Source organism: Brugia malayi (assembly GCF_000002995.4).
Source record: "Brugia malayi strain FR3 genome assembly, contig: Bm_v4_Chr3_scaffold_001, whole genome shotgun sequence".
NCBI classification, from domain to species: domain Eukaryota; kingdom Metazoa; phylum Nematoda; class Chromadorea; order Rhabditida; family Onchocercidae; genus Brugia; species Brugia malayi.
In genome coordinates, this window is record NW_025062477.1 from 4,330,324 (window position 1) to 4,474,502 (window position 144,179).

The 144,179-nt window shown below is 26.3% G+C and overlaps 25 protein-coding genes and 3 non-coding genes across 31 annotated transcripts in view; 12 read left to right on the top strand and 16 right to left on the bottom strand.

Moving 5' to 3' along the window:
* Window positions 1–8,128: 8,128 nt before the first annotated feature.
* Window positions 8,129–8,199, bottom strand: Bm14621. Its single transcript has one exon. It is a non-coding gene; the product is annotated as a tRNA-Gly (tRNA).
* A 2,042-nt stretch (window positions 8,200–10,241) lies between these two features.
* On the bottom strand, window positions 10,242–14,797 carry Bm10383 (conserved hypothetical protein,hypothetical protein; the record flags this gene model as incomplete). Its single annotated transcript, XM_043079957.1, has 13 exons — window positions 10,242–10,301; window positions 10,761–10,857; window positions 11,095–11,185; window positions 11,335–11,490; window positions 11,644–11,734; window positions 11,975–12,136; window positions 12,378–12,446; window positions 12,634–12,813; window positions 13,000–13,077; window positions 13,226–13,396; window positions 13,589–13,637; window positions 13,911–14,053; window positions 14,672–14,797. The coding sequence occupies 13 exons, from the start codon at window positions 14,795–14,797 to the stop codon at window positions 10,242–10,244; spliced, it is 1,473 nt and encodes a 490-aa protein (XP_042935891.1).
* Window positions 14,798–16,842: 2,045 nt separating this feature from the next.
* On the bottom strand, window positions 16,843–19,911 carry Bm7413 (Protein kinase domain containing protein; the record flags this gene model as incomplete). The annotated part of the gene is made up of 8 exons (XM_001894502.2): window positions 16,843–17,058; window positions 17,202–17,342; window positions 17,658–17,786; window positions 18,228–18,360; window positions 18,597–18,721; window positions 18,915–19,139; window positions 19,290–19,439; window positions 19,705–19,911. The coding sequence occupies 8 exons, from the start codon at window positions 19,909–19,911 to the stop codon at window positions 16,843–16,845; spliced, it is 1,326 nt and encodes a 441-aa protein (XP_001894537.2).
* Window positions 19,912–21,675: 1,764 nt separating this feature from the next.
* Window positions 21,676–27,403, top strand: Bm3292 (Major Facilitator Superfamily protein; the record flags this gene model as incomplete). Its single annotated transcript, XM_001894503.2, has 11 exons — window positions 21,676–21,733; window positions 22,039–22,160; window positions 23,055–23,230; window positions 23,438–23,544; window positions 23,697–23,803; window positions 24,930–25,057; window positions 25,318–25,414; window positions 25,628–25,744; window positions 25,873–25,998; window positions 26,275–26,478; window positions 27,173–27,403. 11 exons carry the CDS (start codon window positions 21,676–21,678, stop codon window positions 27,401–27,403), a joined length of 1,473 nt encoding a protein of 490 aa, XP_001894538.2.
* Window positions 24,491–24,789, bottom strand: Bm16904. Its single transcript, XR_006228129.1, has one exon. It is a non-coding gene; the product is annotated as an Unclassified non-coding RNA Bm16904 (non-coding RNA).
* Window positions 27,404–27,492: 89 nt separating the features above from the next.
* On the bottom strand, window positions 27,493–27,564 carry Bm14619. Its single transcript has one exon. It is a non-coding gene; the product is annotated as a tRNA-Gln (tRNA).
* A 1,344-nt stretch (window positions 27,565–28,908) lies between these two features.
* On the bottom strand, window positions 28,909–35,790 carry Bma-twk-1 (Uncharacterized protein; the record flags this gene model as incomplete). The annotated part of the gene is made up of 10 exons (XM_043079958.1): window positions 28,909–29,058; window positions 29,333–29,395; window positions 29,510–29,722; window positions 30,195–30,353; window positions 30,695–30,794; window positions 31,032–31,168; window positions 31,616–31,773; window positions 32,716–32,872; window positions 35,114–35,368; window positions 35,695–35,790. 10 exons carry the CDS (start codon window positions 35,788–35,790, stop codon window positions 28,909–28,911), a joined length of 1,488 nt encoding a protein of 495 aa, XP_042935892.1.
* Window positions 35,791–47,732: 11,942 nt separating this feature from the next.
* Window positions 47,733–53,047, top strand: Bm10382 (Uncharacterized protein; the record flags this gene model as incomplete). The annotated part of the gene is made up of 11 exons (XM_001892116.2): window positions 47,733–47,763; window positions 48,010–48,199; window positions 48,503–48,778; window positions 50,221–50,378; window positions 50,509–50,577; window positions 50,792–50,896; window positions 51,299–51,439; window positions 51,921–52,096; window positions 52,397–52,473; window positions 52,609–52,750; window positions 52,904–53,047. 11 exons carry the CDS (start codon window positions 47,733–47,735, stop codon window positions 53,045–53,047), a joined length of 1,509 nt encoding a protein of 502 aa, XP_001892151.1.
* Window positions 53,048–53,461: 414 nt separating this feature from the next.
* Bma-ceh-17 (homeobox protein, putative) lies at window positions 53,462–56,123 on the bottom strand (the record flags this gene model as incomplete). Its single annotated transcript, XM_001892117.2, has 5 exons — window positions 53,462–53,659; window positions 53,884–54,062; window positions 54,325–54,435; window positions 55,454–55,596; window positions 55,894–56,123. 5 exons carry the CDS (start codon window positions 56,121–56,123, stop codon window positions 53,462–53,464), a joined length of 861 nt encoding a protein of 286 aa, XP_001892152.1.
* A 3,701-nt stretch (window positions 56,124–59,824) lies between these two features.
* Window positions 59,825–63,013, top strand: Bm14009 (Brix domain containing protein 1 homolog, putative; the record flags this gene model as incomplete). Its single annotated transcript, XM_001892118.2, has 7 exons — window positions 59,825–59,992; window positions 60,467–60,534; window positions 60,848–61,018; window positions 61,176–61,374; window positions 61,978–62,180; window positions 62,489–62,633; window positions 62,864–63,013. 7 exons carry the CDS (start codon window positions 59,825–59,827, stop codon window positions 63,011–63,013), a joined length of 1,104 nt encoding a protein of 367 aa, XP_001892153.2.
* Window positions 63,014–63,770: 757 nt separating this feature from the next.
* Window positions 63,771–65,384, bottom strand: Bma-dnc-6 (Uncharacterized protein; the record flags this gene model as incomplete). The annotated part of the gene is made up of 6 exons (XM_001892119.2): window positions 63,771–63,842; window positions 64,024–64,214; window positions 64,314–64,372; window positions 64,473–64,572; window positions 65,031–65,101; window positions 65,368–65,384. The coding sequence occupies 6 exons, from the start codon at window positions 65,382–65,384 to the stop codon at window positions 63,771–63,773; spliced, it is 510 nt and encodes a 169-aa protein (XP_001892154.2).
* Window positions 65,385–73,264: 7,880 nt separating this feature from the next.
* Window positions 73,265–73,862, bottom strand: Bm1405 (Uncharacterized protein; the record flags this gene model as incomplete). The annotated part of the gene is made up of 2 exons (XM_043079959.1): window positions 73,265–73,398; window positions 73,811–73,862. 2 exons carry the CDS (start codon window positions 73,860–73,862, stop codon window positions 73,265–73,267), a joined length of 186 nt encoding a protein of 61 aa, XP_042935893.1.
* A 419-nt stretch (window positions 73,863–74,281) lies between these two features.
* Window positions 74,282–80,924, top strand: Bma-frm-4 (Ferm domain (protein4.1-ezrin-radixin-moesin) family protein 4-like; the record flags this gene model as incomplete). 3 transcript variants are annotated; one of them, XM_043079960.1, is made up of 16 exons in its annotated part: window positions 74,282–74,422; window positions 74,961–75,065; window positions 75,271–75,313; window positions 75,450–75,525; window positions 75,925–76,022; window positions 76,125–76,245; window positions 76,423–76,510; window positions 76,630–76,718; window positions 77,070–77,169; window positions 77,366–77,407; window positions 77,571–77,722; window positions 77,864–78,084; window positions 78,393–78,523; window positions 79,171–79,221; window positions 80,146–80,514; window positions 80,811–80,924. In XM_043079960.1, the coding sequence occupies 16 exons, from the start codon at window positions 74,282–74,284 to the stop codon at window positions 80,922–80,924; spliced, it is 1,941 nt and encodes a 646-aa protein (XP_042935894.1). The 3 variants fall into 3 exon arrangements, with proteins under 3 accessions (XP_042935894.1, XP_042935895.1, XP_042935896.1); XM_043079961.1 differs by lacking the exon at window positions 79,171–79,221; XM_043079962.1 differs by lacking the exons at window positions 74,282–74,422; window positions 74,961–75,065; window positions 75,271–75,313; ... (9 more) ...; window positions 78,393–78,523; window positions 79,171–79,221 and having other exon boundaries at window positions 80,167–80,514.
* A 2,253-nt stretch (window positions 80,925–83,177) lies between these two features.
* On the top strand, window positions 83,178–86,069 carry Bma-dhhc-11 (Uncharacterized protein; the record flags this gene model as incomplete). Its single annotated transcript, XM_043079963.1, has 5 exons — window positions 83,178–83,485; window positions 83,808–83,909; window positions 84,263–84,375; window positions 85,180–85,232; window positions 85,863–86,069. 5 exons carry the CDS (start codon window positions 83,178–83,180, stop codon window positions 86,067–86,069), a joined length of 783 nt encoding a protein of 260 aa, XP_042935897.1.
* A 5,494-nt stretch (window positions 86,070–91,563) lies between these two features.
* Window positions 91,564–92,939, top strand: Bm10381 (Uncharacterized protein; the record flags this gene model as incomplete). Its single annotated transcript, XM_043079964.1, has 4 exons — window positions 91,564–91,592; window positions 91,898–91,979; window positions 92,187–92,312; window positions 92,706–92,939. The coding sequence occupies 4 exons, from the start codon at window positions 91,564–91,566 to the stop codon at window positions 92,937–92,939; spliced, it is 471 nt and encodes a 156-aa protein (XP_042935898.1).
* Window positions 92,940–94,886: 1,947 nt separating this feature from the next.
* Bma-cutl-10 (Uncharacterized protein) lies at window positions 94,887–99,708 on the top strand (the record flags this gene model as incomplete). Its single annotated transcript, XM_043079965.1, has 8 exons — window positions 94,887–94,971; window positions 95,773–95,966; window positions 97,815–97,963; window positions 98,176–98,318; window positions 98,409–98,490; window positions 98,615–98,780; window positions 98,990–99,271; window positions 99,532–99,708. The coding sequence occupies 8 exons, from the start codon at window positions 94,887–94,889 to the stop codon at window positions 99,706–99,708; spliced, it is 1,278 nt and encodes a 425-aa protein (XP_042935899.1).
* Window positions 99,709–101,409: 1,701 nt separating this feature from the next.
* Window positions 101,410–105,931, bottom strand: Bma-ces-1 (CES-1, putative; the record flags this gene model as incomplete). The annotated part of the gene is made up of 7 exons (XM_001893854.1): window positions 101,410–101,570; window positions 102,328–102,512; window positions 102,697–102,866; window positions 103,125–103,247; window positions 103,347–103,454; window positions 104,857–104,984; window positions 105,646–105,931. 7 exons carry the CDS (start codon window positions 105,929–105,931, stop codon window positions 101,410–101,412), a joined length of 1,161 nt encoding a protein of 386 aa, XP_001893889.1.
* Window positions 105,932–107,365: 1,434 nt separating this feature from the next.
* On the bottom strand, window positions 107,366–107,727 carry Bm10380 (Uncharacterized protein; the record flags this gene model as incomplete). Its single annotated transcript, XM_001893855.2, has 2 exons — window positions 107,366–107,400; window positions 107,517–107,727. The coding sequence occupies 2 exons, from the start codon at window positions 107,725–107,727 to the stop codon at window positions 107,366–107,368; spliced, it is 246 nt and encodes an 81-aa protein (XP_001893890.2).
* Window positions 107,728–113,382: 5,655 nt separating this feature from the next.
* Window positions 113,383–114,125, top strand: Bm7256 (Uncharacterized protein; the record flags this gene model as incomplete). Its single annotated transcript, XM_043079966.1, has 2 exons — window positions 113,383–113,598; window positions 113,979–114,125. 2 exons carry the CDS (start codon window positions 113,383–113,385, stop codon window positions 114,123–114,125), a joined length of 363 nt encoding a protein of 120 aa, XP_042935900.1.
* A 576-nt stretch (window positions 114,126–114,701) lies between these two features.
* Bm559 (Uncharacterized protein) lies at window positions 114,702–115,898 on the top strand (the record flags this gene model as incomplete). The annotated part of the gene is made up of 4 exons (XM_001893856.2): window positions 114,702–114,755; window positions 115,084–115,153; window positions 115,340–115,444; window positions 115,786–115,898. The coding sequence occupies 4 exons, from the start codon at window positions 114,702–114,704 to the stop codon at window positions 115,896–115,898; spliced, it is 342 nt and encodes a 113-aa protein (XP_001893891.2).
* Window positions 115,899–117,072: 1,174 nt separating this feature from the next.
* On the top strand, window positions 117,073–120,473 carry Bma-dnj-19 (DnaJ protein, putative; the record flags this gene model as incomplete). Its single annotated transcript, XM_001893857.2, has 9 exons — window positions 117,073–117,183; window positions 117,359–117,518; window positions 117,587–117,794; window positions 118,559–118,692; window positions 118,932–119,074; window positions 119,209–119,300; window positions 119,398–119,504; window positions 119,866–119,996; window positions 120,255–120,473. 9 exons carry the CDS (start codon window positions 117,073–117,075, stop codon window positions 120,471–120,473), a joined length of 1,305 nt encoding a protein of 434 aa, XP_001893892.1.
* Window positions 120,474–121,454: 981 nt separating this feature from the next.
* Window positions 121,455–123,093, bottom strand: Bma-syx-17 (SNARE domain containing protein; the record flags this gene model as incomplete). The annotated part of the gene is made up of 6 exons (XM_043079967.1): window positions 121,455–121,525; window positions 121,692–121,914; window positions 122,164–122,214; window positions 122,322–122,423; window positions 122,569–122,835; window positions 122,995–123,093. The coding sequence occupies 6 exons, from the start codon at window positions 123,091–123,093 to the stop codon at window positions 121,455–121,457; spliced, it is 813 nt and encodes a 270-aa protein (XP_042935901.1).
* Window positions 123,094–123,531: 438 nt separating this feature from the next.
* Bm4072 (SNARE domain containing protein) lies at window positions 123,532–129,047 on the bottom strand (the record flags this gene model as incomplete). Of its 2 annotated transcripts, XM_043079968.1 has the most annotated exons (18): window positions 123,532–123,583; window positions 123,812–124,065; window positions 124,249–124,315; window positions 124,395–124,590; window positions 124,978–125,125; window positions 125,400–125,599; window positions 125,686–125,801; window positions 125,866–126,056; window positions 126,153–126,342; window positions 126,430–126,496; window positions 126,691–126,841; window positions 126,932–127,017; window positions 127,168–127,253; window positions 127,491–127,567; window positions 127,811–127,920; window positions 127,995–128,100; window positions 128,216–128,400; window positions 128,774–129,047. In XM_043079968.1, the coding sequence occupies 18 exons, from the start codon at window positions 129,045–129,047 to the stop codon at window positions 123,532–123,534; spliced, it is 2,556 nt and encodes an 851-aa protein (XP_042935902.1). The 2 variants fall into 2 exon arrangements, with proteins under 2 accessions (XP_042935902.1, XP_042935903.1); XM_043079969.1 differs by lacking the exons at window positions 127,491–127,567; window positions 127,811–127,920; window positions 127,995–128,100; window positions 128,216–128,400; window positions 128,774–129,047 and having other exon boundaries at window positions 127,168–127,195.
* A 2,422-nt stretch (window positions 129,048–131,469) lies between these two features.
* On the top strand, window positions 131,470–135,427 carry Bma-tba-5 (alpha-tubulin, putative; the record flags this gene model as incomplete). The annotated part of the gene is made up of 11 exons (XM_001893859.2): window positions 131,470–131,490; window positions 132,177–132,348; window positions 132,577–132,627; window positions 132,775–132,918; window positions 133,209–133,376; window positions 133,638–133,761; window positions 133,857–134,027; window positions 134,130–134,274; window positions 134,577–134,635; window positions 134,906–135,088; window positions 135,304–135,427. 11 exons carry the CDS (start codon window positions 131,470–131,472, stop codon window positions 135,425–135,427), a joined length of 1,362 nt encoding a protein of 453 aa, XP_001893894.2.
* A 2,742-nt stretch (window positions 135,428–138,169) lies between these two features.
* Window positions 138,170–139,524, top strand: Bm2647 (Uncharacterized protein; the record flags this gene model as incomplete). The annotated part of the gene is made up of 4 exons (XM_043079970.1): window positions 138,170–138,370; window positions 138,673–138,769; window positions 138,983–139,222; window positions 139,484–139,524. The coding sequence occupies 4 exons, from the start codon at window positions 138,170–138,172 to the stop codon at window positions 139,522–139,524; spliced, it is 579 nt and encodes a 192-aa protein (XP_042935904.1).
* A 1,109-nt stretch (window positions 139,525–140,633) lies between these two features.
* On the bottom strand, window positions 140,634–140,954 carry Bma-ubl-5 (ubiquitin, putative; the record flags this gene model as incomplete). Its single annotated transcript, XM_001893861.1, has 2 exons — window positions 140,634–140,742; window positions 140,842–140,954. The coding sequence occupies 2 exons, from the start codon at window positions 140,952–140,954 to the stop codon at window positions 140,634–140,636; spliced, it is 222 nt and encodes a 73-aa protein (XP_001893896.1).
* An 817-nt stretch (window positions 140,955–141,771) lies between these two features.
* On the bottom strand, window positions 141,772–142,769 carry Bma-vha-10 (vacuolar ATP synthase subunit G, putative; the record flags this gene model as incomplete). Its single annotated transcript, XM_001893862.1, has 3 exons — window positions 141,772–141,867; window positions 142,062–142,196; window positions 142,623–142,769. 3 exons carry the CDS (start codon window positions 142,767–142,769, stop codon window positions 141,772–141,774), a joined length of 378 nt encoding a protein of 125 aa, XP_001893897.1.
* A 1,081-nt stretch (window positions 142,770–143,850) lies between these two features.
* The window catches only part of Bma-trpp-8 (uncharacterized protein), a gene marked incomplete at both ends in the record, with an annotated part of 9,992 nt that continues 9,663 nt past the window's right edge, over window positions 143,851–144,179 (bottom strand). The window contains one exon of the mRNA XM_001893863.2: window positions 143,851–144,179. This exon is cut by the window's right edge and continues 80 nt beyond it. Coding sequence (XP_001893898.2) covers window positions 143,851–144,179 — 329 coding nt within the window.

Genomic DNA, 144,179 nt, shown 5'->3' on the forward strand with positions numbered 1-144,179 from the left:
ATTACTAAAATTAAATTTCTTTCAAATTTCAACGTTTGAATTCAAAATTATTTTGTTTATGATTTGCATAAATAACAGCTACCAGAATTAATATTAGTCGCATTTGAAATAATATATACACCTACAAAAAAAAAAAAAAAAAAAAAAGCTTATCACTTTGATTAATTCTGGATGACATTTTAGCGTTGCTAATCAATTAACTAAGATTTTATTTATTTATTTATTTTTTAAAACAATTTTCAGTTATATTTAGTTAGTACACATACAAACACACAAAATTATTCATATATACTAATTATATTTATTTTTCTAATGATAAACTAAATGAAATTATGAAAAAAAGAATAAAATAAATTACATTCCGAAATCTGCTGTACTTTTCATAAATCAAAATATAAAACATTAAATGACATTTGGCTTAAAAAATGTCATATGACACTTTTTAAAGTTTTCTCTTCCTGTCTCATTCCCTCTCTCTCTCTCTCTCTCGTTCTCGGCTTCTCATTTCTCACAATCTCGAAGTTTCCCTTAACAACGCATATCATTAGTTATTCAATTAAATTTTACCGTATCCTTTCTGCCTTCCTTTTGCTCCTCATTCTTTCTCTCATTTTCAAGAAAAACTATAATAATAATTAATAATAATAGTAGTAATAATAATAGTAATAATTAATAATGATAATTAATGACAATAATAATAATAACAATTAATAATTATAATAATAATAATCTCTTACTCCTCTATTTTTTATTATAATAAAAGTTTGAAATTGTGAAAGCTATAAAATTCCCTTTTTATTTTTCTCTCTCTCTTTCTTCTCGTTTTTTGTTTTCTCAAAACCATTCAATTTCTATTTTACTTCATTTTTTCGTTTAATTATCTATCAATTCACTTCTTTTTATTTATTTTTCTCTTTTTTTAATGATGTGAATTTTTACTATCAAATAATTTTACTTTAACTTTTATGAATTTTGTTAAGCATTGAAATAAAAAAAAGGAAAAAAAAAAAGAAAAAAGATAGGAAAAAAAATGAGGGATTGAAAATTTTTACTGATATTAAAATAAATTTACAAAATGACATAAAGTAAATTAAATGTGTTAAAAAAAAAAAAAAAAAAAAAGTGGCAAATAAATGATATAAGCATAAAAATGATGTCATGGGAATTAAACTAATAGAATTATATTAACAAATAAAATTGACTAATTTTCAATTAATTATCTCTTTCCTTCTTACTTTATTTTTAGTTGTTAACAAAATAAAATAACAAATGGAATGTTTGTTATTTCATGTTGTATTTCCAATAAATTAAATTTGCCAAATTGTAAAAGAAATGGGATGGAAAGCTTGGCTAATTATTGTAAAAATTAGTCTTACTCATCATAATCTCGCTTATATTAAAGTATTACTTAAATGTTTTTTCCAAATGATAACAATAAATTAAGGCTAATCGATCAGTGTTAAAGTAAAGTATGTTTTTTGTGTGATAAATAAATGGATATATTTATTTTATTTAAGACATTTAGATTTGATAATTACTAATTACTGATTAGCTAGTAAGCTAATTCAAAAAATAAATTCATTAAGAATGATTATTTCCAATTCAACCATTAATTAAGAATACTACCATTAATTTGAACTGTTTGATTACTTTCATTAAAATTTTCATTACTGATTAATAATCGATATTATCTTTATTATTATTATTATTATTATTATTATTATTATTATTATTATTATTATTATTATTATTATTATTATTATTATTATTATTATTAGCAATAACTGGTAGTAAAACTATAAAATGTTTTAAATGATAAAAGGAAATATCACATTATATGATAAATTATCATTTTACTGTAAATTGAAATACTAGTTACCTAATATTTTTCATTTTCCCACACATACACACAAAATTTTTTTAAAAAATTTAATTCTAAAATTTTAACTTACTTTTTTGTTACTTTTAAAAAGTTACTTTGTTCATCTTTTTCAAAGCTTATAAAAATTATAAAAGAAAGTAGAAAAAAACAAAAACAAAAATAAAAATTAAAAATAAAAATTATTTTTTTTTTTTTTGTTTTTTGTCGTTCGTAACCAAATAAAAGAGAAAGAAAGAAAATGAATGAAAGAAAGAAAAAAAATGGATGAATGAATGAATGATATTAAAATGAGGAATGAAAAAAAAAGGACGATGAAAAGGACATGAAAGTCAATTTGCATGATATACAGTTGAAGCGTGTCAATCCGGTTCAAAATTCGTATAAGGATATTTTGATGGGTGAATAATGATGGGGCGGGTAAAGAAAATGGGTAAAGGAAGGGAAGGGAAGGGAAGGGAAGGTTATGTGTTACAGGTGAAAATGATAGGTGTAGTAGTAGTAGTAGTAGCATTTCAATTCAAAATTGAAACAACAAAGAGCAAAAGAGGATGAATGAACTACTACTATTAAAAAAGAAGGGCAAATATATGTATGCCAAGCAAATGGATGGTAATGATATTGAATGAATGTCCTATGATGAATTTGGCGCCTTTATCATTAAATTTTTTCAAAAAAATTAACATTGAAATTTTAATTTGATAATTAACAATTTGATAATCAAATCTGATAATTGATAATTAATTTTTTTGCATGATAATTTTTGTGTTAAGAATTATAATTTGTTTACTTTTGATCTTTGTTCTCTTCCTTCTTTTGTTTTGTTTTTTTTTTGGTAGAATATTTGACTTTTAGAATATTCATAATTAAAATTTAAGATATTTCTGGAATATTCGAGGTTACTTTATTTATTTTTTTCTTTTTTAAGATATTTCAGATTTTGTGTTTTTACTTTTTTTTGAAAAAAAAAAGGAAACATTTGGAATGTATAAAAATCGAAATTTTAATTCATGCATATTTGAATTATTATTTCACTTTTTGCTTTCATCCAGATTTTTTTTGTTTTCATATTGCTAACCGATTCCGGAATAATACTTTTCATATTAAAGTAATACTTTTTTTTTTTTATAATTATAATCATTGTCTTTTCCGGTAACATTATTATCATTATAATCACTATCTTTTCCGGTACATTATTATCATTATAATCATTGTCTTTTCCGGTAACATTATTATCTTTATAATCATTATCTTTTCCGGTAACATTATTATCTTTATAATCATTATCTTTTCCGGTAGCATGGATTTATTACAATTTGAATATTTAAACAAGAAAACATTTTTTTTCCAGCTTTTAAATATATATTTATTTATTTAGTAACAATGCTATGATTTCATCGAATCCAAAATATTTTTTCCAAATTCAATGAAAACAAATTTCAGTATAATGTTAACAAATCGATGAATGTCAAATTAATTTGAATGTAAAAAAATTGACGAAAATTTGCTGTTTTAGTCAATCAAATTTATAGCATAAATTACTGAAATTATCGATTCAAAAAAAAAAAATGAAATAATGATTTTTTATTTTTTTTTATATGCATAGAAAAAAATTTTGAAAAATTTTTCAAAATTAAACTTTAACTTATATTTTTAAACCTTAATTTATACTTTTAAATTTTAATTTATATTTTTTCTTTCTTTCTTTCTTTTTGTTTTTTGTTGTTGAAAAAAATTGCTTTAGTGTTTTACAGATAAAAAAAAGAAAAGCAATAAACTTACAGTTAATATATTTAATTTTTGCGAAGTAATTTTTTTTTCGTTTTTTCGTTCTTTTTTTTTTAGTGAAATCTTTGAGAATAATTTATTGTCTTAAAAAAAAATGATAAGTATCTAAATTTTATGTGATATTTTCTTTTTTTTTTTTTCTGAAAATTTAACAGTATGATTAATATTTGTTAATATGAGGATATATCGAGAGAGAGAGGGAGAGAGAGGGAGGGAGAGAAAGAGAAAAAGAAAAAGGAAGGAAGGATAAGGACAAGGAGAAAAGGAAAAGGATGATTGAGGGGGTTAAAGCCTATCTTATGGACCGTTAACTTGGTTAATAACTAGGTTCATTCCTTATTGCTTCCTCTCTCTCTCTCCTTTTTTTTCCTTTTCCCGCCCCCGTCCCCTTCCCCTCCCTTTTACCCCCCCGCTGAGTTTTTTATATTTGTCGGTTTTACATCAAAGAGAGGAAAGAAAAAAAAAGAATTTCTCGTTTTTTTTTTTTGTCTCTCATCAAATATTGAATGTAAAATATCTATCTAATATGGAAGAGGAGGGAATAAAAAAAATTTTTTAAATTTTAAAGTTAATAATAATTTTTTCAATTATTATCAATGATATGAACAACAACTAAAAGTATCAGTTGCTAAAATTTAGCAAATCTAAATTAGATTTGTAGAATAATTTTTTTTTTTTTTTTTAAACAAAATTTTTTTTAAATAAACAATTAAAATTTTCCTTATCATTTCATTTCTTATTCATTCACTCATCAAATTAGAACAAAATTATTGTATTGATTATAACAAATAGTAAATTATTGAATACGACAGATTAGTTTATTATCTTTTAACAAGTGATAAACAATGATGTTTACACGATTGACAAGTGGTCACGTTTAGTCACGTACGGAAACGTTGATCACGTGTATTCCTTCATTGATTGATAAATGGTAAAAGCTTAGTTAGAATTTATGCAATTGGATTACATATATGTTTAAGAAATTTTAAAATTGTACAAATTTTCGCTCTTTTTTTTGTTCACCGTTGTCATATAATATAGATGAGAATACATACGAATTTTTAGTTTAATATCTAAAAAAAAGTAACAAAATTTAATTTAAAAATAAAATAAATATCATTGTATTAAACAATTCGATAATATCTACCAGAAATATTTATGGTACAAATAATTACAAAGAAATTATTCACACATCTAACAATGTCAAAATATTGACAAAAGAAAAAAAAAGAATTCATATTACATGAAATTTATTGATTTGAATTTAAATTTATTTATTTATTTAGTTAAATTTCATTTCATTAATTAAACAATTATAAGAAGAAAAAGAAAAATGAAAAAGAGAAGAAACGAAAGAGAGAGAGAGAGGGCGAGAGAATGAAAGAAAAGGAATGTTTTATGTATTGTAATTTAGGCTAAATGTCATCAGATGTCAACAGTAATGCGTTAAATTTGAATCATTATTGATAGGACCAAGTAGTAGATGAGTTAAATGAATGACATTCAGGTAAAAAGACAACAGGTAAGATGGATGTTTACATTAGAACATTTGTTCATATATATTAATACAGGTAAAGGTGTATAACTTGTCCATAAAACAGTCCATTTTAATAATTCAATAAAAGAAATTTAAAAATGAAATATTCAAATCATACAATCAAAAAATTAAATTAAATATATATCAATATAAAGTTAAAAAGTTAAAAATGCATAGCCAGATGAATAGATAGATGCACACAGACATTTGCGCTTAAAGAGATGCACATAGACATTTGCGCTTAAAGAGACGCACATAGATATTTGCGCTTTAAAGATAGGCTTTATTCAATAATTTAATTTGAGAAATCTTTCTCTATTTTTTTTCTTTCTCACTTTTAGACAAATGAATGGTAATCTAATAATGTTAATACTATATGACCTTCATTTTTAAATTAGATTATGTAAATTTCCTTCCCTTTCTTTTTCCACTTTTTTTTCTCTCTCTCTCTCTCTCCCTCTCTATGCCATTCTTTTCTTCGTCAAGGAATGAAATATTTAATTAATTAATTAACTGATAAAAGAATGATGTAATTTTATTTAACTAAGAATGAAACGATATATTTATTATTTATCGAAAACTATTATTGTATTAAATAATTTATCGATTAATTAATGTTTCCTATTTCCATCTTTCTTTTTGTTTTTATTTTGTGCTAATTCATAAACTGAACAAAACAAAACAAAAAAATTATTTAATTTTTTAATTATTTAATTTTTTTGATTAATAAGCTAATATCTTTTATTTTTCCAAATTCATTAATGATTATCAATTAGCATTTTTGATTTTGTTTTATAAATTTATTCAAATATTTTAGTAAATAAAAAAGTGCTTTTCAATTCCGAATTACACAAAATTACTTACAAATGATTTATGATTAATATACGACATCAAAAATTTATTTGACAAAGACAAATTTGAATTTAAAGAAAAAAAAAGGATTTCTGGCGATAATTTGATGAGTAAGATAATATGAAATGATTTATTAAGCCTAAATATTATTTCATATTTCATAAAGAGGCGTAAATTTCATAAACAATGAAATAATCGGCGAATAATCACAAAGAGAAGAGGAGGCACTTCTCATTTCGGAGGGTTTCAATGGATGGTAATTTCGAATCTTTTCAGTATTTGAATGTTGTTCAAATAAAATTATTCTTTTCCCTTCCTTTACAATTTATAAATTTAAAATAATTTAAAGTTTTAGTAGACTATGGTGAAATAAGTTAAGCAAATTTAAATATTTATTGTATCTTATTTATTGTATTCAACAATATTTTGAAATGTAAAATTTCAAGAATAAAAATCAAAAACTTTACTGTCTTTAAAAATTGTTACTTTTTTTATCATTTTTGTAACTATTTTGAATTTTAAATTGCAGAATGCTACCAATCACATAAAAGAAAAATATAGTGAAATTAAAAATAGAACACTGCCAATTTTGGAAAAATGAAGTAATTGATTATGATAATAACAGTAATAATAATGAAATAATAGTGATAAATAATAATGATAATGATAATAATAGTAATTATTACTATTATGAATAGCAATAATAAAGAGTACTGATAATCTGCTGAAACGGAGATAGAAAGGTAATGATAATAACAGCGATGAAGATGATAAGTGATTACGATGATGCTGGATGATTGATATGGTTTATAATATGATCTGATAACTTATCAGATCACTCATTAAATAGATCAATTGCGAAAAAAAATTGATTGATACAAAAACCTAATTATACAGCAATTATTCAGACAATTAAATAACTTAAAAATTATTTCGCTCACTTTTTTATGTCTGAAGTAAAGCATACATTCTAAGCAATAAAATTTTGTAATTCTAATTTGAAGAAATTACATATGATTGAAAATGAGATCACTTTTAGAAATTTGATCAAAATTTTTGAAAAAATTTCAAAAAAAAAAATTGATCATCAAAAAATTGCGAAATAAAACTTTAAAATGTGCTTAAAAAAAAGAAAAACAAATGCAAATAGTTACATTTTCAGTGGAAAGAAAAACATTAGTAATAATAACTTTGGGTAATTCTTAGAGTTAGTAATAATAATTTTGGGTAATTCTTACAGTTAATTAATCCATTAAACTTCCAATTTATAGCAAATTGGTAACTTTTCCTTTTCGTATACCAATTTTTGCTATGCATGGATGAATTGCTGTTATTAAACAATTAATTAATTAAGTTTGCTTTTTTATCATATAAAATGATTACTTTGTTATAGATGAAATTTTATTGACAAATTGTGCAAATTACTAAACAAATGTTAAAATTGTTAAATAATATAACTATTACTTTAACAAATGATATTTGCTTATAATAAATTATGAAAAATTTATTATTTTAGTTTTATTTGAGAAATAAGAAGAATTTATAATAGAATAAATCGTCGTGTGTTATTGAATATTAGCATAAGAAAATTTTATTATATATTGTTTTATACTCTTAGTGTTTTTAAAGGAAATATAATGGTATTTTCAACTTTCTTGAGTGTTTTGCATTTTGATAGAAATTAGAGCAAAAAAAGTAATTAATTTAGGATTGACAAAAAAAAAAAGAAAATTCAGCATGAATATCAGTTTTTGTTAACATTCTAATCGCAGTAATTTCAATTTCAACTTCCCTTCAAGTTATGTTTATAAGTAATTAATATAAATAATATCTTTTTAATGTTGAGATTTATGAAGGAAAGCTAATTAATTAAACTAAAGTAAAATGAATTATAAAAATTGGAAGTGGCAGAATGAATGTGATTTATCAATTTTTTAATCAGTTTCAGATATTTCATAAAGGAAGAACTATATGAACTTTTAAACTTTAACAAATAACTGATAACAAAGGACTGTTCAATTCTGAATTAATTATGTATACAAAATATAAATTAGAAAAAGAGAAAAAACCGATGCATCGGCCGGGAATCGAACCCGGGCCGCCCGCGTGGCAGGCGAGCATTCTACCACTGAACCACCGATGCCACGTATATCCTTACCTTCTAAATTTAAGTCAAATCGAAATTTCATAAATTTATCAACAATATCAGCAGTTTATTTTCGAATTAAAAATTTGTTGAAATGAAAAAGTCTTCGAAATCCCATATGCATTTGCTCAAATTCATTTAGCCTCAATTTACATTGAAATAAACTATGAATTCTTCCACCAATTATGCAAGCAAAAAAGAAAATTAATATTTAAATTCTACTTTTTTACTCTTTCTGCATTATACAACATCCTTCTACTATTCAGTTTATCACATAGGTATTACAAATCGTTACTATCAATGTATCATATGAAACAACTTAACATTGTCATCAGTAAACTTTTATTTCTTCACCATATTGAAAAATTCGCACCATCCAGTTTATTTGCTCCAGCTTTAGCTTTTTCAAAAAAAAAAATTAATAATGGAAAAAAGAGAAGATAAGGAGAAGGAAGGTTGGGAATTGTTATTGGTTGTTTGGATCTTTTTCTTCTTTTTTTTTTTTTGTTTCATTTATAAATTATTCTTATATTTTTTTTTCAAACAATGAAATATTTTATTTGAAAACTATATTCTGCATGAGGAGTTAATATAATGTGAAATATTGATTTGAATAAGCTCTTTCATCAAAATAATTTTGCATTATCAATATAAACATGTAAATGCAAATCAATTAATATATGGAAAGTTTTCCTTCTTTTTTTTTTCTGGAATTGAATTAAATGAGCAAGAAGAAAAAAAAAAAAAAAAGGGAACAAGATAAGGAATAAATATAAAACACATTCAATGCACTAATGAATTATGAAATAATCATTAAAATATAGTCAAAGTAATATTTTACAGGAATATAAGCGATAGTGATAGTAACGGCAATATTATGCAAAAAAAAACAAAACAAAACAAATAAAAAACAGGCATATCGTTTTATGTTGAAAAGCAATTTAAAAGGGAAACAGAGAAGATTGTTCAGAAATCACATCATAAATTATATTTCAAAATATATGAACAACATTTAGCTTTGTCAATTTTGAATTTTTGAGAATTTCAATTTTATAAACAAGTTCACCTCTAATAAATATCATTCTTCCATATTTGTTTGCATCCGAATATCCTAAAATTATTCCGATTTTATGACATTCATCGACACGCTATAACTGTAATTATTCCGTCTTCGAATTAAAAGTTTCAGTATCTTAGAAAATGCAACAAGAAAGAGGGGAAAAGGCAGATAGAAAGAATTCTATTAATTTGATTGATAAAATTCTGCTCTACCTTTACTTTGTTACAATTGCCTACTTCTTGTCAATTCGATTTCTATATTTCAATGTCATAATCAATGTTTTCATTCTAAGTGATATTGATGATCATTTAACTTTCTGATAAGCTGAGGTACAAAACACAATAGTAACAGAGATACAATTCTAAAATAGTGACCAAAAGCCTGTAGGAAATTACCTAAAAAAATTGTTGCATAATTTTTCTTAAATAGTTGAAATCCATACAACAAGAGATAATAATGAAGTGATCTTTAAAATTTTTTCTTTCAATAATAAGACAGAGATACTCAGTGTATTTTTCAAATAAGTTTTTATAAATTTCTCAAAACGATTCTTGAAAAATCTAATTATGCAGCTGAAATTTATACATTTGCATTACGCATGAAAGCTGAAGCCTAAAAATAATCAGTTGACCTCTAACTTAAATGCATCATGTACTGATCGGCAAAAATTAACGCAGAAAACAAATCATGTATATAAAATCAGAGAATTGAACAAATAAAACAAAAAAACGAGGGAAGATCTATATGAGTTAAAAGTAAATGCTTTAAATTCACAATTCAGCCCAAAAATGAATTCGAAATCTACATTCAATTATAATAAAATCCAAGATTCAATCACAGATTTTTTCTTAAGAGCATTTTTCCTTTTCACCAAAAAATAATACACTAATAAATTTACAAATAACGTTTCAAAGTCAAAAATGTAGGAAGGCAACAACTGGCATAAAAGAACAAATGAGTTATTCAATTTCAAAGAGTTTCAAGTCCCGCTACTTTCGTCACTGGCACATTCCACCAAGGGAAACTGCTTCGGCTCCCACTAAATTGAAAACTGATAATTAAATTAACTGTATAAAATAGCTGAAATAGTGAAATATTATCATCTAATACCACGAAGGAATTGTTATTAAAATCGGAAATTGAGTTACCACAACAAAAATCGCAAGCTGATTTTAAATCAAATCCTAACCAACAAATATGACAAATAATTTATGAAGTTAATGGTTTTTTTTTTCTTTTCTTTTTTTGAATGATAATGCAAGTCAGTCAGTCATCCAATAACTCACTATAGAGATTTTCAGTGAAACGCGAATTTTACTGTTGATTATTATTCATAGGCTAATTTTTTTCTATTTGAGTTGCCTGGAGTTTTCAGAACATATTTCTAATTTATTTCGACACCACTACTCAGTATTACTATTTAAACGGATTTCTTTTCGTTTTTTTTTTTTTTTTTTTTTTTTTTTTTGAAGGCAATTGCCAATTATTTATAACCAACTATTAAATTGTCTTCGTCGATCCAAATGCGTCTCGTGTCGCTTTCAGCTTTAGCCCAATGTAATTCAATGAGATCCTTATTGATAACGAAGGACTCTCTAGAAAAAACAAATGTAGTAAAAAAAAAAAATGTAATACAGCTCCGTACGGTAAGCCAATTAAAGTATAATGAAATTCATAAAGTCATACGTACATTAAACAACAGCATCCGAGAAAAATATATGCATAGAATAAAGTAGTATGATAAGATAACAAGCAAAAAAAGTAAATAAAGAAAATTCTCGATGTAAAACAACCGCCAAAACAGTCTGAAAAAAAAAAAAAAAAAAACATACATTTCTCCATTCTGATCAAAATGAAGCATTCCCAAATCTTTCATTGTCTGTATTATATCTTCTACTGAAACACCCGTGGTTTTTGCAATATCTAAAATAATATTTCATTGCAAATAATATTTCAGTGTAAAAATTGCTAAAATTCTCTCTACGAAGAAGAGAGAGTAGAGATGATGCTTTATCTTTGCATGAAAATACTGAAAAACAAATGAAATGTCAACAGAACTACACAGTGCTAACCCGCAAAAGTCAGAACCGCAATAGAAGCACAGCTTGGCCTTTTGAAATATTCAAGCACAATACTACGCCAGTAACTTCTGTAAACCAAATTGCCCATATCAGATAGTGGCCGTTCAGGTGTTCCAGTTGTTCCTTCTCGTCGAGATAAAAGAAAACCTGAAAAAAAAAAAATGAAATAAATGAGCAACAGAAACAAGTCATAATAAAATATATTTGCCAGAAATTATTAATAAAGAAAAATTTGACAATGGAGAAGTTAATATATGAAAACTCGAAATACTAAATTTGCAACAGGAGTACTAAACTTACTGAAATCGATCAGAAAACGTCCATAACCTTTGTTCCGATACGATGGTAGAGTAAGTATGCAAGAAAGATTATTCTCCAAACTGCACTTCTGCTGAAAAAGATTCTTACTTTTAAAGTATTAAAGCAAAATATTCCAGCCGACAATACCTAGCTTACAATTCATTCATTTATAAAATGCTTTATAAAGTATATTTGCTAAGAAATATTAAACTCTATGTCTAATTAAAAAATGAAAATTTACAGCTTTAAGAACACTTGGTATATAGTGATCTTGAAGTTGAAATAATAAACCAAGAAAAACACACTCAATCATTAGCAGTAGTCATCTAACCTTGCTAAAATAACCTGCCAGATGACAACCAGATGAATTCCATATAGTTAAAACATAAAAGAGAAATGGTTCAACATCATAAAACAACGTCTTATGATCGATAAAAAGCTTAGCTAAGAGGCATAAGTTTTGGCAGTAGCCTTTGGCAATATTTCCATCAACCTGAAAGTAAAAATTTTATTTGAATGCGAAATTCAAAAAGAGAATCACAGCATAAATTTATTCGCTCAATTCGTGCATTAATTTAGTCAGGGGTCACTTTGTTGGCTAATATGTGGCAGTGTTTTTTTTTTGGTTTGCTTTTGTCTTCTGAAATAAATGTATCATCGTGACACTACCCAGCCACTGCTGTTCCCAAATTGCGATGAATATTCTTTGTTTCGGATGGACTGAAAAAATTTACTTCGAATATCGAAATATCGTCTTGACGAAATATTTCATCACCTGGTGGAAAATCCAACCAACATTTGCTCTACAATTTTCAACAAATTATATTTATAGAAAAAAAAAAAAAAAAAACGAGAACAGAAATACTTGACAATGTAGCAGTGTACTGGACTAAGCGTCTACATAATAACGTACAAGTATAAATAAAGTTCAAGTTAACTATCATAAACAACTGAAATGAAACAACTAAATATAAAAACAAAAAAACTAACTGCATGTCTTTCTAGTGTTTCTTTGCTTTCCTTGAAATCTAGGCACTTTTCACAAACGTAAAGGTGTCCTTTCCTAACAAGCTCTAACGGTAATGGTGAGGTATACGGTGGTTCCAGTTCAAAATTACCAATTGTTATTGTATGTATCCGTGGAAGAGTTAATAATTCGTGAGATAAATTCTAAAAAACAGTTAAAAAGTTTTTGACTTCTTCGTAATTTCCTCGATTTTCAAAACCATCACACGATCTTTAAAGAGTGCGCAAGTGAATGGACAAAAAGTGATGATTTGAAATTTCTGTTCAGTACAAAATTATATCTGATTTATAATTAATATTAAAAAATCGAACATTTATAGAATACATTACTTTATAAGTTTTGTGAGATTCCTTGTGTACCCGTTTCTTTCTATAACTGTGAGCTTTGCATGAGGAAATTCCATTTTTCTGCAATATTTTAATTTGTTTAGTTTAATCTCAAACTAAATTAACAGAAAACATGTAAAAAAAGATTCAAGAAGGAAGTGAAATTTTGTACAAAAATATTCGTAGGATCTTTCAAAAGTGCTGAATCTTAAAATTAGATAAAAGTTACCAAACTGGATGATGTGGAAGCACCCAAATCATATTTTAATGAACCATCTGGTGTATTTCCAGTTACAGGCAGCGAGGCTTCTGTATCGCTTGGAGGTGATTTAGCAACTAGGGGTACACCATCGAGTAAATTACCGGATTCAGCAAAAGTTGTTTTTTCGGCTCTGTCATTCTTAAAAATCAGTATTTTGAAAAATTATAAAAAAGATAAATGGACGATTCGTTTAAGAAAAATTCACGGGTGAAATTTTTGAAATAAAATTCAAATAGCTGTTCAAATAACATTTCAATCAAAATCCACCACAAAAGAAGATTTCACGCAATTTTCAATTCTAATGAAAGAAAATGGGGAAAGACAACTTACTGCCTGATTTTCGCTTTTGTTACAAACCATATCAGCAGTAGAAAAATGTCTGAAAATAATAGATGAGAATATTTATTAAGAGTTTGTCACAGCAAGTGATGAAATATCTGATTATCAGAGAAATCAAAAAGCCGTTCTCCAAAATTTTTATAAATGGGAAACACTTAAAAGTTGAAAGATATTGCTGCAAACATTCTTATTTTGATCTAGTCTAATTGTAACGCTAACAACCCTTAAATTACAGATTTTTTTTTTTTTTTTTGGTTTTTCTAAAAATATCATTTTTCTAAAAATTTTCTAGAAATATATCGCAATATATTACTTATCCATTTTTTCCGATGCATTAACAGAGGGAAACATCCGAATTTTCAGTGATTTGCGGGGTGAGAGTGGGCACCCTCGAAATGAATTAATCAATTCTGCTTCATAACGCGGTTCATTTGACAATGAATTACTGTTTAGTGCCTGCAAATATGGAATGAATTTTGTATAAAATCTTTCAGTCAAATAGTACTACGTGCCTACCAATTAACTAAATGAATTATATGCAATAAAATTTTCAAGTAGATCGGTGAACAAATTTATGCTATATAAACGTAAGAATGCATATATAAAAATTATCGATATATTCAATATTTAGTCCAAAATTTTCCCCACTACATAAATGAGGTTAGCCATTAATCTTATATGATGGTTCCAAATATATGTATAATATATAGCTTTAACTAATCAGTATCGTCAAACATGAAACATTGTTTGATTATTTGAATTTTCTGTGACACTCTTCTGGTTTCTACCTTTAAAAAAACATTTCCTTTTTTTTGGTCGGAGAGAGTTATCCATAAATTCTTGATAAAGATTCCTAATTCAAGAAATTATTTCGCTCTTAAATAATCAAAAATTACTATAAAGTGTATATTACTCTTATATTAACAAAAACTATAAATTGCTACGAAGTATTATGCTTTCGACATTATGCTTAACCTACATTCTTCCTTATATGCATATCATTGTTTATATTAAGCATATTCAGAAACATGCTTATTACTGTGCTATCCTTTTTATAAACTTAAAATAAGAAACCTTTTCTTTGGGAAGTTTACGCGACTCATCATCTGATTCGTGATAGGAATGATAGGAATCCAGTGGTTTCCAAAACCGATCAAGTGTTGTTTGCCTTCCGTCGTTTAATTTGAATCTTTTTTTCATTGATTATTTGGTTTTTTCAGAATTTTCCATCCTTTAAAACACTACATTTTCTCATTCTTCTTACATTGAAATAATTCAGGAGAAACAAAAAAAAAAAAAGACAAGAATTTATAATAATAATTTGCATACATATAGAAAAAGATCGAATACGATTTAGGAATAAAAATTATGAAATGAGTATATCACTCACAACAACGATGTCACGTTAAGCACACAACGCAACGACGTACAATAACACGCAAACGTCATATTCCACAGTTAATAATGTTACTATATTCAGACCAACGAGCAAATAATAATGTATGCATCCTATTTTTGGGGTCGTTATGAAAATTCAATTATCTACTTTATTGGGACTTGAAGAAGAATGGAAAGATTAAAAAATTTACTGATTCCTTAACTTAAATTAGTTAAAAATAAACTTTGTAAAGGAGATTTTTGTTAATTTAATTGTAACGGAAAACTTTTTTTTTCTTTCTGCAAAAAATTTATATTAATGCAAATTTGAAAATATACAGAAGAACAAATTAAGCAAATAATATTGATAATTAGTTTTTATTTTATGCTCTAATGAAGCAAAAATTTTGCACAAAATAAGATTGTGAGAAGATTGCATAATGATATATTTGTTTGATATTAATTAAGAAAACAAGCGAAAAAACAAATTTTATAGTCGATCAAAACAAGAAAAAAAAAAGCTTCTTGTTACAGTAAAAAATAAACAAACATTTACTCAAAAGAAAGACATTTCAATTCTGTGGCAAGTCTAAAGTGATATAGTTTTTTCATTCATTTATAAATTTTAAAATTTACTTTTCAAATTTCTATTAATTTCACATAAAAATAATCTTTGTTTTCTTAAAGTGAATAAATGAAATAATGTTGTATTAAATTTAATTTTTCAAAATTCAATCTCGTATTTTCTTTTTAAATTTCATTTACTTTATTTGGTATAGTTGTAAGGATTTTTGTAAAATATAATAATTTATCTTTTGCTTCTTTTAAAATACAATTAAAACTTGCATATTTCCTTTAATGAAGCAACATTGACATATGTAAGTGAAGTAAACATTATTCAACGATGTAATATGACCTTTTCTCTTTTTTTTATTTTTTCATATTTAATTGAATTTTTATCATATTAAAACTAATTTTCAATATTTTGTGATTTTTTTCCTTTCTGCTTGATAAATATGACAAAAATATTTCATTTCTTTTCATTTTTTTCTTTTTTTATAAATACTTGATCTGATCGATTTGCTAATTGCAATTTTTCATTCAATCTTCTGCTTATTTTAACTTTCATTAGTAATTACTACTTACTTTCTGTTTCTTCATTAGTAATTACTTTGTAAAGTATAAATTTCACAATGAATTCAAAAAAATTTTTGATGGTATATGCTTGTTGATTTAAATTATTTGATCTTTTCTATTCAATTTTTTTTTGCCAATTTTTTTAATTGCATAAATTATTAAATTTACCTTGCGGAGAAGTTCGATTTCTTTTTTCAATTTTCAATTTTTTTACATATATTGAAATGATTTAATTCCGGAATGAGTTTTACAACAGCGAAATAACAATAAAATATGTTTCAGTAAAATTTCAGTCTTTTTTTTTCTGTTTTTCTTTTTGCTTGAAATTTATATCCGTTTCTTTTTTAACTTGAAATTTATATCCGGAATGTTAATTTAAAAAATGCACTTGCTTCTTCATATCCGTCAAATGAATATTTTCCTTTTTTTCGTTCTTAATTGTTATAAATGAGAAAGCATAAAATTAGAAATGAGAAGAATTAATATTAGTATGATTGGATTTTAGTTCAAAATATATGCTTGAAAGCTAATGGCATATATCTGCGTCTATCAGTTTCCGATTTATTGTATTTTCGGTTTAATATATGTGAGATTTTACTTGAAGCATTTCTTTTTCATATTTGAATAATTTTTTTTTTTTTTTTTTTTATATTTCTTATTTTGCTTACTCTCATACATGTATGTGTATGTGTGTGTAAATCATAAATCATATTTATTTTCTGTAAATGAAGTTACGTGGAATTTTTTCGATACACTCTACTTTTAGAAGATGCTCCGCTGTTTGAACCTGAAGAACTATGTCTTCTAAGTGCAGCATCACGTGATTGCGTGATTTCACGGATTGATTTCGACGAAACGTCTTCACATGACGAAACTTGTCTACCACTTCGTGAATTGAGAACTGCTGTATGCGAACTAGTAGCAGTAGATTTTTCAGCAGTAAAATTCTAAAATGGAAATAAAAATCTACACTTTTTTTTTGCTAAGCAATTGCCAAAATTTAATAGTTGAAAATTTTTAAAAATTTTCAAATTAGTAAAATTTGAAAATTTTTAAAAATTTTCAAATTAGTAAAATTTGAAAATTTTACTCGATAAATGTCTTCCAAATATTCTCGTGCTTGTTTAGCAGTAGGCCGTTTTGATGGATCATGATCCCAACATCGTCGCATCATTGTTATCACTGATTCGGGCATATCTTCTGGACTTGGTAATCGATAGCCAGCCATTACCTTATGAAGTAATTAATTAATTTTTTTCATTAGACAATCGATCATTCACTTTGTTTTTCAACTGTGATATTACAATTTTAAAATGATTTAACATTTATATAATTTTTTAGTTTTTTTTTTAATTTAACATTACTATACTTTACTTTCAAATTTTTACCTGAATTACTTTAACCTACAGTCAGATCATTTTCCAATGATATTTGTATAATTTATAAACATAAAACTTACCTTAATTTTATCCTATTATTTTAATTTAATTGCCACAGAATTTGAGTTAATTATAAATTATGATTATATTTAAAAATTAAAAATCACCTTTTCTTTAACTTTATACGCTTTCCATGTACTGTATGGATGAGTATACGGTATTGTGAATAATTCCCAAAGGGTAATTCCAAATGCATAAATATCTGTGCAGAATCGTGTCTCGCCGGAACGCCATACCTATAAATTAATAGTTTTAATTTAATTTGACAATAACACCTATAAATTAAATTAATAGTTTTAATTTAATTTGACATTAACTTCACATCAGGTTTTTTTCTTTTTTTTTTAAGACAAAAAATATTTGTTCGCATTGTGAACAGATCTTCATTTGTTATATTTTTTTCTTTTTCAGCAAAAAAATTATCGCATAATCTTCCATCTTTTCACTAAGTAATTTAATTTAAATAAATAAATTAAGATTTTTATTTTTCATTAGTAATTTTTAATGAGCCAATAAGCAAATCAATTTTAAATATGATGCGATAGTATAATTTTCAAGTGTGGAAAATATTTCTTCTCAATGTTAACTTCAAAAATTAAGATATATTATTAATATAATATATAATAATATTTGATATTATATTTAATTCTTTCGCTTTTTTTTTTCAAATATTTAACCTCAGGTGCAAGCCAGCGAACATTTTGTGGTTTTGAAAGGTCAATTTTATAAACAAGCGTTGCTCGACACATTCCAAAATCAGCTAACTTAACAACTGCTCCATTAAGAAGACAATTACGTGTAGCAATATCACTGAAAATAACAGAAAAAATTACTTTTTGAAATAAAAAACAAATTAGTATAACTGAAAAAAAAAAAAAAAAAAACGGAGAAAAATTACTTACTTCAAACAAAATTCAAATACGAACAATAACTTTTGACATTGAAATGGTTTATTTTATATCATTTTATTTAATTTCAATTATTACACTACTCTGTTTACTTACCTCCATTTCGTATTATCTAATATTATTTTATTTTTATCTTACCGATGAATGCAACCTTTCAAATGAAGATATTCAAGACCACGAGCAATTTGACATGCAATATCAATGCGTGACTCAATACTTAGACGACGTCCATACTGTCTTAATTTATCTTCCACCGATCCATCCTTTAAAATATCTTTAAAAACATTTCAAAAATAAAAATAACCAATTTTCTTTTATTTTTTGAAATTTAGCAAAATTTTTTTTATGCAAAAATTTGATGCATTTTTTAATTTCTAAAAAAAAAAAAAAAAAGAAAAATTATTATTTCTTGCATTTTATAAATATTTTTATAATAAATTATTAAATAACATATACCTTACAATATTCCATAACAAGCAAAAATGGTTCCCTATCTACGATAAAGCCATAAAATTTAACAACATTGATATGATCATATAATTGCATCACACGTGCTTCTTTCATTAGATCAATTAAGGCCTGCTCTGATTTGTCTGCACAATCAATTCGTTTAATTGCTACCGGACAAAGATTCTTTAGTAATATACCTTTATATACCGTTCCATATGCGCCATAACCAATCTATGTTAATTAATCAATACTTTGATTTATTTCCTTTTTTTTTTTTCATTTTTGTTTCAACAATTACTTTCATTGCTTAATTTTAATCAAATATAAATGAAAAAATTTTTAAATGTGTAGTCATTGATAAGAAATAAAATTTTTGTCAACCTTTTTCATAATTTTAATATCAGAATGATTCAATTCAAATCTGCCTTTTTTAATTGGTCTCCTCAGAAGTAACGAATCAATTCCGTGTGCTTCAATATTATGTTCTTGATAATATTTGATTAATGTATTCATTGTTGAAAATGAACGTCCCTAAAGTTTTTTTTTTTTTTAAAAAAAAAAAACTACTCGACCGTTTGTTTTCTCATTCGGAAATAAAAATTATTTATTTCCGTAATGTTTCTTAAAATAAAAGAATACAAAAATAAATGAATTAAGAATTTACTGCAATATAAGAAATGATCAAAAAATTTGATAAAATGTTTTTTCCTTTTTTTTTTCTCTCTGTAGAATTTTTTCCAAAAAAATGTTTATTTTTGTAATTTTAAAAAATTTTTAATGTGATTTTTACACATACAAATATGCGATATCCTTTCTCAAGTCGTGAAATTGGTATTCTTATTGTTCGATGTCCATGTCTAATGGCCAGTATCAATTTGTTTTTTTTCTTACTTTGTTCAAATTTGGTTTGTAATAAAAAATCACCATTTAATTCTAGCAATTTATCAACATCATCATCTAATAAAGCACCATGAAAAAATGGTAATGAATTCTCTTCGGACATCAATTCGTGCTAATTCTGTAACTTGACAATATTTTCCGGATTTATTCAAACTTGTTTTTTTTTTCTTTTGAAAAAAAAAATAGATCATAGTTTATGTGTTTGTATATTGGAAAATGAAGTGTTGATGTGAAAAAAAAAAAAAGTAAATGGATCAATCGGTTCTAAATATTTGAGAAAAAAAGTAATTTTTTTTTAGATGGAAAAAAAAAGATTCTTAATTATTAATTTTTGACATTCTGCTCTAATGACATATACGCTCGAAAACTATTCATCCTGACATTTTCTCTAATATTTTTTGCTTATAATTTTAAATGATTATTCAATTTTAGATTGAAATTGACTGAAAAATATTCTTATGTGTATTTTGATTGAAATTGTTTGAATTTGAATCATAAATATATCTGGCATGTTGATCTTTTGCTGGAACAGAGATTAAAATGAAATTCAAATGATCTAACCGTTTTAAATGAATGTACATCTAGGAAATGATCTAGAAATTAATGCTTCTTACCTTAATATAATTATTAAAAAAAAAAAAAGAAAAATTGCAAACTATATTGTGTATATACAAATTTGTAAATGTTTTAAAGAAATGCTTTATGCTAATTTCTATTAGATAATACAATCTTTCATTGCACAATTTGTTTTTTTTGTTTTTAATTTAATGAAATTTAAAATGAAATGTCATTTTACAATGTCATTTTTGATGACAAAAATTAGAAAACGAAAAGAACAGATGTTAGTTAGAGGGAAGGAAAAAAATAAAAAAATAAGAACTGCATTGTTTGATGGGCAAATGATTTCATTCTTTCTTGTATTAATTTTTTATTGCTTAATTCTTTTCACGTCATGTCACGTAACGTTACGTCCTGGTACATCATTTATTTGTTTTGTAAATATTTTGCTTGCAAAACAGAAAGAGAGAGAGGGAGAGAGAGAGGAGAGAGAGGAGAAAAACAATTCTTTTTTTTTGTGCTAAGCTATCTTAATATATTGTAAAAAGAAATAAAAAGAAACGATTGATGTATCGTTGCATTTTTGCTACATAAACATTTGATTGCTTTTATAAACTTAAGAAAATTTTCTCTTTCTTCTCACTGTTACCTCTAAATTGATAAATGATAATAATAGACGATTATCATATCAGTTGATTAATATTTAACTTATATATAGGCAAATTTATTTAGTTACCCTATAGAATTCATTTTTTCTTCCTTTTTTTTTAATTTCTCATAAAAATTATACTTTTTGTATTTTTTAGAATTTAGAAAAAAGTTAGAAATTAGAAAAAATTAATTGTTTACACTTTTTGTATTTTAGAATGATAAGAAATTTTTATTTTAAATTTTGTGTTTCTAATTTTATTGCATTTATTTTGAATGATATATGATGTAAGTTTGAGGTAAAATTTTATAACAAAAAAAATTTGAAGATTTTTAGGTATTATTTGATAATAGATAAGAAATATAGGATGCAAAGAAATGAGAAATTGATAAATAAACGTATATTATTATCATAACTTATAGTATAATAGTTTTCCTATAGCTATCCTTTCATTGATTTATTTCGATTTTATACTTAATTTTACTATTTTAAAATTTATTTTAAGGAAAAAAAGTTATCATTAAAATGATTTTTTAGCAAAATAATCGTAAATTTTAGATAATAATGATTGGTTATCGAATTATTATTTTGCTTCTCACAACTATTTGTTTATCAATGATGATGGCTAATATGCTTACATTCAATTTTTGCATTATTTGCATGACTGCTGATAATTATGACTATGTGGAAAGTAATATCAAAATTGATAAATTAAATGGTTAGCACTATAAAAATTTCAAAGTTAAATTTATTAACAGTTTTGTCACATAAAATAAGATTTATGCGGCAAAATAACAAAAAGAAAAAAAAATGAAAAAATTTACTAAATACTAAAGATTTTAAATCTGTTATTAAAAAAAAGAAAAGCAAATTGAGTATTACTTAAATTTCAATTTATAATAGGCAAATTTCTTTTTAAAAAAAATTGGTTTTTTTTTTCTTTTTCTTTTTTTTAATAAAACTAATGAGATTTATGTAACAAAATAACAATTATTAAATTGGTTTTCTTTTTTTCTATCATAGATCTAAATTCTGGAAATTATTCCAAACAATCAATACAACGCGCTATTGTAATATTTCTAACAACAAATGAATTACAATCATTCAGTCAACAATACAAACAATTGGATAATATTTCATTACAAGTAAATATTTCATTTATTTAACATTTTCATTTGAACAAATTAATAAAATTTTTCAGCTAGTAATTACATTGTTTATTTGAGCAGTAATAAATTAACTTTCAGTTGTGATATTACAATGGTTATTCTTATTGAAATGACAAATTTGTTTTGAAAAAAAGCAGTTTTCATGAAGAATTTTTTCTTTTCCATTTTTTTTTTTTTTTTTTTTTTTTTGGAAACAAAAATACTTTCGTTTTTGTTGTTATTGCAGAGGTTTTTTTTTACTGCAATTTTTTAAAACTGTTAAAAATTGTCAAAACGTGTATCGCTTAACAATAATGTCAAGCAATTTTAATAACCCGATAGCAGCGAGTGGTTTCGATCCACCGACCTCTGGGTTATGGGCCCAGCACGCTTCCACTGCGCCACGCTGCTCCACATCTCTCCAACTCTTCTTCTAATTTATAAATTGCTTTTTATTAAAATTGAACAATAATTTGTTATTTTATGAACAATTGTCGTCCTATTTTGTAATTTTATTTTTTTTTCTTTGTTTAGAAAAAAAAGAAATTATTAGTTAAATTTTTTTAATGCAGTATTAAAGTAATTAAAAATTGCTTACAAATTGATATTTTAATTCATTTCAATATCATGGCATAGTGGAAAAGAAAATGAGAAAAAAAATAGAAGAATTTATGCTGTGGAAATTTTACACACAATTATTGTTGTTAATAAATAAATTTCATTTAAAATGAAAAATTTAATTGGAAAATATTTGAGAAAAGAAGTGAAAATTTTTGAAATAGATATTAAAGAGAGGTAAGTAAAGCTTAAAGCATTATTATTTGCCAATTTTGTATTATTATTATTATTACTATATACTAACTTCATTTTTCTTTTCCGGAATATTTTCAGGATGTTGATATTCTATCCATAAGTCACAATGGTACCATTTTTTATCGTTTTCTTCGGAAAGTAGCAGAATACAAGTACACGTCACGTGAACAGTCTATATTATTTGCAGCTACTGCAATTGGAGCATTATTTGCCATTCTTCCAATAAGTTTTAGCATTCAGCATTATGGAATAAGGTAATAAAGAATTTATTTCATAAGTGTTCGATTTTCTTCGGAATTTTAATCTTCGGAAATATCTCAGTGATATAATTCATTATTTATTGGATTATGAAAAACCAACAAAAATAATAAGCTGATTAGGTGAAATTTAATTTTTCAACTTCTATATTTGAAATTGAATCATCACAATTTCATGTTTATGAAAAAAAAAAATCATTTTAGGAAAACATTTGCTATTGTTATGTTTATTTCCGGATTATCGACAGCATTATGTCCCTTAGCTGCTTCCTTTGGTGTCAGCTTTTTAACTATCAGTCGAATTTTACAAGGTTTTATACTTTTTTTTTTTTTAAAAAAAAAAAGAAGAAAACATGTATATGAATTTCAAAAATTTTCATAGGAAGTCTGCTGAAAATAGTAAATTTTATTAAAATCAATGAGGAAAAAATTACTTACAATATTGAAAAGAAATGTATTTCAGGAATCGGATTTGCATCTTGTATGCCACTAATTGGTTCAGTAACATCCACTTGGGCAAAACTTACCGAAAATGGATTATTTAGTGGAGCACTTACAAGTTTCATTCAGGTTTCTTTTTTTTATGGTTTTTTTCAGATAGAAAAAAAATGTTACTGCATTTTCTTATTTTTAATTGTTATATATTTGATTAGAAATTTAAATATCTGACATTTTGGATTGATAAAGTGAAGAATAATAATGGTTGAAAGGATAATAAAGGTAAACAATAGTATATATGTATCGTTATTATATGTACAATAATATATAAATAATAAATTACAGATTATATAAGTGTTAGAGAGAAAATAATGATAATTAAATAATTTTTTGATAAAATTCTTTACTACATATTTTAAAAAGAAAAAAAAAATCACAATTATTTTTATTTGCTATGCTAAAGATTTGAGTTAAGACAAATAACAGTAACCTTTCTCATTCATTTATTAGATTTGATAATATAGAAATAACTAATCAATCAATAAGCGATTCATTCACTCAATCAATCGCAACAGACTTCACAAATTCATTTTTAAACTTTACCGCGTACATTTATCTACCAATGAAATGGTCATTCTCGCCATAAGGGTCTTATTATTGTACAGAAGGTCAACCAACAAAATGGTCTCACCATGAAGATCTTATTATTGTATAAAAGGTCAACCAATAAAATGACCAATCTCACCATAAAGAAGGCCTTACTTATTACTGTACAAAAGGTCAATCAACCAACAAACTGTGTGTGAAATTAGATGACAAAAGCGATGGGTCTGGAGGTATTGACAAGGCTGACTAATACCGACGACTCGCAAGCGCTATCCGGCCACTGTCATGACGCGGGGACTTTTGCCTGCTGCCTTTCGGCCCTGAGCCGTACGCCCCTCATTATGCGACCAGGTACCGATGACACTCCTATCTCGACACCTTGTCGACGCCACGCTTGGCCTGGACGCTCGGTCGCCACCGCCAAGCATCAGCCAGGACTCCTCCTCTCACTCCATCCGCCACCACATGCCTCCCAGTCACTTGGATTACAAGCGCTCGCCACAACGCCCGGCGAACAAACGAAATTTATTCGCTCTCCTATACATTCTCATCATACATTTTCAGGTGTAAAAATTCCAATTTTACTCATTTCTTATAGCTTTTCTAATGACAATGTTTACAGCTTGGCCTTTTCTAATAACAATGTTTACAGCTTGGCCCTGTGATAACAATGCCAATGTCTGGCTTTTTATGCTCAACAAGCCTAGGATGGCCATCAGTTTTTTATGTCCATGCAACAATAACGTTAATATTTCTTGTAATATGGTGGATTTTATACAGGTATTTAGATGAAGAAGACAGTGAAAGATTCATTTCTAAAGATTTTGATTCTAAAAATTTGAAGGATTCATTTTTGATTAGTATTTCAAACATTTTTGTATTTTTTGAGTGAATTTAAAATTTGGAATAATATTTTAGTAATTTTGCATATTTTGTAAAGCTTTTGTTCCTTTCTTTCCTTTTTTTTTTTTTGATGAAAACCTCAACTTTTGTATTTGTGTATACTAATAGAAATATAAAAAATAAGTTGTAATTAAAAGGGATCAACCAAGTGATGCTCGCTGGATTTCCGCTTCTGAGTTAAAATTGGTAACTGATGGAAAAAGTGATAATAAAGTAAAACGAAGTGAAGATAAGGTTTGCTAGTTGATACTGGCTATTATTAGTTTGTAATGTAAAACCTAAAAATTTATATTTTAAACTTAAGCGTATAAAACATATAAAATACGAATAAATGCAAAATATAAATAATAATTGTCAAACAAGTGAAGAAATCAATTAATATCATGATTAGTTTAAAATATTCTGATGAATAATAGATACAAATTTGATTATGAATTATACTTTAAGTTACCAATTCGTGAAATTTTCCAAACAACATCAGTTTGGGCTATTTGGATTGCAGCTATTGGTAATATGTATAGCATTCAAATGGTCGTTGTTTTTGCTCCAACTTATATAAGTCAAGTTAGTGTGCATTTCAAAAATTTCTAACATTGATTATGCTAATGAAAAAGAAATGCTAATGTGGTTTTTTTTTTTTAAAAAGACAAAATTATCCTTTCTTAATTAAAATTCAAATCCATAACTTTCAGGTTCTTGGATTACCCATTGTAAGTGTTGGTTTAACCGCAGCGTTACCAACATTATTGCAGTTTGCAGTTAAAATGTTAGCCGGTACTGCAAGTGATAAAATTACATCACTTAGGGAAACTACGAAGGTTAATTTTAATTTCTTCAATTATTTTAATTATCAGTATTATCACTTGCATAGTAGGACTGGGAATTTTTCAGTACCTTTGTTAGATGAAATTGTAATTGAAATTTGGTAAGAATTCATTGAATGAATTTTTATTCGATAAAGAATATTTTACAGTGTTAATGTTTAAATTTAAAAAATTTTTAACTATTTGTTGCAAAATCATATCAAATTTCAGGAAAACGTATGAATTACCAAATTGGTTTACGCTACCAATACACTTAGATTTTATTTTTAGGTTCGGTTATTTAATACTGTAGCATTCCTTGGTATGGGTATTTTTCTTATTGCCTTAGCATATACACCGGCAAATCGAACAATTGTAGCACTTTTTTTCCTAATTAGTTCAACGACAATTCTTGGCTTCAATACCGGTGGTTTTTTCAAAAGTTGCACATTGGTAGGTCGACAGTACAGCTACTTTGTCAATGCCATCGTACAGGTAGGGTAATCTTTTCAGTACAGGTAGGTATTGATCAAGAATTCCGTGTTCCAAGATTCATAGATTCTAAGCTATAGTATAATAGCTTCTGAATATGGTAGTTCATAAATAGAGACTATTTATATTAGCATTTATAGTATTTTCAACATACTATTTTACAGTGTAAGGTAATTGTTTTATCTTCGTAAATCAACTGTAGATTAATTGCTTAAAATTTATGTGTTTCTTCTTTTTTCTTTTTTTTGTTCTTTTTTTGATGAAGAAGGAGGAATGTGTTAAGAGAAAAGGTAGATATTATTAGGAAGAAAAAAGAAAATATTTTGTAAATTTTGATTTTAAATTTTCAAGACATTCTACTTGGTTATTTGCACGTTCAAATGCTCTTTTGAATGAATCACATGAATCACTGTGCTTTTGCAGGAAATTTTCAATTATTTTATTTCGAAAATTCAATTCTCTCCATAAGGATTGATCGACTGATAACATTTAAAAATAAAAACAATCATTTCTAATATTCCATAATTTGGAAATGTAGAGAAAAGTCAAAATCTCAAAGAAATAAGTGACAATCTAGAAATGAAATTCAAATTCAATTATTGTTTTTCAACAAATAACAATAAATATTATCCTAATAAATTCTTTCAAAATAATATAAATAATTTAACGAATATTGATGTAACATTAAAAATTCTAGGTGATAATGTGCATAGCAATGTTAACGGTACCATTTATTGTAACCTCATTAACACCAAATGGTCTCTCAGACGAATGGTACCATGTATTCATCTTGCATGCTGGTTTTCTATTCATAACGAATGTAATATTTTGTAAACTTGGAAAGGGTACTGCAGCTGCATTCACATGTTCTAATGGGATATCAACTGAAAATACCACTGGCGAACAGTTGAAACCAGTATTCTTGTAAAACAGGAAATTTTCCTATTAATCAAAACCAGCGAACATTTTAGTTCATTTTTTACTGGATAATAATTTTGAAAAGGGTGGGTACCGAACAGGTCCCGGGGAGATTTGAACTCCCGTCGCAGGATTCAGAGTCCTGAGTGCTAACCACTACACCACGGGACCATGCCAATAGAGTTCCATAAGTCTTAATTAAATTGACGTAATACATTTATTTTTGTTATTACGTGAGTTTCAAATGCGGAAACGTAAAGTGCCTTTTTGTTACGTCATTTAAAATCTTTCCCTTGATATAAGGAAGTTGACGATTCATTTAATATTATCACTCATGTTTTGTCATTTATATTTGCATTTGAAATTTAATCAATTTATTTTGAATCCAATTCAAATCATTTTTTGTTTTATATGCAATTTTTTAAGAGATGACTTATTAATTTAAAAAAAAAAAATTATTCATAAATTGGTTTTGTAACTTTGACCTAACCAAAGAATTATATCTTTCATTTAATTACATTAGATTTTGTTTATATTATTTTTCAGTAATAATAATTAAGTGATAATGATTATCCATATCATCTAGTCTTTTTCCGCAATTTTGTTTTTTGTGCTGTAATGTTGCAATCTGTATTTCAAATTTTTTATTGAAAAAAAAAGAGTGTGTTGACATATTTTAATATTTTTGTATTTTATAAACAAACTAATGTAGGAAGAGAGAGAGAGAGAGAGAGAGGGTGAGAAAGAGAGATCATATTGTTTTGACCAGTTTTAACAAAGTTATATTAACAAATTATAAAAGATAAATGTTAAAATTTTCAAATTACTCAAATTACTAGCTGAATTTAAAATTATCATTTTTTACCAAAAAAAAAAAAAGCAAAAAAAGCAAAAAGCAAAAACAAAAACAAAAAACAAAAATAAATGCTAATTAGTACGATATGAATGCGAAGTTAAATTAACAAAATAGTTAAGCTCAATTTTTGGATGAAAATAATTTCATTTAACTACTAATTTCTTATTTAATATTTAGCTAATTATTAATTACTTCTTTATTTCTATTTGTTTGTGACTGATTGCAAAATGTTGAATTAAATATTAATGCAATATTCAATTGAAATGATACTATATGGTTGAAACTTAACTAATAATATACATATTATAATATAAAGGAAAAAAATATTATTCAACGATAAAAATTTTTTAAATCAAATTACAATTATCAGGAAATACACAAATAGCACAGAATAAATTTTGAGATTAAAACAAAACATAAAGAAATGGATAAAAAATAAACAAAAAAAAAGGGGAAGAAATATTATCGACAAAATAATTATATATATATATATTTTTTTTTTAAAATATTTTAGATTTTCTCTAATTAAATTTTGCCTTGAATTATTTTAAATTAACAGTTATGAATTTAGTATTATTTCATTTCCAATATTTTCATTTGTGAGTTAAAATTAAATTAACATTTATGAGAAAAAAAAAAGTTATTATTTATACTAATTTTTATGAATTAATATTGAAATTACCCTGACTCAACAAGTTATGAGTATTAGCAAAATGTAATTTTGTTGAAACAGATGAAGAGCGCCGCTTATTTGACAAATTTGATTTCGTCTTTACCACATGATGAAACATGCCAAGAGCTTGCATAACCTGCATAATCTGTCTTTTAATCTTCAATTAATTATCGTTGGAATTTTAATTTTATTCAATGAAGTGCTTTTTTTTTTTTTTTTATTTAATTATCTTTACATTAATATTTCAGTAATTAAAATTTGAATGAATTAAGTTGGACAATTTGATAGTTGGCATTATCAAACTCTTCGATGAATCTATGTATGATATATTTATCAAAACTGTTATTATCAAAAATTTTCAAACGATGTTTGCTGGTGAAAAAATAAATAAATAAATAAAAATAACATACATTTTCACGTTGATCTTCTGGAATTCTATTTAAGCATTTAGTTGAGTCACTTTTTATCATTACCTAAAAATTGAAATAATTCAAATGTAACGATAGAAAGAAAATAAAAAAGTAATTTAACAATCTTTCGTATACTTAAATATTTTATTGGCAAGTTTAATTAAATATAAAACTTGCATGTGTATTTAATGGATTTAATGAATCTTTGATTTCAACCATTCGAATTCCATTATTTAGATATTCTCGAAGTTCACGATTTTCTGAACGTGAAATTCTAGTCTGACGTCGATTTTGAATTTTTTCAATGTTTAATTTTATTTTTGGATCTGTTGCTTCCGTAATTATATCATCCAAATCATGTAATACTTCGTAAAGCATTTTTGGTGATACCTACAAAAATTTAAACAAAAAAAAAAAAAAAATAAATAAAAACAATTTTATAATCAAGCTTAGCATACGTAAATTTTTTTTCAGCATTGAAGGATTAAAAACAAAAACGTATATATTTCAATTTACGTAAATATTTTCATATATGCGTAAGGGTGAAAGATGAAAATAGATTACATGTAAGTTTGCAATAATTAAAAGGAAAAAAAAAGAAAAGAAAAAAAAAAAAAAAAACAATTGTTCCAACACTAAATGCTATTAATTTACTTGGTCAATAACAAAATTAGTTACCAGTTAGCTTTTTACGGTTAAGCATTAATATCATCGATAAATCATTTATCAAAATTATTATTAAACATTACCAATAGAGGAAGAAAAAAAAAGACAGAAGAGAAAATTAATTTAAAACATTTTAAATCATTTTTCGTTTTTTTTTTTTCTTTTTTCATCAATAATAATAAACAATTTTACTAACATTAAATTCATCTGCAACAATATAAAGTAATTCGGATACTGACATTTTAGTACCACCAAACCATACTTCAACGTGAGCTGCGCCGCTAAAATCACGTCCTAAATAGTGTAATCTTCGAAGGTAATTATAAAGTGAAGCAACAAATGTTGACATTATCACCTGAAAAAAATAATTTATGATTAGGAATGCTTATAGTATATAATATTTCATTACCTTATTTTTAAAATCATCTTAAAAAAAAATACCACAATTCTACTTCTTTTTTAATTATGAACACATTTAAAGTATTTATTTACATTTTCATTGATCATTTTCGAATAATTATATTATATATTGAAATTTGATAAAAATTGGAAAAATAACATTACAATCTGAATTTTATTAAATTCAGATTATATCTCACCAAATCTACTTTTTTTTTAAGAAAAATTCTTCTATATCATATTAACATCTTTTCCATGCTCTCAATTTTATATTATCAATTTCAATATATCACTTACCATTCCAGTTGCAAGATAAAGAACAATAATTAATGTTTGTATAGCATTATTTGGTGTTGGTGTTATATCACCATAGCCAATTGTTGTAATTGAAACAAAACTGAAAAAAAAAAATTTTAAATAAATTAGAATTAAGAAGATTAAAAAAATAAGCAAAAAATCAATTAGTACTAAAATTTTTAATTTGAAATAAAAGAAAATATTAAATTAAAAGAGTGCAATAGATTAATTTTGTATTTTCATCCGTTTTTTTTTTTTTTTTTTTTAAATTAAAAAATTAATTGAAATGATATATTCATTCAAGTTATTCATGTAAAAATGCAAATGTATAATTAACCTAAAGTAAATTGCCGGAATAACAGGCATTTGATCAATCCAAAAATGAAATAATAATCCACCAATTACTGAATGTGTTAGCAATAATGTTACAACAATTGATAATGGTAAACGGCGCTCATCTGGTGCATCAATGTACTAAAAATGTTTAAAATTTAAACTAATCAAATTATTTATACGTATTTCTCTATTATATTCTATTCATTCATGATTTTGTCGAAAAAAAAAACTTTTTTTATTAATTATATTCGATTATTTACAAACTTATAAACAATCATGTATCATTTTTTTTTTTGAAAAAATAATAGATAATATATTAATCTTTTTCTAAAGTTTCAATTTTCTTTTTTTTTTATATATGGTAAAATTTCTTGCTTTTAATCAAAATTTTTTTTTGTCCAAAAAATTTTGATTAAAAGCAAGAACTTTAAAAATTTTTTTGCAAAAATATTTTTGCAATAGAGACTAAAGTTATGATTTTTTTTTTTTTTTTTTGTTAAAATAATTTTTAACCAATCATTTTTTCTTCTTTTGATAGTTACTAAAAAAAATGTATAATTGAGTAATAATTATAATAATGATTACTTGTGTTCGTTGTAATGATGCCAGGAAAATCCAATAACCTTCTGCAATAAATTGACCAATATTTGTTAATGAGAGGAAAAGAAGAGGTACACCAACTAGTGTGTAAAATATGCAAAATAATTTACTTGCATCTGTTGTTGGTACGATATTACCGTAACCTGCAACGGTTACTGTAATTTTCGTATAGTATCCGCAATGTAAAAATGATGTGATTCTGTTATCAGTACGATATTACTGTAACCTGCAACGGTTACTGTATTTTTTTCGTACAGTATCTGTAATATAAAAAATGATGTGTTAAGCCTAAAATTATGATAAATGTTTAAATGAAGCAAAAAAAAAAAAAAATCAAACTAATAATAAATTATTCCATTTATCTACTGGTAAATAAATTAAAAAAATTTCTTGTCTTTCTTTGTTTTTATCAAATAAAGACGAAAAAAGGAGAATTTTCCATGCTTTACATTAATATTTTAGAATTAATTAAATTAAATTATCAGTAGATAAATGGAATAATTAGTTTGAGAATAGAAGTCCAAAAGATCATACAGGTATGATTAAATTCTGAACAAGCAAAAACAATAAAAATAATTGCAAGAACTAATTGATGAATTAAAGTATAGTTGATCATTTTCAATTCAAGTATAGTAATTGCAATAAGTTTCAACATTTTTCACATTATTTTAACATCTATTTAATATTAGGTTTTGAACCATCTCAAGTTTAAAATAATTTCAAAATAAAATTTTACTAATTTTGATTTGTCACATATTTTATTTAATTATAATTAGTGATTAACCAACTAATCAGCTAAATTTGTCTTATCAAAAAAAAAAAATCAATGAACATGCCCATTATTTAATTTGTAAAGTATTAGTTTCATTTTTTTTTTTTTTAAATAGATGACAATGTAGCAAATTATTATACCTGTGTAATTAAAATTTATATCATACAAAGTGCATTTTTTCAAAACTTTAAATGAGAAAAAAAGCAAAGATTTTAGGTTTTGTAAAAAGTTTTTAATTTTTAAAATAAACTGGTCCTCTTTTTTTTTTTTTTTTTTAATAATAAAAAGTAGAAAGAAATAAATTAAGACATACCAACGGTAGCAATTGTAGTAAATGTAAATTGAATAACACTGTAAAATTTTTCATGCTGTATATTTTCATCAATTAATTGAAATACAATGGCGCCGCCAACAACATAAAATGTTAGGAATAAATTGATCAATAAATGAGGTATTGATTCCAAAAAAAACTGCAAATTGAAATTGTTTATTTACTTTTTTTAACAAATTGTCTTTTCGTTTTGTCTTTCATTTCTTTTCCCAGTCATTATTATGATCAATTAAAATTATTCTTTTTTAATTAATATTAATTTATTTATAAAATCTAATTTAACAATTTATTCATTAAAATTAAGTCGAAAAAAAAATTTTTTTTTCAATTATTTATTTTATTAGTAACTAATTGGTTAACTAATTATTTATTTAATTAATTTACTTATTATCAAGCGAACAGTTGTTTCGACTATTCATTTAGTTTTGAAAACTGTCATTAGCATAAATTCAGATTTAGTAAAAATTATAATATTTATTTATTATTAAGCAAATGCTGGAAGCATAACTAAAATTAAAGTTTGTCTGAATAAGAGTAATTAAGGCAATGATAGTTTTAAATTTTAATGAATAAATTGTTACAAATGCTTACCTGATAATAAAATAAATGTATACCTCAAAAAAAAAAAAAAAAAAAAAGGAAAAAAAGAATTCTGATTGATATCATTCGTTAATTAATTTTAATTAATAATAGCAATAATTAGAATAAAAGACATAGAAAGTAAATCTTGAAGTAATAGACTTGAATTGATCATAATTAAACATAATTATGCGTAATTATAATCATAATTATGTGAAAGTGATAAACAATGAATTGGTTAAAATAATCTAATTTCATACTAGTTGTTATTAAATTGCTTTTTTTTTGTCATGAAAATTTTATAGATGTATGTAAGCAATTCTGAATTTTTTAAGAAGGTCAAAAGATAATGCAATGATAATCTCTGATAAAAATCCTTTGTATTTTATTAATGCATTTTCTTATCTATCTTCTTTTTTGAATAATTATATACAATTTGTTGTTCATTAATTACTATTAGATCAAAATATTAATAGTTGTTATCAGAGAGTTATCATCTTGCTTTGCTCCTCTTTTTTCCTTCCCTATCTTTTTTATCCACTTATACAGGTAATTTACATAGAGAATCTTTTTTTTTTCACATAGAATTAATTTGTAATTTTTTTGTTTTATTCCATTTTTAGAAGAGACATGCAAAAATTGTTAATTTATAAAATTTTTAATTATTTCCTACGAATATTCTATGCAAATTAAGATTTTATTTTATCAAAAAATTAATTATTATTACATTTAAACAGAAATTTAATTCAATTTTGCCTCCTTTTTAGCGCATTCCAAAAATGATAGAATTATGATAAGTTTTGATAAAAATGCTTTATAAAAAATGTTATTTAATAATGTTATAAAAGTAGTTAAAAAAATTTCAAAAATGTCTTCTTCATTTTGACAAATTTAATTAATCAAAATGTTTGAAAGTGTTTTTGTTTTATTTATTTATTTTTTTTTGATGCATATTTCTTTTGTTACTTTGTTCCTTTTTTTTTTAATGTTTAAAAAAATTTGATGAAAAAAATTATGGAAGAAAAAGAAGACCATAATATTGTTTGCAAATTTTGAATGAAAAAAAAAAAATGATGATGAAAATGAAAGTTATATATTTAGTAAATAAAATTAAGCTCATTATTGTAAAATTTGAAGAGCAAGAAAGATAAATAAAAATACTATTCATGAAAAAAAAAAAAAACTAATTTTTAAAAGAAAAGCATAACTGAAAAATAAAATATGTCATAGATGTAAGAAATAATTTGAAAGGTCAAAAATATAATGTAATTTTTTACTTATATACAAATTATTTTAGTAAGAAAAGTTAATCGTAAGAATCGTAAGAAAAATTCTTAAAAAATATTAATTGTTAGTAATAGGATTGTTTAATTTATAAATTTTAAGATTAACAGTATTCAAATACGTGTATGTAAAATATACGTAAAAGACGTGGAATTTGCGGTGAGCATAAGTATGCACACCGTAGAAATTCAACATATAGATATGCAATCATAAGGAAAATTATAAATTTAATCGTGAAAGTGAAATCGATTGATTAGTGTTTTCTTTAATTTTAAATTAAAACTTTATGATCAGATCATAAATCAACCAAAATTTAGGTAACAAAAAAAAAGAATAATTGACATTCATTACTTAAGAAAAAAGTGAAAATCAAATTTGCAACCAATTAACTGGTAATTTATGATTTAAAACTTGAATTAATTGCTAAATCATTTTTCGATCAGTAATTTGTAATATGTAATTTAAAACCTTCTACTTTTTTTTTTTTGGATTTTAAAGTTTCACATATTTAACAAACCTCTTTCCATAAATCTTGCTCTTGACAACTATGATCTTCAATAAATTTTTTGCGCCATATTGCATAAAATGAATAATTTTCCCAGTAATTTTTAAATTTTCCCAATTGCGATAATGCTCGACTTTTCTTGAGCGGAAAATGTATTCGCATTAATAAATCATACGGATTAAACGATTCTTCCGGTTCTTCTTGAAAGTAATCATTGTACAAAAGGTTATTCTTATCAATTGCTTCATCATTACATCCGAAACTTAGCTAAAAAAAAAAAATAAATAAATAAACAAATTATAATTAGCAGAATAAATTTTTAATTTCATTTTAAATTTTAATTTCTACTCTAAATATGTCCTTTTCTCATACCAATTTCAATTATTCCATAGCATTTTTCAAAAATTAATTGAAATTACAAATATTGTCCACAATTATTTGCCATAAAAATTTTTAATTTTTACCTATAATAAGCAATCTTTAAATTAAGTATATATATATATAATCAAGATTTTTGAAGTCAGTAAATTTTTGTAATTTGTTATCACAAATTTTTAAAAATTAAATGTAAAATTAGAAATGATGAATTGTACCGCGAATTTTATAGGAACAGGTGAATTATTTGATGATCTATCAGAATTAGTTGAAGTTCGAATCGGAATTGGTAATTCCATTGAAGCTTCTGGCATATTAGCATTGCGAAAATCAATCTGATCGTTTATTGCTGGAAACTGAAGTATATCCGAATTGTAGGCATATCCTGATAAATTTGATATTAAACATTGTTTTTTGTATCCTTTTTTTTTTTTTTTAATGTCAAATTTGAAGTGATCAATTTTCAAACATTTTTTAAATAAAACATTGATTTGTTATGTAAGAAAATTCGATTTTTAATTTTAGTTTCGTTATGAAAATGGATTTGAATTGCTGGAAATGATAAATTGTTTTACTAAAAGCAATTGAAGAATTTTGTTCGAATTGAATTTTTTCACAATATTCAACCATTTGCATTTTGGTTTTTCTTTTTTTTTTTTCTTTTTTTTTCAATCGATTCTGAAACAATGAAAATGAAAGAATGATAAATACAAAATTGCATTAAATAAAAATTGACAAATTATAAAATTTCCCTAAAAAAAATTTCAGTTCACATTGCTTTTTAAAATTACAAAAAAAAAAAAGTTCTATAAATAATTTTGTATAATTTACTAATTATAAAAAGCAAAAAAAAAAAATTGTATAATTAATTTTGTCACATTTCTATTTATTATTTAGCAAAATAATATCATTGATATTGTATTGTTGCTCAAATTTATTATTTAAAATTTCTTTCCTATTTTTTAAATCATTTTTTAATCAAAAAGTATGATATCATTAGCTCATAATTTACATAATTAATTTCACAGTGATTAATGAGCGAATTAAACAATTAAATTAATTATTAAAAAATTAAGTTTATTCAAAAAACAAAAGAGGGTGAAAATGAAAAGTATACACGACTGATTGACTAGCCAGCATTGGTGGTATTCATTATAAATGATGTTGGTGTTGGTTGTGTTGATGGTATTGATGATGATGATGATGGTGATGATGGTGACGATGGTGATGGTGATGATGGCAGCAATAGTAATGATGATGATGATGATATGACGATAATGATGATAATGATAATGATATTGATATATGTGAAATGTGATGTCAGTAGCGAAATAATAACGAAATGTTAGAAATAACTTTTTAGTTTTTTTTTTTTTTTTAAGTTAAAAAAATAAATAAATCATTGCTCGATAACATTTTACCTTTTTTCTTTTTCGTCTTCGTCTTTGTTTTTCTTCATTATTCTCTTGTCTATCAAATTCAATACCACAATCAAACGGAGAGAAGTTTTTCCACCTGATACCGGTTTCAGGTATATCCTTCCTTTCCTCCCCTTCCGCTCCTTTCCCCCATCCCACTTCTCTTCCTCTTCCTCCTCTTACTAATACTAATACTATTATTAACTGTATTATTATTGATAATATTATTTCATTTGCCTTCTAATTTAATAAACATTAGTTTGAGAAACAATTAACAAAAATAATAGAACGAAAAAGGGAACGAATGCATAAAAAGAAACGAAAATGAAACAAATATCTCTTGACGATTTTAATTCAAATAAATTCAAATCAGTCTCTTTCTTTTTATTTATTTCTTTTTTTTCTGATTGAAATTTAAAAAAAAAATTTATGATTATTTTCAATCTATCCATGTTTGAATTTTTTCTCTGTGTATTACATATTTTGTAAATCTTTATTCTTTTCTTCTTTTATTATCATTTTATCATTATTATTACTATATTTGTTACAAATATTATCAATTACTGCTAGGACTCTTTTTATTATTATTGTTATTGCTGCTATTATTATTCTAATCATTTTATTAACAGTGTCATTATCATCATTAATTATTGTTGTCATCAGTGGTAAACTTGTTTGTCGCATCATCAATACTGTTATGAACGAAGCTATTTGTGGAAAATTTGAAACGTTTTACTTTAAAAAATTTCATACATTGTTATTGTAAAAGCAAGTTTAGAATTTCTTTCTTACTGCCCTGTTTCCTTGTGAAACAAAGTAGGTTTCCTTTCTTGATGGTTCAGATCGTTGACTTCTTTGTCCTCGATACTGGTAGAATCTCGAGTTTGTACTGGTTCCGTTCTGTGTACGTGTACTGTGGGAGTCTTCCTAAAATACTTTATTTTCAAACCTCAAGCTTGGGTAATTAAACCAAAGATTAACATTAAATATTATACAACATTACAGTAATGAATTGATACATAATACACAAATGTAACTTAATTATAAAACATTTAAAGATATAAGCAAGCTAGACACCTCGCAACCAAGTCATACCAAACAAGGAACTATAATGAATGGCTTTGTAAGGAAGAAATTGGACATTACAGTAATGAATTGATACATAACACACAAATGTAACTTAATTATAAAACATTTAAAGATATAAGCAAGCTAGACACCTCGCAACCGAGTCATACCAAACAAGGAACTATAATGAATGGCTTTGTAAGGAAGAAATTGGGAGGGATTTTATGGGTGTTAAGGTTACAAAGTGGATTAAAGTCACTTAAACAATAGTCTTTGTTCATTATATTGTAGCTTCGCCATTGTGGCTACATTTATATTGACGAGTTGATTTTTTCTTATATAAAGTAAAATAATTTCATTTATTACAAATTTGACAATTTTTTAATTTTCAACTATTCATCATGTGATAATATATATATATATATATATATATTAAATGCAGCTTCTTTAAGCAAAAATTTAGAATTTAATCAGTCATTCATTGTAGGTACAATATCTGAATTAATAAATCAAACAAAATAAATGAATTATATGTTTGAAATTATAGGTTTATTTAGAAAAGGTTGTATTTAATTATAATTACGAATTATAATTACGGCATTAATTTGCAATTACAATTAATAATCATACTGAAATTATAATTAAAATAATTATAATGTAAAAAGGAAATGGAATGGATATAAATAAAAAAAAAAAAAAAAAAATATTTTAAGAAAACTAAACTGTTTCTTCAAAAATGTTTGCTATTCTTGAATTGATGAAATTTCTTAAATGAGAAGAAAAGAATCTAAAAGTGAAAGACTAAAAATTACGAAAACTAATTGCTTCGAACATTAATAAAAATTCTTATGTAATTAACAAAATTTCGCATTTCTAACGTCACTAACATCGTTGTTTCTCTTTTATGACTAAAGTATTATTCTTGAAAACTTTACTTTTACGTAAATAGTTCAACAACAAATAAAAATATTGCATTAAAAATCGTGCACAAAAAATTAAAATTTACAAATTTGATCAATAGAATATCAAAAATTTTTAAAATACATTATTTCATGTAAAATTGAGATCAAATTAAAATGCCACGTTGTATTATGATCTCAAAATGTTAAAATTTAAAGGGCAATAATTGATTGCTATTTAAACTATTGTTTAAGCAAACAATCAAATAATGCTAATCTAAAAGAATTGCTTTCATTTATTTTTGATGTATTAGAAAATTGAGAAATCGAGCTACTAAATTTACTACGTACGTGTTCACGGTTAATTTCTGAAAGCAAGATAGAATGAATATTAATATAAAATTAATTAATTGAATAACTTCCAAAAGATCTAAACATTTTGTAAAAAATTACTAAATTACAAAAAAAAAAAAACCTTTCTTTGTTTACTGTTCAACAAATTTAACTAAAGAAATTTAAATTAGCATATTTAAACTTTATAATGAAATTTATGAAATGATTGTTCCATCATTTATAGTAAATTATTTCTTTTAATGATTATCCTATGTCACAGATTAGCCGTTTTCGACAATTTTTTTGCTTAATCATTAAGCCTTCATTATTTTGTCGTATTGCAGTTTGCTAATTAGTAATTATCATCGATAAGGTCAAATGCTATGAATTGTTAAGGTCAAGGTTTACTAGATGTTCCACAAAAATTACTTGTAATTACTGAGAGAATGAAATGAGCAATTTGTGATAATAGCATTCTTCTTGTATTTGTATTAACAGTTTTAAAATTATCATTTAATATTCAGATTATCAATGTTTTCAAATGTTAACATTTTGATTTATTCAAAAGCAATATTTAGATCAGTAATCATTAATAGTACATTATTTTTAACATTTTTATTAATATTGAAAATTTAAATTTAAATCTCGAGAATTAAATTTTAGATTTTAAAATATTTTCAAAAAGAAAAAATTTGGAATTTTTAAAGTTATATTTGGATAAAAATTATTGCGAATTAAGGAGACTAAAAGACATTTACATTTAGAAATAAATTTACGATAATTAGAGATTGAAAAAGAGCAAGGAAATAGTGAGGATAGTTAAGAGACATGACATTTTATAAAGTAGCATACTATTTGAGATTGCATTATGTCGTTAGTACTGTAAAAGTGGTGACTAGAGATAGCAGGCAAATATGAAAGAATATTGCTTGCCAAGAGACAACAAAGATTGATAAGATTTGTACAAGTTATGTTGATAAGATCAATCTGCCATACTATATCTTAACAGGAAAAAAAAAATATTCTAATCAAATATTTCTTGTTTGATATATTGCTTTTTCCTTTTCCTTTTTTTTTTCGGAATTTAGAAAAATTAAAACTCTTTAATCCGGAATGTACCATAATTTTCCTGATTCTGTGAATATATAACAATTAAATTTTAATACATCTCAATCCTAGCTTCTCAATATTCATAATTCTTGTGATTGTTGGATGAGATGACTTCTTGACCTGATTTTGATAGACGGAAAAAAAAGGAAAAGATGTTCGGTTATTGCGACCATATCCTGAAAACGATTTATGCATGTACTCATTCTGTCAAATTGTCACATTACTTTGTCAAATTGATCTATTATTCATAAATTACAAACAGATTCAATCCTCAATTGTAATATATGTTAGGTTATTTGACTAATCAAATTTGAAAAAAAAAAACTATTTTATTGCCTTTCATAGATTTTCCTTTTTTTTTTGCAGTACTATTTTTGAAATTAATTTTAATCAATTATTTCATAGTTATTACTCATTTGCTCTTTTTATGTTTTATGCAAATTTGCAAATTATATGGAAATTGCTTAAATGTTAGAGTGCAGATTATTAATGCATAGATCACATATTATATCTTTATCTCTTTCATTTTTTTTCTTTTTTTTTGTGTTTTTTGTTTTTTTTTTTTACATATTTATTTATTTATCTGAGAATGAAATTTAATTTAAGTCCAATTTAAGGTGTGAAATTTATGGATTATAAATAGAATTGAATGAAGGTTATTCTTAATGATATGTTTCTAATGATAATAAAAAGTAGGTTAGCTTTTTTTCTTTTACCCTTTTAAAATTTTCATTCGTTTTATTAATTCATTTTTTGTATCATTCATAATATTATACATTTTGATATATGCGTAAACATTTAGGATTTAAATAAATTTAAAAGTCACTTAATAAGATTAGTATATCGTATATTTCTGGACTACTTTAAAGTTAAATGGAAATTTTTTGAAAATTTTCATGAGAAGAAACAAGAAATAATTAGGAAATCCTTTAGTCTGATTTTGAGAAATTCGCTAGATGTTATCATCCAATTCGATCTCTTACTTTACTCATTAACTTTCAATCTCTCTGTTTTACTCATTAACTTTTGATTTTGTTGGCTTAGTAATGTTGACCCTGCTTGACCTTTCAAGGATCTATTGTGTAATTGAAGATGTAGTTAATTAAATTTAGTAGATATTCTTGTAACACAATATCTGCGTTTAATTATATCAGAAAGGAATTTCAATTGTTGATTAGAAATTTTGACATATACTTTACTTCAAAATGTAATAAACGAAAGCTAATAATAATTATAGTTCAGCTAATGGTATTTTTTGCTTCATTATCCCGAGATTTCTCAATTATCGAGAGAGGGAAGAAGGAATAAAATTTAAAAATCTGTGTAGCTTGTGCCAAAAATTAAGATGACCCGAAAGGAAACAGGTTCAAAGGTAAATTCATGAAAGGAACAACAACAATGACCTTTTCCACTGGTCACTCCTCTTGTAACATTCATTAGTTGCAAATAAATGACTGAAAGCGATTTTTTCCTCATCATCCTTATGACCTTTGGTATTCAGTAGCTTGCTGATATTTGACCTCGATTGACCTTCGCCCGGAAACATTTTATATTAATCGTTTTTCCTTTGATGTATTAGGAAAATTTTCCAAGCAAAAAGCGATTCATTCATATTTTGCATAATCTTTCTTTTTAATTTTTTCGAAATATACAAAGTTCATTTTTCGTTTCATATTTGTGAAAAATAATTTTTTTTTTTTTTTAAAATGACATTTAATTAAATGAATAACTGCTAAATTCATTAACGATTTAAAATCTATTCAATAATTCATAATATCATTAGTTAAAATAAATTATAAATCGTTACTTAAATCATTATCAAACAAATTTATTCAACAAATTCGCAATCATCACCTAAATAATATTTAAAGTCGTATTTAAAGTTGCACGTACCATTTTAAGATGCTTATCTTAAAAATTTTTAATTTGGATCTAATTTTTTGGTATTACTTTTTGTCATCAAAAAAAAAAAAAAAAAAGTGGATCAAAATTAATTGCTAATTTCTGTTCCACTTCCGATTTTGTCTTGACATGAAAAAGAATTCTGACAAACGAAGTACGATAAATGTTTCTGCATTAAATGTAATGTGATGAAGTATTTCACAAAAAAAAAAAAAAAAAAACCTGTAAAATATTTTTTTTTTTTCAATTTAATTCAATTAAATTAAATGAATTTCTATTAACATTATCGTAATGTAAATAAATTAATATATTCAATTAACATTTATAGATGAAGATTAATTCTAAAAATTCTACAAATTGTGAAATAAAAGGAAAAATAAATGAGCACTATAAAAAAGAGAAATATCATTTGGTTACCAGTAGTATCTAGCACGAACATAAACAGATAAGTTTATTTATAATTTTAGTAATTATTTTTGAAATTGAAAACATTTTTTTATCGATCTTAATTATTTCAACGCTAAACATAATTGTTGAATTGATGTAATAAATTATTTTTGTGAAAAAATAAGATAAATTAATGCAGGTTAAATAAGAAAATATATGATTAATGTTAAACAATTTCAAGTAGTCAATTTAAGTTGAAATGAAAAAAAAAAAATAAATATAAAGAGAAGAACGAAAATAGAAACAAAAAACAAACTAAATTAAACTAAAATAAACTAAAAAATTATAGATAAATGCATTCAGAAATAAAATTAAATTGAAATAAAAAAGAGAAAATTGGAGAAAGGAAGAGAGAGAGAGAGAGAGAGGAGGGGAAGAGAAGGAAGAATAAAAAAGGCTTATTTTTATGTCATCGTCTCAAAAAGTTAATTTCCGGTAAAATGCATCAAAAAAAAAGTCTCTCAAATGTATGATAAAATTGCTATTAGCCTCTAATTTTAAACACAGCAAACTTTACGGAATGATTGGAATTCTCGAACTAATTGATGTTTGAGAAAAGCAAAAAAAAAAAAAAAATGGGAACTGTAAAAGGATTGAATTAAATTGTGTAAAATATAGCAAATGAATTAAATATTGATTTATAGAAGAATTCAATTATTTATACAGTTATTTATATTCAATTATTATTTATCAGTTATTTCAATTATTTATATCATTAGTCATTGTATTATACTATTTTCTTTCTTATTTAATTTTTTTTTTATATTAAGTAAAAATTTTTCATACATATTAATATATGATGTTATAAATATTATCGTTTCTTTTTCTTAATACATGTATTGATATTACCACTTTTTTTTTTTAAAGAATTTCCTTTTATAATTAATTTTAGACTTATAATAATAATAATTTCAATTGATTATGTTTCTCTTAATTTCACTCTTCTTTCAAAGTAGTATTTTCAAATTGCTTTCATTTTACATCACTTTTGGATAAAAATTTTAATGTCAGATACACGTTGCCACATTTGAAATGTATATATAATTTTTTTTTTTGAATATTTTTTATGTTTTCATGTGGTTTTTTTTTTTTTTTTTTATATATTTTTAAAACATATATAACTCTTCTAGAATATTTTACAACTTTTTTTTTCATAAACACAGATTTCATATATTTTAAAGACGTATTTTATATTTTATACATTTTGTATAAATTATTTACTTTAACTTTTTGTGTAATACATTTTCTACACTTTGTATATTAATTAATTATTAGAAAATGAACATAAAATTTGCAATTAATTCAAGAAAGAAATAAAATTAAATAAAAGATTGTTAGTTGGACTGAAAAGCATTGTTATTTGCCATAGATATGGATGAATGGGACGAGAAGGGAAAACACGGCTCTGTCCGTTTCATTTAGTACCACACATACTATTTCTGTTCTTCTTTCTCTTTTCTCGCTCTCTCTTTCCCTCTCTCCTTTCTTCTCTTTCTTCATCTTTCACTTCTCTTAGGCTTTCTCTTTTCTCATCTTGTTTTAAACCTTTTTTAATAGCTTATGTGTGTAAATGATGATGATGGTGAAAAATTCCCCTTTCTTTGCTCTCTTTCATTTTCTCTCCCTCTCCCTTTCCCTTTCCCTTTCTCTTCTCTCTCTCTCTTCATCTACTCCTATATTTGTTAGTAAATAAAAAGCTGAAAAGGTTTCATCTCTGGTACTCTACTAGAGATGAATGATAATGTTTTCTTATCTATTCTCAAGACGTATTTTGAAAGAAAAAGAAAAAAAGTGTCGCACTTACTCCTACTGCTATTACTTATTAATTACTTTTACCTATTAATTTACTTTAACATATCGACAATTAGTAGGTTAATTTCAGGTTCAGTAGCATTACCTACTACTACTATACAATATGAAGGAAAAAAAGGAAAATGGAACCTTTTCAATGAATGGTGAGAATATGGTCGAGCAAGGAAGGAGAGAAAGACGAAGCAATCGAAGAACCATCATTTGGTTGTGTTATTATCTGTCTGTTTGTGTGTATGTCTGTCTGTGTATGTGTGTGTGTGTGTGTGTGAATGTAAGCGGACACTCTGTTAGTATTTAGTGTGGTACCATTGTCTGTTGAAACGAGGTTAGATGGACGGACAAGCGGACGGTTGATGGGAAAGGAGAACGGATGGACGGATTAAGAAGACGGATGATCTGAAGTAGATGAGTGAGTGGGTTAATAGTTGGGTGCGTGGGTGGATGTATAGGGTGTGGTGGTGGTTGATCTATTTCAATCTAACGTTTTAAGCTAAGAGCATTAGCAGTATTACTACTAGTATTACTACAATTACTACTCATTCTTATTTACAATCAGTTGATTTACTTAATTAATTAAATTCATACCTCAGATGATCATCACCTCATGATTATTTTTACTTTTTAAATTTTTATTGTTATATGTTTCAGTCATCACTTTGCTAAATTTTTTTACCTAAAAAATACACTCAAGAATGATATATATATATATGAATAAGGAATTATAAAATTTATTTACTATCAATTTATTTCTTCGCTTTTTCCACTTTAATGATTCAATTGATAGGTGGAGTATTCTTTAGTTGATCTCATTTCAATTGGTTTTTCTTTTTTTTTTTTTTTTTTTTTCAAAAAAAGGTTTGAATTCTTCAAATATTATTGACATAAAAGCTGCCAGGATAACATTCTATAATAATCAGTCTAAAACTTGATTATTATTATTATTATTGTCAACATTATTACTAGTATTGTTATACTATTATCACTATTAGTAATCAACTAATTAATTAATTAGTTGATGATTACTACGTATTTAATTATATACTCTATATTATTATACAGTTATGATTGATGACTTAATGAATGATATGCAATTTTATGTTTCAAAATAGAGATTCGTTGTTGTTTCATTATTTTTCCTTAAATTTAGCTTGATTTAAAAAATTCATGCGTAAACGAAGAGTGAAAGATTAGATTAGAAGAAAAATTAAAATGTATAATATTTCTGGGAGGAAATGAATAAAAAAAAGAGACAATATTTTGATGTAAGTTGAAAAGTTAGTTATGAAATAGAAATAATTATTTTACTAGAATGTGAGAGAATAATATGTAAGCATAAATAAGTTTTATACATCATTAAATCATTAAACTTAATATTGTCACTTTTATTATTATCATTAGTATCATCATTCTTACTTATTATTATTATTCTTATTTGATATTATCATTCTTACATAATCTTATCATAAACTCTATGAATTTATTGATATCTTTGGTTGGAAATTTTAAATCATAATGACCTAAGCATAGTAGATTTGCTTTTATTTATTCGATAAAAGAAATTGGACTGATCTAAGCTTATTACTTTAAGCTGCTAAAAATTTAAGCCTTAAAATACTTTTTGTTTGTTTATTTGTTTTTTTCTTTTTTTGTGATGCGAATATGAACGAATTTGTTTTCATATTTAGCCATTTGTGGTTTGAAAGACTTTTGACTGTGTCGATGGTAAATTTGATTGATTTGTGACCTTGCAAATCGTTGTTCATATTTTAAATGACCAACCAAGGATAGTTTGTTATTTAGCTCATTTCTATTGGTAAATGAGGTGATGAATAATTAATGGTTGCGTTTTTAATTTAAACAAATCACTTTGAGACAAAAAAAAATTTTTTTCTTTTTTTTTTTTCGCAGCTAAAAAGAAAATTTTAAATGTGAAATGTGTAGTTCAAGCAATTTACCTTATCATATTTTAATTGATATAGCAATCAAAGTTAGGTAGAGATATATTAAATCAAAAGTACTTTTGCGCTTTTTGATTGATTTAAATGTCAATATTTATGAAGAATATAGTCGAGTATACTTACTAACTCTCTCTCTCTGTCTTTCTATAAATATATATGTTATAGTTAATCACATAAATTTTATATTTTGAAAGACCTTATTTTAATTTTAAGCTTTCTGGTACCTTTTTTCGGTACCACTTTTTTTGTAATAAGGTGAAAAAAACATAGGAATTTGTTTTAAAAAAAAGAAAGAATGGATAACTTGCTTTGTATATGTGATATGATGATCTCGAGAATCAGGCCATCACATTTGATGTCTGTTTGCGGATATTACATGGTACCTTTAATGTTACTGCACGGTAGTACTATTTAGTGTCTTGTTTGGTACCACATTGTACCATGCAGTGTATTATGAGTAGTACCACACGGTACCATGCCATTTCGTTGATAGTATAACAAATTGGATAATGTAGTAGTGATCATTTATAGAGTTTCATATAAGTACCACATCATAACATAAATTAGTAATCATAGTAATTAAATTAGGTTTATAGCAATATTTATTGCGAAAAATGTTGTTTATTTTACTTCTTTATCTTGTCTTGAAATAATTTTAAATTACAAATAATAATTTCTCATATTATTAATGTATGATATATTTAGATTTAGTACCATACGAAAATTTTCGATTTTGCTAAGCGACGTTGCGTCCTATCTACCCAAGGACAAAGTTAATGGCTATGGTACATACACATACATACATACACACACATACACATATATACATAACATACATACACACATACATACACACACACACACACACATACATACACATATATACATACATACACATGTATGTGCATTTTAATGTAGACAGACAATTCTTTAGAAACAGACAGACAAACAAACAAACATATATACATAGGGCATTTTCAATATGAAATGCACAAGATATTAACTGAATGGAACCGAGACGAAGTACCATTGCATTGATTAAAATATTCGGCAGAGTGGTTTGGTGTGCACGTATTAGTAAGTATGTGTATGTATGTGTGTTGTATGTGTGTAGGTGTAGGTGTGCGTGTACATGGATTAAATTTGAAAAATTTTACCAAAATAAAATAGGTCGACATTATTTGTATTTATTTTGGTTAGCAATGCATTCATAACATAAATTTTAAAGTACCAATAAATGTATTATGATGCTTACAATTTGATAACTAAATTATTGAATTGCAGTTATAGGGTAAATACAGAAGGAAAAATGGTGACAAAAATAGTAAAGCGCGAGGAAGGTACGATAATAATTCGAGATAATTATTGTTTACATATTGTATGCATTTAATTTGTTAATGAGACATTACTTAACAAGTTAGGAAGAATTATGAATTGGTAGAATAGAGGCTAAATAAGTGAGATGTAAATATAAATGTATTCACTTTTTTGATTCTTGAAAAATTGTTCCTGAATAGAGTAAATTGAACAATTATTGATTTTCATTTTTTTTTTTTCTTTTTTTTTTCATTTTTGAAACTTTCCAGGAAATATGAATCCGGTGGATACGCTAAATACGTTGGATTTAGCAAATAATAAGATAGATATTTTGAACGCTTTGAATATAGCAAAAGATTATGGTAAACCGGTTTATGTGGAAGCACATGGTGGTAAGAATCATGTGATAATGTATCGTTCAAGAACCAATCCTGAATTAGCTATTGAATTCTTTTTCCGGTTTGTACCAGTGTTTTGTTATTCATGCATGCCATGAAGATTTAGGTTTCAGGATGAAAAATTATTCGTTTTAATTTTTTTTTTTTTTTTTTTATTTTTGGTCGGGAATAACAATTGAATCATCTGACTTCGATTTAGCTTTTTTGGTTATAATTCTTATAAGTGCTCTTTTTGACGTATAATTCTTATAACTCGATATTCCTTAGTGATAGAATAATCAATTAAAATCTCTTCGTTCATTTGCAAATAAGTTTTTTTCCCCAAACTATTTTTCAATTTAAAAAAAAAAAATTCAATTTTTAGTTCATCTTCTAAAGATGGTCGTTCACGTTATTATCGTTGTACGAAATGTTGGTATAAGTATAAACTGAACCGTGGTACCTGTGCAACGTTGATTGTTCGAGATGGTCGTATTATAACTGATCCAGAAAATCCGGTTGTACCACATCAGTGCGAATTCCGGTCTTTGGAAACTGTGAAAGCAAATCGAGCATGGATTGCAAGTCGGAAACGAACAGCAAAAACTTCAAGTTTGGACGATTTGTATACATCGGATATCTCAATACCTTCGACCAGTGGGTTAGTTATTTTCTTTATCTCCTTAAACTGTTAAGGCTATGTTTATGTTTAATATTTTTAAAATTCTTTACTTCCTTCATTTTTCTTTTTGTCTTTTGAGTTTTTTTTTTTTTTTTCTCCTTAATAATCCATTATATTACATTAATGATGTATGCATAATAAATTAATGATATAATCATACTATTATGTTAATATAATCTGATTATTTTGACACTGCAATAGCAGTAGTATCGTTTAGTATCTCAGTATTCTTAATATTACCTTTTTAAATATAGTGATATTAGATGATATGATAAGATAGTTCAGGTATAACATTATTAGTTTTGCTAAAATATAACACTCTCTATGTATGGCATTATTGTCTGCATTTATTTATTAGTTAGAAATTTTTAAAAATTCCTTATTCTTTGGAATATCTTGATAATATAGAAGTAATTGCCTACACTTATATAATATCATTAAATTATATCAAACAACTGAGTGCTTTGATTACATATATTATTTGTTTACTTATTTATTTATTTTTTCATATCTAAAATATCTTGATATTAGAAATCGATCACAAATAATAGTAATAATATGAATAATTCCCGTTGAGACAATTATTTACTTTGATCTTTTTTTTTCTGTACGTTATGAATTTTTAGTAAAGTTTTAATTTTGAATGAACTTTTGGTTGGAAAGGAATAAAAAAGTCTAGAACTGATTTTAATAAATAAATAACATAAAGAAAAGTGAAAATTACCCGTAAATGACATATTTGCGATATATGGGTTTTTCATAAACCATCCTATCGGAGTTGTATACTTCACGTCATGGTTTACAGCCTATTGCATTTTGGTTTCTTTTTTTTTTAATTTTCTGTGCCATTATGGTCATTTCTAAGTAGTAGCATAGACTTTGATTGTTTACATTGTCAACATTTTTTTTTTAGTCACCATATGTTACGTATGTTGCGTATAAGCATTCTTCACCCCACTATTTTATATATTTTCCATTTTGACATTACTTTGTACGTCTTCCTAGTTAACTTATTTTGCACATTTTATTCATCATTATTATCTTTTATTATCATACCTGGCACTTTTTATCTGTAATATGCTGGTTTGAAATGCATTTAAATACTGTTCATTGTGACAAATTTACTTTCAAATTTGTAATACTTTTCTTATTCTGCCATTGATTCTTCGTTGATTCCTTTTCCAATGATCGAAATGGATCAATTAAGAGCCATCGATATTATCTTCACTATTATTTATTAACTTTTTCTTTACTTTAAAAAAAAAATTGTTGCACAGCCGAATATTGATATTTGCACTGCAATATTGCAAAGTTTACGTTTCTTCTTTTACTATTATTTACGGTTCTTAAATTAAATTAAATAATGGCTAAGTTTCACCGGCTAAGTTTTTATTCCTTTTAGTTTCATACCAGTAATTTAGGCTTAACCTTCGCGAAGTCCTGGAAATTTGGTCTCAATATTCAAATACTGAAATGAGTAACGCTGAGAGTACAGATGAAAAGGTGGAGAGTGGTGGTGAAACTGGTGGTACCAGTACTCCGTCGTCAACATCATCAAAAAATGGCCGAAATCTTGATGGTAATATTTATCTTTTACTTTTTGGGCTTGCATTCTCTCTAGTATAATTTTTTGGTTTTGCAGTTTTCATTATGGTTTTATTCTTGTTTTTCAATGAGTTTTAAGTTTTTTTTCAAGGCATTGATTTCAGATAATCCGGTATGGGCAAGAATACGAGAAAGGATCACAGGAGTCGATAATATTGACTTGGCATGTGAAGGTATAATAACAAAGACTTTAATTTTGGAGAAAACCATTCAAGATTATTAAATTATTCCATTATAATTGCATATAAATTCTTTTACTGTTCACTAACGGTAGTATTTATGGAAATGATTAGTCTCTTAGGTGAAGCGATCAATTATGTTATAAGAGACGCTTAAAATTTTATATTGTTATAAGATTTATGATAACATTTGTTAAAAAAATTTTAGAATCTATGGGTTTATCTTCGCCGTCTGGTTCACCATCACCGAGTTACAAATTTTCAAATATGGACGAGGATACAGCTGGTTCTTCTGCGCGACAGTTTTCTGTTGGTATGCATTGTTTTTCAAGCATTTTTAAAGCGTCATAATTTTTTTTTTTCTTTTTAGTAATGAGACCGGAAATAGCGCGTAGTTTTAGAAGAAATTCTCATCTGTTTTTTTTTTTTTTTTTTAAAAAAACTTTTAATTTTTTGTCTGTTTCTAAATTGCATCTCTTCCATTTATGTTTTATATAAATATCTGTGATTCGTAGATCTTTAATCAAATCTGAGAAATTATAGTTCAACCTTAATCCGTGAATTAGATCACGCTTAACTGTAATGGTGGACTGTCTGATATGTGTTATCTGATGTGATATATGATATGTGTTATCCAGAAATGGATAACATTATAGTGGAATGCGGTGTGAATTAAGTGCTGACATTTGAAATTTGAGTTGCTTAATTTTTAAAGAAACGAACACTGATATGGCTGAAGATACAGAGCAGAACAGCTATTTGGATGATGCATTTACTACATCAATGTTGAAGAAAAATGATGAAGCACTAGGAAAGTTGCAGCAGGCGATTGATAATAACGAAAATTTTGATATCGGTAAGTGTTTTTGTAATAGATATGAAGTAGTAATCTAGATTGGTAGCTGAATTTTGTTATTTCTGTACTCTTAGGTTTCATTAAAGTTCAAGATATCAAGATTTTGATTTCTGATCATAAAAATTTCGATTTTCTAATTCTAGAGTAAATATCGTGGGCAAAATTAGTTAGTTTAGTTGAAAATGCTCTTAATGTATCAGTATTTTACTGATAGACGATTTAAAGTGTTCGAAGAGTCACTGACATGGCAAATTTTCGGAGTTATCAGATGTATTTCCTTTTCATCTTTATAAGTTCTTCACGTTTTTATATATCCACATAATTAAAAGTCTAACTTGTGTTAGCAGTTATTCGTGTTTGTAGGATAAAAATTGTTAAGGTATCTTTTTTTATTATGGTTGAAATCAATGGTTTGATCAAGTTGATCTATTGAATTTTTGATCTGATGTGAATTTTGAAATTAATATCATGAATTTTTCAGATGATGTTTCTTTAGTGGACAATGTTTTTTCATACAAATTCAACAATACAACGGATGTACAGGACAAAATTGCTATTTGTGAAGAATGGTTATGTTTTTTGGCAAAAATTACTCCTATCGCTACATCTCGATGGCTTTCACATTATCAATTTAGCATTTACTATACCTTTCACATGGTAAGATATGTACCATTTATAGATTTTCAAAATTTTTGATAATTTCTTTTTACGATTACATATAAACATTTGCTCCATATGTAAAAGCGTAAGATTCTTTAGTCATTAGAGCCATCCTGAAACGTTGTCACGTCTTAGCAAAAAAATAAGATGTTTGAAGCCTACAAACAGCGACATGGACTATCTCGACATGTTGTTAAATGGCAAGATTTAACAGAGACTGTGACAACTTGCTGCCCAATTTCTGATATAGTGATGAGTTTGTTTTTTTGTAATGTTGAATTTTTTTTTTTTTTTCAGCTATCGCTTGTTTTTCGGCATTATGAAAACAGAGATGAGAAGAAGCGTTTTTATAAGATTTCACTGCCTCTTTTCAAGTATGTGATTCTGTTAAATGCATAATAAGTTCGTATGTATTCGAAATAATGGAAAATTTGAGATTACTTTAAAAAACTTTTAGATTTTAATCCGCTCATTTTCTGTTTATAGATGAAACATCTGACTTATTATAGGAGTTTGTTGCAAGCAACAAATTTAATACCAGAGACTTCCGAGGAAATCGTAAACACAAAATTGGATGTATTGTTGAGTATTTCCTTTATTGCCGTGCAATTTTATGATGTGAGCGATCAGGAAATTGTAAAATATATAGAGGTAAGCAGATCACTGTTTGCTTTTGTAGGGAAAAAAAAAATTTTTTTTTTTTTTGTTGTTGCTGTGCTTGTAATGATGACTTATAAAGCATATGTCAACGAGATTGTCGCTAGAAAAAGGGAATTTGATTGCTTCAGTAGTTTTATCTTTTAGCGAGAAATGCGTTCTGTTGGAGATTCAGTAGCTGGAAATTATTCATCGGAAGCAGCAACACTGATGGTGCAAAAAGTTTTCCGAATCAGCAATAATTTAGAAGAACGCAAACGCTTGCTTAGTGGCAAAGTTGAATATACTTGATATTGCTGTTTTCACTTTCACATTTCCTATTATTTTAAAACAGTAGAAGATTGTGAGGGAAAAAAATGGAATTTTGTATTTATATGGCAATGGATTACTTAAAATGCTTTCTCCAAATGGGTCCTGAAGGAAAAGCATAAATAAAATATATTTTCAATTGGTTGTTTGAAACTTTTCGTATTTTTTTCTTCTCGGAATACTTTTAGAAAAAGTTTTAACTTTTTTTATGAGTGATTAAAGGCATTTCGTTGAACATCTTAGTTCTAGGATCCATTTCGATCTTTTTTTTCTTTTTTTTTTTTTTTTGACGAATTTATTAGAATATAACGTTAGTTTTAGATGAATAAGTTATATGATTTCCAAATAATTTTCATTCATATACAGTAATCTTAGTTGCATTTGATATTAATATGTTTATTGTAGGACTCCAGCAAGTAAGATATTATTACTAGATGAAACTTCATGTCCACAATTTCGCTCTTCATCATTCTCGCTATTTTGTCCGAGATTATTACCACCGGATTGTGTGCTCTTTTGAGCGCGAATATCTTCTTTCATACGTCTCATCTTTTCTTGTTTTCGAAATTTGGCTCGTCGATTCTGAAACCAAACCTGCAATTGAACTTAATGAATTGATGAAATTGGTCAGAAATTGCAATAACTAACGTAAAAGTAATATATCAGGAATTATCGATTGATTGATGAAAAAATCATATAAAAAGCCTTTTTTAGGTAACATATGAGCTTTTTAAATATCTAAATGACAAGCTTTTTAATTTACTTAATATCAACTAGCTTTTTTTTTTTTTTTAATAATTCCTTTTTAATGATTCAACCTGTACTCGAGCTTCTGTTAAATCAATTCTCATTGCCAAATCTTCTCGGGTGTAAATATCTGGGTAATGAGTTTCCAGGAATGCTCGTTCTAGTTCTTTTAACTGCCCAGATGTAAATGTTGTTCGAATTCTACGTTGTTTCCTTCTTTCCATTGGATTATTCCTACCACAAATGGCACCTTTAATTAACACTCTAACTTTCACAGATAATTTTATATGGTTAATTTTATACAGATTGTAAATTTTAGCATAGATTTTGATTACAAACATTTCTTTCTAAACTTTCAGGAAATTAATTTAAAAAAAAAAAAAAACAGGTAACTATTATTTTCAAAAGACTGATTTACTGATTATTAGTAATTTATTGTCTCTTTTTTTTTTCTTTTTGTTTTTTTTTTTGTCATTTCAAAGGAATTGCAAAATTATCAATGATAATATTACCAACAAGTGATGATCCCTGTATACCAGCCATTAAGCCAGCTGTATTAGCTCTCATTGCATCAGCTGTTGAAAGAAGAGATGTTTGATTTTGATACAGTTTGTATTGAAGTCCTTAAATTCCATTAATAATGGCAAAAATCTTTTGATATTCATTAAAGCAATGCTACAATTTGAATTTTGTCTGAGTAGAAATTTCATGAAAAAGAATAATGATTTGATGAAGATTAGAATGAAATTGAATGGATTTCTATGAAATTTCTAAATATTTCATTCTGATTTTGTATGCTACAGCAAAATTCTGAAGTGAATTACAATTGTTTATTAAAATTAGATTAACAATGATAATCTTTAAATAGCACATCTGAGATAGAAAATGATAAAATTTTATGCTCTAAAAATATGGGTGAGCATTTTTAATTTAAATGGAATCAAAATGAGAAATGATGGATGAGTTTAACGCTGGATGGTCTTGAACATGAACTCTAAACTGATGCATTAAGAAAAAAAAAAAAATTTAAATATTGTCACTTAACTTCCTCTAATTCATTTTATCCAGTAATTTACTTTCTTTACGAATCACAAAGTTAAATTTCATTTACAATATTTCTCAAAAAAGTTTAGCTGAACCCAAATTATTTCATTATGAAACTGAAAGAATTTAAAAGTTCAAAAGATGAGTTCTATTGTAATGTTAATATCTAAAAGTAAGAATGTTAAAATTTATTGAAATATTTTTTTTTTTTTTGCTAGTTTCAAGAAGATTATTTATATTTATAAAATGTTAGAAAATGAAAACAATCTAAGATTAAAAGTATATTTAATTAATAAACAATGATTTAATTGCATTCATTTTATTCTTGATGATAAATAATTGAGAATAGTCTAAAAATTAAAATTTAAAGATATATTTCTTTTTTTTTTTTTTTTAAAGAAAAGGAGGAAAAAGAGTAAAAGAAAGAAATTAATTTTTAACAAAGCAAAAAAAAAAGAATAAAAAAATGTTTTTTGAGAAGAAAAAAAAAGTGAGCATTTTGCTGTCTTAACTGTTTTATTTTATATCATTTTCAAAATACATCTACATAAATATTGAGAAGAATTGAATCCGTTAAACCGGAAAATAAAATTATACCGGTTTGTAGGAAAGCATGTAAAGAATCGGTTGTACGATAGGGTTGTGTGGTAGTTGTATTTGTAATTGTTTTTGTTGTTGATGTTGTCGTTGTTTGTAATGAAGTTTGTAACATTGACTGTTGATGTCCAACGGTTAAATGTCTTTAGAAAAGTTGAAAATTTTACTCGTATCAAATTTTAAAAAATTTGTATTTTACAATATTGTATTTTTATGAATTTCTTTATAATCCAAATAAAATTGAAATTTTGTTCTTATTTGTCTAATAATTTTTATAATTTAATAAAAATGAAATTTTGCTCTTGTTTTTATTTTTGTTTTTGTTTTTTTTTAAAGTTTGTTAAATAAATTTATGCATTTTTTTCTTTCTTTCTTTCTTTTTTTCTTCATTTTTATTTTCTATAAAAATTAATGACAATAGATGTTAGAGCTTTATTTACCTTGTATTTCCTGTTAATTGTCCATACGAATTAGCATATTGTTCATAAAGTTGTTGTTGTTGTTGTTGTTGAATTGTATTACTGTATGCTGTAGCCATTGATGATCCATTAGTATTTGTTGTTGTTGTAAAATTTAAATTTGGATTTAAACTAAATGTATCAAATGTATTTCGATCATAACCAGTTGTTGTTACAGGAGTTGTTGTAAAATAGCTACCATAATCGACCATATTCATTCTAAAATTATCATTGCAACTATTTTTTTAAATGATAATTGCAAATTTCTATAAAGTATTAATTCTTCTTTTTAAAAATATATACCAATTTTATAATAAGTTTAAAAAAAAAACAAGTCAAAAAAAATTAAGAAAAAAAAAAACTTTGTAGAAACAAGAAATATTGTTGTATTTAAAAAAAAAAAAGGAATAATGAAAAAGAAAAACAATTTATTTTTTAAAAAACATATTTTTTTGAAAAATTCTCGAATGAAATATTTATTCTCGAATAAATCTTTCTCGAATGTTTCATTCGTTTCATCTCTTAGATGTTTCATCTTTTATGCATAGCTAAATATTTTATACTATAGTTAGCTAATTAAATTATTAAAAGCTCATTGTTAGTTAATTCTAGTTACATTAACATATTGTATTTTAGTTTAAATTTAATCTATTATTACGTAAATTGAAATTAATCTAATTTTTTGTCTAACATAATTAAATATTTTGATATAAAATAATTGCATAATTGCAATATATATTATAACAATTTATGATAATGTAATTTATCATAAATATTACTGTAATATAAATTACTATGCAAACAAATATTTAATAACAAATACTCATTTAAGTTAATTTAAATAAATTATTTGTAAATGAATGAAATTTCTTCTATTCAAATGAAGAAACAAATGAGATGAAAAACGAATAAACAAATTTAATGAATATTGGAAATAGAAAAAAAAAAAAAGAAAAAAAACGAATCAATCAAATATATGAAAAAGATTTAGTTTTAGAAACGGATGAAATCATTTGAGAATTTGGTTTAGAACATTTATTCAACAAAAATTATATGACACTGATGCTTTCGTAGTTTGTCATTGCTCCACCCTCAATTAAGCTTAATGGTTTCATTCTCCAACCAAACTAATATATTTGGCTCATTTTGTTCCATTTGTTACTCTTCACATCTGGCCAAATATTATGGCCAAGTACGGTAGGGCATCAAACTTTCAAACATATTTATATTTTCTTTTTCTTTCTCTCTCTCTTTCTTCTTTTTTCTCCTTCTCTTCCTCTTTTTGTTGCCCTTTTCTGTCCATAATATCCGATCGAAAGAAAAAAATACAAGAGATTATCGAAGAATTTGATTAAAAAAAAAAAAAAAAGTAGCTTAAATCTAACTAATTGATCATATAATTACAATTCTTTTTACTCCAGCAAAAAAATTGAAAATTAAAAAGTAAAATGTATTTTATTAAATCAATAAGCTATCACATCAGCTAATCATCCACTTATCAGTATGATCAATTAATTGATTAACAAAAAAATAATGAACAGTTTAAATTTTATTTATTTCTTAATTAAAAGCATTTATGTACAAAAATGTTGCAATTTGCAAACATAATTTTAAGAGAAGAAAAAATCTTAAATCTGTCAGCTAAAATTTAAATATTTAAATATATTTAATGTTTAATTCAAGTTATCAAAAGGAACTAAATTAGCTTTTGCTTCTGTTACTTTAAAATTATCACATATTGCAATTTATCGTTATCGCAGCATAGTAGAAATTAAAAGTTCGATGTTTTTGTCCATGCCATATAATTATGAAAATTAAAAGCAAACGAATATTTCAAGAAATTTAAAAAACTTCAGCTTTTTTTTTTTTTTTTTTTGCATTCAAATGTTTACTTTTACTTTTACAATTTCAATTACACTTTTATTTTTTTTAAAAGTATTTTAGGCAGAAGACTAAGACAGAATGGAATGACTGACCACTGTCCGACATGCTTGAATAAAATGACCCGAAATATCATTAAGCTAAAATAAACTTTCATTTATTGGAAACAATGACTAATATTAATGGCTAGGAAGCATTTTGGATAAGATTGAAAATGTCCAACAACTATACATAGCTCTTTTATCTTATTAGCAACGATCTTTGTTAGATTGGCAATCAACGAATGCATCTCAATGCTAACTATTATTTAGCGTTGAGAAAGTGATATATTCTCAATTCTATCGTAATCCTAAAATTTAATCTAATAAAAATTTACAGATTAAATCTATCAAATCTTAGATGGAAAAATTGTAGAAAAATAAAAAAAAAAAAAAAAGAAAGAGCAGAAAATGGAAGAAAAATACTTCTGTGCAAAAATTTAATTTTTATCATTTCCTATAAAGTTTGCTTTTCATTTCCCTAGAAATTGTTAAAAAAAAAACAGGTAAGAGAAATTAAATAGCAGTACATTTATATGAATATTTATTAAGGATAAATTTTTAATTGTTAATTTTAACAAAAGTTTTTATATTTGTTTAATCTTGTTGTGATCAAGCTTTCCAGAAAAATAAACAGATGTGTATTGGCGATTGTTGCACTATTCAATAGATTTAGTTGCACAAGAAACATCCACTTGACCTTTAACCCTAGTGAAAATTCAGTCCAACCAGTAATAGCAGTAGCAGTAGTAACACGGAAATGAATTAATTAATGGCAACTAATTTACAATAATTCTGCATCTTCTTCCACTAATCTTTATTTCTTCCAGATTGGCGCAAAAATACGCTACAATTTAAGTTAATTATTGATATGTACAAAATCATTTGATATTTTATTTGATTTAAAAGCCGTGACCTAACAAATTTATTTAATTCATCCATTTCTCTCTAACAGTTGTTTAGCTGATATTCTACCCATTTTTTTTCTTTTTTTTTTTTCTTTTTTATAAATACATTTCAATAATTGCCAAATTCATTTGATCTGTTGCAGTAAATAACTTACTAAAATAACTGATTGCTTAATTTTCGTAACTTTCTGATTTATAACGTTGTGTGTTCATCATTTGTTATTAAAACTAAAAGAAATATTTTTACTATTCATTTCTTTCATTCATACTTTATTATTTTATTATTTTTAATTGTTTAGCCATACTTAAATATTCGATTATTTAATTTGAACTACCGTAAGTAACTCGTCTCTCTCTTTTGCTTATCATACAGTACAGTCTACTGTAATTCTTTCACTTAATGGTATTAATCCTTAATCACTGATAAATACATTATATATTACTTATAAATTACTTCAATCTTGCTTGAATACTTCATTAGCTTTAGGCATTGTTTAGCCATACTTAAATATTCAATTATTTAATCTGAACTACCGTAAGCAACTCGCACTTAATGATATTAAGCCTTAATCACTGATAAAAATGTAATAAACTGTGTCATTCATCCCAGTTTCCTGATTATTTCATTGCATCCTGTCATACAGTAACACCGACGATAACCACAGTACTCCGATAAGAACTACAGTACCAGTTCTACAAATCTACTATCTCTGTTTAACACACTGCTGTAATACGACTGATTATAACAGTAACCCATCCTATTCCAACCAAAATTCGTTGTGCGACGAGAAAGTAGATTTGTGTTATTTTCATAATTGTATTATGAAAATAATGATATCGATGTTCTTTATATTCATTGTAATTGTTGATGATATGATTTTATCTTGTCTTTCTTTGATTATTTCTGAAATTGTCTTTGAAATTATTTTATTAAACTTTGCAAGTTATCAGCTAATTGTTATATTTATCGTTGTTATCAATTAGAGTAACAACTAAACGTTATATGTACAATTTATTTTTTGAAGTAACATTAATGAATACAATCAAATTAGTACCAAATTTAGTATCAGATTATTAACAAAAAATATGAAAAATTGTAAAAATTACAAAATATTCGCTATATATCATTTTTTCAACCAAAATTTCGAGATTTTCAAACTTAAAAGACCTATTTCGCGAACAGTTGGCTACGTGGTCTGTAATAACATCCTTTGTATTTTACAGCCAGCTGACAGTACGTATCTAGTTGTCCATGTTTCTGTTCTCGAATTATTTATTTTTTTTTTTCGAATTTTATTTCTCACTTTTAATTTAATATCTCTCTTTCTTTCTGTGCAGTTTTCTATTCTTTGTTGTCTCCAAAATTTATTTATCAGTTTCAGTTTATTACTATTAGTTTTAAGATTTAAAATGCGCTGTTAAATGCAATAACTAGGGTCGTATTTACAAATAAATGGATGAATTATTTCCAAAATTTAACTATGAAAATGTCAGATGGATCCATTATTTAAGGACTGAGCAGATTTTAGAGTGTTCAATCACATCTAAAAATATGTAGGAATACTAATTCGCAGAACACCTCTAAAATTATTTAAGGGTATCAACTATTAAGTGGTATTCTCATCAATCATATCAACTAGACTTTTTTGCATTGGCTAAAGTGTAATTTTAGTACTTGAATGTTTGTTTTTCATAAAGTTTCAATAATTTATATGAAATGAATTTCAGAGCAGTCGACAAGCACGCCAGCATTATTTTACTTGTTGGAAAGGCGTAATGGGAATTGGTAATTTGAGGTTGGTTTAATTTATGTTGAGGTTTTATGTTTTTTTTTATTCCAGCAAAAGTTAAATTCTTGGATTAAATAACCAATTATAGAGATTTCGATTCTGCTGATTTCATTTTTTTTTTTTTTTTTTTTTTGGTTTTTTCAGTCCTGGCACTTAAGATACCATTGCCATTGCTATATGTTTGATAGTTCTGTTTTTGCTTCCTTCCATAGGTAATTTGTCGGGTATTTCAATAATCTTTATTCTGTCTCAGAATATGAGACTATTTCTTCATTTCTAACAAAGGTTTCTTCTAGGCAATAATTAATGTTTGTTTTAGGAAGGCAAAAACACGTCGTGGCAAACGATTTCTAGAAAATCGTCAACCAAAAGTTGTTGAGAATGATAAAACGGCTGTAATCGTAAAAGGCGGCAAAACAAATCAAACTGTTACTGATGCTTTAGCTGATCTGTATGCTTTGAAAAAGCCATTGGCTATTCGCATGAAAAGGTTTGACCTCATTGATAATTTTTTTTTTTTTTTTTGCTGTACAAAAGTTATGATGCAGTTTCTCACTGGGAGCACTTATGGTTTTGTGAATGAGTTTGCATATCAGTGGTACATAAACTGCAGTATCACAAGTAATTTAATTTTTTCGTATTTTCAGGCATAATCCAATTCATCCATTTGAAAATGATGTTGAACTGGAGAGTTTTGCAATGAAATATGACACATCGTTATTTTTGTTTGGTTCAAATTCTAAAAAACATCGGAATAGTTTGGTTATGGGGCGTATGTATGACTGTCATGTACTCGATATGGTGGAGTTGCAGATTGAAAATTTTGTTAAATCTGCAGATTTTCATGTGAGTTTAATTACATAAAATGAAAATAGAAGCATTCTTGAACTTGATTTTTAAGCTTTATGATATATGAAATTTTGGTAATGATATAGTGATGATGTAATTTGATCGGAAATTTTAGAAAGTTGAGGCTTTTTAGTGATTTTAACGTGCCTAAGTTGTTATATAAATTCAAATGCCTATAGTAATTACTCTACTAGACACAGAATTTAGATAGAGGTAGTGTTCAAATTGGTTTGGCTTGAACACTTTCGTGATACCAAGAGTATCACTTGTGGGGAAAAAGAAATATCTTAAACATAATATTTTAAGCGAAAGCCTATTGCTGTTATTCCTATAAGCGATGCTATAAGCATTTCAGTAACCCTTCGAGAGCAAAAAAAAATTTTTTTTTTGACGTTTATAGAACTTCTTACAAGCGATTATTTGCAATTGTAACGCCAATAAGTTTTTCATTTTGTAATATGTATTTGATATTTGTTTGTTTGATTTGAGAGGATTAATAATTTTAAAAGTGTGACATTTTTTCTGCTTTCTTTTCCTTAATTTTTCCTTAGAACTTTTCGTCCTGAAAAATATATCAAATAACAACGCACAATATTTCAGTCAGCCAAAGTATCTTTTGGTTGTAAACCGTGTATAGTTCTGCAAGGAACAGAATTTGAAAAGGATGAATCGACGAAGCGTATCGGTAATTTGATGGTCGATTGGTTTCGTGGTGCAGTGGTTGAGAATATACGCTTGCAAGGATTGGAACTTGTTATTTCGCTGACTGCTCTAGAGCAAAAAATTTATCTTCGAGTGTACAGGTACGTGTGGCAAATTATTGGATTTTTCTTGTTGCATGTTTCAGACTTTTTTATTATACAAAAGCTGATTTTGTGATCAGAGATAATTGCCAGCAGTTACTGGATATAGGTCTTGTATCAGAAGAAATAAACCTGTTGATTCAGCTAGTTTATGAGAAGGTTCATCTCCTAGATTCTAGATGAAAAATGGAAGAGAGGAGTTAGTACGACGAATCAGCAAATTGGTCATATCGAGGCCTAGGATCAGTTATCACTTAGCATAACTACCGAGTAATTAGGTTCTAAATAAATTTTTTTTCGAAATTTAGGACCTGTTTGAAAAAGTCAACGGGTACATCGCCAAGGATAGAACTTGTTGAAATTGGACCACGAATTGATTTTTCGGTACATCGAAGTAAATTTGCCAGTGAAAGTCTTTTCCGAGAAGCAATGAAACAGCCGAAACAAATCTTGGTAAACATTCTTTATTAATTTGACTAGTTCATTAGCCGTTTTGGTTATTGTTTGATGAGGAGTGAATTGGAGTGGAGAAAAGGGATTTAATCTTTACGAGTCTGATAGTTCATTTGAAATGGAAAAAGTTTCCTTTTAGCATAGGTGAGTTTTGGTTTAGATGACAATACTGATGGAAGAAGTAGGAAAGTAATGTCATTCCAAATTTCTGTTGAACTCTTGATTTTTAGGCTAAAAAACGAAAAAATATGTCAACGGATGTCTTTGGCACTGAGCTTGGGCGTATTCATGTCGGTAAACAGAACATTGATAGCATGCAGACAAAGAAAATGAAGGCTTTAAGAGGAAACAAGAATAAAGAAGCTGCGATAAGCAATTAATCCCAATTGAAATTTGAGAAATGGATAACTCTATTTGCAAATGAAACTTGAAGTGCATCTTCTGTTACAAGCGATACAGTTCAGGAGAGGTAAACAGGGTAGTGACTGCTCTCTTTCGGGCTTTAAATCAAATTTTTCACTTGGAGAAAAGATGAAATCTCCCAAATCTCTAAAAATCGAAAGCTTTCCAAGAGAAAAACAACCAAATTATCGAACTTTAATGATTAGTATCCATAATTTTTACAGTCCCTCTATTTTGTGTTTTTGATGAGTGCTATAGTTTTTTGGTTCTTCTTTACTTATTCGTTCAGCAAATATCTTTTCACTGTTGCATGTCAATAGTGACCGTCAATTCTTCCGATGAATTATTTTAACAAAAAAGAAAAAAATATTTGATATGTATACATTGCTAACAAACTTTCCAGAAGAGTAATTCTATGAGTAGTATCTTTTTAAAACTTAAACTGTAAAAATTTGTCGCAAATTCAAAGCAGCTCATATTTCGTTATTTTGTATTAGTAATTCTGAAATGCTTTTGAGGTGAAGAGTTGGAAAAGTCTTTAATGATTATATATAGTAATATGAATACAGACTTTTAGAAGATTCATCAAGTATCACTATGAACCAAAAACTTGTGTTTTGAATTCTGATCGGTCGTAAGATTTTGAGTGAAAGGTGCTATGAAAGATAGTAACAAAAATCACAGAATCTGAATTTTTGTATCACGGCTCATTATAAGGGATATGGAAATAAACCATTATGACGACTTTATCAAGTAATGGAATCTCTCGAGTGCCTTTCTTAAATATTCTAATTGGCTTGTTTGGATCTGAAAAAAGCCAACTATGCAAATTTCACCGGAGATTTCAATTTAAAATAAAGAAGTTAGATTCATTTCACAGAATTCAATGAATCAAAAATCTTTTAAATTGAATTCACTTATCTTTTCGTCATTAACACTAATGCAGTACATTAATTTGCAGCTTAAATTATGGTCCTAAACACATTACCTGTGGTGGGTCTCGCGCTACTCGCCGACTATTACTTTTACCGTATATTACGGTGTTTTCTGGTAGCTCTTCTCGTAGCATGGCCATGCAGTTGGTCCCAATAAAGCAGCCTCGTGTAACCGTTGTATTTGGACCCACCTGACATCGAGCACCAAAAACATTATTATTACCAATCTTTGGTGCATGAACAGCTGCAAATAATACAACGCTTTAATATAGCAAAGTTGATAATCAGTTTCTGAATTTAAAAAACAACTGGGATGTAAACTTTATTCCAAAATTTCACTTACTAGATCCAATTTCGAAAACATTATCACGACCGATTAATAGTGCTTCACCAGTGTCATTTCTGGAACACATCTTACTTTGAAAAATGGAAAGAAAATGAAGGAAATGTTTTCCTAGGTGTTTCCGAGAAATTCTTCCGAAAATTCAAATAGCTTACTCACAAGTTTTCAATAACACAAGTCTCCTCAATGTTATTATTTTCACCGATAATAATTGGTCCATTTGTAGCACGTATAACAGCTGTCGGATGAACAACGGTACCTAAATGTATTTCAATTGTTCCAATAGTTCCGAAATCTTTTGTCGACTTATCTCTCAATAAATTGCAATTCTCAACAGATCATAATAGCCATTCTAAAAACGAAAAGTTTTGTCTTTATAATAATCTTTTTGAAAACTTCTTGAAGTAATTCGAAAAATCTTTCGGAAAATTCCTGTGAAATATTTGATATGCAAATAAAAAGTTTGTGATTTACTATTCATTCTAACATACGTCGAGAAATATATAATGCATCTTTTGTAAAACGATTACATTTCATACGTATTTCAAATACAACGGTATCACATCATTATATCTAATCGAGATCAGAAATAGATGAAAAAAAAAAAAATGTCAAAATGTCATAGCGAAATGTAAACAATACCGCCATATTACTTAGTATTTACAATTGAATCAAATATTCATGATAAAATGTTAACAGTTATAGTCTATCAGATACCTGAACCAATCGTTATATCGCCTTCCAAAGTTGCTTCCTTACATACAACAGCATCTGATGCTATCGTAAATCTGTAATAAAATTTCGATATAATTTGATTATAATCTGTCTATTATTAAAGTTTGTGCAATGGAAATAGGAAGAGGAGTTAGAATTATTGACAAATTTACTCAAATTTCCTAATAGTTCCCCTACTTTCCCCATATTTTCTTCCTTTCAAATCCGTATTCTTCAGAAGAATGAAATATATTTACCAAATATTAAGTAAACAAATTTACTCAAATTTCAGAAATTCAATTTTCAACAGAAAAAGAAACATACAAGTGAAAAAACTTACTTATTCTCAAGAGTCATTCTGAGATTCAATTAAAGCACAACCGAAACGAACATTACAAGATAATCTTACAAATTCTGTAATGTAAATTATCGTTATTTCAGAGAATAGTGAGCAATATTTCAAACAAATATTAGCAGACTTCTTTGAATCAAACGTGATTTGCAACCCAATTCCGAAATTCGCTAACAGAAAGAAAGGTTTATCCTGAAATGAAACGTTAAACAAACCGGAATTCCTAGTGGAAACATCTGATTACGCATTTGCTAAGCTAAACTGGTGCTCTAGTACTTTACGGTCACGGCCTGCAGAAAATATTCTATCCTCCGGAAATATGACCTGAAGTTGGAGTACGTAAAACAGGTATGACTTTCCGTTCTGACCGAAATAAACTTGGCGAAGTTTTGAAATCAAACAATTCAGATAAATTGAGTTGAAATATATTAAATATTGACTTCATCTACTGCTTTGAAGATGAATTGGGAAACTAATTCACTTCTTTTCTTTGATTCCGTTCCGTTTTATCTTTCAACTTTTTCCGGTTGAAATTATCCCCAGCAAAATAGACTTGATCTTTTGGTTTTGTGTTTTGACATTAACAATCACTCATCTTTTTTTTTCTTATTTTCGAGTGTTCATCTACTGATGATTTTTTCAAACAAATTAAAAAAAAAAGTATGACTATGGCGAACTTTCTCAAAGCAACGATGAATTTAATTATAAGTAGCAAACGATGCTTAGATTTTTAGATCGATGATCAGAGTCGAACAGATAGTTTGAAAATAATCAATAATCATTAGCAGTGATTCGAATAAAAATGAAGCCTAGATTAGATTATCAGTTTAAATATCATAAATTTTAATATTTGTTAAAAAATCATTCGACTTGGTTTAAAATAGAAACGAGATTTTATGAATGATTTATTTTGTTGGGGCTGAATTAAAATAAAGAATAAGAAAGAAACTTGGTTTTTAGGAAAGAAACTTTGATCATTAATTTGTCAACTATAGCGATGTCAAACTGGAAGTGAATGAATGAAAGGTAATGGAAATAACTGTGTTTTGGATGTTAGACTTAGAAAGAATAGTTTTCTAATTTTATAGTTCTTTGAGAATTAAAAAAACTCTCAAAGTAGTAAGATTTGATTTATTTAGACGAAATTTCTTTTAACTTCCAAGTTTTTTTAATTTATTTAATTTAGATTGAAAAAACTAAGATTTATTCTACAAATCATTGCTAACATATTTCAGTTGTTTCTAAATCATTAAAAACAATTTAATTTTTGAGGACTATCTTCATGGAGAATGTATATTTAGAAAATGTATTGATTTTTGTATACTGCTACTTTTCTATAAAATACCGCCGTACTCATAAAATTGTAGTTTTAGTGAAATTGAATTCATTTTTTTTTCTTCACAATTCTTCAGCTATGAACAAATTTCTACAAAAATTTTTAAAATGAATTTTTTTTTTCTTAATGCAGTATTATTGCAGCCATTAAATTATAAGTAAATTAAATAATTGCATCGGCGTATACATGCATTAAATAATCAAAAAAAGAAAAAAAAAGGAAGAGAGATTTAATATTTACATATTTGCATACAATAGTTAAGAGCATTGACAAGAAAATGAAATTTAATTTTAAATCAAATTTAAATTGTTTGATGATATTATTTTCTTCAAACGTACAACATTTTAGAAGCTTCTATTAATATCATTAATAGTTTCAATATTAACTGTTGAATTTTTAAATTTGGATTTAAAATATAAAATTCGAATTTGCATATTACATAGTAATAAATAGAATAAACAAATAGAAGCAAGAAACACTTTAAAAATAAACAAACAAATGAACTGATAAACAAATTTCATTTGTTCACAGACATACTAAATAATATGCAATAAATTTCAGTTAGACATTTTATCATCATCATTTCAACTGGTTGAATTTCTTAGTCTTCAAGAAAATATCATTTTGTTTACAAAAAAAAAAGTAAAGCTAAATGAAATGTGCTGAATAGCTCGAGTGAATAGCTTAAATATGGCTATCCATTTTTTCGTTTTTCATTTTTCCACTTTTGCTCCTTTACTATATTCTTCTTTTGCTGCATCTCAATTAAATTTTAAAAATTCCACTTAATGTCAAATTATCAAAAATGGCATAAAATTAAAACACAATACAAACTAAGCCAGTTACATTTGCTGTACCTTAAATGAAAACCAAAAAAATAAGTGAAATTTTCATTAATTTTTTAAATTTTAAAAAGCTAACATTTATTATTGTCTTGCTAACTTCATTCTTTTGATTAAAAGATTGGAATATATACAATTTTAGTATCTTTTAACCATCTCAGAAAGCTCAGTCTGAAATTTAATCCATTGACAATATAGTTCGTACTTATCGACGACTATCTCATTTCATCAATTGCCTATTTAACAACTCTTAGCAAATATTTCCATTTTCTAAAAACTAAATAGAATGATTACTTCTTCTTTACGAATCATTCATTTGAAATTTGAAATTTGATCAATTCAATTTATCAAAAAAATGTGTGTTTACCATTTAATCAATTTTTGATACTTCCCTGTATTTTATAACCTTTAAAATGTTTAATATTTTTTCTTTAACTTTCAGTTTCATTTCCACTTTTTTTTTTCTTTCTTTATTTTCTTTTTCAGTTTGATTTACACTTTGATATAATTTTATGGTAGTCATTGTACCTAGTGGTGGCAGCTCAACAACAGTTCATCATTTCCTCATTCCATCAATTCAGCAAAAAAAAAAAAAAAATAATGTATTTCAATGACAATTAATTTTTCCCTTTTCATTTTTGATTCATTTTAAGTTTTCAAAAGTAAGAAATCAGTTTGAAATTTACTCTTTTCTACCAATTAGAATTAAATTGTTGTAAAATTAAATAAACCATTCCTTGAATTATATAAAAATAAAATGGAACAATGAGGAAAAAAGATAACTTCGAACATTATTTTTATAATTTATCCACGGATGTATGTCACATCATTTCTTTTCTTTAACATTCTTTGAGTCACATCACTCACTGTCACTTAAAAATCTCAATTTTGATTCAAAAAACATTGTTTATTACTTTTTGATTCCTATTTTTGCTATCTCTGAATAACTATAGGCAATAAATCAATTAATCAATCACTTCTTATTGATCATCTTTTTTTCTTATTTACACACACACACAAAAAAAAAAAAAAAAGAAAGCCATCCCTCAATTCGCTAACCCATCTGCTCACTTTATTTAATGAATTTTTGACATTTAATGATTTTAATGAATTGGTGATATTGTGCTGCTATAGTCATAAATGACGGCCTTGCTCTTTCACACGTGTGTTGTGTGCGTGTTTGCGTGTTTGTGTGTGTGTGTGTTATGCGTATGCGTATTAGCACGTGTGTTAAATGCGTGAACGTACGTATTTATATGTTATATATATAAGGATGCGAAAGTTTAGGATGCATTTTTTTTGTATCATAGCTTTGATTTTTCAAAGTCTCTTTTAGTGCATCTTTAATAAATGATAAGTTAAAATAGTCCGTGAAACTTTCCATCTGCTAAGAGTAATGTTCGTACTGATATGTAAAATAAGAGTAAGTAAGAAGTGCTAGGAAGGATATTACTTCTCATTGATAGTATTTATTGAATTAACTCTGAAACATTTAAAACTTTCCATCTGCAAAAAGTAATGCTCGTATTGATATGTAAAATAAGAGTAAGTAAGAAGTGCTAGGAAGGATATTACTTCTCATTGATAGTATTTATTGAATTAACTCTGAAACATTTCCATATATGCAGTTTTCACATATTTGCATTTTGAAAATCGATTGAAAAAAAAAAAAAAAAAAAAGAATTTGAATCTCGCAGGTGCACATATTCGCACTGTCAGTGTTTTTGTTTTTGTTATTATAGCGAGGGAAATAAGAATAACACATTTCTTCCTGCCTTTAACACTTCTAATTTATTTTATTTTTGTCACAGTTGTAATTTAATGATTATTGAGAGTATATCCGTTGCTACAATATTTAGTGGAAATTTTTAAATCGTTCTTTCATGTCTGCTAAGAAAAATGTACTAACAATTAATACGACAATATTGTATTCATTATTTTGAGCTGCACTGGAGATGTGTATCTATTGAAATTCTTGCGCTATTGCACATTTTTTGCGCTTTTGTCTTTCAAAACAAGTGAATTGTGATGATATCATGAAAAGAGCTTAGACTGCAGAGTGCTTAAATAAACGCATCAGCATGATTTTCTGGATATTTCGTTCACTAATTGAGTTTGAAATTTTCAATAAGGGAAGGCTTACTCTAGATTCCATTCACTAAAGTGAACCTTCCCACGGCCTACTAACACCGAAAGACTAATCGAAAAAAAAAAAAAAATTTTACTCTGAATTTCATTAAAATGCCTTGAATGAATGAATGAATTTCACTGCCACTTTTTATTTGATTTATTTAATCTCTTAAATTCGAAATAGTTAAGTTAAGTGGTTGCATATTTTGTGCCACATTTGCTTGCCACTACCACTGTTCATTTCCTCTTTTCTTCACTAAATCATTTGATATCTCTCAACTATTCTCCTTTCAGTATTGTTATTTCTGATTTGTCTGCGTTATAATTTCTTATCAGTTTTTTCCATTCCACTTATCTCTCAAATTTCAAAACATTTGGCTAAATGGTTTGCTATTTGTTCCACACTTTCTATTCGTATCAGTTTTCTCCTTCTCACTTATCAATGTTTTTTTGCAAATTGTTTGAATCGTTATATCTAGAAACAGAATTATGATTGCATAAAAAAAGAATTTCACTTGGAGTGTTTTTTTTTTTCTTTTTTTTCCAATTCAATTAATTAACAATGTGTGGAGAAAAATTTTCTGTATTTTGTTCATCTGACTGATGACCTTAATTTTAAATAAATGTGAAGGTCATATTGCATTACATTCTTGTTGAACTAAGTGAAATATTTGGAAGATACATTTTGTAGGATGGTAGATAAATGATGGAATAGATATCAAAGGTCTTATTGAAACTATGTAAACATGTAAGGAGCAGTAAAATTGTTGCTGAATTTTAAATATTTGTGTTTGTTTAGTTCCAAAGAAGTAATATCAGCTGTAATGCGTACACATTGTTTTGCTACACCTACATATGCGAAATTTTAAATTTTGATTAGAATTGATAAGATCAATAGCTTCATACTGAGACGACGATAAAGGTATCTGATGCTGATTAAGTATGACAGAATTAATTATTATCTCTCAATAATTTAAGCACTAAAAAATATTTGATTAATATTCAGTCATGCTGTTTTGTTTTGAAAGTTACTAGTACTTAGCAAATGCTTCATGAAGGTTGATTAACACTTTCGTCAAAGATATATATTTTTTCTTAATAGCGGCGCTGTAGAAGTGATGAATTGTTCTTAAGATTTATTCTAATAGATTTAAGGTTTTCAAAGCAAAAATTTTAATGCTTTAAAATTAATTTTTGCTTTGAAATTTCTTTTTTGGCATTTTTTTTTTCAGGGTTTCTTGAAGAAATAAAGGAGAATTAAAAGGAGCTTATCAGGTCCGTGTAAAAAATTCTATACAATATATATAAAATAATTTTTTTATTGAAATGTCAAAAATTTTTTTTCATTGAAATATACCTTAATGAAGCAAAATTAATGAGTTTAACGAGGTGAAATTTTTGCAAATATGAATCTCTGCCAATACCGGTTTATATATTTGAATCTCAACAGACTAACTTCTAATATGGTATTCATTAATCTCTCAACTTGTATTTCCAGTTACATCTAATTTTATCAAGTATGCATTTTAATTTATTATGAGAGAGTTTTAGTTGGGCAAGGCATTAATTTTAAATGTATTTTGAAATTTATCATAAAGCATTGTTGCGTGCAAATTCTGCGCCGCTTTAGTGAATTGTATTCTCGAAAAGCAGTTGTAATTAATGTTTTCTGCCCTATTTTATTTCAACATTAATTGACATTAGTTGTCCGAAAAGTTTGAATTTTGCATTTTTCATCAGTTATTTCAATATGCTTTACTTTTTGAACTTTTCAAAAATTAGTGTATTCTATCCTATTTTTTACTTCTAAATTAATTGATAATAGTTGAACTTTTCGAAAATAGTAATCCATCAACGATTTTATCAATGTTCATTAAAGAAAACTTTTGCGCGCACAAATGCACAGTTCATAGTGTAATTTTTTAATATTTTTGAGGTTGATTTAAACTACTGCTTTTTATTTAGATTTTCTAAATGAGATTAAAATTGCTGAAATTTGTAAATAAATAGCAATTGATATGATAATTGAAGGAGTTTTGATTTGTTTAACAGTACAAAATATGATTATTTTTCCCAATTTATTACACCAATGTAGCACTGTGATAAGTTGTTTGAAGAGATTTTATTAGTGGTAAAGTTCGACATCTTAATTCGGCTCCTAGTTTTTTGATTGATCGTTGACATTACTTCCTTGACTTATACCATTGAATGAAAGAAAATTCTTTACAACACGTTTTGTGAACACGTGAAAGACTTCCTGTATAAAATGAAATTAATAAATTTTTCAATTTGTAAGAGAAATTAATTTTACTGATGTTCGTTTTTTCTTTTTTTTTTTTATTATATCGCACATTTCATTGTTCGATTGATGTCTTTTTTTTTTTTTTTTTGGCAATTACAAATGGGTTATATTGGGCAATTGAGCGGAAATGATGACATTTCTTGAACTATGTGAATGTTGAAATTGTTTGTTTGTAATTGAGGAAATTTTTGATCCATCTCTGAGGGAAATGACAGAATATGTTGGAAGTTTGTTTTAAAAATTTCTTTTTTTTTACCAACATTTATCAGTTGTGTAAAATAATTTTGGGGTAGTTTTTACCTGTTAAAAGTTGCTCACATTAAAATAACATTACATTGGTAATTTGTTGTATTGAAGAAGAGCATTTTTTTTAAGAACTAGAAACCAATTGATTTTTATGACAGGTGGTATATTGGAATAATCAATTCTATGAAAATTGGTATTAACATTTTTTATTTTGGTTTTTTTTTTTATTTCTATAAAGAATATGCGGTAGGTTCCCGATAATGACAATTTGTCTTTTCAACAATAATAGCAGCAATGATTTGGCTAAAATAATTGATGGGTACTGATAAGAAAGTATGTTTTTTTTTTTGATAATAATAGTGATAATAAATATGTTAAAAGAGTATAATTTTTGCACTATTCACAAAAAGTTTTAATTTTATATTGGGTCTTTATTGATAAAAAAAAAAAAAAGCATAAGAGTTAATGCGATAATATTTCCAATCATTTCTCTATGACTAGTGTTAGACTGGAATTTTTTGGCTTATGAAATTTTTTTTTTTTCTTTGAAATCAAACAATTGTTTGGGAAATTTTTTTTTTTTATATCAAAGTAGTTGAAATAACAACTTGAAATAATGACGTGATGCTAATGTTAGACTGAGGAATGCATAGACAGACTCTCGAGAAGGAGATTAGAAGTTTTGCAATTGGCAAAGAATGAAGATATGGATTCATTGGAACAGGCTTGTTGTGAGTTGTGAGGCAATATGAAAAGAAATGAAATGCCTGAAAGGATGAATGGTTGGTTGGTTGGATAGATAGAGAGTTATTATTGATAGTGGTATTACTAGTGATGTTGCACATTGAATTGATTTTTTTATTTATTTATTTTTTTTCCATTCTTAGTAATTTCTCTTTTGCCAACTCTTAATATTACGTACTATTCAAATTAATGTTGTTGTTGTTATTGTTTACTTGGTACATTGATTTATTGCTAAAATGATTTATTGTTCTATTTTCTTTCTGCTATGCATTTCCCCGAAATTCGTTACTCACAAAAGTCTCTTTGCTGTTGATTACAGCAAGTGCAACTCTTAAGTGAAAAGACCAGTTCTATTCCCACACTATAGGTATAGTTCAGGATAGTTGATGATGATGATGATGATGATGATAATGTGTTGTCTATTAATTATTATATTACTGATCATATTATGTGTAATATTATTCTCTTCTATGATAGTGCGCAAAATTCTTTTGAAATACTGTTTATGTTTATTGTTTATATGCCAAACTGTAGTTTTAACGAAATGCTTTAGGGTTGTTTTGTTTTAAAATGCAAATTCATTTTCTGAAGTTAGCATATTATATATATATATATATATATATATATATGCTATTATAGCAAAAAGAGTAATAATAATAATAATAATTAGTATTAATAATATAGGTTTTATTATTTCATTCACTTCATCCTTAGTATACAATTTTTGCCCATCATTGCTATTATTCATTGGTAAATTTGCTAGTTTATATTTTTAGGTATTTAAAAAAACACAAATTTTTTTTACATGAATCATATCAAAATTTTCCTTACTTTCTTTTCCTTTCATGTACACTTCAGCAAGTAAACATTTCTCTTTTTCCATATTTTGTTTCTTTTACTGTCAAACATTAAAATTGATGCTCTTTTCGTATTATTTTTGTTTTTATCTTAAAATTATTTCTGTCAGCAATACCATTGCTGGTGTAGCTTTTTTGCACTGATATTGTTGTGTCGTTGCTGTACCTAACAAATTTTTCATGTTTGAATCATTGTGCCTTCCCACAATTCATTTATTCTTCTCTTATGTACAGAGTGCAAGAAATTATTGCTCAATTGTTAACAGTTTGCGACGTGGTCCTACTTTCTTTCCTACAGTGACATCTATTATTTGCTTACTTGCTAAATTTTTAATACTATAATAACTTCTAAAAAATGTCACCAAGGTTGCTATCAGTTGCCTGCTGTACTACTGGATGTGAAAGGAAGCATCAAACCACCATCGAAAGCGATACGGCTAGAAAGATGCCAGTGAATGAAACAGCTGTGATACCAACATCATTTATAGGCCGTATTAGTGCCCGTACAAGCCTTATTTCAGCCAGAGATTATAAAACAACAGTGCAACTATTGGATGATAACGAAACGATTTGTCAAGAATTCAAGGTCTGTCATCGTTTCTGAAATATTTTAGTGGTAGTGCTTGAATGAGTTCAAATTAACAACAAGTCTGTTTTGATTTTGTGGTGCTTTAAATAATCACAAAAAAAAAAAAAAAAAAAAATTCATTCGAAAGCGACATTATTTTGTTAGTGAATTTCAATTTCTAAGATAAGCGTGACTGATATCACAGCAGAAGTGTAGAAATTTTGAAGCAGTCATGGTGATTTTTAGTTTTATACATATGGAATACGCCCCATTTTAAGATATATTGTCTACAAAGTAAATTGAAAACTTAATATGAAAATAACTGTGAATAAATTTGTAAGAGAGGAAATGGCTTGTATTAATTTAGATGATGTAGAACAAACTGTTTTAAATTGAAATATGCAAATCACTAAACTGCGTTGCTGATTTTTGATCTGTGAAGCTTCCTTTAAATTTAGCAATTTAAGTTAGATAGTAATGTCAGATCAGTTTGCTAAATTATCACGATGATAATGTATGAACTCATAATAGAAAAATATAAGATCTTTTATTTCAGAAAACATCGAACGCCCAAGTTATATTAGACTATATATGCGAATATTTGAATATTGTTGAGAAGGACTACTTTGGTCTGCGATTTCAGGACTTTAGTAGACACAGGGTATGTCAGTTAAATTTAAATTGAGCTATTTTCTCCTTCATTAATTTCTATTTGTACATAACGTAATTTTCGTCAAAAATTTCTTGGACAATTTTCTGTTTAAAAGTTGTGAAATTTTCGAATTTCCACAAATTTCTGTTACCTTTTATCTGCAGCTAATGTTTCTTGCATTATTTCTTTTCAATGACGGAGTAATGTATTTTAGTACTGGATGGATCTCAACAAACCAATATATAAACAAGTACGAGGTGATCCCTTTTGTTTGTTTCACTATTCATTTGTTCATTGGTCAAAGATATGGTAATGAAAAGAATAACGAAATAAATCATAATGAAGTTTAATGCATTTGAAATTTTCATAAAATCTAATCCAAAAATTTTCAAGGTCCTAATGTGGCTTTGCGATTTCGTGTGAGATTCTATCCGTCTGATGTGAGTGTCTTGAAGGAAGAGATAACTCGGTAAGTTATGAAAATCCTTTAACCATACATTATATTTGATTTTTTACAGACTTATCGTTATTTGGGTTTCTTCTTGCGATTTAAACACATGAATAATTTATTTTGTTCACCATATTGCATGACTTTACAAAGAGAAAAAAAATATTTCTCAAATTATTTTATTTATCATTATCTAACTTTCCAAATAATTATTAATCAAGTATTACTTCATTTTCTTATATCTTAATTTAGTACATATATTTAAATATTAATGTAATATTCAAATGCATTCTTCAGTTGCCTCAATTTCAACTCTATTTTTAGCGTTCTTCCTGTGATAAGAGTACTGGAAGAATCTGCCTAAGATGAATTTAAATTAATTTTGTATGCTTCTTCTAATAACAAATACTTTCTCTAAAGGTATATGTTATTTGTGCAGCTACAAAGAGATCTCCTTCATGGACGTTTGTACTGTTCTCAGAATGAAGCAGCTGTATTGAGTGCGCTGGCTCTGCAATGTTTGTTTTTTTTCCTCTAATTTAAAATCTAGTGTATTATTTCAAGAAAGATATGATTTCTGTTCTTCTCTTCTGGTCAATTTCAACTTTCTCAACTTTTAGCCATAATCGGTGATTATGATGCAGAAGAGAGACCAAAAAATTATGTAGCTGAATACAAGTTACTTTTAAAACAAACCGAAAAACTTGAGGAAAAGATCGCGGAATCTCATAAATTATTCAAGTTAGTTTTTCCTGTTACATTATGCATGCATTTTGGGTTGCTCCCTCTTGTTGATAGTTTAAGCTTTTAAATCTGAATTAAGACAGAAAATTCTAATTTGTTAAATTTAATTTTACATAGTAAATTACATTTATTGCCTTTTTTTTTTAATAACTTTTGATCAATTTTCTTATACAGAGGACTCACTCCGGCAGAAGCGGAAATGGAATTTTTGAAACGAGCATCCAAATTAGACACTTACGGATTTGATCCATATACTGTCACGGTAAATGATTCATTGAAGTTATCGTTACTTCTTTAATTGTTGGATCTAAGTTTTAGTTTCTGAGTTTTTTAATTTCTCTTCGTATGTAAATAATTGCTGAAACATTAGCTGTTTTTTAGAGTAAGCAAAAACAGACAATGTATATCGGTGTTACACATCGTGGTATCTACATTTACCATATCAGTCGAATGATCCATCACATCACATGGTTTGTTTTATCTCGATAATTAGACTAGTCTCTTCTTACGATTACATGATTATGAAAACATGAATTACACGGTTATAGGAAAAATATAGGAATGGAATTGAACTAATTGCTAATTTTCATTCAAGTATACTTTTGATTTAATTTAGTTATTAAAATTAAAAATTATTAAAATTTATTTAATATTTTGCTGATGTTTTCGAAAAAGACTTGAACAAAAACGTTTATTGAACTGTCATTTCATATATATATATATATATATATGTAGAGTTTAAGTTTTTTTTACATATTTTATCCAGCTGCATTTAGCAATAGAAAAGTCTGAATAATTATGTATTATTGATTCATTTCTAGGAATGAACTGGAAAAAGTGGATTATGTTGGAAAAGAAATTATTATAACACCGGTGTCATCTTACGTATCGCCTTACTTATCGTCCTCTGAGGATGATGAAGTACGTTTTGTAGAAGTTTTCCTAAATAGATGAATGCTTTATCTCAACAAATTGTTTCAGTTCGAATCAATTTCTAGAAAATAAAAAATAAATTTACAAAAAAAAGAATCTATAAAGAGTAAACAAAAATGAAGATAAATATCTCTCAAATTTTAATAACGCTATATTGCTTAACGATTCAGTTCACTCTTTTTAGCATACAACGGATACATTGAAATCCACTTCCAGTATAAGAAATGTACGTGTTAGTTTGAAATCTTTATTCTATCTGTAGTTGAATGTATTTCATAATTTGATAGAATATGGAAGTAACTCTACAATATGTGGATTTAATTTTTAAAGTTTGATTTTTTTTTCATTTTATTGCTTATAATAATGCTATTACCTTTTTTAATTTTCAGGGATTTATCAAGTTCCATAATAAAACAACAGGTGCTCTGAAATTCCACTGTCCATCAGCCATGTTTGCGAAACATCTTTGGCGTCATATTTTGTCACAGCAAGCTTTTTTTACTGAAAATGACGCCAAGCATATTAAACCAAAATTTTCAAAGTTAGCTTTTAATTTCTCTTCAAATCTTTGGAATTAGTGTAAACTAAATATTTCTTTAACATTAGTGTGAGCCAGATATTTTAGACATTTAATGGTTGATTACGAAAGTGATGGATAAATAAATTGAAATACTGCTTATAGACCGCGTATACCCTTGTTGACTCGTGGTTCAACATTTCGTTTTCCGACATCAAGAGTCCTTCATGAAATTGAAGTAGAAGGACATAGCAAACGCGATGGTCCTCAACCAAGATTTACCAGATATCCATTGCTTCGCCAGTCACCGCGACAACCTGTTTGCAATACCAGTAATAACTACAACTCACTATCAGTTGTTCATAACGGTGAGAAAGTCTCTGAAGGTAAATGGTTGATATTTTTGTGGTTATATTCCATGAATAAAATTGATCGGAAGAGATAATCATTATCTCTTAACAATGCATCTTTAGTGATTATACTTGTTTTGTTAATATTCATATGAATTTTGTGTCATTCAGTAACAATATCATGATTTTTTTCTAACAGCTGTATCATAGGTTTTTTTTTTTTAACTTCTTTTCTTTAAATCTTGTTGGTTTAAATGAGGACACGAAATGCATCTTCGCATAAGTTTTACAGAAAACAAAAATATGAGATTTTTGGGAGTGATTTTATATTTAGAGTTTTCCAGTGATACTTGAAAATGTGGAGGAAGAAAATGCAATAAAAATAGCTTCAAACAATGATGGGATGACTGAAGTGGATTTATTGCCGATCGCCGAAACTTCAACCACTATCGCTTCCTCTAGTTCCGAAAATACGGTAGGTCAAGTCCCGAGACTGTCGCTTCCGAAAATGCTATTAATTTGGTAGTATATGTTATTCACCTTCATTCCAGTTTTATATTCATATTAGAAATGTGTGTTCTCACTATTTCATCTATAATTTACCATTAAAATTTTCTTTAAATTTTTTTGATTTTTGCTTCTTTAAAACTAACAGTGTATTTTTTTTCTTCTTAATTCCAGTAGACAGTGCTATGAATTTCAATTCTTTTTTCATGAATTTCATGTGAGAATTAGTTGGAAAAGGAGAAATCTTTCCAGTGTAATTGATGACTTTTTTTAATGTGAATGATAGAGTAAGGGATTTAAAGTTATGAAATTTTATGGAAGATTAAACGAGGACTATTAATTTCAGCATTTTCATTTGAAGAAATACTGATGTATAGCGTTTTATTGTGATAGCATAGAAAAGTATCAGTGAAATTAGTTAATAAAAATTATATATCATTTTTTGCTTTCAATGTTTCAATTATTGCTATGTGATTTCAATTGATCAACTTGTGCTAATGTGGATGAATGTAAAAGTTATTAACAATTAATTAATTATATGTGGAATTTGGGTTACAAAAAAATTCATTTGGGAGCTTCCCGTATAGGGCTTGAATTTTGTTTGTTCCATTTCAGACAACATTTACTATACATCTTGTGCGGAAAGAACCATTATCTTCAGAGACGGTATGATAAAATCAATCATGTGACATTTGTTCCTTTTTTCTTTTAATAGCCTAATTAATGCTTTCTTTTGTTTTGATAGACTGCTTTATGCATTAACTATCAACTTTGTGTTTTATTGTGATATAACTTGTTTTTGTGTTGACAGTTGGACTAATCGCTTTTGATAATATGTTGTAGTAATGTTTGTGCAGGTGTGTCTGTGTCTGTGTGTGTGTGTGTGTTTCTGTACTAAAGTTATTATATGAAAGTTTAGGAACGTTTTGAGATGGAATCAGAAGAGGCCTATAAATTTTTGAGAGGATATATTGGGACAAAAAAAAAAAAGATTTGAAAGAATACTGAAATTCTTTGTTTTATCTTTGTAAAAAAAAAAAAAATTGTCTTAAATTTTTTCATAAATCTTGAAAAAAAAAAAGAGATAGTTGTTTGAAGTTTTCAAAAATTAATAGGCAAATTATTAATGCATGGTCTGTTGTTGTTTTTAGTTCTTTTTTTCTTTTTTCCCTTGGACTACATGTTAATATAAATTCAATAATTTTTATTATTAATCGCTTTGTGCTGAGAGCACCAAAACATTATTGTTAAATGGAAATTGTTGGTTATTTAAAATAAGTTACTTTACTTCTCGTAGCAAAATAGTTTCCAAAAAAACAAGAAAAAAAAAATCATCGCAAATTTCTGGATAAAAAAAAAAATATCATTAAAATTTTTTATTCTTATAAAGATAAAAAATGATTGGGAAATATTTTGAGTAGTTTTTTCTTTATTTCACTTTGGTATTGTCATGCTTGATAAAAAAAAAAAAAATCACAATAACGATGAATTTTATAGTGATACACAAATGCTTAAGCAGCCATCAGTGATTTTTTTTTTTTTTTTTGTTAATGAAAATTATTGTATTTGAATTTTATGGTATAATTGCAGTTTGGTACTTCTCATTCTGGAATGCAGTCGCCAGTTAACGATTCTTTTGAACAGATGTTAAATGCGGTAAAGCCATTACACATTAGCACACCTACTGGAAATTCTGGTCCTGATAACATAACGACAACGATGACGAAAACAAATAATGTTGAATGTGATATTAATAGATATGAAAGTGTTGAAAAATCATTAGAATATGATCATAATAACTATGCTACAACCTCTCAACATTTAATAAATAATGAGAAATTAGGAGTTATTACAAGACGACATCCTAACAATTCGATTACTGTATCTGCTGCTAAAATATTCTTCTCATTACTGCTATTTTGGCTTCTATTAATTGCTGTTGCTATCTCACTATTTGAGGTATGTTGTTGTTTTACTACAAACTTTACTAATTTTCAAATACATTACTTGTGAAGAATGGAAGCCATAATTATAGAATTGATTAGGTGGTATAAGTTCATCATTAATGTGATAAATTGATCATTAAAGTAGTTCTGAATTTATTTGATTTGTCCACTTATCAAATTTCAGACATTCTTTAGCTCTTTTTTTTTCTTTATTATTATTGAATAGATAGCATAGTGAAATATTTTTCCTTCTTTTCTTTTCATAAACTTTATTCCGATTTTGTAATGAAGTCTGTCTTTTTTTTTTAGCACGATTCACCATGGTTAAATTCTATACCAGCTTTGGATTCAGTGAGGCACATATTCTATGAACCACTGCGACACTACATTTTAGCTTTGTATGTTCGCTTAGGACGCCACTGAATATTTGGAGATTTTTTTTTTCATGTTAATTATCGAATTTAATGTTTTTTTTTTCAATCATCCTTCATTATTTAGCTCATTTTTTCTTTTAAGATGAGAGAAATATTTAAATCGCAAATTAGTTAAGTAAGCTTTTGATTTTATAACGAAATTTATTGATATTTATTTAGGCAAAACGTTGTTTTGTTTGTCTTTTATGGTGATAAAGATGGGATTTCTCATTTATTTGCAAAATTTGCATATTTTTGCTTTGACTATTTCCTGAAATATTCTTGCTGAGCCTTTCTGTCTCACTGCTACAGTTTTCATCGTTAATTAGAACAGTTTTTTTTGTTTACTGTCAATTTGTTGGGTTAGTTTTTTAACAGTTTAACTTTCTACAAGCCTAGGCACATTTTTTAAGTTCACCTCTCACTTAACTATGATAAACTTTTGATGTTAATCTTCTGAGTCCGTCTTCTGGTGCAAAATGATTGCACTGCAATATTAAAATGTTTAATGTCCTTACCGCATAAGTTCATTTTCTTTTAGTCGTAATTGATATTGGGAGTTTAAGGATTTATTTCATTGCAGTTAAGACTTTTCCATTTTTTTTTTTCAAATCTTTATTGAAAACTGTAATCCGTGCAATTGCTCCTGATTGTGCTTATTTCGGTTGCAACAACCTTAATATGAATTATAAATAAATGATTTATTGTATGCACAAACATTTGATAATTTATGAAAAATTTTCTTTTTTCAAATTTTCTTTTTTGTTTTATTATTTTCATGAAAGCCTCGAAAACCGTTTTTTGTTTTTTATTAGTCATAAGACTGCCTGAATTAAAATTAATATTAAAACTTAAATTTAAGACTTAGAAGATATCAGACGAAGAATTAATTATTCTCTGATCAATAGTAGATTGCTACAAAACGAGATTTGAAATTTTTTGTATTGGTAATGGTGAGATAAGTTAAAGCCAATTAAGCTCAAAATGCTCAATTAGGCTCAAAATATAAAAATAAAGTAAGTGAGGAATGATTTACCCTTTGAAATTTACCATAAATCTAATACCAAATGCAAGTTATTTGCCTATCTGTTTGATATATTAGCCATTGTTTTTTTCCAAGCGTTGAAAGTATAACTTTTTACTGTGTTAAATTCAAAAAATAAATTATCAATGCTTCAAATATGCATTTCGAGCATAATTTAACAAAAATGAAAGTACAAATCTGATTGTTATTTAAAGTATGAAAATTTTAGCACTGCTAGGAATGTTACTGCTAATTAAAAAGTAAAGTAAAATTTTAAACAATAATATTTCTTTCTAGAATACATATCAAATTATACTTGAATGATTACTCATATATATATATTAAAAAAAAAAAAAACAATTTTAGGTAAAATAATTGTTTACGTTAACAAAATCTTTATTTCCTATTTTTTTTTTTTTTGTCTGAATTTATCAAATTACATTTTAAAAAAATCTTTTTTTCTTATTTTTCTTGCACAATACTAAATTTTGCTTTTTGTTTTTTGTTTTTTTTTTCAAATAATTAAGATAGGAATGAAATAATATTAGGAAGTAATCAATTTGTTCTGACAAATCAAATATTATTGATGATATTAATGGGATGGCAGGGAATATATTGTCGTGTGAAGTATAGAAGTTGTCACATAAATATGACATAATAGAGGAGGAAGGTCTTTTTCTAATCACCATGACAACATATTCATTTTTTTTCTTCATATAAATTAGAAACGAGGCATCATTTTACTGCTATGATATCAATATATCTAAAAATTTAATTTATTATTTTTGATTTTTTTCATTTTGATTTGTTAAAAGTTTAATATTACTATTTCTTACATATTTTAGTTACAAATTTTGTTAGTATTTTTTTTCCTTTTAAATTTGTTAATTTTGATAGTACTAATGTTATGAACAGTATATTCATATATATATAATAAAAAATAATTTCAAAATGCTAATACTGCTAATTTAAAATTTACTTTTGCATAAGATAAAGTTTAATTAATGCGTAGCCACAATTATATTTTAATTCATTTTTTATTTCAGTCCAATTTACAAGTCAAATTTAATAAATTACAATGATTATTTATTTATGGCATATATTAATATTATCTGAATTACGATATTTGCATAATTTGTTTATCATTTTCTAGCGTCAATTTTGCGCTAATTTCTAAATGATCTCAATGCGGTAAAAAAAAAAAAAAAAAAAAAAAAACAAAAAAACAAAAAATAAAAAATGGAATCACAACGGCGACGACATAATGGTTTTACTTGGCCACCGTCATTTTTACAATTATTTTTTTGGGTAACAATACCCATAATAGCTTCCAGTACTGCATTTTTGCTCATACCTTTGCATGTATTATACGCGCCTATTGCTGTTTTTATTGGGACAATATGGCTTATACTACAAATTATTATATTAACATACATCGATCCAGCAGTAAGCAATTTGCAAAAAAATCAAGCACCAGCATATTTTGATGCTAGCAAACATGAGCATGTTATCGAGAATCTCTTCTGCAATATTTGTTTAATTAATGTGTTAGTAAATTTATATTTACTCTTTAAAATTAATGTTCACTTTTTTATTTTTTAGATAGATAGATAGATAGATATTATAGGTTATAATTTTATTTTATAAATGAATTATAATATATCTGTTAAAATATTCCACTTACTAGCATATTATCTACATGCTATGATAAAATAGGGCGCAATAAGATGTTGCATAATTAAGCGCAATTGTATATATGTGCTTAATTTACCTAATAATCTACTATTAAGTAAATAAGAATGAAATATTATTTGTTCTTTTTTTTTTTTTTTTGCATTCATAAATTTATAATTGAAAAATGAATTTTAGAGATTCCACTTGTAAGCATTGTCGTCAATGTAACAAATGTATATCTGGATTTGATCATCATTGCAAATGGCTTAATAATTGCATTGGTGCGGTAAATTATAGGTTAGTTTCCGCAAAAAAAAAAAAATTTGTTTTTGTTCATTTCTTAAGAATAATTTTTATTTTTCATTTTCTTTTTTTTTTTTGTATGAAGCAAAGAGGAAGAGAATGTAAAATAAGAGTTTTTATCAATTTTTTTTTTTTTTTTTTTATTGGTATTTTTTTAACTCTTCTTGCAAATGTCTTTTTATTTATGATTTGTTTGAGTTAAAAATTCCTCTTTTTTTTTTTGAATTTAATGAAAAAAAACATTAAGAATGATTGTTGAATTTATTTTCTAAAATTTATTCGCTAAATTTTCTCATTTTATTGTTAGCAAAATGAAATATTTCGTAAATTTGTATTAGCATTTTTAGATTATTTTTATTGTTAGTGTTATCAGTATGTTTTATATCAGCTCTCATATCAACATGTCTGCTTATCCTTATAGTGATATCATTTATCAGTATTGGATTACTTCCACATGCAGGTAATTTTATTTAATCAGGAATTTATTGTTTTCCTAATGAAATCTGAGTGTTTTGGGTATATTAAATAATAGGTAGGTATATTAAATGATATGTAAGTATATTAAATGATATGTGGGTATATTAAGTGATGTGTGGGTATATTAAATAATATGTGGGTATATTAAGTAATAGGTAGTTATATTAAATGATATGTGGATATATTAAATGATGTGCGGGTATGTTAAATAATGTGCGGGTATGTTAAATAAATAATATACCTACCTAAGGTAGGTATATTAAATGATATGTGGGTTTATTGTAATAAAAGTGAAAGAATTAGTAAGTTAAAAAGTTGAAACTGCAATATTTATAATATTTGATGTAAAAAAAAAAAAAAAAAAAAAAAAAAAAAAAAAAAAAGAAAAAAGTAAAATAAAAAAAAATTTTTTTTTTTTTTTACATTTCAGATAAATTACCAATAAAATTATTATTATGGCAAAGTCTATGCTTTGCTGCTAGTATTTTATATTCTACGGTTGCTATTATGTGCGCACATTTACTCTATTTTCATTACAAATTATGTTAGTCATTTAAGGATTAATTATTTTACTAAATAATATTACTAAATATAATTATTTTATTCCAAAAAAACAAAATCAAAAAAAAAAAAGTATATCTTTTAGAAAGAATATAATTTTTTAAGAATATATATATATATATTTGTTTTTTAAAAAAAGGTAGATAATTGAAATGATAATTATAAAGAACAATTTATTCTTTTTTTTTAAATTGTTTTATAATAAAATTTATTTATTTATTTGTAGGGCGACGTGGCATGACAACATATCATTTCATACGAATTAATAGAAGATGCATGGTATGTTTATTTTCAATTAAAATAACAATAATCAATTGATCATTATAATATAATTCAACATGAAAAGTTTTTTTTTTTTTTTTGATTTGTTTGTTTGTTTTTTTTTTTGTTGTTATTTATCATTGTTTTTACTTTTACTTGTTTACATGAAGAAGTGAAAAAATTGCAAAATAAAATTTAACTTTGATACTTGTTTTTTCTTTTTTTTCACTTTTCCATACAATAAACAAAAGATAAACAATAGAGAATAAATATTGATTTCATATAATATAAATAAATAAATAAATAAATATGATTTTTTGTTTTTTTATATAATATAAATAAATAAATATAATTTCTTGTTTTTTTTTATAATATAAGTAAATAAATATGATTTTTTTGTTTTTTTTTTTCTCTTTTCTTTTTTGTGCTACACAACAATATATATAATTATTAAAACAAAATTTGATATTTTATCTATAAATAATATTTTGTTTGATATTTTATAAATGATATTTTATACAATTGTTATTTTATTTTGCATCTATAAAAAATTATTTTTTTTTTTTTTTTTTGAAAAATAAGTTCAAGAAGAGATAAAAACTTTTCACTAATTTAATTTTTGCATAATTAATTTACATTTTTATTTAGAATAATCAGCAACAGCAACAGCAACAACAACAACAAGAGAAGAATCTATCATTAAATGTTAATACAATACCTGGTTTAATTCCACTCGAGAAAACCTGTTCCAAATTAGGTGTTATTAAATCAAGAGCTATTCATGATTCGAACATTGATAATCCATATGTCTCTTTTACATTTCAAGAAAATTTCACTAATAATGAACTCAAATAATTTAGAATTTAGAATTAATACTCATTTCATTTTATTTATCCTTTATGATTGTCCTTTATAATAAATACTTGAATAAAATGAAAGAAAGCAAAAAGAGGAAAAAAAAATTCACAAATGAATTTCAATTTTATTATTTCCGAAATGAAACAATTGAATAAAATTTCTTGTTGAATTGTGATTAGTTCCTGAGCATTTTTAAATTTTAATATAGTGCTTTTTTTAATTTTATAATTTTAATATATGACATTTAAAATTTTTTTTTTAATATTTATTTATTTTTTTAAATGATTTTTAAGTTTATACTTTATCCATGTCAACTTTATCACATTTTTTTTTTCTTCATTATAGATTTGATAAGCTGAGCTTAACAACAATTTGTTTCTTTCATGAAATAAATATTATCTGTCTTTTCACATATTTCAAACAAATCTCACAACTAATAGATTGCCTTGCATTTGTAATAGATTGTAATAATTTCAAATGATTCTTTAAAAAATTTCATTCTTTATTACTTCTCTTCAACTATGCATATATTATCACGACAAATGCGCCAATGATAACAAAAAATGTTTGTATAGAAGTGGTCAACAAGTATCGCTTTAAAGTTATTTCACTTTTAACTTAATTTTAGACGATTGATTTTTCATCTTAAATACAAATCGTTATGATGTCTTCGGTGAAACGAACATTTTTGAGTGAGTGAAATGCAAATGTGAAATTTACAGGGCATTAAATGATGGCGGTGAATGTACAATGTGACAAAGACTGATTGATAGATGTTCTCAAATAGCAGCAAACTAAAAAATATTTGTTGTCGCTAAAACTTTTAAATAAAAAAAGAAAAAGCATGAAAGTTATAAAATGAGTGTCACAATTACCCTGGTGACACTCATTCCCTCTCTGATGGACAATTATTGGCACAGATTTGATCTTTGTTCTCTTGAGACTTCTGGAGAGGACAAGGAAGTGATATAATGATAAGCTGATGGCTTTTTAAATAATATGGTAGTGATGCAAAGTGCAGATCGTGCATGCAGTATGGAGATCGATAATGGTGTGCTTAAAGAAATTGCAGGAAAAAATTTTGAAAAAAAAAAAATGAAATAGCAAAGACAGAAGAATTTTTCTTATCATTGATTTCTTCTTATCACTGATATCAGTTGCTGAACATTCATGTTTGCTGATTGATTAATAAATGAATTAAATAATTTACTGGGAGCTAATTCTATATGAAAATGGTTTTCATTGAAATATTATCTGATACAGTTTGACGGGTAATTTCAACTAATAAAATTTCGTATGCAAATAAAAGTTCTAATTTCAACAATTATAATTATTTTGGTTTATTATACAAATATTATTGATTCATTAGAAATGTTAAATTAATTTATGTCATTTCAATCCAATGACCTAATTTGCTTACATTTATTCAGTGATAAGATTAAAAAAAAATATTTTTCATTATAATATGCTTATTTTGTTTTTATTTAATTTAAATCTGTTAGTAATTTTATTGATAACTTCGTCCAAATTTATAAACTCTTAAAAATTTTTTTGTTCCTTTCATTACTTTAATAACTTACGATTGTGCATATTATACAATTTTTATTTCTTTTAAATAATTAAAAGTTTGAAAAAAATGATTAAAAATTCAATAATTCAGTATTTTTTCCATCTTATAAGTGTGTTTGTAGTAATATTATTTCCGTATAGAAGAAAAGAAAAACAAATTGTCACATTATTTGTCAACTGATTATATAAGAGTTAAAATAATTTACAGTTCGAATAGTTCATGCAACTTTTAAGAGAATTAAAAAAGAAAAAAAAAAAACTTATGCTTTGATAATTTACTCTAATATATATATTATTGCATATCTTACCACATTTTTATTGATTGTTTTATGATATCTAATAAATTCTTTGAAATTCGAAAATGTAAGAATTCAAATATTTCAAATAATTACCAATTGGTTACATTGACGAAATGTTATATTATCGAAGGATAACAAAGAAAAATGGAAGAGTGAATGAGGGAAAATGGACCATCTCCGTTCAAAGTGACCATGACGTTTGAACTGACCATCTCCGTTCAAAGTGACCATGACGTTTGAACTGACCATCTCCGTTCAAAGTGACCATCCCGTTCAAACTAACCATCCTCGTTTAACTAAACCTCCATTCAAACTGACCATCCTCGTTCAAACTGACCATTCTCGTTTAAACTGATTATCTGTGTCCAAGCTAATAATCTCTGCCAGTATTAATGATCAGCAGTAAAATTCCAAATAATTAAAAACATTTTTTATTTTATCAAAATGAGCTGGCATAATTGATTTCAACATTTTTTGATGTATGTATGAAATGCTGATCGTTTTTGCTAAGATCACTCATTTAAGCATAAATTTAATTTTTATAAATTGATCTGACACTTTTTAAAGTTGATCTTTTTTTTTTGCTCTTTTGCTCTTTTTTTTAAAAAAAAAAAAAAAATTGATATAGACATTTCATGTAAAATAATAATAATAGAATACTTTCTGTTGTAGCTAAAAGTTTCTAATGTAAAATATGTTTAAATAATCAAAATATTTTATTTTTAAAATATTTCTCAGTGAAATCATTCATCACAAAAAATTAACATTTCAACGTCTATTGAGATTTTTTTCTTTTAATCAAACTTTTATCTTTATTTCTAACTATCAAACTTATCTTTAATGATTAAAATAACACAGATTAATTTATAATGTAAATGCTATCAGTCTGATAATTTAACTTATATTCAGTAGTTAAACTATTATAAACCAACTTTTCATTCAAATTTAAAACTTTTAAAACAGCCTTCTCTCCCTCTCTCTCTTTCTCTCTCTCTCTCCCTTATTTTATTTTCGTTTTATAAAAATGCTAGAACTCTCATTCATATAATCTTTATCATCTTTATTTGCAATTATTTAAATTTTAAAATAAGCAAAAGTTTACTTCCTTGGATATTTATGAGAAATATTTTTGATTACACAATTGTTATCATAATTTAACTTTCTTTTCCTACTCTCTTATTTTGAACTTTTTTTTTTTAGTGAAATTTATAAAGTAATTTTATAAATAAATGGTTCACATTTACAAGTAAATTTGAAATGAAATAAAAATAAGACGGAAGTTTGGTCATTTATATTTTGAATATTATCAGTTTATTATGCAAAAGAGTGATAATTTTATTGCACACATTATCATTTAATATTTTTGTGATTAATTATTCATTATGCATATTTGTGACCTATGACCCAAAAATATCTTAAATATCTTTGTCAGAATTTTTTTTTCGGTTAAAAATGATTATATATTCGATAATTTCGAGAAGAATTTTGATAAGAATGCCAACACTTAATGAAGTATTCAGTTTGGACAACTTTTTTAATTTTTAATTTCTGTAATATTTACATGGTTATTATCATTGTTTACTGGTTGTTATCAGATTTGTTTTTTATTATTACTGGTTGTTATCAGATTTGTTTATCATTATTACTGGTTTTTATCAGATTTGTTTATTATTATTACTGTTTATCAGATTTAATAAATAATCCTTCATTGAACATTCAATTTAATAATATCATTTGCAAACTGTGCTAAAAAGAATTTTTCCAGAAGTTTTCCCAAAGTTTAAAAAAGTATTTTTCTAATAATGAAATTATAATAATTCAAAAATAAAATTGCATATTATCTCATACATAGCTAGAACATATACATATCTAATTTGCTTGGCCATATAATTGCGACATTTTTCAAATGTTTATTCGTTCTTCAAATTCGTTTCATTCTGATGTCCTATTCAGTTGACATCTTTTTTGATCTCTGAATTAGCAAGGATAAATAGTAAACAAATTAATAAATTCTATCTTAACAGAGCAAAAGAGTAATAAAAAAAAAAAAAAAAAAACTAATCGAACGGATCAATGATCCAATCAATTGCATTTAAATTATCCAAGAAGTAATATTACTATTTGTGATGGCGCTATTTGCTTTTTTCCTTAGTTGATTTATATTTAGAAGTAAAATGAAAAACTAATGAATGTTACCTTAAATATTAAAGATTTAATATTGACTATCAAAATTTAATAGATCTTAAATTTATTATCATAATTTGCTTTATGATTTTAATTAATCAATATTTGAAATTTTGACTTATGTTTTACTATGCTGATTTGCCTTTAAAATTTTTAAAATATAATGACTTTAAAAATATAATGACTAATATGACTTTAAAAATATAAGTTGTAGTGTATAATTCTCTGTTCTTATCATATTTTATCAGTAGTATATTATCAGTAATTCGATGATGATTGATAACTTTCATTTTCAGTTTTTTGAACAAATAGAAAGTTTGTGAAGAATGCGTGAAGTTTTCAATTGCAACTCATTAAATCATTAATGTTAATTACAAGTTATCAAGAAAATGATAAGCTCTTATCACTTTACAAAATTAATTTATTGCTATATAAATGATGTAATTGCCCTATGATTCACATATTGGATTAATTTTTTTTTTTTTTTTTTTTGATTGAAAAATGTTTTTTTGTTGCAAAATAATATATGAAATTTTTACTTATGCAAATTTTTACTTTATTACTTATGCAAATTACAATTGCAATTCAGTAATTAAATAATACACAAACAATTATGTTAAATCAGTTGATTTATCATCAATCTTTGATTTATTTACATTATGCATAAAGTTAAACAAAGGATTACAGTTTTATTTACAGTCGTATTAATACCGGAATAGATCCAATACACATTAATTCATCTTTCCGGCAAAGAAATCAATGAAATCCGAAATAATTTGATAATTGGTTGTTTGTGATTTCTGTGCTACAATGCTTTGACTTTTCGATTTTTTAATTTAATCTGAGAGTACGCTGGAGCGAAGTTAAAATAGTACTTTTTTTTTTGGAAATTACAAATTGTATTGCAGCAGTTCGATGAAACAATCAGTTAATGATAACGAGCCATTGATAATAATTATAATTTGAAATTTGGAAATTAAGTTCATAATCAAATTTGCTTGTGCTTAAATGTATTAATTAGTAATAGTCAAAAAAAAATTATTTGATCAAAAAACAATTTAATACATTTTTTGTAAAAATTTTTTCTCAAATTAAATCGACTACTGTACTTTTTCTTTTTTTTGAGCATTTTTCTGAAAATTTTATGTCAGTCAGTTGATATGATAATTTGGCAATGAAATGTTATTTACATGAATCAATCAGAAGCATCTGATGAATGAATGCAAATGTTTTTGAGTGGTATGAATTTTTAATTCAACTCCCAAACAGCTTTTATGATTCATTTCAAAAACTTTTTTGAACCTAGCTAACAATACAAAAGCAAAATAAAAATCCTAGCCATTCTTATTAGCTATTTCATTTTGATTCTTTTTGCTATTTGAATTTTTATTTCCAGTTAGCAGATCATCTAGCTTCAAAAATCAGTGATGATTATTTCAATGGATATCTTTTCAATAAATTTAATCGTGTAAGTTTTTAGCAAATAATATTTATTTCATCTACAAAAATTCTAATCTAATGTAATTTTAAAGAAAGTAATTCTTTGACTCAAGATCTATGAATATCTGTTTGACCTGAAAATGAGCCAAAAGTTTCATTACAAAAAAAAAAAAGAAAAAAAAACTGAAAATTGAAAACTTTACTGAAAGCTTTATAAATGTTACTTATTATTATTTTTTTTTTTTTTTTGTTAAATTTTTGTCAAAATTTAATTTATCAAATTTTTTTTTCCTTAAATGAATAAAACTTTTTTCTTAAAATTTACTATTTCAGATGGCTAATAGCATTTGGTTCAGCTGCCACTATTCCTGCTTCATTATCTGTTGTAGCAAATGGTGTTACTTGTGTTATTATTGTAAATTTAATTTCATCAAAAATAATTTTCAAATTTTGATTTCAAAAAATTTTCAAAAATAAATAATATATATATTAAATTTCTTATCAGTAACTGAATGATACAAATCATAAAATGAGATATCAAAATCATAAATTGCATATTTTACAAAATAATTTAAACGATGATTTAGCAGAAATGCAATGTGTAATAGTTAAGTTTACCTAGGATAATAAAATTTACGTGGACGGTGTTTATAAAGGTAATGCTACCAAGGAAAATATCGAAGAAGTTAAAATTTACAATGAAAAAATGCGCGAATGGGCAAAAGAACTTCATAATACGATGTATACGGCATGTTTTATATATTTTCATGTGTATTCCTTATAGATTATTACCTGATATATAAGCATACCTGTTCATCGATCGATAAATCTTTCTAAATTTAATATCTAAATTACTTGAAATATAAGCATACCTGTTCATCGATCGATAAATCTTTCTAAATTTAATATCTAAATTACTTGAAATATAAGTATACCTGTTCATCGATCGATAAATCTTTCTAAATTTAATATCTAAATTACCTGAACGTATTTTATATGACTCAATTCTGCAATAAAAACAGAAATAAAGCGAACTTATTTGATTCACTTTTCAACTCTCTTATTATAAGTCATAATTAATCTTTTTTATGAAAGATCAAATTATCACAAAGTTATCAATCATTTCTGATCACTTTTACAGACAATGAAAAAAGCGGTAAAAGAAATGTTCTCTGATCATGGCGCATTTTGGCGACATCTTCATGGACCATTCTGGGAAACACTTAATGCATATAGACCGGATGGTGATTTAATGAATCCAGCAGTGTTACCAATGGATCAACGAGATAATGAACAGAAAAAAAAGATGATACCACGGCTTCCGGATTTAATGCCTTATCCGGAAGCACCTTCGTTCTGTGACTATAATGTGTAAGCAAGCATATTTTGGAATGATTTTACGATATATTTTTAAATTAAATGTTTTATATGCTGATTGTGATCTTTTCAATGATATTTCAAGAATAAAAATCGTAAATGATATGTTTTTCTTTTTTTTTTTTTTTTTTTTCAAATTTTTATTAATTTTAGATTAATTGATAATTTGAACAGAAAAAAAAGTATGAATTTCATTTTAACTTAAATTTGAAACCGTATTCATTATTTTAAATTTTCAATTAATTTTAATATTAGAAAGTAAAAATTACTTCAATTGGCTGGAAAAAAATGGATTATAATAATAGTAAAAATAGAAAGTTATGAAGGAAATAAAATTTTTCATTATTAGATACTTGAAAAGGCGTCATAATGGTAGCCGAAAAGAGAAATTGTCAAGTTAAACTGTAATTTTTTTGCAACAAAAAAAAAAAATATATTTATATAGTAGCTAGAAAAAAAAAAAAGGAAGAACTGTCCTTCGGATGTCACATACATTTTCCATAATTTCTACTTTTTTTTAAATGTCTCTTCATGATTAAAGAAAAAAAAAACTGAATATGAAAGTTTCTTTTTAAAAACTTTCATTAATAATCAGCGCATTTGAGAATGGTTTATTAGTGGAAAAAAGGTTTTTTCATTTACTTCCGGATGATTAACATAATAATATTATTGTTAGATTAATGAAGTAAGTTATTACTTCTAACAATTTATATCAATTAAAAAGAAATTTGTTAAGCGGTAATGTCCATTATATGATCAGCAAATTGTTATTTCTTGTAATTTATAAATGAATTACTACTGGAAATGTAAAAATTTTTACACAAAGCAAATTAAAAAAACAACAAAAAAAAAAAAAAAAAATAAAATTAAAACAAATGACAAAAGTGTAAAAATATTACTAAAGTTTTGTCTTTTTTTTTTTAAATTTCCAATTAGATATAGACGATGAAATTTCATTTCCAATTACTTTAACTTTAATTATACTCTAAATTCTTGCAATCAATATTTTATTGATTGCATTTCAAATATATTACTTTCTCATCTTTATTTTCTACCACAATAATACATTTATATGAATTTGTAACAGTAATCAAATTTTCTCACACCGAAATACTTCCACATCATAAATTTCATTTTACTTTGGAAAAAAAAGAAAAAAAAGGATGATTCAGAATTTATAGAACTTCATTGAGCATTAATTATTGTCACATCTATGCTTATTGACCTTCATAGTAACTTGCATAATGAATTCAATTGAACGGAACTCCTTAAAATGAGTTAAAGTTCTAACAAAATCAAAAATTGAATTAAAATAACTCTGATAGTTTGATCTGATAATTGTTATCAAAATGATCATAAATGACCTTTTCTATACCTTTTCATTCTACACTTTTATTAATATAATGTGATGCTGAAGTTATTATAAGTTAAATTCAAATTATTAATGAACAAAAATTATTGAAAATGAGTTTAATTCATATCAATTAATTTAGTATTTATTAAATTGTTAATGTATTGGTGAATTAACTTTTAACTTTTTTTTCTTTTTCTTCTTCTTCTTCGTCGTCAATCTTTTCTATGTGACACTTTTTTTTTTTTTTTGTTTAGAGTACCGCCCTTACGTCATTTTCATGCTTATAAAAGCGTAATAAGGAAAAGAAAAGTATTTAGAATTTTGTATTTAATTTCGATTAATCATAATTTCACTTTATGAAATATTTTGTTGACTTTTTGTTTTTTTTTTCTTTTTTTTTTAATTATTTCATTACTTTTTTAGATTTAGGCGAAATTTTACAATCAATCAACAATTTCTGCTTCAATAACATTTCGTTGAATATCACTACTGATCTTATGAATATTGCTAACTGTCTAGTTTAATTCCTTTTCTATTGATTTCTGATTTTGGGATTAATTCAAATTACATTTACAATTTCCATTTCTGATTATGATATTTGCTTTTCAAGTAGCTATTACTGTTTGCATATTGCCAAATTTCATTTCTACCACATATTATGATAACAGTATTGTTGGTAAGATATTTACTTTATATTTTATTATTGAAAAAAGAAAAAATAAAATTTATTACTAAAAAAATTTGTTGAAAAATGTTTATTGTTTACAATTGAGTGTTACACTTTCATTATTCGAATTTTAATGCTGAAATTTAAAAATTAGATATTTTTAAAAGTCAAATATTTTCTTTTCTTTTCTTTTTTGATAAACTGAAAAAGAGAAAAGGGTAATTTAGGAGAAGAAAATAAGAAACTATTAAAGATAAAAATGGAATGAAATACTAATATCAGAGGATTATTTTTCAGAAAATTATTTGTATTACTATCACTAATGTTATCAGTTGACAAAGATGATAATTTCACTCAAAAAATATTCTAAAAGAGTTGAAAAGTGTGCTGCGAAATGATTTTGCAGAAATTTTGGATAAAATTTAAAAGTTATAATTGAAGAAATCAATTTAAACAATCAAAAGTTCAAAGTATCAAAGCAGTGAGCAAAAGATAATTAATTAATTCATTGCTATTATCAAATACATTAACAATTGTATTGCGAGAGAGAGAGAAAGTTTAAAATAATCTCAGTAAATAAAATGGTAAATAAAATAGTAAGTAAAAAATAGTAAATAGAAAAAAATAGATAGTAAATAAAATATTTGAAGTCAGTAAATAAAATAATAAGTAGAAAGTAGTAAATAAAAAAAAGTAAATAGTAAATAAAATATTTGAAGTAATTATTTAATTTCATATTATTTGTTGTTATTCAATTATTGTTATCATTATTTTAATGAATTTATCATGAATCCATCAAATTTATTACAGGTGTTCCAAAGGTACAATGCATGGAAGATCGGATGAAATTGACATTCCATACCGCAAAACCATTTACAGGTCGCGTATTTGTGAAAGGTATGGTTGACAAAGATCAGTGTGTCAACTCATTTATTGGTAATAGAAAACTTGAAGTGCAATATGAAATAATTAATGGACAATGTAATATGCGCCGTTCTAGAAAGGTTAGCTTATAGAAAGAATGAATAAATATTAAATAAAATATTTGAAAATAATTTTAATTCTAAAAATTTTTAAAAATTTACAAAATTTTAAATTGAAATCTTATTTGAGCAAATTTTAACTTCTTTAGATACTATCATACCCTGTATTTTCTTTTCTCATTTGATATTGATAAAAAATGTAAAGTGCATTTGATATAATTTTATCAGTTATTTTTGTAATTGTAAACATGTAAATATCTTTAAAATCATACAATAATTTGTCAACAAATTATATTACTAATGATATCTAGAATTGTTTGTAATAGTTATAATATTTTTTACATTTTTTTCTAGCATAATTTAGAATAAAAGAATTTATTTCTTATCATTGAATGATAAATTTATTCAAATTTGATAAGGAAAATTTTTATTGAATTTGTTATTTCTCTATATTTGTTTGCAAATTTCTTAAGCACACATAATTTGAGGTAGTGAATTCCTCGTTTAATTAAGTTTGAATTCCTGAAATTTGATTTCCTCGTTTAGTCTAATTAAGCTTAATTATTCATTGCTACTAGCTACTGCTAATTTTATTCTAATTAATTTAGCAGTTTTAGTGCTTCTTTTAAACTTACATCTTTTTCCTCAGTTCAAAATGGAATTCAAAAACTGAGTTTTTTATCCTACGAACAATTTTCATTAGCTTTCTGTTAAAGTATGCTAATATGCACTCTGATTCAAAATATTTTGCATTCTCTTTTTTTTTTCTCCTATCATTTCGCTTTTTTATTATTTCTCATTTGTTTGTTAATTTTTAAAAATATTTCAAAAAAAAAAAGAATTCACTTTTATTCGAATTTTTTTAGAGAAATTTAAGCATTTTAATGCAAAAAAAGAAAAACTTATTTTACTAAAATTTTGCTTGCAAAATTTTAAAGCAAAAATTATAAAACAAAATGCTAAGGGTCAAAAATACTGCGAATAATCCTGGGAAAATAGATTTACCCACGGGAATAGGAATACTATTTCTATATTATCGTATGATATTGTATTAATGATACTTTTAAAAAATTTGCAGCTTTTAGAGAATTAAAGAATTTAATATAAACATGTAATTTGATAAATAAGTAAATTAGTTAATTAAGCGGGTTTTCAAATATTGAAAAAAAAATGATTTGATAATTTTGAATTTAAGGAATTTGATAAAAAATGATAAATAAAAAAAAATATATATATAATGGTAAAATATAAAATCGATAAAAATATATAATCGATAAAAATATAAAAAAAACTAGTAGTAGTATGTTTTTTTTTTTTAACATTAAATATTTGTTTGCTTTTTTTTCAATTAATATTTAAAGATTTAATTAAAAAATAGATAAATAAAAGATATATAAAAGAGAAAAATGAATATAAACAAAAGAGAAAAAAAATTTTTCAATAATTTTTTTATATGAAACACAGAGTGTGTGTGTGAAATTCTGACCTGAAATTCATTTACTAGGCTTGATTTGAAATGCTGTACCAGAAATTAGCATAACTTACGTGTTAAAAATACGTAAGCATATAAACACGTTTGTCACGTCCGTGTGTATTAGTTGAGAGGGATAACAATTCAATTTTAATGATAAAAAAGCATTCAAAGCAATTTTTTAATTCTAATTTATTTTAAATTTATTAAGTAGAATTCATCTGTTCATTTTCTTATTATACTAGTTAGATAATCGACGGAATCAAAATTATAATAAACTTTATTATAAATTAATTCAATCCTTTATTAATAAAAATTAAATTAATTCAATTCCTTATTAACAAAAAAATTAAATTAATTCAATCCTTTATTAGCAAAAATATTTTTTTTTTTTATAGATTGGTCCTGAATTAAAAGGTATCGAGCAGTCTATCACTATAATTGTTTCATTTCACGATACCTTCACCACAAAAATTGACCGTGCATTCCGATGTACCTGCTTTTACTTGGAAGCTGATCGAGTCGTTACTGTTCAATTTGATGTTAGGTGACAGTTATTCAAATTATCTAATTTGCAAATTTAAAAAATGTTGCTAATTTGCTTAATAGCTTATTGTAAAATTTTCTTATTTGAATTTTTAAAATTTCCTATTCAATATTTTTGCTTTATTCGTTGTCAGCTAACTATGAAAGGAATAAGGCAAAAATAAGTGTTTTATCTCATTAATTAAGAGAATAAATTTATGTACTAAATTTAAGTATGATTCCAACAACGGATTTAATTGATACTGCTCGAATGCCACTTTGTACCTATACTGTTCGACGAGATTCAATAACCGGAAAAACTGTTTCATTTGCAACTATTGGTGATCCTGTTATTCACGTTTGGCAATGCGAAAGCGGTAATGTCCCAATTTGCTTTCTACAAATTGCGCAACAGGATATTATGACAATTAGATGAATATGTCATCAATGCGGCATTTTTGTTTCAGATATGTTTTCCATTCTTGTGCACAGTTGTTTTGTGGATGACGGAAATGGACGTGAAAAAAAGCTACTTATTGATGAACGCGGGTTTGTCACTTTTATTTACATTAAAATTTCGAATTTCTTCCTTATTCGATAGAAAAAAAAAAATTGTCACATATAAGTGACATGCAAGTGTCAATGTCAAATTACTAATCTTGTCATTCTTTAGTTGCGCAATTGAACCAGCAATTATACCTGATTTAACATATAATGAAAATGGAAATATGGCTTTTTCTAAAGTAAATGTTTTTAAATTTGCTGATAAATTGACGACTTATTTTCAATGCGCTGTTTCCACTTGTATGCGCTCAGAAGGAAGATGTAATGAAAGAATTGTTAGTGTTAAAATTTGAATTAAAAATTAATTATTGCTGTACGTGTTTGTTTGTTTTTATCATTTACATATAAAATTTATTTGAAAAATTTAATTTAAAATTTAAATTTTCACTTAAAAAAAAACAAACATAATCAAAATTTAAAACATAAGAATTTGTCCAAAAAAAAACAATGTATTAATTTGTATAAAATTGATTGATCTTTTCAGCCACCATTTTGTGCTAATGATCGAATAGAATATTTGGGATCACGAATAGCACAACGATCAACAAATGCAAATACAACAGAATTAAGTGAAAAAACAACAAAGACAATTTTTAAATATCGAAAATTACGAAGTGTTATGAAGCCAATGAAATCATTTTTGTTGGAAAATCAAACTTTATCAAAGGGATATGATGAGTACACGATGGATTTATCAGCTGATAAAATTGTTGTGCTAGATTTAGATGAAGAAAGACCGAATGCAGAAAATTCTTTATCAACTCAGGTAAAATTTTATTGTAATTAAATTGCAATTGATATAAGATATTTTTATTGTTGTATGTATTAATTTTGCATACAGTAGATGTGGTACGTTTTTTAAATTTTATTTATTTTTTTTTTTTTTTTTTTATAGCCAAAATTATTTAATTGTTAAAGTTTGATTTGTATTTTAGACTTTGATCAGATTATAATGAATTATTCAATTTTTACAAGCATAATAAAAATATAATACTTTTCTACATTTTTCTTTTCTTTTTTTTTAAGCTAGAAAATGAAATGTCAAAAAAGCAGATGCGATTACAAACTGATGGAAAATTTTGTTTGAATTTCTCGACAGCTATACTGTTAAATATAATCATTTGCTTATCATTTGCTGTACTGATCGGTGGATTTATTAGGATGTTATGGATGAGTAAAATGGCTGATAAATTATCACTATGAAATGATAACAGAAATGATCGTTTTGATCACTATGGAATAGATCAATGATTACTTTAATTTTATTTTCAGTTTAGTTAGAATTAATAAAAAAAATAGTGATCAAATTTGATGCTTAATTTTTAAATAACTTACTTAATGTTGTTTTACAATTAACTTCTTCAAATTATTTCTTAATTAAAAAAAAAAAACAGGTTGATCCAGGGGTCATTGCTTTTGGATCTCATTTTACACTGGTCATTTTGTTATCAATATTAATTATGTTTACATAAATTAATTTTTTGTTAGCCTAAAAGATCAAAAAACAAAAAAACAAAAAATAAAAACAAAAAATTTGCTTCCATTGGGATATATAATCATTGTTTATTCTTTTCTTCCAAAGTTTATAAGATGGAATTTTATAGTTCTAATTGTTGATAAGAATCTTTTGATATTTATATGTTACAGAATAAAAAATTATTACTTATTATTACTTATAATAGTTTTGAACTCAGAATCAATTGAATGTTAATAATGTTTATAAACATAGAAATGTATTGAGAGATTTTTTTTTTTTTTTTCAAAAATAATTCAATTATATAATACATTGCAATATTTTTGTTGTTTAGCTTATTTTCAATGAATAAATACAAAATGCTTAAAATTTTGAAATTTCTTAAAAATACAAAATTTGATTTTTTATTAGAAATGAATTGAAATATATTGTTTTTTAAAAAAATAAAATTCCATTAAATATGTAGAATTTATCCAAATTGTTATATATTTGATATGAATAAATGAAAGTTTGAAAATAAAAGTGAAATTGAAAATGAAAAATTGATTTAAAAGTGATTATATTCTCTCTTATAAATTGATCAGATTTCAGATGCATAAGAATACTTTTCTATTTCTTAATCGAATGCTTTTCAAACTTGATAAATAAACTTATCATCAAATAAAACAAATTAATTTTTTATTTATAAATCAAATTGAACTTATTTTTAACAAATTCTTTCTAACACAAAAAAAAAAAATTTTGATAAATTTCTGTTGGCGATTTTACTATCAATTGTGATAATTGTTAGATAGAAAAATATTTCAAATAATGTATTTGTACTTATCAAGTTTACTGATTATTTTTATATATATATTTTTTTGTACTAATCTAGAAATGATCAAACTGATTAATAGAATTTGATTGTGAGTAGATGAAGGAATTAAAATTAAAATTGTTGATAGAAGAATGATAACTTTATCCAATAACATATCATTTTGTATGAAATGATATCTCAAAACTGCATTGATAAGTATAATCAAGAATTTCAACCTGAGAAAAAAAAGGAATTTTAAACCGGATTTTCTTTTTTCCTCTAATAATATGTGAAATATTTAAATGAAGAATTGATTATGATTATTTCATTGTAATTAATTTTTAAAATTTTCATTTGCTTTTTTCATATTAGTTTTATTTTCTATGAATGATCATAAATTCTCGTTGTTTATCTCTCATCCATCGTTTAATTTCTCATAAAATTAATAGTATTTCAGCTATTTTTATGCAAAATATTTACTCAATTTGTTATTTTTATATTATATTTACACTTTTACATAATAATTTCATAAATGGATTAAACTGATATTTTATCATTGTTATCACTTTTAGCACTGATAAATGAAAGATGCATATGAATCTGATAAATATTGCTTTTATGTTATATCACTTTCTTATACTGAATCCAATACTGTCATCGACGAAGCTTGTGACGATGTCATACGTCGATTACGTAACGCACGTTGTACAGGACATACCAGTTCAATATGTTTGTTTAAATAACTTTTTAATGCAAATAATTTCCTGCAACCAGGACATTCGTACTTTTTGATATCTGAAAGCTTAGATTTGTAAAAGTGAAATATGTTATCAACAATACTATTGATAGGTGATAATAATGATGATAAGATTGATAAAATTACTAAGACAAAGGCATCGCCACATTTTAATATATTTTTAAATGCTAGAATTAGCAAGAAATTTTGAATTTTAAATTTAATTACTTATCAAAATTAAGAAAAAAAGAAATTAAAAATGAATTGTACTATGAGTAAAACAAAATTAAACAAAGTAAATAAAAAGTAAATGTTATGTTTTTGTGTCATAAAAATTATCTATTTTAGCTTAAAAAAAAAAAAAAAGGAAAAAAAAAGATGAAAAATGATTGGTTGGGATGACAATAAGCTATTTAGCTTATAAGTTTGAGTAAAATTATGTAAAAATGAGTGAAATTTAAAGAAAGAAGCAGCTGCTAACTTGTAGCTTACTTAATCCTACTTTAAGTCATACTAAAATTGCATTCATTCATTGCACAACACCTTTAGCAATTTGTCATAATGTCATATTACTTCATAATTCCGTTAGTGTTGACCAAAAAAAAAAGAAAAAAACGAAAGAAAAAATCGAGAATTTTAATTTTAAAAATTTAAAAAAAATTTATGACAATAAAAGAAATCAAAAAAATCAAGAATTTTAATTTTAAAAGTTTGAAAGATTTTAAGATAATAAGGAATTCAAAAAAAAAAAAAAAATTAAAAGATTTCAGATATAGAATAAACAATTCCTTTTTTTCAAAAAAAAAAAAGGCTTACTAGAATGAGTATGCATATGAGCACGAAGATTGCTACGGTCAGCAAAAGCTTTACCGCAATGCGCACAACCGTACGGTTTTTGACCTGTATGAGCACGCATATGACCTTGTAAAAGCCACGGACGTGAAAATGTTTTACCGCATTGCGTGCATTTATGTGCTGCTTTATGTGTTAACATATGCATGCTGCAATTGTTTAATGATAAACAATTTTATTGTCTAAACTTTTAGATTATATAACTATTCATCATTTACAAAAAAAAAAAAAAGTCTCTCAAAAAATTTACCACAAAATTTCATTGTTTCATTTTTAGTAAATTTTAGATTTAAAAAAAAAACGAAAAGCTGAATGAATAATATTATTTTATACCTAAGCGCAGGCATGCTTACATAAATTCGATCACAATTTGGACATTGTTTCGCATAAGGACTATCTAATGGTCGATGTGTTTGTTTATGTCGTGATAAATTTGATGTTGTCGCATATGATTTACCACATTGATTACAAATTAATCTACCTGGTAGACTAATGGTTGATGTCTAAAAAAAAAAAAAAATGGAAAAATATTTGTTCACATTGATAATATTATCACAAAATATTACATTGTAAATAAAAATTGCTTGAGAAATAAACAAATCAAAGTATGTAATTCGTTTTTGCAGTAAATAATTTCAAATGATTGTCTCAATTTAATGAAAGTAAAATTTTAGTTATTTCCGGTGTACAATGCAAGTTTTTTTTTTTTTTTTTATAGTTTTAAACATTGTTTTGTAAAGTTTAATAATTTAAGAGAGAACCTCTTTATCAGTATTCAATTCTTTCCTACGTTTTGATCGTCCATCTGTTGATTGCAAAGCATCAAGTGTATATCTAGTTGTACCAGCTTCGCACATTTGAACATTTGAAGTGGAAAATTCCATCTAAAAAAAAAAAAAATTAACATAAGTAGAATCTACCTGAGATTAAAATGTTAATTAAAAAGTTTAAATATGAAGATTTTATTGAAATATTTGACTCACCTTGGGGAAATTGCTTTCTGCTAATGTCATATTTATGGTAGTTTTGGACGAATTTGTTTTACCCAGTAAACTTTCTATTGAAAATGCATCAACTTTACAGTTTGTTGTCTAAAATATAAATGATTAATGAGAGTTTTATTAATTCTAACTATAACTTTTTTAAAAAAAAAAAAAAAAAATGTTTCAATTTTAAAAAAAATAAATATACTTTGTTGGATGTATAAAATGAATAATTCATACAAATATATTTTTCTTTCCAGTATTTCAAGCAATAAAAAAAAGTAGAAATTACAATATAAATAGTAAAAAATAGACTGATATCTGTTTTGATGAAATTAAATACATTTCATTTTTGATTTGAAAAATTTTAAACCTCTACAATTAAGAAATTAATAAATATGATGATTCTAAAACAAAATATTACTGAATATAGATTACAATATTGCTATTTATTTTCAACTAATGTGTTTTAAATAATTTTCAAGTAATCATCTTTCATTTATTTACTCAATATGAAATTCATTACTTTTAACGCTTATTATTACTAAATTTTTTTTTTTTTGACAAAAACAAAAAAACTTCAAAAATTTATTTTTAAACTTAAAAATTAGGAGTTAAAATATATTACCAAGATAGTATAGTTATTCATTTTGTTGACTTTTTCTGAGTTCGATAAATAAAGTTTGATAGTAATATTTTAAGAATCGAATTCAAAATGTGAGCTGTTTGAATTATTCCATTGCATTTAAATGCTTATTGCTGTGACAGTGAAACATTAAACATAGTGGACAAATGCGCTATATCACTTAGACAGATCTATTTTGAATTGTTTAGCTTTAAATAAATTTCACTGAGTAAAATTTGTGACAATTAAATGAGAGGAGAGAAAAGAGCTTTCAGATGCAAATGGTGGCAGTGGTAGTTTCAGTTCATTTCTTTAAAGGTAAATTTCCTTCCTTTTCTGGTATCATTTGGGGACATAATTGGTGTTGTATGCATCTGAGTGGGGACAATCAAGCTTTATGAAAAGATCTCAATTATTTAAGTTTGAAAATTTTTGGAAATAATTCATATTGCTTATTTCATTTTTATTTCATTTCTTTTTTTTTTTTTAAAGTTTTAACAATTTTTTTTCTCTTTACCAAGAAGTAAAGAGAAAAAAAATTGTTTTTTTTTCTCTTTACCATAAAGATAGCCTATAATAATATCTTAGTTTAAAATACAGTTGAGAAAGTGAGAATAATCATTTAATAGTAAAACAATGAAGTCATTCTTATCAGTTCGTTATCAGAGCCTAAGGCTTTTTAACATCAAACTCTAAATGATTGCCATTGTTAAGACTATTTTAATTTTCATTTATTTCTTCAAATGCTAATCGATTTGAACCAGCAATGGTTTCACTTAATTTTATCAGTGTAGTTGATAATAACATTCACTTTTTCTTATCAAAAACTAATATGCAAATGAATTAAACCATTTTAATTACTTTGTTAATTATTAATTTAAATACCTTTCTTTTATTTGATGTACCCAGTTCAATACTTGAGGAAGAAGTACTAGGTAAACATAATGACTGATTGAGTATTTCTGTCCTATCAGGTCCATTCTTCAAATACATATTTAAATGTGGTGACAAATCTGAAAATGGTATTACGGTGAAAAAAAAAAAAAAGAAAGAAATGCTAGTTTAATATTTCCAGTTGAAATAAAATTTTATTGTATCAACAATCAACAACTTGTTTGATTAAATTGTTTAATTCTTAATTCGAATTGTTTCGCTGTGTTTGTCTCTAAGACAACAATTTAAAACTTAATTATAGTTCAAAAAAATCCTCTCTTCTCACCTACATATTCTCAACTATGTAAATAAATAATAGATAAACAAGCAAACAATAAAACAAATCAATCGATGTAAAAAATCATAAACAATAATTAAATCAATAATAAACAAAAATTTTTTGATATTAATGGAAAATATAAGACAAAAAGTTGCAAATGACTATGAGAATGAAATAAAATGCAAAGTGAAATTGATCAAATTTTTGCTAATATTTTTATTAGTTACATATTTGAATTCATTTCTATTAGCATAAAAGTTGATTATTTAGAATTATTTAATATATATAAATTAGAAACTTTTGTTTGTTGTATATTTTAATTCATTTTTATTAGCATAAAAGTTGATTATTTAGAATTAATTAGAAGTATTAGAATTATTTAATATACATAAATTAGAATTATTTATTAATTTTTTCAAATATAACAATATATTGCTTATAAAATAAATTTTATAACTTACTGTATGTATCAGTGTTAATACTTTTTGTTGTGACAGCATTTTTAGATAATTCCACCGATGGTTGTGTGAATATTGGTATTGCCAAATGCGATAGTAAAAATGGTGTAAATAATTTGAAATTAGATTCAATATTATTTGTGAAAATCATATTCGAAGAAGAGTGTGACAGTTGATTCTGATATTGATGTTTTGTGATTGAAGTTGAATGCAATGTTGGCGAGAAATATCGTTGCTCATCTAAGTGTGTAGCATTTGTTGTTGTTGTTGATGATGGCCAATTCGACATTAAAAAATTCTGAAATTTTTTTTTTTTTGTTAAAATTTTTTTACTAGCAAAATTTTTTACATACAAGTTAAGGAATATAGTTTAAAACTGAAATATCAAATTTCAGTACAAATTAAAAATAAGCAAAAAAAAAAAAAAAGAAAAACATTGGAATATTTTTTGAAATTTTTATGTAAAAGAATTTTTTGTAACATTTATTTATAAAATATTGAAATATCTAAATTTAATGCTTTTTAAAAATTTTTTTTTCTTTTTCAATTACAACAAAATCAAATTTATAAGAAGCAAATTTTTTTTTTTTTTTTTTGAAAGTAAGCTATCAAACTACTGTTGAACTAAAGTAAATGGTGACCATCATTATCTCATATCTGACCCTCTTCCTAAGCTTTTCATACAAATTTCTTCTTGAGAAAAGCATTTCTGGGATGGGTCAAAGAGCGGTGTCAATGATTATGTAAAATGGGCGTGTCAACATTATGGATTAAGCATCTTATTGGTTGACCTATCATTCAAGCACAATTGCTTTTTCATTCTTTTTTAGAATTATGCATTTCTTGAGGAAAGGGAGGATGAAGAGAAAGCCGTAATGTTCCTTCAAAATGAGATATACACTACTGAAATGAGTACTTTTCGACCTTAGCTTCAAATGAGACAAATAGTCTCTCAATCTGAGGCTATCATTAATTTCGTTTTAAATTTGCTTATAAGCAAATTGCTGATTGTTTCATCAAGTAAATATTTGTATTAAATTTGTTGCAAAAATTTTATACTTTAATTAAAAATAATAGATATGTTTTGGTGAATTAAAATTTAAATCTTTTTTACAAAAGATTTTTATTGTCATAATTTATGGTTAGCTGAATTAGAAATAATGAAATGATTGAAATTTTGATTTTAAATCATTCAAGTTAAACATTCTTAAAGGATTGCCAAAATGAATATCAAACAGATGGATTTGCCGAAATGATGATTGCATGGATTTTGCTAACGAAAATGATTGATTATACTGATGTGAAATGTCCTCCATTAGTCTGATAGCCTTATTTTGTTTATTAAATTTGCCGCTGTTTATCATCAATTTTTTTTTTTGTTTTGTTTTTAAGTCGCACATATGGTTACATTAAGCATAAAAAGATACAGTATTATTAGATTATCATTTTGTAATGTTTTATTCATCTGTGATATGTTGTTTTTTTTAAAAAAAACATCTTTATTGATTAATTTATTATTTGTCATCATTTCTAATTGTTTACTCTTTCTTTTTTTTCAAGAGATCCTTAAGAATTTGTTTGTTTGTTTTTCTTTTTTTTTTTTTGAATGTTTTAGCTACTATTTTCTTTTTTTTTTTTAAAATCAATCCTCAAAAAAATATTGATAAGGATAACTTTTTGATAATTTAAATGTTTTGTAAAATTTTTTGTTAATTTATTTGTCCTAATGTCTCCTATTTTTCGTAATGATCAAAAAAGCTAACATAAAACGTATTTATGAGATTTATGGATCTTTCTTGATTTATGCTATCAGATCATGTCCATATGCTACTCAGTGTGATGGTTCCAATTATGTAAATTTTGAAAAAGCTAACAAAATTTAAATGAATCATCATCATCACCATCACCATCATCATCATCGTCATCGTAACCATTCATTGGATTAAACGGCTCACCTGTAAATCCGGCTTGAAAGGTTGTCCCGTGATCTTCAACTAATTGCTTGAGTGGTTCGATTGCATCAAAAGTGTCATCTGATACAGCAATAACCCAAAGTCTTGTTGTTCCTGCATACTTCTCACTCATCTCATACTAATCTTGAAGAACACCTGTACCTGTATCAATGCTTCTCAATACCTCTTGCCCTTTGCTCTCCAGTAACCGTTAATTATAAGCCAAATACGATCTTTAACCTGATATCCGGTTTCTCGCTTCATACTCTCATAATTTCCGGTAATTGAACAATATTTGTACAAAAAAAAAGTGTATAAACACTTTTCAATTCAACAGTAACTCTTAGAGCTTAAAACGGAAGAAAGCAAAGGATGAACTAATAAAAATTTAAATTTTATTACAGCTACCTGTTTCAGTATCATATTAAAAGTTCTTTTATTTTTTTAAATCATTATTTCCTGTTGAAATTAGTAATTCTTAAAATTTATATGGTATTTTTTAGATAATTTTACAGAATTTTAGCAAAAATTTACTCTTATTTAGAATGAATTTTATAATCTCTCAGATCTATTAACACAACTAACTCTTAGTACAGGCAAAAAAAAAAAAAAGAAAAAAAAAAGGCAATGAATCAATTTTTTGGCTAATATTTGGTATTGTTTGCTTCATAATATTAGCTACAGTAATCCTACCAAAAAGTGCGCAGATGGTTGTTGCGGGTTGTCGCAGGTGTTGACCCCTACGGCCTCCAGACGTAACGTTACGTAACCCTACCCAATCAATTCGTCCACTCCTCATCAACCAATTTCTTATCCATTTCTAGTAAAAATCATGAAGCAACCATCCTTTTTAACCCTTTCCTAAGGAACATTTTCATTTTGCATTTTTATGAGATGGATTTATCACGAAATGTATGGTATGAAAGTTAAACTATTGAGTATTACTCTCAGTAATGAAATTCAAACCTGAATAGAAACCAGAAACCGGTCATAAATAACCAGAAAGTGTAACAGTTTTTTAATAACGAAACAAACAAAACAAAAGTAACAGATCTTACTAATATTAAAGGATGGCAATAAAATGAAGTGAAATGTCTGTTTTATGTTTTATTATTTGTATACATACTTAAATCTAAATACATGCTCATATTAACTGCACAAGTGTGCTTATTGTCGTTTTCTCATAAAGAGTAGAAGACGGTACTTGAGCGCTATTTTGTTGGGCGCTAATGGAAGGGAAGCATCAGGCTGCTTCTTCATCATCTTTTCATGATTGTTGCTGAAAAAGCATGTTGAATACTATTGAAATATTTGCCATTTAAGCTGTAAATTTCTCAACACAATTCTATTTTAGAAAAATGAGAAAATTTCATCAATAACAATTTATTCAATTATCAATTTTCAATTATAAATTTATCGGTACTGAATGTACCATCTCATTTGGTTTATTCAAGCAAATGTTTACTCATTTATGCACGATAAACTTAATCTTAACTTCATAAATACCGTTATTCTCATTTTTATTTTTTGAGCGCAAATCGTCTTATTGGCATAACTTCATAGAAGTTAACAAATTGCCCAATGCATTTCACAAATATTTAAATTTCATGTATTTTTTGTAGTAATATTCAAATAAATATTGCAAAAGATTTTTGACATATTTTTACAAAGTACAAACAATTCCTTACAGCCTAACATTTTCAGAAAAAAATATCAAAACAAAATCTCAACAAGCATAAATCAAAAATGATCAAATAAAATTTTTCACTTTTTTAAATTTGAAATCATTTAAAAAAAAAAGGATGAAAGATTTAAAAATTTTTTAAAAACATACGGAAATTTATTTTGTAACAAATTTCAAGGGTCAGTCATTTAAAATGTTGATATTCTTCAAGATTTTATCCAACTTAACGACTCAAAGACTAGCAAGCACCAAATTTGATGACCATAGAGAGTGTGACATCATTTTCAACATTTTGTTTACAGTAATTCCACATAATCAGACGACAATCTGGATGACAAACCGATTGCAAAAATTGTCAACTTGTCAAAAATTTGTCAAATTTTGATAAGCTTCCTGAATTCACCAGCATTTCGTTATCTGTCTTGCTCTTCTTAAATGCAAGCAACTCTTTCAATAATCATTCGTTTATTTTATCAGCTAAGGGATTCAGCTATTTTCAATGAATGTTGAAATTTATGTCACAAAGAAAACATATTTCTTTCAAAGTAATATGTACAAATATTAGCTATACCACTTGTTTGTGAAATGATTTTTGCAATCTGTAAAATTACTTTTTTTTTTTTTTTTTTTTTTTTTTTACAACTTTTAGAAAAATAATCAATTTGAAAATTGTAGACAAAGAGAAAAAAAAAGAAAAAAATATGCAAATTTTTCGATGAAATGATTTTGTTAAAATTTATTCAAATGTTTGAATTATGCTTGAAAAAATTTTTGAATCGGTAATTCAAACGCAAAGGTAATGGATATCAACCAATAATCCTTTTTAGTGGCGGTGTTATCGTCTTGATGACATTGTCAAAACATATATTTCTATTGTCATCTTTTGGAACAGATTGCGCATCGTCAATCTGCGCTATTTCTTTCAACCAATGTTAACTGTACCTACCCCCTGTAGTGTATCATAGTTCTTCACCTAATAGATAAAAAAGATGAAAAAAAAAGGAAAAAATAGATAGTAATGATACTTACTCACATTTAATAGTATAATTTATTAATTAGCTATCATTAAAAAGTTGAAATAAATTCCGAACACTGAGAATTCATTCATTTTCCAATACATTTTATAAAATATTGTGATGAAAATTCATAAATAATAGATGAAAATATTACAAAATTATCATCATTAGTTTATTAATAGCAGAATTAAGCTTATTTAAATAAGATTTTTATAATTTAACGAAATTAAACTTTATAACATCAAGAAATAATTTCACTCGCTATTGTGTTTCTTTTCTTTTTTACATATAATAAATTTAGTTTGAGAAGTAATGAGAGCTATTTTAATGGTAGCATTTAATCAGATTTAGTTTTAAGTTATTATCATAGAAAAACATTGTGAACCATATCGATCATTTTTCTTGATTACAAATAAAGAATTCTCTTGATAATTTTTACTGAAGGTAGATTATTCAAAACCTTAACTAATTTTTAATAATTTTTAAATTAACTTATTAGCACTTTAATTTTTCAAATAAACATTATCAAATATTAAATTTGAATGTTTTCTTAAGTGATAAAATAAGCAGCAGCAACTTTGTGCTTTAATTGATCTATTTATATTGATTACTTTTCTCAATTACTTTTACTTCAACTCTATTTCAATTTTTTTTTTTTTTTTTTACCAAGCTTAGAATTTATTCGAGAAATTAAATCTCTTATCAATTGTGTGCATATTTTTTATTTGTTAATATGTGTAAATACATCAAAATATTGTTGAGTTAATTGCAGCATACTGCAAAATGATCTTATCACTGATCTTGATAACCAATACTCTTATCAGTTAATTGTTATTTCAATTTCTAACAATAATTTATTTTACATTAGAACAATTAAATACAGTTGCAACTACTTTTTTCCTTTTTTTTTATTGACAGATTGCGCAATCATTGAACACATTTTGGTTATCAATTAGTTAAAATGCTGTTGATCCTAACGTAAAGTAACAAGCATTTTCAAACAGATGTTCAGGAGTATGAAGACTTGACCTTGTGTTGACCTTTGCTATTACTACCTTTTCTAAAATAAAGAAGCATAATTGTCATATGTTGCAGAAAATATTCTTTAACTCTAAAATGATGGCTAATTCAAATTTGCCTTAGTTTAATTCTACCACGAAAAAAAAAGAATTTTCAAATCATTAATTGAAATATTATATCATTGATAGTGATTCTCTTCAACGAACAAACAAAACTGGTTTGTAAATAAATGATTTCAGGTGGTGTACCAATGATTTATAACTTAAACATTTACAGTTATTGAAAAGAAAAATTGATTGTATGTAAGCATGCATGCATATGCATGTGTGTATTGGTTTGATTCTTTTCAATGACGAAAAATTTGATTTAAGCGAAATCTAAGACAGTCTCTAGTATTCCTGGACTCTACATTAATTGTAGGTGTGTACTAATGTATCACTGATCGTCATCTCCTCATCTCATTTCAACTATGTCACTTCGATTGAGCGTCTGTCACTTTGATACTTTTTTTTTTTTTAATCTAGCAGAATTAGATTATTTAGAAATTCTGAAAAGTTTGCACTTGCACAGAGGAAGAGCAATAGCTGAAAGAACTAATAAATTTAATTAGTATTTGAATTTTAACAAATGATTTACAATTTTAAAAAGAAAAATTTAATTGTTGACAGAAAAAGTAAAGTGAACAAGACGAAAACTAATCGTTTATTGATAATTTTTTGTTGACTAATTTCATGTTTACTTCTATTCACATATTAGAGTTAACAATTTATGAAACTGGTTTTGCTGACTTATACGAGTAGTAGAAGAAATTAATTACTTCCTCCTTACTTCTTCAAAAAAAAAAAAAAACCGAAAAAACATTTTACTGAACTGAAATTGTGCGGAAGAATTTTCCTATTTTTGAAGAAAATAATTTCAGTATATATATTTTAAATGTATTAACAAAAAAAAAATAATTGTCACTGATAATTTTTTCTTCCGTTCTCTCTCTCTCTCTCAATACTTTTACAGTTTTTAAATTAGAACAAGAAATCAAGAAAATATGAGAAATCCGGTTTGCAATTGTTCTTTTAGCTCTTAAATTATTTAGTTATCTCTTAAAAATTATTAAAATTATCTCTTATCAAAATTATTATCTCTTAAATTATTATTTCAAATAGTTTATTGCTTTCTTTAACAATAATAAAAATTACAGGTAGATTATATTAACAGATATGAATGATTGTTTCTTTAAAAGAAATAATACCTTAATTGAAAATTACATACTATTAAATTTTATTTTTTGCTTTTTATAATAATTAATTTTTATTTCAGCTAATTTAAAGAGAACTTAAAAAGGACATATCATAGGTTATAATTTCTTTATAACTTAGTCACAAAATAATTTTTGCATGGAATGCTGAAATGTTAGAATTAATCATAGCACAGTTTTTTTCTTTTTTTTTTTTATCTTAACTATTTCAGTTTTCTTTTTTTTCTTACATTTCTATGAATTTATAAATGTGTAAGTAATTTTGAAGATAGCATTTCTTCATGAATCATTTAAAAGATCAAATAAATCACATCAAAAAAAAAAGAAGAAATTGTCTTTAAAAAAAATTTTCATACAAATAAACATCATTTTTCCAACGTTCATCAACAATCTTCTCACTTTCGCACAACTAAAATTTCTTTAGTTTCTCAATTTTATTGATTTGTCTTAACACAATTGTTTTTTTTCAATCATTTTCACTGTAGAATAACATTTAATTCTTTCAATAAAATTATTTTTGCTACCGATTTATTTTACGCTTTTAAAAATTAAAAAAATTTTTTACTGTTAGTTAAATTTTATCAAATATCTCCTCGGTTTCATAAAAAACAAAATGGAAAAGTAAATGTATTAGATTAGTTTATTAAATTAAACAATTAAAACATTGTAAGTTTTTTTTATTTTTTTTGCATAAAAATGCTTCAATGTTATTTTTTTAATCGATTATATATTGAAAACAAATTATTTGAAAAAAAAACTTTTTTTTCAGAAATTATTAAAAATAAACAAGAATTTATTTGAAAAAAACTATATGCAATGTTAATAGTACTAGCAATTTTACATATATTACTTCTGTGGAATGTAGCTAATTCACTTGAATGCTACACGGGTTTCTCTGTTATTCGTGGTCAAACAGTTGGTACAACAAAAGAAATTTGTAGTAAACAATCTGATTCATGCTATCGTGCTATGGCTAATGTTAATTTATTAAGTACAGTAAAAAAAGCTGGATGTTCTACTATACGTTGTTATGTTAGTTTTTTTTTTTTTTTAATTTTCTTTTTCATTATCATAAATAAAGATTGCAAAGAAGAAATTTCCTGAATAAATAATCAATTGCCCTTTGATCTCAATATAAGTAAACATTAGAAAATTTGTTTTCATTTGTTATCTATGTGAATTTTTTGCTAATTTACTGTCTATTCTCCTTTTTTTTTATGTGAATATTTAAGAATATTTAAATTAATATTCCTGACAAAAAAATAAAAAACTTTTAATCAAGATTTTAGAAAAAGTTATTGACATAGAAGGTTAAGTAATACTTGAATATCTGGTTAATGTAGATTGCTTTATTTTATTGATCGGTAAAAATAAGGCTGAATAAGGCTTTTTTTTTTTTTGTTTTTTTTTAGCTAAACAAAAACAAATGCATCGAGCAGGATTTATTCGGTAGCAAAGCAATGTTTTGTTGTTGTGACGATCGAGACTTGTGCAACACAGCTTCGACATCTTTTGCAGTTATTATCTCTATTATAGCACCACTTTATTTTATTTTATGATCAAAATTAAATGAGAATAGTGCTTTGCTATAAAAATTCTCGAGAACAGTTTGCTGTAGCAAATTTTGGTAGCTTCTAAAATTCGAATGCTTATAATTTTTGAGAAATATCATATTGCTATTTGATTATTTAGTGTTTCAGCTAGAATTACGGATAACTCTCCTAGGCAATTTTACAGCGTACTAAGAGTAATTTACATATCGGTATAAGGTGTTCATTAAGAATAGATCAGTAAAAGTATTTATAGTAATTAACTTTTTACATTAAGTTGCATTCGAGAATAATATTTGTTCATAGTTTTAGAGTTCATCCAGATGTGATTAATGATTATTTTAATATACTATTTAATTTTACTTATTTTAATAATAGATGAATTTACTTAGCTTTCGTATGTATGTGTCATTTGACTGCCTAATAAACATCCACGTTCCACTTACGCATACATCATCCGCATTCATCTATAGTCCTTGATTTCAACAACGGAACGGCTCATAATCATTACACACACGTATGATTAATGGATGATTCCATATAATCATGAATTCTAAAATATTCAAATCAGTTTATTGCATTATAATGGAAGAAAGTGGCTGTTCCCAGCAGGACTGGAAGCATCGTGTCATTTACATTGTGGGACTTTTTGTCTTTGTCGAGAATCTGGAAACATTTTTGTTCAATAGTTTAAAATGGATTATCTGAAAATTGCAATTTGTAATATCTGGTGTTTTGATTAAAAATGCCAAGACATAGCTAAAGTTATGCTATTTGCCAAACTTTCTTTTAATCATCAGCTAATTAGGCTTCACGTTTAATTGCTGGGAGAAAAGGGATGATTCTAAGTAAAACAAAAGTATTGTTTCAAATTTTGAATTAATGCTAAATTTTAAAGAGTTATAAACTGAATTTGAATCAGATAATAATGTATGTATGCTATAAATTAATGATTTGAGAGATTCAGGTACATCCCAATATGAAAGTAACACGAGAAATACAAGTAAATGGTAAATCTATCGAGACAAAATATGCCGGTATGTAAATAGTATGTAAATCTTACTGAGCAGTAATAGAAGAATTGTTACTTTAGATGAGAAATTATTGGCAAATATATTTTACTGTCAATCTGAAATTTAGTTTCTTTTATTCTCATACTACTATAAAATAGAAATTAACAATAGCACTTGATCAGATCTAGCTGTAAATTGTTTTAACTCAAGGAGAGTATATGTATATGTCCAGTGAAGGACAAGCTATGTTTATTAATTATGCTCCCGGTGGACAAACTTCTAACAACGATGATTTCTCAATTCATGCCTATCAAGGTAGGTAATAGCATCATCTATCACCCATCTGCAATAAACTTATAAAGAGAAATGAAAGAAAATTGAAATTTTTAAAATTTTCAAATAAAAATAAAAAAAACCCCCTATGCAATGACAAAATTTAGGGTTAGTTTTTAATGAAACATTAGATTAGTAGATAATATGGATTCAGATAGTGAAGTGAAGAGTATGGGTTTAGTTTTTTGTTTCTATCATAGATTTGACAAATTGGATTGATTCATATTTGGAATAAGTTTGAACAATAATCTTTATTATTTTATCTTTCTTAAGCTGAATTAATTAAAAATATCTAAAAGAGATATTATTAGAAAGTGTTATAGTGCACACACCAACAGCTTATAATGGCGATGATTACTTGAGCAGACGATGGTCAGAAATTACCCGGAAACTTGCTCATTTTGCTCAAACTAATAGTAACGGAAATCGATGTTAATGATTAAATCGTTCATAACTTACCGAAAAATTAACTTTTTTAGTAAATAACTTACTGATCATAATTATTCATTTGGAAGCAATTTGTATAAATTATTATTAATTCAATTTTAATTATTTCCTACCGCAATGCAAATATAAACCATACATATACATCTACTCAACTTAGAGCTAAGCATTAATCTACGATGACGCATCTTTTCACGCACACATAGGCACGCACACACACACATACACACACACACACACACACACGCACACAAATTCTGACAACCTCGCTTTCATGCAAATACACAATGGATATTCGCAATACTGCTTAAGGATGTTTTGACCTTTAATACCACTGTTAAAACACTTATCAATAATTGAGCATATTGATAAGTGACGTGACGCGTCCTTACGACTACGTCACCCGAGTATGCGCGTCTCCAACGTGACCTCAAACTTTTGAGCTGCAATAAGCGTCAGGTGATTAGAGCGACGCAGTATCGTAACTGATGAGAATACGAGAGCATTGCTACTAGAACTTTCGATGAAGAGAAGGGTAAGGAAGGGTGTTATATGTCTGTGACAGGAAGGGAGTGGATCGATCCGGTACTATCCGGTACTGTTCCATTTCAGTATGACATCATTCAGGTAAAGAAGATAGCTTTAGCTTGAGCTATTCGGAGCTGCTTCATGAGTGCTCTCAAAAAAGCATCTAATTAAAACATGTAATATTGCTTTTTCATCATTTATCAGTTATTCTTCGCACAGTTTTGTCATACCTCCCTCTCTCTCTCTCTTTCTCCCTCTCAGGCATCCATTCATTGTATGCTTTCTATTTACCTGTATTTTGCCCTACTTTCAATCAAAAATTGAACTAGAATTATTTTGCATTGAGATAAAATAACATCGGTACTTGGAAATAATAGTGCCGCATCATTAGTGTGATCCTTTTTTTAATAGTTTAGTTTCATTGATCGTCCTGAAAAATTCATTGTATTATCACTTGGGGAATTTGTAATTAAGGATGAATTTCGGTCGCTATTTCGGAATGCTACTATATTTCGGTAAAAGAGGCAAAAATTCATCTGTCACGTTTTTATTTTTAGATTTGATTGCGACTTTCGGCAAAGAGCTTTCATTTCTTCTATTATTTCGTAAAAGCACCGATTTAAGACAAGAAAGCAACAATGTTTTTTCATCGAATGAATGGTGGCGGTCGTATGAATGGCCCGGTGGACACAACGCTATATGATATCTTGAACGTGAAACCGAATGCTACTTTGGATGAGATTAAAAAGGTAACTTTTTGTCTTTAACACAAAGGATTTCGTTTTAAAGAGAGGAAAGATGATCATTTTCTGTTTTGGTAAAATAAAATAACATTTTTCTACCATAAACAAGATTAAAATTTATCGAAAATTAGCTCATGAAAACTTTATTCATGTGCTGGCAACATTCTGATTTGTATTTTAGTCCTATCGACATTTGGCGAAAGAACACCATCCCGATAAGAATCCATCTAATGGCGATAAGTTCAAGGAAATATCATTTGCTTATGAAGTGCTAAGCAATCCGGAACGAAGAGAAGTTTATGACGCTAGAGGTCTAGACGGTATTAAGGAAGGTGACAGTGGTAAGAGATATACCTTTCAAAAAGTATTTGCATGAGCTTAACTGTAGTGTAATGATAAATCATTGTAGGAGGATATTCCGGTGCTGAAGATCTTTTTTCAACACTCTTTGGTGGTGGTTCGCTTTCGTCATTTTTCGGTGGTGGTGGTGGGCGCCGGAGAAAAATGCGTGGTCAGGACATGGCTCATCCGCTAAAAGTGTCTCTGGAAGATCTCTATAATGGCAAGAAATCCAAATTACAGCTGTCAAAACGAGTAATTTGCAGCACTTGTCATGGGTAAGTTAATATGTGTGTACGAGACTTCAAACTTGCATAGATTTTTCATATACTGATTGGCATACGCCTTTTATATTGAAAGTTTTCTCTAATCATTGCAGATTTTTTTTTTTTTTTTTTGAATAGATTTTTAGTTGTTTTTACCAATTAGAGATGCGTTCAATGTCGTTGAGTTTGAAAAAGCTTGAAAAATGCTAATAAGCGAGATTTTAACATATTTTCTCAAAAAAAGAGGTTTCCAGGTAATCTGTTTATGTTTCTAAGCAATGCATATTATGTTCTCCTGATGTATAAAAACATGGTATTTATTAGAGAGGCTTTTTATGATGTTTTGTAGTTTGTAGTTTGTGGTCCTCTTCGGAGAAATGTCTGATGCAATTTTGTTTTTTAATCAACTGGAACTGTTCTTCTAATGCCTCATGTGTATTCAGTGAAGTCTTTATTGATTTTTCTTGACGTCATGTCGCATCGATCGAGATTAAAAGTAGTTACATGGTGTTTACTACTGTAAATGGGTGCTACGAAATAATGAATAGACTCAGGTGTATTTCCTGTTAACGAAACGGGAATATTCCTGTTTCTTTTAAATTTGGTTCTTAATGCTTATCTTGGTGCTGTTATCTTTCGAAGCTGTTATGCTCAGTTGTCGTTCGACTGAAGATGAATATTATTGGAAGTTCTACTATAGCCATCCATTTTTAGTTGAATCCTGTAATCTTTTAAATGATCTTGAATTAATTACTCATATTTTCCACCTTTTGTAGTCGTGGTGGTAAGGAAGAGGCGTCATACAACTGCCAAGAATGTCGTGGAGCCGGTATCAAGAGCGTCATAAGGAAACTTGGTTCCGGTCTAATTCAACAAATGCAGATACAGTGCCCAGATTGCAATGGAACAGGTGTGGAATAATGCATGCATAGATGACTTACTTTTTTTTTTTTCGGTGGTTTAAATTCAGTTGAAGGAGTCTCTGAGTGCTTCATGGAAATCTCGATTTCATGACGCTATAATATCACTATTGACGCTTCCAAGATGAAAGAATTAGTGCTCAAGTCTGTTTGGAGGATGCATCAGAGGCAATTTGCATTATAATCCAACGTGGGATTTTTTTTTTGAGTCAGCAGTAATCGATTGCAGGGACGAAAATACCAGAAAAAGATCGATGCAAGACATGCAGAGGCGAGAAGACTGTGACTGAAAAAAAAATGTTGGAAGTGGTTATTCAGAAAGGAATGCAAGATGGACAGAAGATCTGCTTTAGGGGTGAAGGCGATCAAGAGGTTCTGTGTTCTCTGTTTTAGAAATTTTTGAAATAATTTCTGATAATTGCTTATAACCGAAAGGGAGCGAAGCTTTTTTGAGAAACCTGCTGTATTTAATTTTGTCAATTTTTTTTTTTTTTTTTTTTTTGTAGCCAGGAGTTGAGCCAGGTGACGTGATAATCGTGGTACAATCTAAACCTCACGATATCTTCCAGAGACAAGGCGACAACTTATTTATGCAGAAGTAAGTATTAAGTATGACTTTACAAAACACTATGAACTTATTTTTCATCAGTTCCCTAAATCACGGCGATCTAAAATCAGTAAGAACTTGATTTCAGGAAAATATCATTGAACGATGCACTTTGTGGCTGTCAATTTGTAGTCAAGCACTTGGATGGTAGAGAGCTGATAGTGACCACTCAACCCAATGATATTTTGGAACCAGGTACTGCTGTTTATAAATATAAATCATTAAATTTACTCTTCACTCGTGAGAAATCTAGAGTAGAACATCTAATTGTCGAGAAATGGTGCAGTTGTTTCGCATATTTCGTCCCAATATTCGATTTGTCAATCTTACAGTTTGACTTCGCGCAGTAACATCCTTATTGATTCAAATTTTAAACCGTATAGCGGATCAAAATTAGAGCAGGCGTTATTGGCAAAAATTTGATTGATATTTGGTTAAGAGACATACTTTGTTGTTACCTATTTTATAAGGTGTACAACCTCTTATAACGATCGCCAAACATAAGATGCAAAAACTATGAACAAAGCAAGAGATTTGAACGAAAGTTTTTGAACAGATTGCATTCGTGGTATTCGTAATGAGGGGATGCCCATACCGGACAGTCCAGGTGCTGGAGGTATTCTGTTCATCAAATTCCAAATCGAGTTTCCGGAGGACAATTTTTTGAAAGACGAAAGTGACTATAAGGTTTTATTTTGTCACAATTTTATTTTAAAGTAGTTTGGAATTATATGAATCATGTTACGTAATTTGATTTTAGAAACTTTTTGTTCCTTTGTTTTTGTTCATCTATATTGGTGACTTCTTTAAGAAATTAGGAATTCCCAAAGTAATATCTGCTTTATTGTCTTAGATTCCAGTCATGTTCCTTAAGCACATTTTTAAGTTTTCACTCGATTTAGAAATTTTTGAAATAAAAACCAATATTTTTTTTTGCTTTTTCAGTGTCTAGAAATACTGTTAGGTGGTCGCCCGCAAACAGGTCCGTTACCAGAAGGCGAAAACGTAGAGGAAGTTTCTCTGATGCCATACGATGAACATCGTTATGAAAAAAGAGGTCGTAGTGGTGAAGTGTATCAAGATGATGCTGATGAGGAAGAGGAAGAAATGAGTGGCGGTGGTGGTGGTGGTGGCACACACAATGTTCAGTGCGCCCAATCATAGTTCTATGAATTTAGTAACTTAAAAAAATACTGAAAAATTCATCCTACAAATTTTTATATATCCTGAGTTCCCACATTTAAACATAAAGCGATTTTGTTGGAATCTTGGGCACATGCCATAGATTTTGTTAAAATCTTGGGCCTTTTTTTTCTAAAAATCTAAAATGCTTCTCATTTGCTGTTATCACATAATTGGGTAGCCTTTTGCGGTAATTTTATCCTTTTTGATGTCAGTCAGCTATCATGCTTCCTATAGATATTTTTGAGACCTTTAATGTACTTTTTCTGGAGCCGCTTTTATTTGTTCTTTTTCTATTTCCGAACATAAAGTTGGCGTACTAAGAAATAAAGAACTGTCCGTTTATTTCTAAAATCTAAAAAGAGCAGAAAGAAAAATTAAAAGTACAATAGGAAAGACTTTAGTATTCGAGATCATCTATTCTCCTCAACTATTTAAGGTTACAAATTCCGACTTTCCTCTGAGAATGACTCGTTTTTCCCACTGCACATTATTCGAAATAATTATGAACATTACTTGAGTTTTTCTCCAACTGATAAACCTGTGTAACCATAACCCACTTGGTAAGATTTGCATATTTGTTTTTCTAAAGGTTAGTCTGGATAAAAAAGTTTCTGCTTTGCTCTTTACTCATCAAAAAAAAAAAAAGAAAAATGATCATATATGGAATCATTGATGTACAATTTCAATAATGAATTAAGAAGAACAACGTTGGTAATAATATACATAGGTAGATCATGAGCAGTGAAATATGCTTGTCATTTTAACAGGTACACAAAGAATTGGTCTGTGGTTAAACTGCTTCGTCTGCTGTTTCAAGGTCTCCTCTAAAAAAATACAGGTCAGTACAAGAAATATGAATTTTAGAAAACCAAATTTAACATTTTTGAGAAGTGAAGATATAAAGCTTTAGATAAGGATCAAGGCTAGGAGTGTATGCAAAATGATCAAGAAGTATTGCAATCATCGATTTTCGTCTATTCGATTTGTCGTTTCCTGAACTTTCTGCCGAAAGTATTTTCCGCTACATACGCCTAGAAATAATTTAGTGCAGGGCGAATTAAGAGTCGCATAAATGTGAGTAATATGGATTTCTAATTCTTAAGGCATAATGTACAGGTCTGTACTGTTTTGCATCTCTTTTTTTCTTTCTTAATGACCTTCAAAAAATCTACCACAACAATAAAAAATAAAATTAACCAGCAATAGCGCCTCCAAAAGCGGCAAAAATACCGGCTACAGTAGAACCTGCAATGAATCCGACAGGACCACCTACTGCAACACTACCAACAGTTGCTGCTACTATCGGATATTTGGCTGTTTTTGCGACTTCAGCTTTTTTTAAATTTTTATGAGCTTCATGAACATCTGTTTGAGCTCTTTCGATGTGTTCCTCAATACTATCAACAACATCATGTTGTGCCTAAAAGGAAGGAAATGATTTTAATGGGATTTTTGTCAAATTATATGTAAACGCAGGAAAAGTATAAAATGAAACCATCAAAAATAACATCGAAAAGAGAAAAGAGACAGTGTATCACCCGAATGAATTTGGCTGCTTTTCTTCGCATTAAGATGACTTTGCTTTGAAATATGCATTGTCGCATGCGCTTATTCGAATTCGTTTTCTGATTTCATTTACTAAATAAAATTATTAGACACCGATACTTACATGAACAAGCTGTGAAAGTTGCATCATCATTTCATTCAAATCATCGATATCCTAGAATGAAATAAAATTCAAGACATGAACGGTAAACAATGAAATGGATTTTTTATTTTGATAAAATTCATATTACTAAGATCATATAGATGTTAAAATGAACTCACACAGGCCAACTTTTTCACTTCTGCAGCTTTTGTTTTAGCTTCTTTTGCTTGCAAAAGCAATGAATTTATCCTTATTTGCTCTTGTTGTTGCAATTTGTCTTCCTAAAAATGTATACATACTACATGAAAATTCAATAGTGAGTGGAAAAGAGCAGTTAATTTTGAGATAACAAAGTTCTACTCCTTCCTCAGTAACTTTTCCTCCCTGTTCTCAATAATAAATGGCTTTTTAAATAATCAAGAAAACCTCTGTTTCTTCTGCCAACAAAGATTCCTCGTACAAATCATCATAAATATTCTTTTTTTCTAATGTTTCATTAGCAGCAATCCTATTCAGTGCATTGATAACTTCCTGAATTTGAATTCGAATTGGCTCAATGTGAACGTCGAAACGCTCTTGATCAATTACATTTAGATGTGATCGAACATTTAACACTTGTTGCAGATCACCCAATAATTGATCAATTTTTTGTGAAGCATCTTTCCTGCTTTTAGAATCCAATAATGAGTCGTTCTACAAAAAAAAAGGAAAAACAACAAATGATCATGTATTGCTGAAATTTAATCTGAAAATAATTCCACCTACAGTAAAATCAACTAACGCTTCAAATTCTAAACTACATATAACTAGGAATACTCTTGACTAAAACAGAATGCATTCAAAACAGTTAACCTCATCAATGCTCATAAAAAGTAATCGTAGTTCACGAAGATTCATTCTAGTCATACGCTCAAAACGTTCAATAATTATCAAAGCTCGAGACCAATCCATAATTCTGAAACAGAAAAACTGCCACATACTTTCACAATCATTTAAAGTTGATACTCATCACCACACTAAACCATAAATTTTGTTTATCATCTTTATTCGTTTATCATACATTACCCATTCTACGAATAGCACATTTACTTTAAGCATTTATTTAATCTCTTTTCAATGAAACATCAATCTATCAGCTAAATTATGGCTTGCCAATGAAATTAAAAGTGAGCCTTACTAAAACACATTTCTTCAAGTATTCTGTAGAACCAGATTATGTCTTCGGTTTCAATTTTATTCCACCACTTTCAGAGAATGATTTGTGTTACATTAATAATTTGAATTCAAGTTTGAAATACATTCATAAACAAAACAACAGCAACAAATTGATAAATAATTTTTATTTATGTTTTGTACAAGCAACTAGTTAATCATAAGTACTAGAAACTGTTAACAGCATTTGTTCACAATGACGAATTTTTTCACTTCCTTGACAAATTCTCTGAAATTAAAAAACAAAATCAAATTTCGAGTCAAATCTCATTTCTTGGAATTTAGAACATGAATTATTCGTACTAATAGGCCTAAAAAAAAGTGTAGGAATTGCAAAGGCATTTTGCAATTTGACTGTGACAAGACAAAATATTTTAAATTTGAGGTAAAGAAATATAGTTATAAGCACTTCAGCTTATCAAAATTGCTTATTACTATTGAAAACAACAAAAATAACCTATTATTTTTATGTTCTTCAGCGACTTTCCCTAATAAATCGTTGAAATTTCGCAGAGCAATACGCGTGTTATTTTCCCTCCATGCTGCTGGGATCAATTTCATCAAAGCTCGACATTTTCGGATCATGGACTGATCAGATATTGTTGCACATTGTAATGCAGGCATCACTCGGTTTACAATACCGTCCAGAACCAATTCTCGCATTTTCTCCTCAGATAAAACGGCAGACAGACAGTTCAGACATCGAATTAACTGCAAATTGTCAGCCACAAATTAACAAAATGGTCCAGACAAAACAAGCATGTAATTTCATTTCTTATTTCTTCTTAGGATATCAGTTAAAGTGACAATTAACCACTTTAAGCTTGGCTTTTTTAACATATAAATCTTTTATAACAATAACAGATTGTTTTGGCCACCAGCAAAAAAATGAACCTTAACGGAAGTCCAAGTTTGTCGATCCAAGAATGCCTTACAGCCCGTGGCAGGATTCTCAACAGCTCTGTAAAATATTTGAAAAAGTAAAAGACGTATTTAGAACTTAAATAATTAAATAATAGATTAATCAAGCAAAGACGCACTGTTTAGAATAAATGGGAACAAATAAATCTTCATCGATGGCATCCTGAGCACGTAGACATATAGTTTGCAGAAGTTTTTGCACTGGCCGACTACTTGGCACTAGCGTTGGACATTCGTCAATCAACTGATTGAGCAGAAAACCTAAATTTCGACATTGATGTTGCGATAGAGGGTCCCATCGCTCACGGATCAGATCTGAAAATAGGCAAGTGCATCATTCCTGTAAGTACTTTTAAGGATTATTTAAAAAAACTTCTCAGAAATGTTAATAAAGTAGCATTCATAAATCTCTAATGTATGGTATCGTATCTCCTTCTTCTTCCTCTAAAGATAAAAAAAAAAGGTAAAGATATGCACTTCCTTTATGCACACGATTTCTGGAAAGTAACCTATCAGGTAGAATTTATTCAAACATTAATGCAAGTGTTTCCAATCCGGATTTTAACGACTGTTAATTTAAAGATAAACAAAGAGAATGTTTACAAATGTTAAAGCAAAATGTCGTTTGAAACTTAAATCTCTATTACAAATATATTTTTCTAACTAAAATTTACGAAAGACTTCATTTAATATAAACAGTACCTGTAATTTTCCATAAAACAACTTTCTCAATACACAGAGGTATAAGTGAAACAAGGATAGGGTGTTCGACGTTAATGTTCGAGCTTACTGCGGCACATCCTATCAAATCTTCGTACCAACGCATTGAATTCACTGGACGACTGTCATTCTATAAAGAGAAAATTTACAGCGCTGAGATAGAAAAGTATAAAATTAACTGGAAATATAAATGTACCAGAAACAATAATTGTATAATGAAACTGGAATGTGTGCATGCAATATTCTACATTAATGGGTTATATAAGCAACTTATGTGTCAATGGAAAGCTTGAAGAAAATGAAACTGGAATGCCTTGTAAGGAGAACAGCAAAAGTATCATTAGCAGCCGATTATTGTCGTGCTAAAGTAAAGTAAAAAAAAAATCTGTAAACTCAAAAAATACCTCAAGCGGTCCCCAGTCGATTAGTTCCAAACGAATAAATAATGAGATAAGCTTTGGAATGCATAGATGAACATAAGCATTGACGAAGGACTCCTCATCATGTGCTAACCAGTCAACAAATCTTGATAGAATTCGATCAATACGACAAAAATCATCAAGTGCATCAACGAATATGACATTTGCCGCTGCGCGAATCTCATCTGTAAAACGAATATTTTTACTAATTTCAGCACTTCCTGAGGAATTTCTCTTCTTTTAAATATACTAAATGCATCATAATACACACCGATCGATTGTTGGCGAGCTATAATCTCACTATTTGTCTCTTCATCATCTGTACTTAAGCCTTCTTCATGTGAAACACCTTCTAAAGTATTTTCACGCAAACGACGACGACGCGATCTGAAAAAAAAGACAAGTTTAGCTATCTCCACTCATTATCGATTGCAAACGTTATGAATTCTACCTTCTTGCTTCTCGTTCTGCTGCTCTTTGACTGACTTCAGGGGCTCGTTGGTGCAGTGGTCGACCAGCTGCAGCTGCCGAGCATTCATCATACATATCGTGCACATCGTTTCTTCGTCGTGTTCGAAGTCTTCGAGCCCGGCCATCTAGAATTTCTGCCATTCGACTTTCCAAATCCTTAACTTCGCTTATCTGAAGTACAAGGACGACAGGTAAGTTTAAAATTTAATACTGTTATATAATTATCAGACAGTTGCTCCGAAAAGAAATCATTTCGAAGATATTTACTTTTTCTGACAAACATTCCAACAGATCTCTAGCGTATGCTCGGATATCCTGATAAACTTGGAAACGTTCTCTGATCCGTGGTTCTTCCATCTCAAGCTTGCTAATCATTTCCTTATTTTCTTGAATTTGAGCAGTTGTCCTTTCAAATTCTGCTTCACGAGCATTTACTGATTCCTTGCCATCTTTCTTGCTGCAATATTCTAGTCTTAGGCGTTATCGAAAATATCACTAGTAAGATGAAAATGATATGAATTTAAAACGTAATGAATATACATACCGCTGTTGTAATTTTGAAAGAATTTCTTTTAACGATACAGCTATAGTTTTGCCAGATACTCGTCCAGCTGAAACAGAACTAGTCGAAATAAGTTAAAAAACTTTTAATTTTGTTTTAGTTCAGTCAAAAAAGAAAAAAATGTCTGATTCTAAAAGGCAACGTAAGGAATCAGAAAGCACCCAATAAGAATTAAATATTGTTCCACTAAATAAAACGACAGAATAAATGCTACAGAATCAGTCAAACATGATATATACCAACTCTGTGATAGTGAAAGCATATCAGATTCAGAAAAATCTATATCCATTTCCATCGGCAACTGCTCGCGATTTTCGGGTGGCAATTCCATACTACTTCTTATGGCTTTCATCACTGCTTCCATTTTTGCACGTTCACGTTCCAACATTTCCACCTTTAATTTTATATAGATGATAAAATTTCTGATTCATGTTTGTGACAACTTTAGTAGCTTTCTATATCAGAAGTATGGCATGCATATTACCTTATGTGATGATACTCCTTTCTTCATCTGTTCTCTTTCCCATCGCGTTACTTCCTCATCCGATTGCTCATGACCATCATCACTACCTACAAAATAATATTTAAACTAATAAAAAAACCAAAAAATAATGGAAACGATGAATAAAAAATGAAGCTAATGTCATTGGAATAAAGCCATTTAATCAAAATCGATATCACCCAAAAAAAGAAAAAAAAAGAAACACTTCAAACTACTACCTCCTCCTTCGTGAGCAAGAAAATCCATATGCTCATTCCGTCGTCTTTCATCATCATCAGCTGCCAAACTTTTTAGCGAATAAAACCTGAAAAGAGTAAACTAATGATTCAATTCCATGATTTCAGAGAGCTTTTTTTTTTTGGTTTAAATGGGTTGATAAAAATCAAGAAGTCTCGTTAGTGCCTTCCTATCCGAATAAAATATGATTTCGTTCGATCTTCTTGCATTCCTCTAAAAATGGAAATAGCTTACCGATAATAATGGCTGCTCCAACAACAATGATAGGATTGTTTTTACATGAATCTTTAAAGGAATAACTGACCTTCCACCTTCTGGATCTTCATCACTCAAATCGTTTTCATCTTCACGTATTAACCGTGATCGTGCTACGGATTTATCCTATCAATTTTTTTATTAATTAAATATATATACTTAGCAACATTATAAATAAAATCACTGAGACAATACAATATTGCATTTCTCATATATTGATGGTCACTCAGTAGTAACTCAATGCGTATAATTATGAAAGCATCTTAAATTAACTAAAACCACGACACCATGGCTTACTTGGATATGCCTCCTCATTAATATAGACTATGTAATAAATTCTGCAAAGGTAAAAAATTCTATTACAACTACCTTCAACCGCTGCACGTCATCCAGTGGGATCTGGCCATTAGAACTGACTAAACGCATTTTTTCTCGCTTCTTTCGTGCTTCATAAACAGTTTTCGCATCCGGAATCTCTCCTTAAAAATTGTAATTAGAACAGTAACAACTGAGTTAAGATTGAGAAATAAGCTAAAACGACAGAACTTCGAACCTCGAAACGCAGATGGGAATTTACTTCGTATGACCGAATCCTGCTCCAAATCTGTTTCCTCTTGTACGGGTTCATCCTTCACTTTCCACTGTTTGCTTTGAGAAGTCTGACATGAAAAAATTTTTAGATTTGAACATATGGAAGTTACCTGAACATTCCCAAAATTATAGCAATCAAGTTAAATATTTGCAAAAAAGTGCAATCTAAAAAAAAAAACATACATTAATATTCTTGATTGACGGTTCATTCGTCTTCACCTCTTGTTTAATTTGCTTTACAACCACGCTAGTTTCTTGTTCTACAGCTTCATTGTCAGCTTTCTGTCGCAATTTCGCTCTTTTCGTCAACTTATCCAAACGTTTATTAGGATCTTTACGTTTGATTTTAAAGTCCGTTATGTCATCGCCTGAAAGAACAGCACTAAAGTGAAAAGTAAGAAACCAATATTCTTAAGACAGTAAAGCAATTGACTTTTGTGGCTATTGTACATGAAAAATCCTGCCAACATAAAATACCTCCTGTATTCCAGATTCGATGAAACGATAAGCTCCAGGTAGGTCACTCAAAGGAAATTTTTATCTATAGTTGATTATTAGACTCATATTGTCTGAAGTCTAGAAATCCAGTTTTTAGAGAGCCTACTTCCAGTCATATTAATAGTTGACCATTCCAGGTAAGGCGAAGTATAATGTTGGAAATGTAACACGCCACCGATAAACAACGAATTTCATTCGTTTTTCTTTCTTTTTTGGTTGCAGCTTCGTTGAAAATCTACCGACCTTCAAAATTATCAAAACTGAGCAAGTGGTGCTCTTCTGTTACCACACCAGCGTGTGGTTTCTGGTTCCCTTCTGCTTTATTCACCTTTTCCGCATGTTGCTGTTGCTGTTGCTGTTGCTCGACCGTTCTACTAATTAATGACTCTTTGATTGTTGATGCTACTGCTGTTCCAGAAGTAACACCACCACCTCCATCATCACCACTATCACTATCATCATCGTCCGATAGTAGTCGTTGACGAAGATTGCTACGCGTTTTCACTTTTCGAAACATTTTTCTAAGTATGAAAAGTACAGCTTAGATGAAAAAATGATTCAAACTGAAATTGTCATAAATTCATCCCAGTTGAGTTTATAACATAATAGAACAAACTTTTCTTGAAATGCAAAATTAGTAAAGAGAAAATAAAGCATCTGAACAACTCCGAAATGGCTTCACAATGTGGCGTCCAACACATTTAAAAATTAATTTAACCATAATCTAATCGCAACTTCCCAATGGAATATTTCGGGTTTCAGTAGGGATTATTGTTTTGTAAGAAGTGTGAAAAAATTTGTTATCCCACAAAGGGAAGTGCAAAAATGCAACTCTGTTGAGGTGGAAGGAAAATGAGACATAATAACAAAGGTTGAGAGAATATCTAAACATTAGTAGTAAATTAATGTGCTATCGATTAAAATAAGAACAAAAATAACAGACATATCATTAAGACGGCACGCAAATTAAGCATCAAAGAAAAACAAATCTACGAATCCGAAGGTAACTGAATCCCAGATGTCAGTCATGATATCGGAATTAACGCGGTAGGATGTGAAACTTACGATCTCGAGATAAATTGTATTTGTTATAATGTGATATTAGTAATTGTGATATGTATGCATTTAAGCTAATTATTTAATTTATTTTTTGAATTTGAATTGATTTACTTAACTTCGAACTAAACTTGGACTTTGAGATTAGCCTATTAAATCTATTAAAAGACTAGTTATCAAAAATATTAGTTTTGAGATTAGCTATTAAGAATGGAAGAAAGATTTGGAATTATAATGCAATTTGTGATTTGTGTGTGTATGATCGAATATTTCTCTAAGGATTGTTTTATAAAAATACCTAAGAGCTAATAATGTGAAAAAAAAAACAAAAAAATTTTTTTTTCCTTTCTTATCTAGCTGTAATTTATTTGTACTAAAGAATGAAGTTGACATTTTAAATCATTGTTAATTAGTTTCCTTCAAATATTCAACATTTGAATAAATTATGCATTTGTTCAGGAAGCAATCATTACACAATCATTGTAAAATGATCGATTAGTGTCAAATTGTGAAAAATTGTATTCAGAAAAACTAAAATTACATAAAATTATTTGATGGATAATTATTCATCATTACACTTTATTGAATCTTTGATGTATTTCAATTTTTGGTGTTATTAATGAGATGTCATTTTGGTTTATACCAGAAATATTAGAAAAAAAAAATAACAATTAGCAATTTTTTGATTTGGAAAGGAAATAAAAAATTTAAAGTAAATTTGAACTGTGCTAAATGTGTTAATACTAGAATTAACTTGAGATTTCATTGAAATACAGTACTCTGTAAATGATCAATAACTCATTCTTGAAGCTTACTGTATTTCAACTATTTAACCATTAGCTGTGGAGAAATATAGTAAATAACTATTTTGTAATAGTATTTATATATATATATAAATACCGTAATAATAACAAAGTAAAAGAACTTTAAAAAAAAAGAGTCCATTACTTCGTCACGATATTACCAATAAAATAGAAAATATTTAAATACAAAAAAGTAAGTTAGAATTTTGTACGATTTGTCATCTCAATTTTTTTTTTTTTTTTGTTTACTGTTGACAATAGTATCTATTGTTAGATTGTTTATTGTTGACAATAGTATCTATTGTTATTGTTGACAATAGTATCCATTGTTAGATTGTTTATTGTTGACAATAATACATTTGTAATGACAGAATTATGCTGTATTTCTTCGTCATCGATATGTATTAATTCATTCTAAGAATAAAATGATTGCATAGAATTTAACAACAACAAAATAGCTTCTCTTTAACACTGAAAATCAATACTCGAAAAAAAAAAAAAAATGAAAATTCATCATTATTTAATGTTTCTCATCATCATTTTAAGTTCATCATTATTAATAATACGTTATTTTATGCTAAAATTATCAAAATTATTAATATCATTGAAATAATTTTCTTCTTTTAAACTTTTTCGAAAATTAAAATTAGCATTAAGCAAGTAATATTTACTGATGCTATAACAAAAACAATGGTGAAAATCTTATTGCTACCATATAATGTCCCTTTAATTTCAGATAAAAAAGATAATTGAAATAGTTTTAGCATTTATGATAGCCACAATGAAAAAGCTTTATTGTCAATAATATATTACTACCCGCTGCTTATCTGATTAACAAATGTAATAATTGGCAATGCCATAGCAACGAGAAGTAAGCATTAGCAGTGGTAGCAGCTATATTAGCAGTAGATAAGGTAGATACCTTGTGTGGTAATAAATTACTGAGTACATCACATTATAGCATCAGTTTCCTATTTTTCCAATAAAGTTTCTTCTTTTTATTGAAAAAAGCAAAATCAATTAATAATTTTTAAACATTTGTAATTTTCTACAATTGCAATTGCTTCAATAACTTCAAATATGCCACGAAGAGGAAAAATGGTAGGTTTTTTTTTTTTTTAAATTATTACTAATACTAACATATTATTATTAGCATTCAGGTATTAATTGAATTTAAGTGAAATTACAATGCCAATGATAAAATCAATTTTGCAAATGAATTAATTGTGTTGTTGAAAATAAAAATGAGATTGCATAGGTTATTTTGTTCAAAATTGATAATTATCATTGACAGATTTTTATATATTAGAGTATCATTTCATAGTTACTCTATTTAACCTTACATTTTACTTTATTTATTGGTCATTGTACAATGAAATGAAATATTGATTGAAATATACACACCTCAAATGATTATTAAATTTTCTCTTTTTATCACTTGAAATGAAAATGAATATGTTATGATATGAGAATGAATGATTAAAATGATAATGTTTCCATCATATCATTAATGCATCATTTCGTATCACTTTTCCATAATTATCAATTTTACGAGAAATCAAATTATCATATTTTCTCTTTGTTATTTGATTTCTTGCATATATAATTTTTTTGTTTCTATTAACAAACAATATGAGTGATATATATAGAAATAGCAAAATTTGTGTTTTATAAAATTTATTTTGCAAAATATTTTTTTTCTCAAAAATGCAATTATTCAAAATGTTTTTATATATTTTTTTAATTAATTTAGAAAATTCTTTTGAGAAATTTAAACAAAATTACAGCGTGAAGTGATAAGTTTACATGTTGGACAAGCTGGTGTACAAATTGGTAATGCATGTTGGGAATTGTATTGTTTGGAACATGGTGTTCAACCGGATGGAATGTTACCATCTGATGAAAGTTTTGGTATTGAAGATAGTTCCTATAATACATTCTTCAGTGAAACACAAGCTGGTAATTTCAATCAGAATTTGAAGAATTTATTTTTTAAATATTCATTTATTCTAATATTTTACATGACAAATTACAATACCATTGATAAAATCAATTTTGCAAATAAATTAATTGTATTGTTGAAAAATAAAAATGAGATTGCATATGTTATTTGTGTTCAAAAATTGATAAATTTATTTTATGATGATTATAAGTTTGTTTTAATTTTATTATTATTTTTTTTAACAGGTAAACATGTTCCACGAGCAATATTCATTGATCTAGAACCTACTGTTGTTGGTAAATTCATTATTTATTCTTCAAGTAGTTTCGATTAATTTAATTTTTTAAAACTTTCAGTAGTAAAAAAAGTGATACACTTTTAGTACTAATTCTTATTAAAAGTAATTATAGTTTTATTATTATTTTTCAAGAAAATTTTAACAGATGAAGTACGCACTGGAACTTATAAAACACTTTTTCATCCGGAACAGCTCATTTCCGGTAAAGAGGATGCAGCAAATAATTATGCTCGTGGACATTATACTATCGGCAAAGAATTAATTGATGTTTGCATGGATCGAATTCGAAGTACTCGTTGAAACTTTTTTTTTTTTAACATTTAATTAATATTTGACTGAATTAGCAAACTTAATTAATTAATTATTAATTGTTAATATAGGAGATTATCAGAAGATTTAAAATCTATGTTTTCCGTTCATCAATTAATCAATTCAATTCATAACAAGCAATGTACTGGCTACTTTTATGCATTATTGCTATACTTGAGAATTTCATTATGATTTTGATTTAAGAAATTTATTTAAATTTAAAAAGTTTAAAATCTTATTTAATTTTTTTTTTTTTTTTTTTTTTTGCAGAACTAACAGAACGATGTGATGGCTTACAAGGATTTCTGATATTTCATTCCTTTGGTGGTGGTACAGGTAGTGGATTTACATCATTAATGATGGAACGATTATCTGTTGATTATGGCAAAAAAGCAAAGCTTGAATTTAGCATCTATCCAGCACCACAAATAAGCACAGGTTTTTTTTTTTTTTTAATTATTAAAAAAATTTAATTTTTATTTATAATTACTTTTGTATCCACATCTTATGCAAATAATGATTATATAATGAATTTCTTGCAATGTGATAATAATATATGATAAAACTAATAAAATAAAGTCAGATCAAGCCAAAAAATTGAAATAAAAGATTTGAAGAGATTAAAAATAAAGTCAAAATAAAAGATTAGTAAAAAAAATAATAAAAATTGCATAAACATTTTTTTTTTTCTTTTTTAAGCAATGGTTGAGCCTTACAATTCAATTTTAACCACACATACTACTTTGGAACATTCGGATTGCTCTTTCTTGGTTGATAATGAAGCTATTTATGACATTTGCCGAAAAAATCTTGATATCAAAAGGTATTGCTTTTTTTTTTTAAAAGTTCAATTTTTAAAGTTGTTTTTTTCTCTCTCCCTCTTCCTTTTTATTTTTTCATATGAAATATTTTTTTTAGTCCAACTTATACTAATCTCAATCGATTGATCGCACAAATTGTAAGCTCAATAACAGCATCACTACGTTTTGATGGTGCATTAAATGTGGATTTAACTGAATTTCAAACTAATTTAGTACCATATCCACGAATTCACTTTCCACTTGCTACTTATTCACCAATTATTTCAGCGTATGTTTTCTCCCTTTTTTGTTTTATTATTATTTTAATTGTTAATCAGTTTTTTTTTTCCTTAAATATTAATTATTTACTAATTAAGTGATAATTTTTCAGTGAGAAAGCTTTTCATGAGCAATTATCCGTTTCGGAGATCACTAATAAATGTTTTGAACCAGGTAGTCAAATGGTCAAATGTGACCCACGAAATGGCAAATATATGGCATGCTGTTTGCTATATCGTGGTGATGTAGTGCCAAAAGTAACAAATACTTTTTCAAAAATTTGCTTTTCTTTTTTTTGTATAAGTAATTTTTTTTTTTTTTTTTTTGTAAATGTAATAAAGTAAAGGAATATAAATTTAATAGTACATTTGCTTAATCTTCTTTTAAAAGTTTTACAAAAAAATATATTTTATTAAAGGCTTCCTATCAGATTTGCATATTGCATATATAAAAAAAAATGAAATAAAATTTAATGCTCAAAAGAATTCTTTCAAAATGACAATTGAATTATAGAAAAAAAATTTTTTTTGTCTGCTAGAAAATTTTCAATTTATTATAGGATGTAAATTCAGCTATTGCAGTAATTAAGACAAAACGTACCATTCAATTTGTTGATTGGTAAATTTTTATTTTGAATTATTTAATTTTTTATCCTTCGATAATTTAATAACTTTTAATTAAATTTATAAGCGAACTTTTTTTCTTTTCTTATTGCATTAATCATGTTGGCTAAATAATTCATCTTAAATATTTTAGCTAGTTAAAATTCTCTCTAAGCTAATATTTCTTTAAATTATTTACAAAGTTTTTTTTTTTTTTTTTCCCCAAGTTTTTATAAGAATAATATTTTAGTGTACGAAAAAAAATTTTTCGTTTTTTTATTTTGAGGTGCCCAACAGGTTTTAAAGTTGGAATTAACTATCAACCACCAACTGTGGTACCTGGCGGTGATTTAGCTAAACTTCAGCGCGCAGTTTGCATGCTTTCCAATACAACAGCTATTGCTGAAGCATGGGCTAGACTTGATCATAAATTCGATTTAATGTATGCTAAACGAGCTTTCGTACATTGGTTAATTTTTCCTATCATTTTTCTTTTTCATTTAATTTCTTATAATAAATGCTAATAATGATAAGATGCAAAAGAAAAAAAAAAAGGAGAGAAAATTATTTTAAAAAAATGTTTAAAATTTCAAATTATATTAAATAAAATTATATTGGAAATTAAAATTATTCAGTTATACATGATCAGAAGCAAATGAAATCATTTCCTATAAATTATTTTAGGTATGTTGGTGAAGGAATGGAAGAAGGTGAATTTTCTGAAGCACGTGAAGATATGGCTGCACTTGAGAAGGACTATGAGGAAGTTGGCACTGATTCATTTGATCCTGCAGAAGATGAATATTAATCAATCATTTTCAAGAAAATTTGAAATTTTTAAAAATTTTTCACTATGTGATCATTTTTAAAAATGAATAAAATTAGAAATCAGATGATGCTAACATAATGAGAAAAATTTGCAAAATGTTTAAATTACATACAAATGTTTCACTGATAACATTTTTATCGTATAACTTATTTTAAAATTGTTTTTTTTTTTTTTTTTTTTTTTTTTTTATTTTTGGATCTACAGAAAAAGATTGACTAATTTTGTGAGCTTTTCTTTTTTTTTTTTTAATTGTTTTGCGTTTTACAAAATAAATAAAAAATGAGGTTTTTTTTTTTTTTTTTTTTTAAATAAACTTTCCAAAACTCTTACATCGATTTGTAATTGGCTAAGTGAACATATTTATCAAAATTATCATTGCTGATATAATGGCACAATGCCTGCTTTTATCAAATGAATTTTATCAATTAGAAAGTAAGTGAATTTTTTGATAATAATAAGTCTGAAAAAATTTTATGAATAAATATTTCATTACAAATGATTATAATCATTTTGGTAATCTTTTCTAATCAGAATTACATTAATTTACTTTGTTATCATTATTTCGCACTTTGCGATTAACTTTGTTTATATAAATTACATTTTGTTTATTTGATTATTTAATTTTAATTTCTTAAAAGCACTTATATATAAATCAATCAAAGATATACTATGCAACTCATTAACTTTTTCAATGACCATTTGAGAATATCTAATTAGCATTATAGACAGGTGAGTGCTAATGCTATCACATTCAGTTCAATAAAAATAAAGATCCTTATGCGCTATTGTCTTCTGAAATACAAAAACCAAAAAATGGTTTCAAACATTTTCGATTTTTCTTCTGAAATGAATTTCAATCAATCACTTTTTAAGATTAGTAATTATTCACCTTTCTTATCGTCTAAACTTTTTTTTTTGTTCTAATTAAGATGGTGAGCATAAAGCATTAGCCAATTTTAATTAGCAATCTGTTGATGCTTTCAAAAAAAAAAAAAATAGATGATATTTCAAAATGATTAATTTAGAAAAAGTATCACCAAATTGATTTTAATTATCATAATGGTTTTTAGGTTATACTTATAACTTTAGCATTCACTAAATAAAGTTATAGTTTTATTGAAATTTGCTAGTTAACTTCATTCCCTCTGTTAACTCTTTGCATCAATACTTCGTCGATATTTAAAAAATAAAAAAAAAAAATCTCTAACGCTCTAAATAAACATTTGCATTATTTCACTTCTGTAATTCTAACAAATATCAAATTAACACTATTCTATTTTAAAGCTATTTTCCACTAATCATCTCAGTATGGTTGACAACTGTCTGATCAAATAGAAAAGCATTATGTACTAATAATCGAAATCATTTGCAATAATAATTTACTTTCAAAAATAGTATGTGTTTTTTGCTTTTTGCTTTTTTTTTTTTGAATTATTACTAACAATTTTGTAATTAATAATTAATAAAATATCCACTTTATGTATTATTTAAATTAATTATTAGCATATTAGTAAAAAAACTTTCATGAATTTTACTTATTTCAAAAGCTTTTTTTTTTTGCTTAACTTATTTCATTTCATCTTTCCATGCATTTTCATTGCTATGAATTTAAAATAGGTCATAAATAATGAAAGTAAAAAATCAATCCACTTTTATGGTATCTATCATTTAAATTACTTTAAATTTGCTGTATTCAGAATAATTGTAAGCAAATTGAAGCAATGATTAAGTTAAAAATAATTTTATTAATTTTTATTCCGATTCCTACTTCATTTTAAAACAAATTTTTTTTTTCCTTGTAAAAATAAGTTGAATAGATCGAAATATTAAAGTATTTAACTTAAGTAATTCTAAAAAGCTTTTTTGAAGAAAATCAATGATGAATAAATCACATAATTTTTTTTTTCTGCAACTTAATCACTATATTTCATCTTTCCCTTTTAAAATTTTATTAGGTTTATCATATTTCTACGGTTTGTGTCTTTCTTCTTATTTCGTCAAAAATTTTTCTTTGAAAAAATTCAACTCAAATTCAAAAATTGTATGCAGTCAATATATTTAGTAATAATTGAATCAATGAATTAAAAAATTTTCCACTAGCAAATTATGATTAGATCTAGCAGATATTTCTAGAATCTAATTCATTTAATTTCTATACTTAGATGTTTTCAAAATTTTATGCTATACTATGCATATGTATTTTGATAAAACAAATCAGTATCAATTTTTATGGTAGACCGGAACCAGTAATCAATATTTAAACAGGAAATGTTTTTTAATAAAGAACGAACAGGTGTCAATTAATATTAACTAATTAATATAGAAACAGTTTCTTTTAATATATTTCGTTCTTTTTTCCAATCTTCGTCTTTAATTTCCGAATTTTTATTTAATTCAAATCTTACTGTTTTATTTGCAAGACTACGGTAGCACCGTAGCCAAAGATACAGTAGCCTTGCTAAGGGCCCAAGAAAAGAAGGTAGCAATTACTGTAGCAGTTACTATCCTAATCTATTCTCGATTTTCTTTCAATTTACTCTCTCTATCAGCTATCTTCCTCATAAATTAATCCAGCGGTTACCTCATTTCACGTTTTCCTTCTGTGTAAGTTACGTAAGTCATACTCTTTTGTTTTTTCTTTTTCTTTTTTTTTTGGTATATGCATAAAAAGCAATGAAATATTGTTACTTAGTGAAATAAGGAAGAATTGAAGAGACAAAGATGGATTTGCTTGGACAAATGAATAATGCTATATTTATTATTTGCCTATTATTATCAAACATACTGATCATTGGCTTGAAAGCTGTTCCAGTTGAAGAGCCTAGTAAAAATAAAGTAATGGCCAAGAAAGAGTTAGCATTGAAATGTGAAATTGAAGATGGTGAAGAATTAACTTGCGAGAAATGTGTTCAAAAAGGAACAGTTAGTTATAAATTGAAATAGAATTAGAATTATCATTTTAAAGTACTATTTAATACTTATAAATTACAAAAGAAAATAAAGAAAAGCGTCACTTTCATCAAATTGTAAAAAATGTTCGCATAATTTAATAATTTTTTAAATTAATAAATCACAATTTTCCTCTAGTTTCATTATTTCAAAAAAAAAAAAAAAAAAAGAATGAAAAATAAGACATTTTGATTTGAAATTTAATATTTAATCATATTATTATTGTTTTCTATGAATTTTTTTTCTATTGCTGCGCTGTATATAAGTCAATTTAGAATTGTTTTTGGTGTGTATCAACACAAAAATGTATGCCATATCAATGGGATTTTCCAAATTGTCAACTAAAATATGTGCGAAAAAATAATTGCTGGGGTAACAAATTTCATTTATTTTAATTTTAAAAGAAATTTCTTTTTTTTATCAACAATTATTTTTGATTTTTTTTTTTTTATCAACAACAATTATTTTTGATAAAGCAAAGATTAATTCGTATATTTGTTGTTGTTGTTAACATTATCAAATCAAATTTTATAATTTTCATCATTTAATAATATCATAATGAATTGTCACCATTGCATATTTTAGTTGATTGGTTTGCTGTGATCATTGTTGGGATGACAATTGTCGCAATCGTTATCACTGCTATTTGCTACTGTTTCATTCATTTTTGCATGATATGCATTGATTATTATCAGCAAATAAAACATGCAAGTGAAGTGTTAAGGTTGAAAAAAGCTGCTGAAAAAAGAATTGCACTGCAATATCAATATCAGCAGCGAAGAATGGAACGAAAAATTATTAAAGATAATATTAAAAAGAAATATGGTTTGTATTATGAAAATTTTTATCAAAAAAATCATACTCTTATTCAACAATCAAAAAAATATTTCAAAAATATTCTACTATTTTAATAGCTGTAAAAAAATACTCAATAATTTAAACTTACTATAGGAATAAGTAAGTAGTGATAGAAAATTATCAATTAAAATAGTTTTTTATAATGTAATCTTCAAGAGTAAACAAGATGCATTCTTATTTAAAAAAAATTAAGTTGTACTAAAATCAACAATTTCATGCTATTTTCAGGTATCCCACTAACAACACCAGCATTTGAAAAATTCAAATGATGTAGAAAATAGATAAAATATAAATATCAGTTTGTAATTATCATATTGTTTGATTTAAAGATGAATGTAGTATATAAATTAATATATGTTATCATAACAGTAGTACTGATAACATTAATCACTGGAAATTAGAAAATCTAGTTCTTATCAGGTTTTTTTTCTACTTGTTTGAATCACAATGAATGTAAGTACCTGTGATGATGAACTTTTATTCTTGCAAATTAGGAAACAAATCATGATTTTTCTAAGGATCCGATAATGCTTTTGTATAGTTAAAATATCACATGCAAGTTTATTAAAATAAAACTTTGAAATTTGACACAGTTGTCAAAAGCAAAGAAATTCATAAAATTCGATTTGTTTGATATTATATCAAAAGAGGTAGATAATGTGATTACATCTAAGTTGCATTGATTCTAATTACAACATAAATTTATTGATAAAAATTTTGCAAAAATAGCAAATAACTGCAAATCGATCATCTCATCAATCATTATTCTATAGTTCTTGCCCGAATAAAAATAATATCATAAAATTTTCACACAAATAAATGTGCTAAAATGTGAAAGATAAAATTAATTAGAAATTTTTTGTATCCCATCAAGAGTAGACGTTGTATTCATACGAATTACTGAAAGTGTTAAAGATATGAGAGATCTATTATAAAAACTCAGAAATTCTAAAGAAATTAGAATTAATAAAAGCACAATATTCAGTAAAAAGATTTGCTTAATAGAGCAAACTGTGCATAAAAAAAAAAAAAACTTAGAAAGATTGAAGATCAGAGAAGGAAATAAGAACTGAATAACTAAATTAATTAATTTCTCACAAAGGTAGCACAGAAGGCAATGTTGAAAATGAGTGAATGAATTTTAGACTTCTTCAATGAAAATTCATGATGTCCTTCCCTATCATGGTTCTAGTAAGAACATACTCAGAATACTAATAATTAGTATAGAATAAATATCAAAGGAAAAACTTTCATGAAATGATGGAAAATTTCAGGTACTCATAAAACAATTCATTCAACTGTACAGGAGGCGTGCAGACAAAAAACAATGAGTGCAATAAAGATAACAATGATCATAAAATTCGAAATGCCCATAACATTATTGATAATATAATTCAAAATTAAAACCATCATGTATCTCGTAATCTTGCAGTGTTATATGATCCTTATAAATTGTATACCATTTCTTTAGCACTATTTTTTCATATCTGAAAAATTAATCTATAGAATAAGTACTTTAAAACAATTAATTGCTTCTTAAATTAGTCAATTTTAATTATAAATAAAAGAAAAATAGAATTTCTCACCGTGTACCAGTTTGTGCAGCGATAAGTTTCTTTAAATCACCAATTGTATCGTTTGGATTGCATTTAATTCTAACTTTTTTTCCCAATCGATCATTCACCGTAATCTCAATCATTTTTTATATGCCTAGAAATTATTATAAATAGTATCTTCCCTGCTTTAAAATATTCCTAAACGGCGATTCTCATTTTTTACAGTTGCTTGTTGCCCTCAATTAATCCACTTAATGAATCCAATAGTGGTAACAATTTAGAGAACTAAAAATCGGAATTCCAAATTCCTATATTTGTTTTGAAAAATATGCAAAGATGGAACTAATAGACTTTAGTGAGTCTTTTTTTTTTTTTTTTTTTTGTAAGCAAAAATCACTTCAAAAATTTATTAAAAGAAAGCAATATACTATGAGTACAGCATCAAAATGAAAAAAATATAAGAATTTAAACTCTACGAAGACAATTGCGTCCCATCAATTTTAAAATGTGATGTATATCACTACCACAAATAGTAGAAAGTACTATATCTTTACATTATATGAAACATTCTTCCGACTTTAAATGACTTTAAAGTCAGACACTTTTCCCCCTTGGTGTTTTTTAATAAAATTAATAAAACGATCCATAAGTTTCCATATTCCTATCTTTCATGCGAAGCATTTTTAAATATTTGCAAAGTAGTTAAATTTTTGAAAAAACCACATTCACATTCAAACGAATCTGCAAAATAATTTTATTTAATCTAAAATTATCAGTGTCAAATGTTTCGCATAATACAGGAGATATACAAAAGAATACAGGAAGAATAAACTGATACAACAACTATTTAATCAGTAATTTTAAGAAGTGAATTTATGCGCTTTTTCCAACTCAACAAAGGAATGAAGGTATCAGTGAATGGAAATAAAAACCATTGAATCGGAAGCTTTACTATAAAATCTAAAGATGTGCTCCATGAAGTTTCTTCTGAATTTGAAGATTCATATGCAATTCCGGTTGAATATCACAGACTAGCTGTAGCAAACGTACGATTACCTGGAATATATGAAATTTTAAACAGGTTGGTGTCAAAATTTGTCATTGTCTTATTAAACTTCAAATGATCCACTTGATTACGTTGTTTTTTAAATTTGTATAGTGGATTTTAGCTTGGTATGCAGCCTTACAATTATTAATTTATTCAGTAAAAATTTTACTGAATCGAAAAATTCACTTTACAGATAACAGACCTGCTGCTTATTCTTTGCGACAGATTTTTCCATCTGTTTGATGCTTTCTTCAGTTTCTTGTTTGATTTTCATTTCGATATCTTCCTTCTTACCGAGATATTTATGCTCATATTCTTTGAATTGACGTTCTCGTTCCTACAGAAATACAAATATTAGGTACTCTCTATCGGGTATTCTAAAATGGTTACGAAATGCAGTGATCCTTACCAAAATGTTGAAACATAAAGTGTGAAATGATTATAATTATATAGTAATTAAAAATAACGGATGCTGATAAAGTTAATCTAGACCAATCTCCTACAACTTAAGGTTACTAAATTATCCATATAAACTAATTGAATGATCTCATAATTCTATTATTCATTGATTTATCAATTTTTTGAACTTTAATATTGCTGCAGTATTCAATCAGATGAAAATATATAAAAGACTCTATCCCAAAAAATTTTGCTATATCAGATTAAATTGCAGTATATTTTAAGAAAAAAAAATTATTTAAAAAATTGCAAAGCAACCAAAAAGAAACTGAGCCGAAAGAGAAACACTAAAAGCACTTCTTACCGTTCTATACTTTTCAATCTCAGCTTGTGCTTCTTGCTTCGCTTGCTTTAGACGTTGAGCTTTACGTTTCCGTGCTTCATTAATCTTTTCCGCAGCTCGTTTTTCTGCCGCTAAAAGCTGCTGTATGCCATGTGTTTGGGATGCCATCATAAATCGCTCAACCGAAATGGATCAGATTAATAATTTAAGAATACCACTGCAAAAGTTTAATCTTACAATTAGCACTTTACTTCCCATAAGTTTTACAAACTAATTTTATGAACCAGATTCACTTACATTCTCTCAGTACTAGTGTAAAGTTCCTATTTCAATAGATAGGAAGAAAAAAATGATCTCATAAAATTTAAACTATAATTCCTCTTTTTTTTTTTTTTTTCAGAAAAACAAAATATAGCGCACCGAAAAGGGCAGAATGTAGCAATCGAAAAAGCTCGTTTAGAAAACGGTAATATTTATATTTTTCAATTCAAATTTATGCTAAAAAAAAATTGAACCAATTCTATTCAATTCTGATCGGAACTATTCTCCAAGTTCTCAAAAAGAAGAGTGGTTAAAATCCTAAAAGACACAAAATTTTTGTTTTTCTTGTTAAGTTTCCATGAAAAAAAAAAAAAAAAGAAAAACGAAAAAAAAGCAAACAGCTTATATTCTTTTGAGTTATATCTGAAATTACTCATTACTACTAACTATTATTCATCTACAAATACATAAATACCACAGTGATGAACGAGCATGAATTAGAAAAGAAGTAACATATACGACAGAACGTATGGTAAACAAAATGGCTTATAAAATAAAATTCTTTTATCCATATTTCACACTCTTTCGAGGAGTGAAAAACATAACATTATTTCCAAATTTCTTTTAAAAACAATTTTCGAAAGTTTAAAATAAGTACAGACCTAGAGCAGAAACTATTGTGCACCGAAGGAATCTTGGCTTCTCCTTTCTTGCCTTCTTCAATAAAATAAAAGTAAAAATTCAGAGTTGGGAACTTGATCTAAGAAGCAGTTAAAATACACTAAATCACTTCATCTTAATGTATTCCATCTTTAAGCTCCGCATTCGGTAATTCTAATTATACAGAAAATTATTGAAAAACAATGAAAACAATGTTCCATATCCATAACCCAACATGATAATTGGCTAGCATTTTTTTTTTAAAAAAAAAAAAAAGAATAAAATATCGCTAATGTTAACAAGTTAAAATGCAAAAATATGACTTTTTTTAAACCCGTTGATCAATCACAGTAATATATGTCGGAGGTACATATATAGGCACTTCGGTTTCATCGCCATCGAATAAGCCAACAGCTTGAAAACGACTGATGTCGTAAATCGACGGACAGTAGACAGTGAGTCGGATATTAAAAATCTGAGTACAACCAAAAGCTATTGTTGCATGCATACGTGAACGATCAGCTATAATCAATGGTTGCAATACTAATGAGGAATGAGCATATGAACTCGATGAAGCTGTGTTTTGTGGTTGAAATCCTGGAACGTTGGTACTTCCCGAATCTACGATCTGCTTTCGAATCAGAGTGGGATCCAGAA